Raw genomic sequence first — 144,179 nt, 5'->3', positions numbered from 1 at the left:
TCACTCCAAAGACACGACACATGACATGAGACATGAGAGAGGTAGCACAACACCGTGAGATGCACGGCCACTCACCACATGCACCCATCCAAAAATCATGTATCAAGGTAGTAGGCAAGCACTTGAAGGCTCCATGAGCACTCTAGGGCAACAATCATTGACTCCATTCTACTCTTGGGCACTCCTAGCACTTGTCATCTCTCACGATGCTGCTGGCATTCCCATTGTCATGATGTTTTATGTACTAACCTTGTTGCTAATCCACTAATATATTAGCTCTAGAGATTGCCATGAACCATATAGTGGTCCACACTCCGTCGTGCACGCCTCGCATCATGAGCTCTCTCACCTTTGGAAGTTAGTGTCCCCTCATGGTCAGGCTTGTAAGTATCACTAAGAAATAAAGTTGATCTTCTCTTGTCTTTGTGCCAATTTTCTCTCTCCCTGTCGTATCGAAAGGGAAATGCTATGCGCTGTGCATGAGCCACTAAGGCTACAAACACACAACCTGTGTGCAGGGAAGCTCACAAATGCAAACAATGTGTCACTCACCTCTATTTTTTCTGTCGTTGCAGGAATCTTGCACCACCATGAAGAGGGAGCTTGCCGTCGTCACTGCTCAACCGCCTTGCCTCTACCATAAGGTCATTTGCTCACCCTCGCTCATACACACACTCTCTCATACACTCACCTACAACAAGAGTCTATGATGTATAGAAAGAGAGCCAGCAAACCATACATTGAAGAATAAGATAAAAGTTAGGGTTACAAGCCCTTATGTGAGTCGTTCCAACTTGGCCAACAATTAGTATGCTCTCTCTCTCTCTCTCTCTCTCTCTCTCTCTCTCTCTCTCTCTCTCTCTCTCTCTCTCTCTCTCTCTCTCTCTTCTACAGAATCAACAAAAAAATGGCACAGTAACTACATTCTCATAAGAACATGGATGATTAAAAATCATATGCAGTCAACAAGCACATAGAGTGATTGGTAATCGAATGTTAAACAATTTGTTGAGCAATAAACATTAAAATACAATAGAATCAAACACATAAGTACTTGTAAAGGTCAACAAATCAAAAGGTATAGGGTCGCTAATTTAACTGTCAACAGGGACTACATGCCAACTATTAACTCCATGGGCAAGCTTCACGATTCTCTATGGTCAATTAAGCTGTTTAATCGTGATAGACGAGTGTTTCATGTCCCAGGGCTGACTAGAGGCTCACTTAGAAGACAGTCTAGTTAATACGATAAAGGAGATCGCACATGAAATCATTGCCTGAATGGTTCCCTTTGTTTGACCCCCCAAAGTGTTTATGATAGATGCCTCGTTTCCACGTAAAGACTTAATTGATCTTTTGGGATCTCTTTGGTTTACATTGACTCAAAATAATTTGACCATATCTATACATAGTACATACATATAGACTTTGCTTAGTTTGCAAATATCATAAGAGTTGTGTCATTGTGCATGAAGTGTCATTAAGAGTTTATTATTATGGACGAGATTTTGTTGGTTTCAAGCTCTTTGTTTGGTGGCTCTTGCTCTTTTACTCTCTTTTTTTTTTTGGATTTAGCATAGGGCTATATATATACATTCCCTAAGATTAGGAGGTTAAGAGGTCGGGGAGGAAGATTAAGGGAGAAGCAAGCAAGTGATGGATGTCACCAACATCCCCCATTCCTTGGGTAGATCATACCTTTGGAAAGATGTTGTCACCCTTTGAAACCATTTGTTCCAAGTTGTAATGGGTGAAGATTTATACCAATAGACTTCCACCACCCTATGCACTTCATCAAGTTGCAAGGGTGGTAAGGTACTCTCCCATGATCTTACTTATAACGTTGCTTTAGGTGGTGAACTTACAATGGGAGGTGTTACTTCTTTCTTGTTTTTTTGGATATTTACAGTGGTAGGTGGAGGTTGTGTAGAAGCTTGTATTTCTATGGATGAACTACATGACGCTTCATTTGAATTTCCTATTCTTGAGCTAAGAGATACAAATTGTTCTTGCTTTGGTACCCAAACTAGCTCTGGAACAGGTGTGTCGTATTCCGTAATCTTTCCCTTTTTGTAGTCTTCAATGGGCTCCATAGTTACAAGATTCGAGTCACATGGGCCTATAGGTGACAAGGTAGGACACAATTTAAGTTTAGGCACCCAGATTTGATCATTCGCGTCATAGTAGCCTTGGGCTTCTAATGGTCGCTTAGGAATCCAACATAATGTTTCCTTAAATTTCTTGGGGTGAGTGGGGTGTCTCTTACAAGGCTTCTGTTTTGAACCAGATTGAGCATTGAAAATGGTTGTTAACAAAGCTTTAGGGACCCATTTGTATGTTGCCCTTGACAAATCATGCTGAGTCGTGGGTGCCTCATTCTTTGTTTTAGCCACAAAATTTGAAGCTTTAGAGGGTTGTGCTATAGGGACAGATGTTTCAACCTTTTGGATATGCAATGTTCTATTCTATGTTCCCTCAAGAGGCGATAACTCATGGACTGTCGCTTGAGTGTAGGATTGAGAGTTTGTTTTTGTGTCATGATACTCCCAGTTTCCCAATCGATAGTACACTTAGTTGTAGACATCCACTTACATCCCAGGTTTATGTTGCCCTCCATAGCACCCGCATGCATGATCAAAATGCTTTGAGCCACGGCCTCGTTGTCATGACTGATAGGAGTGTGCAAGATTCCAAGGGTAATAGTTTTCTTCTTGTTAATACCCTTGACTTGGATGCTACTCACAAATAAAGACGGCAACTGACACCACACTCCATAGGATAATAGATTATATTTAGCTCTTGTGTCCAATAAAGCGTTATATAGCATTTTTCCATAGGTGCTATTTAACTCAATGGGGTATCGTAGAGGTGGGTCTGAATCTACCGAATTGTTCTCAGAATCAACTTGAAATGCATGTGTAACTCCACTTTGGCCTCTCATTGGCACGTAATACGTTGTTGTCTCTCTTGAGCCTCTACTTGAGCTTGTATCTTTTTCAATTCTGCTTGTGCCTTGGCTGCCTTCTTGTGATGAATGGCATGTAGCTCCTCTTGGCCTAAAGGATCATAGTATCTTTTAAATTTACTTCCATCAAAGAATCCAATGGTTTTCACTCAATTAAGAGTTTTCACACGAATGGTACCTTGTGGGGTGATTTTGAATACTCTATATGGTCCTTTTTCCGCATATTTTAACTTTTTCTTCTCGTTAGGCACTCCATACATAAGAACTTTATCCCCAACCTTGATATCCTTGTTCTTTAAATGAAGATCAAACCATTTTTTTCGCCTATCCTTCTCGACAAGTGCATTTTGCACATCCAATTGCCTCTCTTCATCTAACCACTCAAGGATATATAAACGCTCAAGTACACGGTTACCATCCCAACCTTCTAGTGAAGCTACTCGAAGACTAGGAATGACAAACTTCCATGGCATAACTGCTTTTTGGCCATATACCATCTTGAATGGTGTACAAATAATAGCCACTTTGTACGCAGTACGATAAGCCCATAGAGCTGATGTTAGCTTCAAATCCCAATCTGTGCAATGAGCCTCTACCATCTTGGTCAAGATAGAAATTAAACTCTTGTTGGTACTCTCAACTTGGCCATAATAAACTGTCGACTTATGGTGGGATATCATGAAGCTTGTTGTAAGTTCCCTTTATCACTTGATCTTTAAAATGAGTGCCGTTATCACTCACAATTTCAAAGGGACAACCAAATCATGTAATAATATTCTCAAAGAGAAACTTAGCGGTTGGCCTTTCATCAACCTTGCGTGTTGCCTTAGCTTCTGTCCACTTTGTCACATAGTCAGTCTCAACAATAATACATCAGGATTAGGTGTTACGGACTGCCGGACTAATTGGGCCTACAAAGTCTAAACCCCATTTTTCAAATGGCTGGATCACTTTAATAGGATGTAAAGGCATTTGATCCTTCCATTGTGTGGTCTTGTAATGTTGGCATTCATCACATCATTTTGCAAAAAGTGAGGCATCTTTGAATAAGGTGGGCCACCAATAGCCTGATTGCAACACCTTCCTGGCAGTTAGTTCTCCTAAAAAATGTCCTTCGGCTATGTTCATGTGTGCTTCTTGCAGTATGTACAAATACTCATCCTCATGAGCACATCGTCTAAGAATATCATCCTTCCCTCCCTAGCTTGTAGAGAGTACCTACAATTAGAGAATAAGGTTCACATTCCTTTAGTAGCTTTTGAGCTATATCCTTACAAAGCTCTTTGGGTGGAAAACCATTAACTAAAAAGTTTATAATCTTTCCACTCCATTCAGGCATGGTCTCGACTAGGAATAGGGAAGTATCAGGTAATTCATCATCGAATCCAGTGGGGGGGCTTCACCATTGGGTATGCGAGACAAATGATCAGCCGTGACATACCTTTTACCGAGTCTCACCATGACGATAAAAATCAAACTCAAGAAGAATTAATAACCATCATGTAATTCTTCCTGTGGAGCATGGTTTGTTTACTAGATACAACAACGCTTGATGATCCACTTAAAAAACAAACTTCTTGGCAGAAAGGTAATAACAAAATTTTTTTACTGCATAAATCATACCTAAACCTTTCCGCTCTGTAGTGGTATAGTTTCTCCCAGCATCATTCAGTTGGCGGCTTGCAAAGCTAATGGGATAGTCCAAATTATGTTCTCCTAGTTGAGCTAAAACACACCCAATAGCAAAGTTCGATGCATCGATATACACATGAAAAACTACATTCCAATCGGGAACTCGTAGGATTGGGGCACTTGTCAAGGCTCTCTTTAATACCTCATAAGTATGGTCACACTTCGCGGTCCAGTGAAACTCAATAAGAAGCTTGTACAATGGACAGGCTATCTCCGCAAAGTTTAAAATAAGCCATTGATAATAACCAACATGGTCCATGAACGTTTGAACTCCTTTATAGTTTGTAGGTAGTAGCAAATTGGAAAAGGTTTTGATTTTCCTCTCATGTGTGGGCTGATCACATTCTTCGATACTATATGTCCGAGATATGTCCTAAAATGACTCCATGTCTAACCCAAAATTGACACTTGAAAGGGTTTAATGAGATGTGATACAATCTGCACCTTTCAAACACTTCTCATAAACATGATGGATGTTCTTTCCACAAAGAATTAACACAAAGGTCATCTAGAAAATCTTTGCAAAACTTCCTTAAATATTCCCTAAAAGCAGTGTTTATTAATCTTTGGAATGTAGCAAGGACATTGGTTAGGCCAAAAGCCATAGCACGAAATGCGAACACTCTAAATTCAGTTATAAAAGTGGTTTTAGCTTAGTCCTCTAGCACAATCATGATTTGATTGTAACCAGAGTACCCATTTAAAAAGTTATAAGCTTCCTTTTTTGCGACTCTCTCAAGTACATGTTTCGAATATGGCAGTGGATAGTGATCTCTTCTAGTGGATTAACCTTCTTGAGATCCACGCACACTCTGAGTTTCCCATTCTTTTTAGACACAATAACTATTGGAGACACCCATTTTGAGTGCTCAATAGGGTATATGAATCCACATTTGATAAGCTTTTCAAGTTCTTCTGGATAATTTTTGCATACTTAGGATTCATTGGGTAGGGTCTTTGTTGGACTGGTTTAGCAGTGTTAATCATTGAAATTGTATGTTGCACTATGGAAGGTGAAACACCCTTCATGTCATGATATGTCCAAGCAAATATATACTTGAATTCCTTGAGGAGCTCCTTAAGTACATATTCCTCAGTCTCTGTCGGGTCTTGGGTAATGAAAATAGGTTTGGACTCCTCACCTGGGTTTGCTAACTCTATTTCTTTTATTATCACCGGACCATCATAGACTCCATTACTTCCCATTGATAGGTGTTTTTTGGGCCTTTGTATACACAACCTTACACTCCTCCATGGTGTAGGACTTAAAATGATCAGGTGTAGGGTGTAAGTCCGTGGGATCTTGTTGTGTTGTGGACTATTATTTTGCTTCCACTTCCCTTAGTTGTTGAGCTAACTCTCAGTTTTGGCGTCTCCTTACAGTACGGCTCAACTTTGGCTTCTTTGCAGCCTCTAACTGTGCAATGTCAATGGCTTGTGGACTGACACTTTGAAGGTATTCACCGCAATTATCTACCAACTTTCAATGAGCATCACATGCCCCCATATAACTCAGTTATTCTACTATAAATTTCTATTCATTTATCCTAGCACGTACATTGGATCGATATCATCGCCTCTCATTTAGATTACTCCTATTGTCTGATTTTTGATTATGGCCGGTCTCTAGTGCCAAGTTGCTAGAAGAATCGCTACTTGTGTCTTCTCCTCTCCGGGATAGATTGTCATCTAGGGTACCACTGGGCCCTGAATGGTTTTTCGCCACATTTGCACCAACATTTAACTTAGATTCTTTGTCCTCTTAGTCAATTTCAAATGATGATTCCGACTCCGAATCGTGTGGGCTATAGTCTTCTGAGACGCTACTGGTTCTAATGTCCGTCAAGCCTTCATGTGGTAGGTCATCAGAAACTATATGCATTGCTCCTATCATATTTAAAGGTACGAGTTGTGGCACTTCGTCCCCCTTAGGTGTTACCCAAGTCATCCCTCTATTTCCCCAAGTGTCTATGGTTGCCGCTAGGTGGACCCAATCTACATTGTCATACTTAGCCATTCCAAGTAGAACATCCATATAAGGAGAATCTTCTCCAACATCAGTGTCCTTTTTACACATGTAACAATACTGCAATGGGGCCGAGTGAATTGTGATGTCAGATCGATGGTCAATTATAAATTTGTATCCTAAAGGATGTGGTCGACCAATCACAAGGTCAACTTGAATCACAGAGTCTTGGAACTGTAGACATGGTTTTTAGACCAGCCATTCACCATTCTTGCTTCCCCCATGAAAGGACGTCCTAATATCATCTCAGATGACATAGTGTGCTTGGAAAAATCCATAACAATGAGGGTGTGCCTTACCTTGTGTCTCCCTTGTGTCCAAGAACCTTGATCTTGAGCTCTTCTAGCATCCCAATGGGTTTAACAATGGTCCCATTGGCCATCTTTACCACTACGTTTGTAGTCCCAAAGTGAGGTCTCCCCAAAGATTCCCAACAATTTTTAGTTACAATGCTAACCCCAGTGCCCCATCAAGGATTCCCTTCATAGTTAATCCTTTGGTAGTGATTGGTAAGGTCACATTGGATTCATTGCCTTCAAAGTACTCTCTCAACTTATTAACATGTATTTCAACAACAGAGTTCTCATCCAGGTTGGGTTGTGGATCTAAGGGTTCCTCCTCTACTAACACTTCCTTAGACCTAGCTATCGGTGCAAATTGTGGTAACCCGACTTTTAGTTTTCCATTGAGGAAAGCTCGAAGAGCTAGGAATAACTCGGGGTCTCCATATAGTTTAGACATGATGGTGGTTCTAACTTTTGAAGCCATGAAACCCATGAATTTGGCAATATTTATTGGAGATTTTTGGGATTCAGTTCCTTGACATGGAGAAGATGGAATCTCCATTTCTTCAATAGGGTCAGGTAATCCCTCTGTAAACATCCTCTCCAACAAGAAGGGAGTATGCCCACAACGACTTATAGTCACTTTCTTCTTGGATGACACTAGGTATGGCTAGTGGTCTATGGTCTTTGTGAGGTTGATTTTGTGTAGGAAACATTGTGTCTGTAATTTGTATCTTCCTTGGTATTGGTTCCTTTGGGTCTCATCTACCAAACTCCTTGATTGCTTGACTTGCTCAATCTCCTCTATAGGGTTTGGATACGTTCCGATCTTCTTCCTATGTTCCATGGGTTGTGTCCATTGTGGCTCATCATGATCTTCCTCTTTTTTTTCTTTTTAGATGGTTGTTTTAGTCTCCATGGTCTCACTTGAATTAGAATCATTTCCAGCGTTGGTGCACCTAATGTATGTCAACCTATGGAAGTTCCTGTAGCAGCAGTGTGGAAAGCAGTAGCATGATGGGGAATGCTTGAGTAAGTGTTAGATGGAGAGTGCAACAAACGCGATCCAGATGTGCCTGCGAAATGTGGCATTTGCTTCATATTTGGAAAAATAGGGAGAAGTATATGCCGGATTAGTGGTCAAGATCAATAATGCAACGGTTTCTCCTGTGCATAAGTGATGGGGCTATTTAATTGGCTAGCACATTGAACAAAAGTCAAAGGCCAAAGCAATGGTCGTCATTTTTTCAATGGCAATATGAGTGGCCAAGAACCATTGTGGGGATTGATGTCTACTAGGGATGGTGCCTTGGTCATTGCCATGAAGTTTAGGCAAAGGAATGCGGTGCTCGACATGGTCATGGTCCAAGTCAAAGTCTTTGATAATAAAAAAAACGTTTTGCAAGGTGGTTGGCATGCATGGAAAAAACACCATCTGGAGGGATCAGCCCATTGGCATGCATGGAACGCCATCAGATAGCGCTGCACATAAGGGTTGTGGGGGATGGTAGCACTGGCAGGAGGGCGCATTGTCGAGAGAACATAAGGGTTGTGGGAGCCGTGGGTAGGAGGGCACAAGGAGATGAAGGTGCTGGTTTGGGGGGAGCTGAGAGCTAAGAGTGGGAACATAGAGGAGAGGTGGTCGAGAGCTGCTGGTAGAGCAGGGGTGTGGGCTAGGCTCAAGAAGGCCTGAAGGCCTATAGAGGACGGGTGGTGGACAGTGGATGGCGAGAGTTCGGATGGCCAAAAGCAGCACAAGAGGAGGTGTTGCAGGGCACAAGGAGAGGTCGGGGAGCTGCATGTTGGAGAAAAGAGAGGGCGTGGCAAAGCTAGTGGTGGGTTGCGGCCTTCGCGACTAAGAGCCAGAGAAGGAACACCATTTGAAGGATTGGCTGTGTGCAGGGCTAAAAAGCGTGGAGGGATGTCGTATCAAGGTGAGCAGGCTTGGGGATTTATTGGTGTGAAGGGGCGAGATGAGGGAAGGAGTAGAGAAAAGGGGTCAAGAGCTACAATCGGGATGAGACAAACACTGAGTTGATGTGCTTATGCAGAGCCGCCAAAGCAAAAAAAAAGGGTTTGCTAGTAGCACTAGTTTGGATTGCCATTAGCAAGAGGACAAAGCGAAGATTTTCTTTAATAGGATTCATCTTTGTAACTTTTCTAACTGAAAGGAGCATGATCTGCACTATCATATTGTTCTAGTTACGTTCTTGATAAATATATCAATTTCTCCATCGCTCTCATGCTAATGTGAGGGTTGTGTATCTAAGAGATTTGGGTAAGGAGCTGTATGTTGATGGATTTTTGAGGAGCATGCATGTGGATATGCAGTGCCAGGATTGCAGATGAAATCCATCATGGTATGCCTTGCGACTGAGTGTGTATAGTCTGGGGTGGTCGAGAACGGGCACGGAACAGTTGCGGTTTGCAGATTGGATATCTAGGAGTGTGATTACTAAGGGGGATAGGGGTGCTATGGAATCACTGGGCTATAGAGAGGCTATCATATTATGTGTTGGGTGTTTTCACATTTCCCCCTTTCCAGCGTCATTAGTATACACGGGGTCGTCACCAGTCCCTATGTTAGTCTTTGAATTGGGGTTTGACTTCGTTATCTTTTGTGATCTCTTCCTTCCTGTTTTCTTCTTCTTCTTGGATTGGGTGTTTGCTGCCACATCTCTTTCTTCAAGAATATAATTTTGGTTTTTGGAGCATAGATTGTGTGAGTACATTTACTGGGTACCACCAGGGTACTTCGTGATGACACCTCAGTAATCTCAATTAAGTTCAATGGTGTCATCCTTGGTGCATTCAGATTATTAGGACATTGGGAAATCAAACAAATGATTGATGCCGCATTGATTACACATGAGTATCGACATTGTAGATGTGCTCCCTTTATTTGTATGCACTAGTGTGGCATTCTTTTGTAGTCCAATAGGACACTCAGCTACACTCGTAGCATTGAAGAGGTGGTCTCTTGGCAGTGAGATTGATATTTTGGCATCTTGTTGCAAGAGGAGCTACTTGATAAACAGGTTTGACTTGTCCCCAATAGTCCTCCATGTAGTATTGTGGACACTCTTCAAGTGCATCCATCCCATAGGCAATATTAGGATCTATATCTTCCTCACAACCTTCCAAACAAGCACTAGATGGCTCGCAACCCATATGATTCACATGGGTGACTCTTGGATGCGGGGGCTATGGTCCTAGCACTAGAGGTGGTAACGATGTAGCTTGAGCAACATTTTGGGCTCTAAGAACCATGTGTTGCAATAGTTGTTCAACAGGTGGGACAGACATCAATGCAAGAACTCGAGGTGAATCCGTCCAGGCCAAGGGTGGTCTATTCGCCATCACACGTTTGAACATTATACAATCCTTAGCTTGGTGATCGTACCTACCACATGCATTGAAATTCCCGTTGAATTTTACTCTAAATGTAGGGCATTCACTAGTGCTATGTGGACCAAAGCAAACTGAGCACCATTGTTGTTCCCGTCTTAGATACATATGATTGTTTTTTGAGGCACGATTATCTCTAAGAATTTCTTGAATGGCCTTGGTGAGATCTGCTAAAGGCATCTCAAATATCTTTGCTTTTTTTACAATAGGCTTTATGGTCATTGGCCCATGCCCCAATGCTTGCGAGCTAGTAGATTTAGGCTCAACAGACACTCTTTCTCCTTGAATCATTAAATTGTCCTCCAATTGGATTGCATTGATGGTGACTTCTTCCCAAGTGGTGATACCTCTAATGACTAGGCCATAATAGATATCCTCATGTCGGAGTCCCCTAATGAATCTATCCAGAATTGGTTATTACTGAAGCGCTTTATTTGATTACGACGAGAATTCAAATGCTTCAAGAGACTAATAAAGTCTCTCAATGAATCTCCTTCCTCTCGTTGGGCTTTTTGGAGTTGAGATGCTACACCCCAAAGCACTCCCTCTCGTATGTACTCTTTCAAGAGCAGTCTCCTAAGAGTAGGATAGTTCGTGCACTCTTCATTTTGTAGGGTTCTATACCAGCCCCCTGCCTTCCCACTTAGATTAGCTTTACATTTATGCAGCTCATTGTGCTCTTCCAGGGAATCACATATGTGCTCAAATACCTCAATATGCTTTCTAACATCCCCATCCCAACTGTACTTTTATGTGAGCTTGTTACTTGTACTGCCTTACTTCTAGGCTCTCTATCAGGCATGTTACGCATAAATTCAACAATAGATCGATCGATGGCTTGAGAAAATATTGCCAAGTCACCCAAGTGAACAGGTATAGTGGGGACATGCACTCTTGGGACTGCATCTGGAATGGGGGTTGGCATTGGGTTAGGCATACAGGTGATCCTCGAGTCCCAAGCTGAGTACGATGTTGTTCCATGTGGTAGCCCAAAGTTCATGTGTGGCCCTAGGCATAGTAGACATAGGATATGACATGTTAATAGTAGCTAGTATGGCTCCACTAGAATGAGTACTTGGATAGGGTGGTTGTGGGGTGTAGGCTGTCGAAACAAGGAAGCTACATGGGTATGAGGGCCCATTGGTACATATGATTGATGTACACTTGTAGGTATTGTTGTGGGCATTGTCCTACTATGTAGTGGTGCTTTACTCACAAATGAGGTCCAAGGTGTACTTTTCGGTGGGACCAGCATAGTAGCAATAGATTCTTCGAGGGAAAGATGAGTCAAATTTGGGAATGTGAAACTATTGCTTGTGGGTTCAACGGGTATCAAAACTCTAGGAAAAAAAACATATAAAGCATCAATGGGACTCATTGAGGGAGTGTCCATTTGTGATAGGGTTGGTTGTTTGGCCTTTCCTATATCCAAGAATCTCATAGGACCCGTCAAAGAAATGTTAATTCCCTAGTCTTGCCTCCCTAATTGGACGACACCATGGATGACATCACAGATCATCCATTGTTGCTCCTCTAAACTTGTGGCCCCAAACATGGATTTTACCACCTCTAACCACCCCACAAGGTATAGGTTGGTCAATGTCTTAATTTGTAGGTCATACTCCCAATTTTTTGTGAAAAAAATCCCCTCTAAGCTTGGTGTGTTGGAGCTTCCCCTTGAAGTGGAAGCATTATGGCTCCCCATCGCCTGACCCTACATGATTGCTATCTTGTGAGCACTCGGCTGCTCAACTAGCATGGTTGTTGTCATAGGGGTCTTCGCTTTCATGGCTCGGCTTTGTTCTAGCATTTGTAGGTTCTCAATTCTCCTCTCCCTCGTTTCTTGCATATATCGTTTGATCTCTTGCACTTCAGCAAGACTCCTACCATCGGGTAGTAGAACCTTAGGGGGTGATGGCTCAATAGGGTCTTTAATAAACAGAGTAGGTAGGATGTCAACATGAGCACCCTTGGGGAGTATAGGGTCTACATGAGAAGTGAAAGGCAAATCTACCTCCCCATTGCCCTCGTTCACTTCACTAGTTGTGGGCTCCAAACGGGTGGCTTGACTAAAAGTCTCTTTTAAGCGGCTATACACGCTAGACCCATGCCGTGGGGCAAAGACATGCATGTATTGACTTGAAGTTTTCATGGTTTTGTGTAGGATATCCCTCCATGATGTTGTAGTCAGAGGAAGAGTCACTAGATGCGATATGAGGGTCTTGAGTTGCACTACCTTGGGTTCCAGCCAAAGGCATGGAACCTAATGTGAGTGGATAATGGGTTCCCATGCAATTCGAGGCACTCTCTAATGGATCGGATTCTATCACTCGTCCAGAGCATAAATACATGTGAGACGTGTATCCCAAAAGTGTTGAGTGACGATTACTCTAAAAGGTCTCGCCACCAGACATTTTGGTCGTTTTACTTGGTTTTGTTTGTTTTGTAAATTTTTTGTTTAAAAAAAACCCTTTTTATGTGCGTGACACAGGATAGGTCCTGTGATAGCTTGAAATGAGCATATCGTTCACAAGAATTTGGCGTGCTTTATAGCACACGATTTGTCTACCAAAAACTCTCGTGGCCCCTAAAATAGTCAAATTCTAGTTGGGTGTGTAGGCAAAAAGGGGGAAATTCTAAGGATGCAAGTGTGAAGGGGAGGGTGGAGGACTTGTCCCACATGCCCTCACTCCCTCTTGTGGAGGTAGACTATATATATAGTATTGAGTCTATACTATATCATTAGATTGAGGACTGAGGCTTGGGCTTGGGCTTGGGCTTGGGCTTGGGGAATGATCTCGATCATTCTTTTAATACGCGGTTTTTATTTATTTATTTATTTTTAGGATTTTTTGATATTTTTAAAATATTTTTTTCTTTTCTGAAAAAAGCAGATTTTGTGCAATAAATACAAAAAATTACTGTAAAATGCAAAAAAAATGCAGATTTTGAACCAAAAATTCAACAAAATACAAAAAACGCAGAGATTTTAATGCAAGACATGCAAACAAGATCTGAAAATTAATGTACAATGTAGAGCATTGCAAAAAACGCTTGAATTTACTTTTTAAAGAAAAAGAATGCAGAAACATAGAATCTACCCTAACCCTAAACCTTTCCTTAGCCAAACAATAGATCTGCAGAAAGCTTCGAAAAGTTGAAAACTACAGGAAGGACAAAAACCAGTTGTCCCAAGCTAAACGCATAGCGTCTCCCCGGCACAAAAATGTCGTATCGCAGGAGACTTGTTGTGCGTTGTGCGTGAGTCACTAAGGCTACAAACACATAACCCATATGCGGGGAAGCTCACGAATGCAAATAGTGTGTCACTCACCTCTGTTTTTCTGTTGTTGCAAGAATCTTGCGCCGCCGTGAAGAGGAAGTCCACCGTCACCGTTGCTCAACCGCCTTGCCACTGTCGTAAGGTCGCTCGCTCACCCTTGCTCGTACACACACACTCTCATACACTCACCCACAAAGGAGTCTAAGCTGTAGAGAAAGAGAGCTAGCAAACCATACATTCAAGAATAAGATAAAAGTTAAGGTTACAAGCCCTTATGTGAGTCCTCCCAACCACACTTGGGCGCCCACACTTGACCGAAACTTAGTATCTCTCTCTCTCTCTCTCTCTCTCTCTCTCTCTCTCTCTCTCTCTCTCTCTCTCTCTCTCTCTCTCTCTCTCTCTCTCTCTACTAAATGTGGCATGTGCCTATCATCGGTGATCACCCATGAATACATGTGTGGAGCCAACAAGCCCGGCCCATAGCTCAATAGTAACCAAGTCTGTCTTGCACACCTGCCTCTCATTTGGTTCCCCAATTGAGCAGGCCTTTGCAAAGACCTTCAATTAACAAAAAGTAGTGATGCATGTCATCAATGATGAATGACTGGCTCAAGGAGTTTTCAAAGGAAAGGACTAAAGAAGAGGAGATTACAAAAGCAGTGATGGCCTTCATCATCGAGATCCAAGAGATAAGCTCCCGTCTCGCATTGCTCATGATAATCGAAGATCAAGAACACCAAGGGGGAGGGCTACAAAGTGTCATCATTGCTGTCAACCAAAGCATTCTGTGAATGAATTCCGACAAAGGAGGTGAAGAAGGGACAATGAGTTTTACTTTTGAGAGCCGCATCAATACTCTCATATTAGTCAGATTTTGTGTAGCATCATGATTTTTCTCTCCAACGGTCAAAGAAGAGTCATCTACTACATCAACCATAAAGCATAAAATATTTGGTGGAAGCAAGTGGACCTACGCTATCTCTAGGCCTAGAGAGTTCAAGTGAATGCTGCACGTCATCGTCGTATACAAAAAAAAAAGTTAATTATGGTAGACTCTTCTTGCCCAATCTCTTTTGAGCCAACTATGGAGGATTATGTGAATTTTAGCAAGTGGTATAGGCATCTGGAGGGAGTACCGTCCTATCAACACCAAAATGTGTGAAGCTCTAGGAGGTGAAACCTTGCCTTGTACTCGGTATGGATAATAAAAATGGTCCTAAAGTATTTCTTTTTTGTTCTATGCATGGAACGGTGCACTCACAAAGTGATCTCAAAGACCTAAATGCATTTATCAACAACAAGTTTAATCAAGCTTTTGATTTGGTTGAGTGGATCCGTTCATTTGATGAGTCTATTTACAACATATCCATGGAAATGCATACGTAGATAGGAAAGTATTCTACCCCCACATTCAGTGGCAAGAAGATAAAAGACACCACCATCGACTTTCTTGATAATTTTGAAATTGCTTGTGTGATCTCTAACAAGGATGGTGATGCCTCACGGCTACAAATCTTTCCTTTATCAATGAAAGTAGAGACCAAGTCTTGGTACAATGCTTTGCCACAAGCTACCAAGGATGCATGGGACTTACTACTACGTATTGCCTTTGTAAAGAGGTTTGGTGAAGGCACTACTCCAAAGAATCTATGGCAGCTACTAACAGAGTTGAAGCAGGGAGGTCTACTAGAGTATGCCACTTATGAATCCAAGTTTGTGGATCTATGGTGATGGGTTACCTCACTGGAGGAAGGTGAAGGAGTGCCTGATTTTTTCAAGAAGGATTGTTTTATTGTTGGCCTATAGAAGGTGAAGGGGAGATTCCTTGCAACATATGAGTTGGTAGTGGAGTTAGCCCATCTTAAAGAAAAGAAGTTGTGCATGCAAGCAAAAGACGATGAGTCAGAGAAATCAAGTTTGGTTCAAATAACCCCAGGGACTGCAATAGCCGCTTAGAGGACCCAACCACAAGAGGCATCAGAAGAGCAACAAGACCTTTTGAGCGACATCACTACTCAACTGGAGAATCTATCTGTGCATTTGGTACAGCAAGGGCATGCACACAATCACAATCAAGAGCAAGGAAGAGGACAACAAAGGCAAAACCAAGAGTACTACTCTTACAATTGTGGAGAGGATGACCATGGTATGTATTATTGTCTACACCCAAGGAGGAAATATTTCAATAGGGGAGTGAGACAAAACCAACTCTCACCACCAAGAGCAAGACCACCACCACCCAAGCGACCACAATAAGTACCACCCATATAAATCTTACAACAACCTATTCAACCACAACCACCACCACAGACCCTCATTCTACCTTTAACCTCACCATGAACCGGCAACAACCACGTAGTGAGTTCCATCGGTCTTGCAGGTAAGGGCAAGGTGAAAGAGGAGGAACACATCAAAGGAGTGACAAAAGGTAAGATCAAGGTAGAAGAGGTAGATGGCATGGAAGTAAAGCATGCTAGGCATGGTGAAACTTCTCAAAGGAAGAAAAGATGAAGACCAACGGGGAGTCAATCAAGAAGAAGTCTAAGCCACGATAGAAAATTGGCATTTCACATTTTACATTTGGAGAGTTTACAAAATCCTATGATCTTGTGAATGATGTTCTATGTAGAGCTCAAAGATCCCTAAGGGGGAGGGCTACCCAATTATCTTAGGGAGACCATTAATGGCTCATGGACATGAGGGAAAAACAAGATTGGTACAAAAGAATTCTCAATAGGAAAGGTAGAAAGGGCAAGGAGATTCTATACAACACAAAGGCTGGTAAGAGACAAGACATTAACCTGAAGGCTACTGTAGATGCATCTCTAGAAATTTTTCTACAACATTAGAGGAGGAATCTATGACAAGGAATGATAGTGATAACTCCCTTGAAATCATGGGTCTCATTCTCACTAATCACAACAAGGTGGATCCACCAGATATACAATTGCAAGGAGGAGGCATGAAGTCTTTAGCACTACAACGATCAAAGGAAGTTATTGGAGACCAACTTGGAATGGTTGTTACCAAGGAATGGGATTGTGAAGTCCATCCTAAGGAGATTATTAAGCAAATGGATACATTGGCAACTTATTGGCAATATAGTTTTGGCAAATTAAATGTAGAGATTGCATTTGATCATACTATGTTGGATGCATTTACGAAAAGCATTAAAGAACCCTTAGCACGAGGGTTGGTCATAAGGGTCATAGAGAATGGATCTTAGCATGAGAAAGGCAATGAGTAAGCTTCACTAACATGAGATGTTTCAATACCAAACTTTGAAGTTGAAAAGAAGGAGACAAAACATACCACAACAAGTAACAAAACAAGATAAAATCTATTTAATTATCTGAATCAGGCTAAGAAATTTTTATTTTACATACCAGAGCTGAGCTGAGCGAGGGATGTTCTTTTCTCCCAATAGTAGCATGTGAGAACCATACTATTGTGCATATAGCTAGTGTAATGAAGGACCCACCCGATGCAACCAATCACAACTTAGAAGCACATATGCCCTATCAATGTTCATAACTAGGAAATCTAAGGTCATAATGTGTTGATGACATCTTTAACTTGAATTTCTTTTCTCCCAATAGGAGCATGTGTAAACCATACTAGTGTGCATAGTGTAATGGAGGACCCACCCCATGCAACCAATCACGAGTTAGAAGCACATATGCCCTATGTTTGTTCATAACTTGGAAATCTAAGGTCATAATGTGTCCTTGTACAACAAGAGGGACATCTTTAACTTGAATGTCCTACATTGTACTTGTCATGCCCATTGATCAATGTAACGATGTGAGTTGGGATTTTATGGCAGATTTAAGATCTTAAATAGCTTAAACTTTAAAAAATTGTTAAATGCATCATCATCCACCAAAATATGGACCTTGTGCTCTTTAATGGTGCATCCATCTGCACAAGGTTATGTTGTCAAAAGGCCACAATTGCCATGTAGCTCGGTATTCACAGAGTATTCATGAACCTTGTATGTATAGGAAACTTTCACATTGACATATTTAGAAGAAGAGTCTAGAGAGATAACTAAATTTTGCACAACGTTCTTATTTCCACACCTTGTGCTTTCCATTGGGACATTCCTTTTTGGCATGCTTCCCCAGTAGATAGTTGAAAGACAGATTCTCTTTCTTAGCTCTCTCAAAAGTTTGCTGAAGGTGTGTCCACAAGTTCCCTTGTATTTCTTGGAATGCTCACTTGCATTGGAAGATTGAGACTTCTCTTGTTATGTATATGAGCATAATGATGAGGCTGCTATTTATTTATGAAAAGTATGCACAAGGGAAGTAGAATGATGAGGTCCTAAATTAGGGTACAATACCTAGATGACCAAAGGGGGAAAATCCAGTGGGAAAAAAGTACCTTTGGGATACGTGCATTATTGGAGTACTTATTAGCATGGGAAATATTAATAAAGTACTCAAGGGATTATTTTCTTCTGATAGATATGAAATTAAAAAGGTAGAAAAGAGGGTAGCATAATGGAACATTGGTTTGCCTGTTGTAGTCCACTCAAGGTGCATATGTGGAGCAAAAAGAGTGTCTAATGCATATTGTCCAATGGTGGGACTTCCTATATATGCATACACAGAAGTGCATAGAAAACAATATGTTGTGCAAGAAAGATTTTGAGGGGTTCTTCAGAAAGATGGTGTAGCTATAAAAGCATATGATATGGCTTTGCAAGCTGGCACCCCTTTAAGAATGGTTTTCGTTGTTGAGGATATGTGCCGCCATCTTATTGTGCATTGTGCGTGAGTGTTGGACTCTACGACACTCCACCAATTGTAGGTTAATAGCCTTCAACTCTTATGCTCATCTTATCCAGCATGAGCGACATGAATTAGTTATGTTGAATTCTTCCAGCTTGAGTGTAAGCCTAATAACAACGACTCTTAGCACATAGTTTATTACAACTTGAAGCTTTGGGACTAATGCTTTGCTCATTTTATGGCTCAGCAGTCTGACTCTGACTATGCTAAAGAGTGTTTTTTGCACCCTGGTGACTTGACTCTCTACATTCTTGTGCTTACTACAAACATTTCTTCAAGTAAAAGTAAGCATGAATCCTCGAAAAGAGGATTAGTGAAGGACTAAGTTGGGATTGAAGGTTTCTTTTGCCATACCTATTTTATCTTCTTTGAATTTGCATTCGCGTTGGTTGGGTTGTCCTTCTTTGACTATGAAGACTCCATTATCTGTTGATTCTCCAATAAGGCCTGTTGATAGAAGTGTTTGATGTTGTTGTAGGCCTTTGTTCATTGTTGGCATTTGGCTTTTGACTAGGAGCATTGGAAGACTTAGGAATCCAAATCTCTTGATGACCTTTGTATCTCCTTTGTTGACTTTGCTTATCTCTAGGTCTTATTGAGCTCTTGAGATCTTCGTGTAGGTCTGGTGTAGTTACAGTTGGCTTGGGGTTGACTGGTAGCTAAATCTTTGTATAATCTGTGTAGAATCCTTGTCTAAGAGGAAGATTCTTTGAGATCAATCTCTGTTCTCTATCCTCTTGAGAGTTGTGGTAAACTTTAGCATCTTCCAATGTTGTTCTATTGTATACCTACTTCTTAGGTAACCTAGGATATTGTTGAGGTTGATACCTTGTGGGCCTTCTTTCTTGGGAGGGATTTAATGTTACTTCATATGCCCTTACCTACAGTTTTGGTACCCGTATATGTCTATTACCTCTATAGTACACTTCTTCTTTTAAGCTCCATTGTGATGCTATCCATCCCATGTGTTTGTGTTTTTCTATGTTGATTTCCTATCTTTAATACAACCCGGATCATTGACTTTGACTAAATTGCTCTGAACAAACACTTGCTTTACTGTCTTTTGATTTCTTGAGTACTTGGACTGATATATCTTTGCTTTTTTGGTTGTCTCCTTAGAGGTTTCAATTGGGTCAGCAATTGACTTGAAGTTTTAAAAGCCTGACTTGCTAGAAGTATCTGATCCATGAGGGTTCTTTGATGTAGAGGCATATGCTGTCACACCTTTGTGCTAGTCGGTGGAAGGTCCACTTTGGTTTTACCTTTGTCTGCAAGATTTGTCGTTGATTCTTGTGACTTTTGCAACTCTGAATCTAGCATTAATGGTATCTATATTTGTTGCTTTTGCTAGCGCTTGGGTAAGAGAGTATCAACATTGTATCTTCTTTCTAAGCCTGGTGTTGTTCTAACCACTGATGTCCAAGGATGACATCTACAAGCATTTCTTTTGAAGGCTTTATTTGAAACTTCACCTGCTCTTCATGATGGTGGATGCTAAGGGTAGCGACCATTTCTTGACCTGTATGCATACCTAGCATTGTTTTGCTATCATGTTTGCATGGAGTGATCTGGAGGATCCTTTGGATGTTCTATACAATCATATTGCAGTCTATTGCTTTTTCCAATAGAGCATTGCATCTAACACTCGCTTCTTTTGTACTGTTGAGAGCTACAGCTATTCTCATTGGAGGTGCTCTTGAATATTTTTGTCCTACTTTTGTCATGGTCTCATCTTGATTTAAATGTGTCTCTATGGAGGGTGGCTTGAGACTCTATTTTCCAATCTGACTTTCATCAGTTGATTTAGCTGGCAATGTCTGGATCTTTGAATTCCTATTGCTTCCTGTGTGTCTGCAATTTTGAACTTCTTTACTTCTTGTCTTGGTGGCAGTCTCTACTCAATCTCTATCGTGGTTGATCTCTGCTCTGATTGATTTGCACTTGCTATTTGCTTTAAGCTCCTCTGAAGTTCTGGTCGATGGAGATGAATCATCTTCAATAAGATCTGCTTTGATATTAGTCTCCATTTTCACTGTGCTTGAGGACTTTGTGGTGTCGTCTGTGAGTGACCAGTTTTGTTCTTCATTCTTTGTTTCCTATGGAGACTGCATCTTTTTTGCATTCTGTATCTCTAAAAACTTTTGAGATAGTGGCTTTCACAATATGAGAAATGAGTGCCCATCTTTGTGAAATGAGGATGTATATGTTTTATCGTTGTTGTAATCATCATGAAAATGGGCTTGAATAATTGCATATTCTAAATTTTTAGGATCCCATGTCTTGACTTACTTCTTAAGCTCTGGTTCGAGAGCCCTAATAAACCCACTAGAATTCACCCCGTAAACCACTTTTTAAATGACATCCAATAATGAGATATATTGGTTTAATGCGTGATACGATCACATCAAACATGAATCCTCATCATACTAATCATGATCCTTCTCATTGGTTGGAAGGAACTCTTTTTAGAATACTTTCTCAAAAAATGCCCACGTTTTAGAACAATACTACGTTTTGTATGTCATCGACCACTTGTTGCATGAAGAGTACAACATAATCTTTGGGTATCTCCCAAATTATTGAGGAAAGTATCCACAATGTCTTTGTGTTGGTCCTTGTCCTCACCACAAAAGCTAGGCGGTTTCTTGATTTTAAGCAATTTGGCCACTTCTTTTGGGTGTACAGACGGAATTAGATCAACTCAGCAAAGTTTCCCATGCCTTGAATAGGCTCTTGTATTAGAATTAGAGCTTGGATAGGTCTATGACCCTTGGTTATAGCTAATGATGCTACTGTAACTTAGCGAGCCATAGAACTGACCATGAGATCGATATTACTCTATTAGCATTATTAATGCAACTATCTAATGTTCTAATAATGCAATCGTGTGTGCTTTTACAGCTTTGGATTCTCCACATTTGACTAAAATCATAATATGCTAGATTTGGTGTATCCTTGTTGACATCCACCATGTAGACTTAGCTATAGGATTCCCATGGTCAACAAAAGTGAGCTATGCTTGAAGTCGAAGTGATGTGTCTAGAACATCTGATGGCATGTTGCAGTGCAAATTGTGGAAAAAATTTGAATAATGTCCATTTGTAGTCCAAGAAATTAAGTTTAGCACTCAAAAATTCTCATAGAGGTCCTTAATTTGCAGTAAAACAAGACACATAAAATTCCAAAAACTAGTGTGGGCATGATTGTCACATGCACGTGCATGCAATTGAAGTTCTCCAAACTTTGTAGTCAAAATCTTCAAATTTTATTCTTGAAATCTTATTATGTAAGTAATCATGTTCATTAGAGAATTGATTAATTATTGGGCTCGTTTGCAAATGTTAGGAGTCTTTAATGTCCAAAATTCTTATGTCGTCTTGGTCGTAGTTTCCCTCAACAAACCAAACCACAAGGTGGGGCCTTTTGCACCTTTCGTTGAAAACCTTGGGGTGGGAGAAGCCCCTTATGTTGGCTTTAGGAGAGTGCCCACTTAAAATTCAAGAATGCAAATAGATGAAAATAGAAAAATTCTTCCACATGTGTCCAAATCCAATTTTTGCTCCTAAAAGTAGATGTAGAGTGATGATTGCAAGATCCTATGCACATACGAGTCTTACATGCTCTAATTTTCTATATACCTTTATCCATGACTTACCACAACTTCATGATTGCAAGTCCCTATGCACATACGAGTGATGATTGCAAGTCCCTATGCACATACGAGTCTTACATGCTCTAATTTTCTATATACCTTTATCCATGACTTACCACAACTTCATGATGACTTTGCATAGAACCTATAATCACCAACTCGTCGTATCTCTTTGCACATGCTCTTAAGACCATCAAAATCATTGCACAGACAACACCTCGTGTCCTTATGCATTGAAGTGTCCTAAGGGGCCTTGAAAGTCTTAAGGAGAGACATCATAGTTCTTTAAATGCTATTTTTCAAAGTTGCATTCTCCTTATTGGATAAAAAAGTGTATTCATAGGAGTTTGATCCCATGATACGAGGTATTGATAAGAGGTTCTTTCATTTAAAAACTTTATAAAAATTCATTTCACTACCTTGTTTTGTTATTATTTTATGTTTATTATATTTATATTTTCTTATACAAAAGCACTAAAATATTTCTTGTATTTTAAATTTAAATTTTATTATTTTTATTTTACCTTTTTTTCATTTTATTTTATTTCAAAATGTTGATATGCAATGTACACCTTCTCACATTATTTAAGTGGGCCTTTTTGTAATATACAAACTTTTTGTGATTATATGTGTAATAGATCATACAATTTTAAATTTTAAAAAATTACATGTGATTATGGGCACACATTTAAACTTACAGTCCCTCATCTTCCCTTTACTTAGTAGGCTTTCGTGTCTCCTCACCTTGTTTTTTGAGAATTGACATGTCCTTTGAGTGGATTCCTTTTCCAAATGTATTTTCTCATGTGGAGATAGTAATATCCTTTCTTACCCTTAGTACTTTACAATGACTAGTATCACTATAACGCATTCACTATTTTCCATGTGGTAGAATGCAACTATAACAGATGCGGGTTTTATAAGGTCCCGTAATTAGGGGTTAAACAAGGCAGTCCATACGCACGAGTGATGTCTCCTTAGTATTCACAGTGAGTCCCTCGAGGTTAAAATAGATAGGAATAGACAAAAAACTTTATTATTATTAGGTAAGCCAAATCACAAAGTAATCATGCAAAATTTCACCTATATTACTAATTAAACACACCTAGAGTTAGGATAAGGAAAAAAAATGGAGGTTCTTGCAAGAAAGCTTGGCGTTGCATCTTGGTCTCCAACAATTAATCTACACCTAATAAGCTTTACATGAACTACGTACATATATACACATGGTTGGTTCATTTAAGTCTAGATTTATGATTTTTTCTTTTCTTCTTTTATGAAAGCTTAACCTAAAAATAGCTTTCAATATGTACAAATGTAGCAACAATGGGGAGCTATCCCAACAAGACTACATAAAGAAAAGCAAGGCGAATGCACAAAAGCTAAAGAAAGGAACTCATAGAGGCCCCAAAACCGAAAGTTGAGTCTTCTTTAGAATCTCATATATTAAGCACACCCCGTCACTATATGTTAAGTATAGTACCAAAAATGTAAGTGAATAGTGCTAAAACTAGCTTCCTAGCAAGCCAATTTAAGCAACTTACCTTGCATGTATAGGTACTTGCTAAAGTAGCTAAACATCCCACAAAGTGAAATCCACACACACTTCCAAAATGTGTCGCCATGTCCATATATGGCAATAGCTCGAAAAGGTTGTATGAAGCGCGTGCATGACCCATTGCCAACAAACCCAAAATGATTGTTGGTGAGACCTTGAACCCACGACCCAAGGCATTCTAAACTTAGGTCCTACGTGCCAACCAAGGGTCCAAGCTCCTTTGTATGCCAATCCTTCCTTAAAATAGGATTTTGTGCAAAAACTTACAAAGAACTAGACACACATGAAACCTCAAATTGGGCGCTTGTCATTGGCAAATGAGGTGCAAAGGAGCTTGGATAGGTTCAATGAAAAGGTGCTGAAAAAAACCCTATCCACACACACACACGCCTTTTAAAGGATTAGCTTATTCAATCGACACAAAAGCGTACAAAAAGAAATGCTAATTAGCCTTGCTTTAATCCATTGAATCAAATAATTGGCTTGAGCATTGTGATTCTTCAAGGAGATCCAATTGAATGGAGGAAAGAAAGCTTGTTGCATGGAAATCAAAGCACACAATCGAAAGACCTAATCTTCTCTAATTAGGGGCTAATTAATCATGGCCATTAGTGGCTCAAGGGAATGGATACCCATGAACATAATTGCACATAATTTAATATGCCAATGAGTAGAGAAGTGTCCTAATTAATGTGTAGCTTATTGGATTAACGAGAGCAAACTACTAACTAACTACTAAGAGGATTATTACTCCACTTCAAGCTGTGGTGTCACTTATTGCCTATGGGGAGGAGGGCATAGTGGCATTCATCACCTGAACATAATGGAGATTAGAGATTAAATACACCCGTAATCAACAAATGCGCCAAGAGAGAGTAAACACAGTAAATTTTGATTACTGAGGTAGAATGAAACACTACATGCTAGCACCTTTAAGTAGGGCAAGGGATGGTAGTAGAAAGTGTAGTATATATACATAAGGGTGTGGGAACACCCCCAAATCATCCCTAGAAAGGTGGATTTGACCGAAGGTAGGGAGATCATATTCCATGCACATGGGCTTATTTGAACTCATATATTCATCACTTTTTCTCTAGTACACCTAGGACTAGGCAAATAATTAGCACATGACTCCAAGTCAATAGGGATACAAGTAAATGAGAAGTAGTACACACCTCACACCAAGAGAGTACAAGGACCATTGAAGATGCAGAAGAAGATGTGCAAGCCATTCCATTCATGCAGCAAGTGAGGAGCCACATGCTAACCCCATTCACCACAATTGTAACATTGGAACATACCCCCTCTTCTAGACATGCCACATGTAAACCCCTCATTGTTGCCATAGCCGCGAACATATCTATAACCTTGACCTTGTCCACCTTTCATCATTCATGAGGTCCACAAGCTCTTATCTCTCTTACAAAGAGCATCCTCGTCATGAGAATCTTGTTGATCCTATTTTGGCTCTTTCATGAGGAACCTTGGTTGCTCTACAACTTTCATTTTGACCTTTGGCTCAACACTAGCTCCAAGTTGACTAAGGTGCTCTACTTCCCATGCAATTTCAACTCCTTGTGCAAAGGTCTTTTGCTACTTAAGCACCACCTTCAAACGTAAACTACTCCTCAAACTTGAAAGACACTTGTCCTTTTCTAACATGGAGAGAGAAATTTGTTCTCAAAGATGTGTGCCACTTTGGCCCCAATTAATTGATTTCCTTCACAAAGTTGTGTCTAGTGTATCCTTCACCTTGTACCAAGCCTTTAATAGAATTCCATAAATTATGTGAGTCTTCAACCTGTTGAAGTGTGCAAGAAAAGCATACTTTGCCAAGTCATATTAGGTTTTTGGCTCTAGCAATCCTTTGACTTTCTTATCGGTATCAATTTTATCTAGTACTTATACCTCTCACCATGAATAGCAGCTAACCTGTCATAAGGAGACATAGAAGCTTGCAATCGTCTACTTTATACTCCTACAGCGATAGGTTTTATAGCAATAACGTTCTTGGAATATTTTCTTGTGTTGTCCTCTATCTACGTTCCCCGAGTCTTGTAATGCCTAGCATAGATTCTTCACTCACCCTTATGTTGTTCTTCTTGCACTCCGACTGGCCCTTGTGAGTAGGTAGTCCCCATAGAACACTTATCTTCGGTGTATCACCAAGCGGGGCAACAACCTTGTATGTGTTGTTGCTCTAACCACACACACACACACACACACACACACACACTTTTCTTTGTAAACACACGTGCACTCATGCTACCCACAAGCACCTGCTCCTTTCCATCAACATGGCTTTCTCTACCCATCAACTCTTGCTCAACCTACACTCTTGGTACTTCTCTCAAGTCTGGTTGAAGATCATGATGCACGACAATGGCTCGCTCTCTAATCTATGAACATGTCCTCCTATTGAGTTGGTGGCCTTTGATCACCACTGCTCTAACACCACACATGCAAGCACTTTTAGCTCAAGTGACACAAGCTTGGGGTTTCTAAATCAAGCTAGCACTACTAATGAAGCATTGAAGAAATATTGCAAGTGCAAGGGATAAGATTTAGAGGCTAATCAATGGCACACTCACATCAAACACACTCTTTCTCCCCCTAAGTGTGCGATTGATTGACTACCCCTTTCACAAACAATTTCACTACCGAAAGAAAGAGATTCAAAAAGATTCCCGCTCATCACAAAATTCCTTTCAAATGGTGCATCCTAATAAAGTACAGAGAAAGCCGCGTAGGCAACCGAACACTATCATTCAAAAAACAACTTGAAGAAGGTCCAATCTTGTTTCTATATATACCTAACTAACAATAGGTTATAGATGTAGTTTTAATGCAACCCTCTCTTACCTTTCTCTTAGCATTAGCTAAATTTTATGTTGCACACAAAACTTCTGTTTCCTTGCTGGCATTTTAATTGTCTCACTCAACTATCTCCTACTTGATCTTTCTTTCTCTCTAAACGTACTTCTTGAGAATAAATTGCACACTTAAATGACAAGCTATTAGTAAGCTGTAGTAAGAGGGCGATAGGGTGTAGAGGCACCCCTTGGCCCTAAGATAGTTCATTAGGCTGGCTCTTTTGAGTATGAATTTTGGTTGAGGTTAAGGGTTTTGATGACAATAATTCTTGCATGGGCTTGCAAGATTGTGGATCTATTCTTTGAGAGCTTTATCTATATGGTGACCAAGCATGATGCTGTGAGCTACTCATTTAACGTGTATATTGGGTGATTAAAAAGTGTGCTACCTCTCTCTCCCCCTGCTCTTTTCCTTGTAGTGAAAGACTCACTTATTGTTGGTATTAAGTTGTGACAGTCTAAGGTTGTAGAGTCTCTTTTTCTTGTAGTAAAAGACTCACTTATTGTTGGTATTAAGTTCTGACAGTCTTAAGGTTGTAGAGTCTCTCTCTCTCACTCTCTCTCCCCACATCCTAGTTTGTGCAAGAAAATAAGGTGTCGTCTTTACCATCTCCAATTTGTTCAGGATTGTGTGTTCTGTTTGCATTAGGTCCAACCCAATTGAGCAACAACGAGCCTTAGGAGGTATTTAGAGGGCACTTCTCATCTTTCTCGCACTTGGTCATTTGATTAAGCAAAGTGTCCTTAGAGCTCTCTTCTATGATATTGCCCCAAATCTTTTGTTAGTTTTTTGGGTCACTTGACTACCACTTACTACCTTTGGTCTTACCTTCACAATATGACTGGGACTTCCTTGATTGCACTATGCACAGGACTGGCTCAGATGCATGGATAAGAGGAGTGTCAGCTTGGTGTGCGGATAGTCACGCCTGTTGGCAGGGGAAAGAGGGGACCGTTTCATGCTTACACAGTCAGTACATCAAGGCTGCCCCCTAGCCCCCTTCCTATTCCTTTTCTATGCTGAGGCGATAGAGTAGATGTTTGACTCCACACGAGGTTGGATTGCATGGACCACAGCTACCTATTCGAGGAGATGAGCTTTTGGACGGTAAGTTTGTTGATGACTCGGCATGTTTCTAAAAGCCGAGAGGTCAATTTTCACGAAGTGTTCTGTTGTGTGTCGAGAGCATTGATTAACCGGCAGAAGATTGTGGCTTTTTGGGTTGGTAGTGCTTCCACGCCCCAATCCCCAATCGGTCACTTGGGAGGCTTCAATTGGATCTCTCCAGGGGCACCAATTCATTACTTGGGTTGTCACATTGGTTTGAATACATCACAAGAGCAACATATTACTTCTCTTCATCAGGAGGAAACTGCTCCATTGGAGTTCGGCACGGCTCTCTCTTGCAGCCACAGCTTTAGTGGCCAACCGGGTGCTTCTGGCTACTATTGTGGTACATCACGTCTTGCTTGATTTTCTCGAAATCTTGCATCAGCCACTTGAAGCGGTTGATCGGGAACTTTTTTGGGCGAGACGCACTATCTGCTCAGGCCAAAGTTTCATGGCAGGTCATTACTTTACCTTGCTCTTGGGGAGGGTTGGGGATATTCGACCCGGCAGAGTAGAGCCCTCTTTGCTCATTGTCAGAAGTCTCCTTCCAGGAGAAGAGCCCTGGAACGAGCTGCTGTCTCACCGGATTCATGCCCGAGTCCCACAAATAGGCGGCCCATGGAGCCCTTCCACTCACTGGATTTTCAGAGAGTTGCGCAGAGTGGGCCTGGGAGGACCATTTTGCTATGAACCTGCTTCGGTCTTGAGAGCAACTGCAAAGTGTGGCCTTGAGCAACACCAACACGCATCATTGAAGAGCGCTTTAGGTAGCCACTTACATGGAACCCCTTGGTCGGCACACAGCAAGGACACATTGTTGGTAGCCGACCTCATGTCCCTTGGGGTCCCATTGCACAAAGTCAAGCCCTTACTTCTGGCGATTGGCTGCAGTTTACAGCACTTGATGAGGAGAGTCAAAGCCTTCGGCTGCCAGACATGAGGGGGGTGCAGATCATTTATCAGGATATTGTAGAGGCTATCCCAGCATAGTGGCCGGCGATTCCCTGCTGGATGGGGGCTCTCAATCGAATGGAGGTCCTCATTGCAGTTAGGGCTTACTCAGACACGGGTTTCTGCATGTTCTTTGAGGTTCAAAGAGAGGGTCATCTCTACAGAGTTACTACCAAGGCACCAGAGGTGGCCAAGTGTTGCTTGCATCAGTGGGAGGACTTGTGTGATAGATCCTAACCCGTCAACTCTTGAGTTAAGACACTAGCGGCTTGCGAGTGCCGTTCTCTGGTGCGAGTGCAGCAGCACCCAGAGGAGTGGTTTTGGCGGGATCCTTTTGCTTCAGCTGATCACCCGGGGATCCCCTTCTTTCAGTAAACAGCACGACTAAGACGTCACATACAGTGCAGAGAGAGAGAGGCTCGTCATGCTGCAACCGATCATTGGCAAGTGGAGGGTCTCACGACCGAGTTCTTGGCATATTTTTGTGGACGCCTTTGGGACATCAGACAGCTAAGGAGAGCCACTATGTTCCGATGGCTAGTTGCACATCGAGCTACTCCAGTTGAGAATTGGTTGGTGCACAGTGGCCACTCTGAGGTGAGTACCGTCTGTGACCATCCACTTGAGACACACGTCTGTGTCTGTGGGACTGCCCCATGGCAAAGCAGGTTTGGCTTTGAATTCTGCCCGCAATTTCGACAGCTGACTTGGAGCTTAGTCCACCATCACGGGCCCAACACTTTATTTTGAGATGACTTCAGTCAGCAGGATGATTGTGATACAGGGAGGCCGGCTTACTCTCTAGCCCCCCACGGAGCTTATACTTGAGGAGTGGAGCAAGGATAGAGAGTGTTTATGGGAGCTCATCTACAGCCTGACATTTTGGTTCATCTCGAGGGCCCAGTGCTTCCGCATCTTCGAGGCTCGACCCGTCCCACTAGCGGAGACTATACGTGACATCTGGGTAGAGTTGATCCATACCTTTTCATTGGGAGAGTCTCCCCACATTTTGATGTAGCCCTCTCTACATCTTCAGATGTCATTATTCGATTTCAATAACAAAATCAACCCCCCACACACACACACACAGCCCCCAAAAAAAGTTACTTTATTTTTTGTTATGTATACGTCTACCCTATGTTGTGTTGCTTTCTCACAAAAAGTGACTCTAGAGGCCCCACACACGTGCAGCAATTATGTCTCTGAAATTTTTTGTACAATCCTCTACCCATGCATACTCATTAGAGATCCATTTCAGTACCTTTAAAACCCCTGATGTCAATATAGCGCTGCCACTCACTGTGACAACTCTAGGCTCTTATGCAAACTTTATATGTCTATAAAGGATCGATGTGACACTTTGCCAACACACCTTGTATAGTAATGGATTCTGCTACAATCCACCTATCAAAGATCAATACTTGTGCTCTCAAGTGTGGTAGATTGGCTATCCCATTTTCCTCTTGCGTAAGAGATCTCGAGTTCAAGATTTGTGAAATCTCCTGAAATGGTTCCTCTATCAATGTCTCTATCCATCACAGATAATCCTGGACTCACATGGAATGCATCATGAATCTTTCAAGTATCCGGAAACTCCAGTCAAAAGGACACATCGTTGATCTTTTCAGAAATCATCACGGGCCCACAGTTACTAAAAGAGAGTCTGACTAACGCCCTTTCATGTATAGCCAATGCTGCACATCTTGTGTATCCTCTCTTATACTGCCTGCTCCATACAAAAGTAGAAACATCAGAAGACCTTATCTTGTGTATCTTGTGTGTCCTCTCTTGTACTGCCTGTTCCATACAAAAGGAGTAAACATCATAAGACCTGTCTTTAAGCACTCAGATACTTTGCCTAAATCATAAAGCAACAATAGAATTTCTCAAGCCTTTTATCCTCTCTATGACACTTCACACCATAAAGATCTCCTACAGTTAGCCTGATGTGAGTGATGGAGTACTAGCAATCTATCTGCCAAATTATTAGGCTCCTTTTCTCCTATTTATATCAATTTGACAATGTGAGGCCTACCATGACAATCAGAGAGTTAACTTCAACTATAGGATCTTAGACCGTAGGAATGTTGACCTTATGAATCCATCTTCTTGAGAGCTCACCAACCTCTTCACCTACCAATATATGAAAACTGCTTACCTATCAGAGCCTGTGGGGCCCTTCGCCAGCTGATGTCTGGCGCAGACCATCCATAATTCTTGATCTACCGTCTATTGGTGAATGACAGCTGAATCTCAGTTCTCAAGATAGGACAGACCACCTGTTAAATACATGATAGACCACATGAGCCTTCTCTATCAAACCCATCAAAGCCTGACCAGGGTGTTTCTTCAAACCTTTGCATCTTTTAACATGTGATTTCCCACCTCTTATTGTCTGAAATGTAAGTAAAAGATCGCACACAACTTGTCATGCCATCCATTCCCTTGGATTCTCTATTAGTTGTTCATATAGGTGAACGAGGAAATTTGATATGTAATAGCCAAATGAGCTGGATGGAGAGGGTTTTGTGTGTGAACATGTGTTCAGGCAAAGAAGATGTCAATGGGTAATCTCATGACGTATGTAATCGCAATCATGAATAAATGATGGCTAAGGTTATCACCACTGTAGACCACATTGACCTATGAGGACTGAAGCATACAACTGATTTGGATGTCTCATCATATCAGAAGGATACATCAACATATACATATGTATGAGATGGGGATGGGGAATCTTTAAAAGAATGAGGCAAAAACATGATGGACAAGTAAACAAGATGTAAAATACATCAAAGCTCGTAAGAGAGAGAAGATTCATAAGGTAATGGAGTAAGCTTACTCACACGGGATATTCAAATAGAGGGAAAAGGGAAAAGAAACCCAAAGAAAGAAGAAAAGATTGTTGTTTCTGTGGTAGGTAATGAATCGATATTGTGTATAAAAAATGATGAGACAGAAAATTTACATGAATACAAAATTTCATCATTACACTCATGACCCTTGAAGGGCGGTCATCGCATATGGTTGCCAAATCCTTGCAGCAGAAATGTTTAATTTAAGAGCAAAGCAAAGACCTCGTAGCAGGAGATTTGTTCTGATCACCTGTTGTACATAAAGCTTCATTAGGAGTAAAATTTGAAACTTTGGAAGGAAAGCAGTGTTTAATTGCCTTCTTGAAACATACAAAACTTCAAATTCCCAGAAAATGCTCACCATCCACACTTCTTGGTTGAACTTCTTCAAAGGAATTTCCTTGAGGATTGAATTCTGTGACATTGGTGACACTGTTGCCTCCTCAACATAGCATACATCAAAAAGAATGCGGGCTGCAGTTGCCACTCTGTCTAGGGGAACATTCACTGCATCAGCAGGTTCAAAGACCATACCTATGTCTAATAATGCAAGGGCAATAGAGAGACTGTTTCCATCACATAATGCTAGGACCATCTGTGCTAGCTTTCGCCTCAAACCTCTGTCGATCTCCTTACTCTGAAGTTAGTTTGTAGAGCATGTCAACAAGGAGAGTGGAAAATATAGCCATCTACCACCACACAAACGCGCGCACACATGCAAGCACACACGCATGTGAGAGTAGGTACCTGTCCATAGTCAAGGAGCCCCAGCCGTCCATCAGGTAGCAGGAAAAGGTTGCCAGCATGCGGATCAGCATGAAACACTCCATCCAGAAAGATCATCTGAAATGGACATGACCATGTCAAGTTGCAACTAGCAAAGCTTACAATGAATACCATAAAAAACAGACAAATGAAGCCTGTCCACTGCTCGCTGCCCGCTAGCCTGCCATCGCCATCGCTTACCCTCTCGCATGCTGCCCTGTCCTCTCCCCTGCCCCCCCCCCTTGCTGTGTGCGGGCCTGCTGGCTGCTACCCCCTCGCAGCCCTCCTGCCCGCCCACCTCCCTCATTTCATGCAGTGTCTCCCCCCCCCCCCCCAAGTGATGGCTTCCTAACTTTGCTTGCCGGAGCTCTCGCAGGGGGTTGTCTTCACAGCAGCAGACACAGAATGGCGGCCTCTGCTCCATCACAGAGGGACTCCTCAGAAGCCCCCTCGCCCCACCCCGCGGAGCTGACACTTCGACTTGCTCTTTCGCCAGAAGAGCAAGCGAGCTTGATGGCCGAGGTGGAACGCTTGCAGGCCTCCTCGGTTATCTGCAAGATTATTGGCACTCGCCCAGCCGTGGCGAGGTTCGAGACTTACTCCAGGCCTGACTCCTCTCTGATGTGGGTAAGATCACCGATGTCCAGATCCTTGGGAGAGGGTACTATCAGATAGAGTTCGAGTCTCTAGAGATGATGGCCAAGGTGATTTTGATGAGCCCGCTCGGTATCCGAGCAGCTCAAGCCTACTTCAAACGATGGCATCATGGTTTCGACCCGGCTACAGATGTGCTTGCGGAGGAGGTCGACTTGCCTATCTTGGTTTGCTTCCCAGGTCTGACGAGAAAGTACCTTCCTCTTCTCCCCAGGATGGGTTCCATGTTCGGGACAGTTCTGGAGTCTCCACGCACTGCAGCTTCAATTGTGACCAAGGCCGTAGGTTTACCTACTGTGCGGGTTCTTGTTCAAGACACACACTCCCTCCCGAAGGTGATACTGCTACCTCGTGTGAGTGGGGATTGGAGTATTCGGGTCTCCCGAATCCGTGCTTCATTTGCAGACAGATGGGCCATTTGGCAAAGGTCTGTCCTCGCAGCAAATCTCGACCCACAACACATGCCCAGCAGCCAGAGACTCAGGACACACAGGCTGGTACCTTGACAGAGGCCAACGATCAGACAGCTGACAGTTGGCAGCAAGTGCCTAGCCGTTGCCGACAGGGACGGGCTCGCCACACTGCTCCCCCTGGTAGCCGACCATCATACAGCTCATGAGCATTGGGTTCTGACAAGGAACCGTTTTGACCCCCTTCAGCAAGACCCCCCAGAGGAGACTCCGTCCACTTCAAGCTACGCCGCCTCCACTGCCTCCCCCTCCTCCTCCCCCTCCTCCACCTTCACCCCCACCTCCCGCTCCTCTCTCCCCGGTGGGGCTGAGAGCCTCATCTCCCGACCCCTCCCTCACTCCTCCTCAGACACAGGTAGACAAAGGATGGGGAAGATAAGAGTAGGCTCCAATCCTTGACCGCCTCCTTTTTTATGACTTCACGAAGGACAACCCAGTTTTAGTGTATGGTGCGAACGTTTTTCCATGAGGTATTTTGTCTTTGTGTCAATGCAAGGTCACATTGAAATTTCAGCCCACCTTTAGGATCATAATAATAAGACTTTATTCTTGCATGAACGACAATAGATAGCAATCCTTTGCCTGTTGTTGGTGACTACATTCCCCACTAGCTAGTTTGTTCATTGTGTTTACTATAACTTTTTATTTGGAACTCGAAATGATTCGTCCCAAAAGGGAAAAGTGAACTATTTAACCAGATCTATCCTATTTTGACTTCTTTTTCACAAGCCTCTAAAAAAGATTTCATGTGTAAAAGCCTCCTTGGTAGAAGCCTCCAAGGTTACAAGTTATGTAGTGTCTCCAAAAGCCTTTTCTTTGGAGCCTTCTTACTCTTTAAAAATGACATACCCTAAGTGTAAGCCCAAGCTTACAATGTCCCCTTACTTACACACACACAACCAAGAGAGCACACAATGGAGATGGAGGTTGAAAGCTACTACTGCTGATTCACTACTGAAAATGATGGTAAGGTCTAGAAAACATAAGTGAAAAATAGAACATAATAAGAACTATGTGCAACGGTCAATGTGAAACCGCTAGTGATTGAGCTCGCAAGATAAGTTACCATCACTCTCGATAGGTAGACCATGTCGGTGAAGTCCAACTAGAGTACCACTAGTGATGATCCTCTTGTTCGCTACCTCATGCTAGTGATAAATGTAGGCCATAAGTCATCCACGCATACCGTGTGTTGAGCTTGATATCTCAACACTACCCTCAAGCTCCACACCACCTCTCATACTAGAAGAATAGCTCGAAATCCCCTCGACTTCTCTGCTCCCAACGCCTTCATGAAGATGTCCGCAACTTGCTCATCTGTCCCCGTGTACCTAAGGTCGATGTTACAGAACCAAGACCCTATCTCTGATGAAGTGGTAGTGCAGCTCAATGTGCTTTGTGCTTGTGTGGAACACTAGGTTCCGCCCTAGCTACATGCTGCTAAAGTTGTCGTAGTAGATGACAACCGGCCTCTCAACCTGAATGCCCAACTCTTCAAGTAGCATCTCCATCCATACTACCTCACATACTACCACTGTAGCACCCCTGCACTCGGCCTCTATACTCAACAAAGAAATTGTAGGTTGTTTCTTGCTTCTCCATGTGATGATAGCACTCGGATTGAGAACATGAACGTGTCGGTAGATCGCCAACCTATAGACTATCCTCCCAATCTGCATCTTTGCCAGCCTCATAAACGAGTGCATAATTCAATGTAGCACTCACATAGCACATGTGCACCTCACCGAATTCAAATGTGGCTTTCTTGGTAAATGCATCAACTGGCTCTCAAGTCCAGCCGTATAACTCAAATCTGGCTGTGAGATTGTCACGTAGAATAGGCTACCCACAATCTTCTTGTACATGGTGGCATTTTTCAAGCGTGACAAAACAGGAAGTGCACTTTCGAAATTAATTCACAATGCACACAACTAGAAATTAAATGAAAAATTCTTGATTTTGAGAGTGAGAGAGAAAGAGAGAGAGAGAGAGAGAGAGAGAGAGAGAGAGAGAGAGAGAGAGAGAACACAATCTCACACTCGACTAGGGATCAGAAGATGCATTGGTTCTCCCCTTAAAGAATACTTTATAATGGGAAAGCGTTCTTTTACAAGCACATAGACCGGAAACGAGAAAGGTAGTTCTACCACTCTCTCGTCCGTCTCAATTCTTGATTCTTTTTGAGAAAGAGAACTATTGCTCTCTCTATCTAAGAGGGAAGCAATAGCTTATCCTCTGCTGAAATTTTCCAATTTACATGGATCAAAATTCCTACCAGTTTGAGAAATTCACAAATTCTAATGTAATGCATACTATTCATACACCCTTGGACACCAAATCTCCTCAAAATGGCACAAGACTCCAAGATGCAAAATATTTCGAAGTGGAGACGTACCGGAGGTCTCCTTGGCTGAAATTGAACTTGTGGACGGCGTCGAAGGCTGAAATTTGATTGGAGAGCAGCCTAGCAGCTTGAATTGACTTATTTCAGCCAGTAGTCGCTATGACTACTTCACTTCTATCGCAAATAATCTTGTTATGAGATTCTCGAGTTCCTCGCGAGAGAGAGAGAGAGAGAGAGAGAGAGAGAGAGAGAGAGAGAGAGACCACATGGTGGACACCCAAGGCACATATTTAAAGGCCCTAGGCCCTAAAAGCATCAGATACAAAAGCTCGCGTCAAAAAGGTTATTTCCGAAAAATCCGGGCTGCCACTTCAACTTCCATAATTCACGGCTAGATTTCCGGAATGTCCGTACAATCATCACTTTTTAGACCTTAAGCTGGTCCTCTTTAGTTGCTTTGCTTTACAGGTTATTGACACGTCATCACTATCTGACACCCCCCGTTAAAGGAAGAGTAATTACTGGCAATTACACCTGTAAAACTCAATCCGATTCTTTAACGAACATTGTCTTCATGCATACATGCCAATGACCATCATTACAAGACAACACATTCTCTAACATGCATTATACCATACTATTCCACAATCAGATTTCTATAAATAAAGAGAGTCATAGTGTCCCAACTCCATGATGTGAAAGTCTGCCTTGTCATAACCCCTCAATGGCAACAGGCAAGGCACCGATAAGCGGGACAATTGTATTGATATCTCCCATAGCAAGCTCTACCTCAATGCCTCTAGCAAAGTAGTCATACTTTGTCACAAATAAGTGACGTGGTACATAAGGGATAAAGGAGGTTAGGGTTTTTAAAAACCTAACCCTGACCAACCTGAAGTTATCGGCCGAAGGGCCTAAAAACCTAAAAACTATTGACGTGGCGGCAGATTCTGAAAAACGCGGACCGATGATGACATGGCAGGCAACAATGCAACTCGCGGAATTTCGCTAATATGGCAGCCTGTACAGGCAGTAAGAGTTTTACGCTAAATTTGGCCTTGCTTTTAGGAGCAGTTGCTTTTGGGATCAGAGATTTTAGAGCTTACAACTGATGCTTTTGGGGGCTCTCCCTTTAGGCATCCCATGTAGTTTATAAGGAGCCCTTGGGCTACTCTTTGGAGAGCATCTGGATGCAGAGTCACGGAGAGTTGGACCCTCTGGGAGTTGTACCTTTGTGATCAGCAGCCAAGAAAGAAAGGGACGCCAGTCTTTGGGACAAGAGCATTTGGAAGCGGAACTCCGCCTCTCTCTCTCTCTCTCTCTCTCTCTCTCTCTCTCTCTCTCTCTCTCTCTCTCTCTCTCTCTCTCTCTCTCCAAGTTCAATTATTTTGCACTTTTTGTTCGTGTGCTACTATCGATTTCTCACATGGAGTGCCCAAGCTTGTAATAGTGGCATTAGAGCTCATTTGATTCTTCTTCTACAGAGGATCCAATCCTTTTTTGGAGGACACCTGGGTTCTAATAGTGAATACGACGGAGACGACACCCCTCTGACCACACATCTGCGGGGAGATGATGAAAACTCAAATCCCAGCTAGGGAACGCAAGAAGCCAATGGAGATTCCAACAGGAGCAAGCTCCTTCCTAGGATTCGCGAGAGCATGGCAAGTTTCTAGCATTGGATCTCGACAAGATAGAGTACTGACGTCAACTTCAGGTTGACACAAGCGTGAAAAGAATGATCAAGTGCTCCAAGGACCCGAAATATCTGAAGCACCTAAAGAATCATCCACTTGACGAGGTGCACTCTAGGGCGAGAAGCCGTCTACTCACCTTTCAAGTGGGCCATGAAGACAAAAGCAAAGGCAGATGCAAAAAAACAGAAATTGTACTCGCAAGAAGAGTTTGACAAAGCTCTTAAACAAAAGATCAGTCGGTTCATGAAAACCACAAAGCATTCTCGAACGAATAGCAAATCAAAGGATTACCCCCATTATCTTGGCCAGAAATCAACTTTCAATGTGGCTAGTGGATCCAAGAAACGTGTTCGTTTCGAGGATGACCCCAATTCTTCTTTGTCTTCAGAAAGTTCCAACAGTTCCTCTTCCTCTAGTTCCATTGAGGATTAGAAAAAGCGGAAGAAGCGGAGAAAGACAAAGAGAAGCAAGAAAAGTAGATCCAAGAAAAAGTCTAGAGAGCACAAAAAGCAATCTAGCAGTTCAAAGGAAGAAACGTCGTCTTCTTCCAAGAGTTCTGATGGTAAGAAGAAGAAAAAGAAGACTAAGGAGTTGAAGGATGGGGGACAAGTTGTAAAGTTCAAGGATGCCCATCGACCTCTTGCATACATAACAACAGTTAGACATGGCTTTTCTCGACGATGTAACGGGAGGACACCACGAGCCAACAAAAAACAACAGATTGAAGAGATTTTTAAGCACTTCAAATCAACTGGAACTCAAAGAGACGCCCGAAACACGAGACACGGAGTGCCCCCCAAGAGAGCACGGGCCCCAAACCTTGGTGCCCCTATCGATATTTCTTTATATTGCTTCAACATGTTACAATGCCCGCCGCACACCTCTGCTCCTCAACACGGTCGGATGCCATAGAATGAGCCATGGGCACATATTTAAAGGCCCCTTGGCCATGAAAGCAGTTTACAAGAAAATCTTGAAGCCTAAAAGCATCTAGTCCAAAAGCTAGCAACAGAATTTCCGGAGGTCCCTACAACCTGTCACACCATCATCAGCTAGGGAAAATTATGGAAGGTCCATACATCAGTGCCATGTCATCATCCTGATACACTGGGCCATTTGTGTGTGTGTGTGTGTGTGTGTGTGTGTGTGTGTGTGTGTGTGTGTGTGTGTGTGTGTGTGTGTGTGTGTGTGTGTGTGTGTGTGTGTGTGTGTGTGTGTGTGTGTGTGTGTGTGTGTGTGTGTGTGTGTGTGTGTGTGTGTGTGTGAGAGAGAGACTCTGCTTTATTTAATTTGGGCCCCATCAGACAAGGTCACCTAAGTTTGCTGAAGGTTAGGATTTTAATCTTCACTCTTCTTTTAATGTTTGGGCCACTCGGCGAGGAACTGTAAGTTGGTAAAGACTTCTTCTTCTGCTGCTTCTGCTAGGGTTAAGGCCCCTCGGCTGGGATATGCAAGTTGGCTAGGATTAGGCTCGGGGAGCCCTAACCCTCTGGGTCTTCAATGGCTTGACACGTCAACAGTTTGTGACATCCTCCGTTCTTGAAAGAGGAGTAATCATTCGCAACTACATTATATCTACGAAACAACTCAAGTTAGCTCAAAAATATCCCAAGATCTCGTTCCATATCGGAGCTCTTGATATTCCGGCATAGCAAATTAGTCATCACACCCAGACCGCGCTGATCTGTAACGTGTGTCTCAATGCAGTAAAATTACATACCCATGCAATCTCACCCAATTAGGAATATTGAGTGGTTGGCACATCACAATGCAGCTCAGATGCTCACATATGCATGTTACAAGACACAGAAACATATAGTCGCCGAAGAACCCTCCCCCCGCTAATAACCATCCAAGTCCGAGCCATGACCTGTTCAACGACTCCCTCATCACTCCTCCCACATATAACCTAAAGAGGTTTGGGCCATGAGATATAGAGGCCTTTTACAACCAAACGCTCATGCGTCGCTTGGAGGTGCTAAGAGTAACCACTGCTCAGACTTCCATACTCTTCCCGCAAATAACCACAAGGGTCCGGGCCATGAGTATGTGCAAGCATTATCAAGCATCCATTCTCTTCAATACCCCTCCTGGGAGTAAACCACCAATCATTGAAACTAGTATCAAAACCAGAGTCAAGCCAACTCCAAGTTGACACATGCACCGAAAGAATGATCAAGTACTCCAAGGACTCGAAATATGTGGAGTATGTGAAGAATCGTTCCCTTGACGAGGTTCCTCTAGATGGTGAGAAATCGTCCATTCACCTCTCAAGTCGGCCATGAAGACAAAAGCAAAGCTTGGTGCACAAACGCAAAAATTGTACTTGCAAGAAGAGTTTGACAAAGCTCTGGAACTGAAGATCAATCAGTTGATGAAAAGTAAAGAGCACTCTCAAGAGAAGAAAATCAAAGGATTGCCCCCATTATCTAAGTCACAAATCGACTTTTGAGGTGGCTAATGGATCCAAGAAGCGTGTTCGTTTCGAGGATGTCCCGAGTTCTTCATCTTCAAAGAGTTCCACCAGTTCCTTTCCCTCTAGTTAGAAAGCACAGATAATAATCTAGTAGTTCAGAGGAGGAGACCTCGTCCTCTTCTGACAGTTAAGATAGGGGGTATATACCCACCCTTTTGGTACTATTTATGGTAAGACGTTGAATCACCTATTCAGAGCCACTTAGTATGACAACTTTGATGAGAAGAAAACAAAGACTAAAGAGTTCAAGGATAGGGGTCAAGAAGGAAAGTTCGACATTTTTTCTGAGTTCAGGGATTCCCATCGAGGTCTTGCTTACATACAATAGTTTGACACCACTTTCTTAGGGGATAACTTTTCAGCAGTCTCCAAAGTACGAAAGGCACCATCTTATCTGGAGGGCAATGCCTAGACTTTTCAGCATTCTCCAAAGTACGAAAGGCGCCATCTTATCTGGAGGGCAATGCCTAGACATGGTGGTCAACCATGCTTCTAAACAAGAAAGCCCCAAAAATGTGGGTAAAGTTCAAGAAACTTACTTCAGCATGGTTGACCGAGTACGAACAGGATGTCATCACGGCTTGAAACCATTTGAGGATGACCAAAAGACAATACTTCGACAACGTATTGTCAACAATTTTGGGATACCTTTTTGCCCATTGCTTCTTTTCAAAAAATCCCTTTTCTAGAGCAGAGCGTTTTTTTTTGCAACTTACCGAAAGAGATCCAGCGGTACAAAATTCAAGAGCATTTAGAAGTTGATTGGACTTGCAAAGGACGGATTTTCCATGCATTCAGGCTCCTTGACTTACCTAATGAACAAGCCAATGTCCAAGTCAACAAGAAAAAGAGTTCCAAGGAGAAGAAGAAGAGCAAGAAGCAAGAAGAAATCGACACGGCCCAAATTGACAGAAGAGCAGCATGCTCAGTACTTCAAAGAGGGCAAGTGGGCAAGTGTTATGAAATGAAATGTTATATTAACGTCTTCAAAAGGCCAAAATGACCTATGAGACCAATCTATTACAAAATAGTGAATCTGATACCATGTCTCGGTACAAAAGAACTAGAACAAAAATACTACTTCTACTAGAATCCATCCTCATCTGCACTCTGGATGTCGAGAGAGTATGGCTTGAATCCTCTGCTGTAGTCTCCGTCGATGCTATGTAGCCCCTCTCCTCAATCGTGGCCGTCTGGATATATATATATATATATATATATATATATATATATAGAGAGAGAGAGAGAGAGAGAGAGAGAGAGAGAGAGAGAGAGAGAGAGAGAGAGAGAGAGAGAAATGAAATGATATATTAACGTCTACAAAAGGCCAAAATGACCTATGAGACCAATTGATTACAATGATGAGTCTAGTACCAAGTCTGGGTACAAACAAAGAAAACTACAAACAAAGAACTGAGATAGGAGTGCTACCTTCTCCTATGGGTGGCTGGTAGGCTGAGCAATGGTATCATGCCACAAAGGTACAAAGTGGGGATAAGTGTCACCATGATATAATAAAGCAATGGCATGGAGCCTATCCTGGTCGACACTCAGGGTGTCGTGCTAGAATCCTGTGGATCCTCTGCCGGTGCTGCGTGGCTCCCCTCCTCAGTCGCAATCGTCTCGATCTCCCCAACTCTATAGCTCGGTCAATGAGAGTACCGCTGGTGTGTGTATGGGTGGGAACCGAGCTCTGTGATGGTGGTGTCCCCTTTCCCTCTATGGTACTCAGACTGAAGAAATCTGAGATGCGTCTTTGGGATTGTCTCTGTCTTTGCCCTCTCAATAGAGCGTCTCTATGTCTCTGTATCTCAAGTAGAAATAATCCGAGACACCTTTGATCCTGATATCTCATGACTCTATCTAACGAGTCAAAACCATCTTTGAATAAACAATGAAAGCGTCCCCGTATCTCATAGTAGACTGTGTAGTGACATATGTAGTGAAACTCTGTCTCTGGCTCTGCATGGCATAACTGACAAATCCTACTCTCTGCTGGTATGCCTCTGAATCTACCTGTCTCAATCCCAAGCTGGTGTGAAGATGTGCGAATCTGGCCTATGGCACATCGTAACCCATGAGATAGATGTGTGTCCATGTAGCTGGGCCGTGTGACAAATCCATCTGTCGTGAGTTGGAGAAGATGCTCTCTATAGAAAGCCCTCTTCGTACCCAACTCCCGTGATGGCTCTATCCATGTCCTCTTGCTATCAAGCTGGATAAGATCCTGCCGAATGAGTCTAGCACTCTCCATCCGTGTAAGAGCCAAAGATGGTGCATCAAAAGAATACTGGAAAGGGGACAGCTTGTCCATGCTGAAACCATGCCTCTGAAACCATGAGCTCATATGTGCATACCAACATGATGTATCTCCCTGCAATGCCAACTGTCTGGATGACTCAAGAGCAAGTCTAGCATACCTGTCCATGGTGGTGTCCCATAAGCTGTGTACAAATGATACTGATCTGGTGAGTGCCTCAACCTCCATAAGTGGGGCAGCCAGCTCCGCTCGTATGATGTCATGTGGAACTGAGGCCTTGGCTCTAATCAGCCTAGAAATCATAAGTATCAAGGGTCTCTCCATATTACTCCATCCAGCACTGTCAACAGACGGTCCCCAAACCTGAACCCCGTAGTGCATAACTGGAGCGATCAAAGTGTCGAAAAGCCAGAGCTTTGTTCGAGGTTCCTGGAACTGAACCTACGAACAAATCCTCTCCAAACCGCCTAGGGCTGCATAGGCACAAGTCAATCTAGTGTCTGCTGCCCCTTTCAGTGTGAACCTCATTCCACTAAAGACCACCCCAAGATATGTGTATGCATCAATGTACTCCATACTGTCCTGTCCATATGTGAATGTAGGTGTTGATCTCCTAACCCACTGTGGCGTGGTATTAAATACCATGACCTTGGTTTTACCAAGGTTGACAGACAATCCACTATCCGCTGCAAAACTATGCAATGCGTCCAAATGTCTCTGCATACCCTCTGGTGAGTCTGATATCAACACGATATCGTCAGCATACAATAACAGAGGGATCCAAGTCCCCGCAAGCTGAGCACCTATATCTCCTCCTCTGTCAATATAATAAGAGACCTCATCAACATACATACCAAATAAAGTAGAGGACAATGGGCATCCCTGTTTCACTCCGATAGTGGAGTGAACTATGTCAGATATCCCCTCTGATGTGCGTACATGACCCATCACTGAACTGTACAATGCCATAATCCCCCATATCAGCTTTGTGGGTACCCCCAATTCCATAAGTCTGCACATCAATCTGGCCCTTGGTACTGTGTCAAAAGCTTTGCGGAAGTCTACAAAGCTACAATAAATCCATCTACCATGTGCTCGACCCTCCTCAATGTTAGCTCTGAGTGTAAAGACATGATCTAGTGTGGAGAAACCCCTCCTGAAACCAGCCTGCCCAAGTGCCCGTACGCCCATAATCTCTGCCCAACTGCTCAGCCTATGTTCAAGGATGGATACATACAACCGTGCCAATGTGTCCTACCATGATAGTACGGTAATTCCCCGGCACTGTGGGGTCTCCTGTCTTGAAGATAGGTACAATAGTAGATAATCTCCAAGACTCAGGAGATCCCTCACACATGACACCGTTGAATAACCGTGCAAGCATCTCTGCCAACAAATCCCCAGCATGTATAATGTGCTCTGCTACCAAACCCTCATGATCCTGTGTTCGTCTGGTCTTCATCCTATCAATGGCCTCCTTTACCATCTCAGTGGTAAAGAAGGTGCTCGCAGCCGGACATGGTTGTGGTGGATCTGGTAGTGGTGTCTGTCCAGGTATAGTGTATAAGGATGCTGCATACAGCCCCCATATCTCAGTAGAAGTAATAACTGGTGGGGGAGACTGCTCATGGAATAGACGCCAAGCCTCTCCTGAATCTCTACTAAGGAAGAGCTGATATAAATCTTGCTCCATCTGGACCAAGAAAGCTCGCTTCTTTCGTCGCACTAGTCGTCGTGTAGCAATATGAGACTGTCTATACGTGATCACTCCCAATGCAAGCTCCCGCTGTATCTCAGCTCTCCTCTATCGACACTCCTCATCATACCAGTTGTTCTGAGGCATGTGCCCAGAACGACGTCTCTGACCAGGCTGAGTGTGTGGGTATGCCTCTGTCGTTGCCCCATGCAATGTCACTGTCATCATAGATGTGATCTCCTCCACTGTGTATACTGGCTCTGATGTGCATAAAAGCATACGTATCTCCTCTGCATAGACTGAGTCAGTCTCTGGTGTAATAGTATAGCATGGATGTCTACCACCCCGTGAGGCCTGAGATGTATTGTACTCAAAGGAGATTGATAATGTCAAAAGTGCATGATCTACTGCTATCCCAACAGGCCTGGGCCCCACTGTGAAATCCTGAATGTGAGAGATAAAGCTCGGATGTGTCAGAACATAGTCTACAGTATTGGACCCATGTCTGTGTGGAAAACAAGTTAAACCTGTAGAAGATGGGAAAGTCAGTAAGCCATTCAGTATGGCTAAACTGTGAGTAGTCGTCATCTCCCTCAGGTATCTCCCATACTCTGTATGCTCTCTGTCGTGTGAGCATCTCTCAAGCCCCATCTCCTCTGGCTCTAGCTCTCTGAGCATCTCCTCTGAGGTGTCATAGAAAACCGTCTGTGAGCTGCCTGTACGGGCATTGAAATCTCCCAAAAGTATGATGTCTCCATCCCTGGAGAACTCCCGGATATCATCATCAAGTACAGAGTAAGGAGACTGTCCTCTGGGTGAAGCATATACTGAAGTGCTCGGAGGAAAATAGCATATGGCGATGTACAAGAAACGTCCAGTCTCTGCCCTCAGCCTCACCCACAAGTATCTGGCCTGATCATCTCTCCGAACTATGTGCAGTAGTGGTTGGAGCACCTCTCTGAAAAGAATTGCTACACCTCCTGATCCTCTAGTCCCATGCGCAGATCTGGTGCATGTCCGGCAAGCTGTCTCCCATCTGTATCTTGATATATGCGGCATCAACTGTTCTGGAGCTTGATGAGTCTCTGAGTAGAAAACAATGTCTCTGTCTCTGAAGCTGTCCTCAAAGGCCCCCACATCAAGTCTATACGAACCATTACAGTTCCAAACCGCCATCCTGAGAGTGGTCCCATAGGTCTCGCACCGTCATGTAGAGCGGTGCTCTGTAATCACTACTCGTCCATTTCTGTAGAAGGCTAACTTTCCCTTCTCCCTTGCTGCTATAATCTCCGGCATGACCTCTCTCATATGTGCAAGTTGTGAGAGCATAAGATCATCTCCTAAAAAGATACCTGTTTTCTTGAGGGTTGGCCTCTTCTTTAAAAAGTCTTTCTTTTCTTCCATGGAGGGAAAGCGCAAAATGAGAGCCCGTTCTTTTAAACTCTCCCCATTACCTTCACTCTTCTTGCCCACTCTCCAAGCTTGTGTGTGCGAGGGCTTCTCCACCCCCATCATTGGCATGAGGCTCTTCACCTCTTGGTCCACCTTATCTGAATCTTTTAGGCTGGTCACTCTCACATGTAGAGCGCGTACCCTTCTTCGTTGTTCCTCTTCTAGTGTCTTGTTGATGATGTCGGGTGTAGTTGGAGTGTCCTTGCCCTTACCCTTCTTGACAACTTCAATCCACTTTTTAGCCTCTTCCATCTTCTTTTGCGTTTTGGATAGAACCTCCACCCATGGGGTCTTCTTTTCCCCTTCCTCCTTTATTTCTTTGCCTTGTGCTTGTATACTATTCAGCTCATCTATCATTGATGGTTGAATTTCTCCATCTTCAAGGCGTCCCCCCACTTTGGTTTTGTCGAGTTCCTTCCGAAGGGTTGAGATGCTACCTTTTAGAGCTTGAATTTCATCCCGGAACTCCTTGCGCTCTAGTTCCCTCGCCTGTTCCTCCCTCTTTTTCCATTCAAGAATTAAGTTCTTCTCTTTCTTCCACTCATCCATGTGAGCTCTACATTCTTTCAACTCCCTTTCAATGACTGTCATCCTCTTGCTTGTGACCATGAAGTGCGCCGCCATCTTTTTCTTGCCTTATTTGTTTCACTTTCTAAGAGAGAGGAGAGACCAAACTACATTCACCGCATTATGCATACATGTGTTTCCACACTAAGCCTACATGGCATACATTGTCAATTTTGCAATTTCTGTGAGTTCTGCAGTTTCCAATTTTCTTGTAAATTCCCTGACTAAATGACGTCCATCTACCTGCTGCTTTAAGTGTTCCCGTCTCACCCTTGCTTGGACTCACCAAAACATGTAGAGAACCTTCTATCTCCCCAGATGTAGGCACCAGAATTCTGGCTACACCCAAAAGCTCATCTCCATCAGATCGTACAGCAAACAACTGCACAAAGATAAACTTGGAGGAATCCTGATCATCAAGATTGAATGTCAAGGTCTCATTCCAAACAGGTGATCTTCCATGACCAAATGCTGTTTTTGAGCGACACTGCCCGTTTCCAAACTTCACTATGGCATAGATGTCTGAGAGAGAGAGAGAGAGAGAGAGAGAGAGAGAGAGAGAGAGAGAGAGAGAGAGTCCACAAGGTAGACACGGAGTGGTGGAGTTGCACTTCCAGATGCACTAGCCCCAAAACATTGGCCCCCCTTTCCGTATTTCTTTTATATTGCTCTCACAAAGGTATAACTACTTGGAAGAGCCTGCTCTGCAATCTACACACACCACAATGCTTTGCTTTACACATTATTGCCACGCCATCACTTTGTGACACACAGTGAGATTGAATGGCTGAGAGACCTGTTGGACAATATCGTGAGCAAGAGCTGAGCGAAGGAACACCGCACAAGGCAACTCTCACTCTTGCTTGTAGCCCACACACACACACACACAAAATTCTTGGGATTTTCATGGAGAGGCAGCCACCTGCGACTGCTGATTTTATAAAGTGTGAGAAGAACAGAACCCTATTTGAAAAGGGTGTTAATGCATGGAAAAGGTATGAGCAAGGGGGAGCCAACCTGGCATGGCATGGAAAAGAGAGAGGGAAGTCACCATTGCAGCCCGTGTAACATGCTTGGAGAAAAATCCATGCTTCAAGAAGAGTAAGATCCGATTTTCTTTGGCCTCAATGGCCTTTGGTCAGGTTGAAACCATTGGTCATTAGTATTTTAAAATTCCCTCCGCCCCGCCCCCCCCCCCCCCAAAAAAAAAAAAAAAGTGCCTTAAAAGTGTGTCTCATCCTTACTGAAAAACTTAGAATTGGTTATTTTTTTCTCAGCCTCTCGAATTCAAGACATACATGTGCAAGGTTACTCTACACACTGAGCACTTGTTCCAATGTCCGACCTGTCTGGCCTTTGTCCGGAAATTCCGCCTTAAGGTTTATTTGAAGCTTGTGTTGTAGCTGTTCATCTCCAGCCTGAGAGAAAACTAGGATTTCATCAAAGAAGACTCCTTTTCCAAAACTTGTTCGGAAGGCTGTCTTACGGGCGTCTTCTCAAGTAACACATATTTGGTGATACCCACTTTAAAAATCTATGTGGCTGAAAATTTAGCTCCCTGCAACTTATTTAAGATATCATCCATCTAAGGGATTGGGAATGCATTCTTAATTGTAATCTTAATCAGAGAACAATAGTCTATGAACATAGCAAAGGTTCTATCTATCCTCATTCTGAACAAATAAAACTGGCAAACAATGACGAAAGTACTAGGCCGAATAAGACACTTTCTAAGAGTTCATTTACTTGTTTCAAAATTTCTCTCGATAAGGGGCTGATTCACAGAAGAACTTCCAAGTACAAGTTCAATCTTATAATCCTCAGGTCTGTCTTAAGGCAGCTCATCTGGTAGAGAGTCAGTGAAGCAATTGTGATAATGTCTTCATGTCCATACATCATGCCCCATCCGGCTCATATAGCCCAATGTGTGACTCAATGCTACACAGAAAAAGCAAACTGCAAAGACCAAACAGAATACAACAGAATAATTGGCTGGACCAAACAAAAAGGTACGTGTTTTGAGGAACAAGAGAAGTTGCTACAACACACACCACGTCACCAAATTGTAGCCATACCATTACAAGCTGAAGACAACACATGCTACAAAAATGTGGCTCATGCAGTAAGGTTAAGGCTTCTAGCGTTAGTCTGTTTTAAATTTATTGTTAATTGTAAAACTGAAGATTTTGTGCTGGCCTCCTGAATTACATTGTCCAGATTCATTAAATTTAAAGGTTATAAACAATGTCTCTTTTTGCACCTAACCCTACGCAGCTAGGGATGACTTACAAGCCATATGTTGCAATAGGAATGTTGTCACAATTACATCATGCATATTGTTAGGGTCCGTAGTATATACTTGGAAGAGAAAGAGACAAGATCCCCCCCACCCCTCTTCATATGACAACAAAAACAAGAGCTCTGAGATCTTTGATCTTAAATAAGGACACTCTGAACATGTATTAGCCACACCATACCCAAGACCCCAATGACACTCTTTCCCTGCAAATACTCAAAATGAAATACCTGTCCATAAGCTTCCAATAAGTGTCGCACTGCCTGTAAAGCCTCACCAAGCCTGCTTGCAGATTTCATCCAGAATCAACCTGCGGTAATCTTGCATAAACTGGAAAGCACTAGTGCCAATACCAAAAGCCCTACAAGACTTGCCTTGGGTGCGAGTCACCTTTACTGGGATGTAAAATCTGAGTGAAGGGAACACCATAGATCCTCTAAAAGACAAGAAATTTCCATCAATAGGTGGAGGTATGCCTTCAAGCTGTAAAAGACACCTAGAGAAAGACGTTTGAACAATTACATAATTCGCACATCACCACAAAATGCAAGTCCTGAAGTACCTGCATTACAATGAGCTTCTTTGTGCAGAACTCTGCATGGGGTGAAGGACACACTATTTGATTGAGCTGATTGGCTTCCATACTTTCCTTTATGGCATCCTATCAAAACCAGAGTACGCAAAATGCGATCGGTTACTATCTTCTCAGTCTGGCTAAATTGCCTGCAAAGGAAGCTATGCTATGTGCTCTGGTCACAAATGATAATAAAAGCTGCAAAGATGATGAAAATTCTCTAGTATTCTTGAGCAGAATGAAAAACAAACCTTGCAAATTCTGCATAACAGTTGCATGAAACTAGATGCTGGAACCCTCAACAACAGTCCATAATGTACCATTCTGTGTACTTGGCAATACTAGAGGTTTCTCGTGTGTGGAGATTTTAATATGGTGTGGAGATTTTAATATTCTGCTATGGCAGTAACACATTTTATATGTATCCTACTAGTCGCAATTTAGAAATCAATTGTTTCAATTTCTTACGTCTAAGACTAGCTAGACACTCTTTGCCCGTGGAAGGCACCAATGATAGTAACTTCAAACCTTCTGTGTGAAAATCGCTCTTGTATTAATAATCTTATGCCATCCGGTAAAAGGAGTTAACTGTGATGGAAAAAGTACCATAAACCTGACTTCACGCTCAAAATTAAACTCCAAAGGGATGGTATTTTGAATTTCTTTGACAATCTGAAACCCAAATAAAGAAACACTGTCATGAAGGGTAGTTTCCTGCAGCATTAAATCCAGCAGTAAGCACAATATCAGCAGAAAAGAAAGCAAACAACTTACAGGATATAGGTCCACAGGTAGTTGGCCTTGTAAAAATTTGGCCAGCTGTATATCAGGAGACAATGACACATCATAAATTTCATCACGTCTCATTATTACCAATTTTGCCTGCATAACTGAATACATGCTATATGCTAATTCATAACTTTCACAAGCTGAGGTTGTTTGGAGGATCTTAACTACCAAATAAAAAAATCTGTAATCAAGCCAAGAAGGATGTGTGCTCGACACATGATTATAGTAATCTCCACAGATGTAAGAGCGATGGTGCATCAAGAGAGTACTGGAAGGGAAGCAAGCTGTCCATGCTGAAGCCATGTATCATTGTATCTGGAACCATGATGACATCTGTGCATACCAGCATGATGTGCCCCCCTGTAAAGCTAAATGTTTGGAGGACTCAAGGGCCAATCTGGCATATCCGTCTCTGGTAGTACCCATAAGCTGTGCATAAAGGAGACTGATCTGGTAAGCGCCTCTATCTCCTTAGGGGGGCCCGCTAACTCCGCTCTAATGATCTCGTGTGGCACGGAGGCCTTGGCTCTAATGAGACGAGAGATCATAGATACCAAGGGCCTCTCCATACCTCTCCACCCATCCTGACCCACAGAGGGTTCCCAAACCTGAACCCCATAGAGCATAGCTGAAGCTATCAAGGTATCAAAGAGCCAGAGGCTGTGCATTGTCACGAGGACGTGGCAACTGCTAACCTTAATTGTTGGTCTCTTTCCAATAATTTTTGTTTTATTTTTGAGACCCTCTTTTTGAAGTTGCAAATGGTCGGACATTGTATGGCCAATGTGAACGGTAGTTTCACCCGCAGACAGGAAGTGGGTCGGCACTGGAATTCGTATAGTAAGAGGATGTCTAGGCTCAGTGCAAGATCATGTAGGTCCCCTCGTTGCACTTAGCAAGTTGGTGGATACTATGAAGTGAACTCAATAAAGGCATAAAGTCAAGGTGGGATCACCAACAGAAAGTATCCGATAGTTGGGCCACATTGCACTTTTGGATGCGGTCCCAATGAGGATAGATGGTCAGATGACCAAAGGGAGCCCAGCAGAAGCATCTCCTAAAAATTAGGAAATTGCTAATTTGGGTTGTGAAATGTGTTCGCGTCATTACCTTCAGGGGAACATTTTACAACTCTGCCGCGAAGTCAACTGGGCAACCAGTCGGGAGATTTTTAGGCGGCAACCCCGAAACGGGAAATTGCTTGTAATCGTGCCAAGTGGTGCATTTTAGTGTACTTTCCTTATGCAATGAAGAGGTAGCGCTGAATATTAAGCTGGGAGTCCTCATTTTTCATATTGTCACGGGTTAAGAGCTATGGAGTGCTTCTTTCCACTCTATGTACAGTGTGGTGCTAGAAGTAACTGCTCTCTCTCTCCCCTACGTGCAGTTATGTGATGCCCCACAAGAGGGCTCTTCATTTGACTAAGTGTACAGTTGTGTGGGTTCATGCGCGATTGCCGAGGCAAGAGCCTCTTGCACAGGTACTGAATTAGCTAGTTGCTAATCCTCCACAAGTACACGTGAATTCGGAGAGGTTTCACGTGAGAAATCTCGTTCGCTTCAAAGGGCAAGTAGCCCTACAGGTGCGGGAGCTCAATGACTTGCTAGAGATGGGACCGGATCGCAAAACGGAGCCCAAAACAGGAAATTACAGCCTGCTGTGTATTTTTGCAGGTTTAGGGTTTCGGCCCTAAACGTTCCCTAATACCCCCAGGTGGTCCGGGGACGCGAGGGGACCGCTGTAGAGGTGATCTAGCGCATTTTTGGGGCAGAAAACAGAGAATTCAGCGTGCTGCAGATTTTCGCCAGGTTTTGCAAAGTGTCCGTATGCGTGGGGAAAGTCATCTATTGCGTGGGGATACTGTCTGTGAAGCGTCCTAGTACAGTTATGCTGCCGAAAACGGGCCAGAACAGGTGGATTTCAGCCCGGATTATGCAGGACAGCTTGTAGGAAATCACACGTTTTATTCCCTCTGTTAAAGTAAAAAGAAATACCGAAAGGCGCGCCAATTTTGGGGGCCTACAGGTTGTCGGCGTTTGCTCGAAGCATTCTAGCTTCCGAGCCGTGTGTGTGCTTAAGTGTTAATTTTCCCGTCACAGGTTTCCTTTGCACGTTCTCTCTGTGTGTGTCTAAAGTAAAGAATTTCGGATGAAAGCCAAAGCCTACCGCCCCATGGGCCGGTTTCAATACCAGCATCATGTGTCCCCCTGTAAAGCTAATTGTTTGGAGGACTCAAGGGCCAGGTTGGCATATCTGTCTTTGGTAGTATCCCATAAGTTGTGCATAAAGGAGACTGATCTGGTAAGCGCCTCTATCTCCATGGGGGGGCCGCTAACTCTGCTCTAATGATCTCGTGCGGCACGGAGGTGTTGGCTCTAATCAGATGAGAGATCATAGATACCAAGGGCCTCTCCATACCTCTCCACCCATCCTGACCCACAGAGGGTCCCCAAACCTGAACCCTATAGAGCATAGCTGAAGCTACCAAGGTATCAAAGAGCCAGAACTTTGTTCGGGGTTCTTGGACTTGAACCTGTGAGCACATCCTCTCCAATCCTCCCAAGGCCGCATATGCTCTGGTCAGTCTAGTCTTTGCTGCTCTCTTCAAAGAAAACTTTGGCCCAATGATGACTACCCCAAGATAAGTGTATGCATCTGTGTACTCCACAGTCTTCTGACCATAAGTGAATGTAGGTGTTGATCTCCTGATCCACTGCGGTGTGGTGTTAAACACCATAACCTTGGTTTTACCAAGGTTTACACACAATCCACTATCCTCTGCAAAGCTATGTAATGCACCCAAGTGTCGCTGCATACTCTCCGGTGATTCAGAGATCAACACAATATCATCAACATATAACACCAATGGAATCCATGTCCCTGCCAGCTGGGCACCTCTATCAATGTAATCAGAAACCTCATCTATATCCATACCAAATAGAGTAGGTGAAACCGGCCTGTTCAATCCAAAAAGGGCGGTAGACTTTACTTCAAACCTTGATTTAGCTTTCACCCATTATTAGTCGTCTATTTTACCTGCGCTATAGTGACCCAAGAGAGGGGAATGGGATACAGATGCTAGAATGCACCTGTATGAGAAGACCGAGACCAGATTGGCCCCTAACTTAGGCGCCCCTTTCGGTATTTCTTTATTGTTCAAAAGAGGGAATAAACGTTGTGGTTCCCTACAAGCTGCCCCGCACAAACTCGGCTGAATTTCCACTGTTCCAGCCCGATTTCGGCAGCATAATTGTACTAGAACCCTTCACGGTCAATATTCCCACGCATTAAATGACTTTCCCAACGCATACGGGCACTTTGCAAAACCTGGCGAGAATCTGCAGCACGCTGAATTCTCTGTTTTCAGCCCTGAAAATGCGCCAGATCACCTATACAGCGGTCCCCTTGCGTCCCCGAACCTCCTGGGGGTATTAGGGTCCGTTTAGGGCCAAAACCCTAAACCTGCAAAAATACACAGCAGGCTGTAATTTACTGTTTCGGGCTCCGTTTCGCATGCCGGTCGCATCCGTAGCAAGTCCTCGAGCTCCCGCACCTGTAGGGCTACTTGCCCTTTGAATTGGACGAGATTTCTGGCGTGAAACCTCTCCGAATTCACCTATACCTGCGGGGGGATTAGCTGCTAGCTAATCCAGTACCTGTGCAAGAGGCTCTTGCCTCGGCAATCGCGCATGAACCCACACAACTGTACATTGGTCAAATGAAAAGCCCACTAGAGGGGCATAACATACTGCCAAAGGGGAGAGAGAGGGCAGTGCGTAGCGTGCAGGGCATCACTCCTGGCACTGCACTGTGCATAAGAGGGAAGGCAAGCACTCCATAGCTCTTAACCTGTGACAAAAGCTGCAAATGAGCCTCTCCCAGCTTAAAATTCAGCGCCACTTCTTGTTGCATGAGGCAAGTGCACCAGAAGGTGCCACTTGGCACATTTATAAGCATTTTCCCGTTTCGGGGTTGCCGTCTAAAAATATCCCAACCGGTTGCCCAGTTGACTTCACGGCAGAGTAAGAAAATGTTCCCCTTGTCATTCCGGAGGTAATGACGCCAACACATTTTCAAGTCCCAAAATAGCAGTTCCCTAAATTTTAGGAGATGCTGCCATTGTATCTTTCTAGGTCATCCGACCCTCTTTGTACACTGCCGCCACATCCAGAACTGAAATGTAGCCTCTGTAGCAAAGGATTCCACTTTGGCTAGTCAATGACCCCACTTGGCTAACCATAGTCCTTGTCCAACCTTAGTGCTCTCTTGCCCTCAGGCCTGGACTCCCTCTGGACAATTCCACACTAGCTATGCAATGCAAGGCAGTTAGATTTCCCGAGGGGTGTTTCCAAAAAGTGAAAGTAAATAGATAATAAGAAAGAAATCAACAAAAAGAATAGATAGTAGTCACACGCTGGTGACAGTAGGAGACAAGGAACAGCCTTGTTTCACTCCAATAGCGAGTGAACTAAGTTAGATATCCCCTCTGAAGTGCATATATGTCCCACCACTGACCTATATAGAGCCATGATCCCCCAAATCAACTCAATGGGCACTCCCATCTCCTGTAGTCTGCGCATCAATATGGCTCTGGGCACCATGTCAAATGCTTTGCGGAAATCCACAAAGCTACAATAAATCCATCTTCCATGTGCCCTACCCTCCTCAATGATGGCTCTCAGTGCCAGAATATGGTCAAGAGTGGAGAAGACTCTCCTAAAACCGGCTTGTCCCGCTGCTTGTATGCCCTCTCTCTTTGCCCATCTGCTCAACTGCTGCTCAAGGATAGACGCATACAACCGTGCCAATGTGTGTCCAATCATAATAGTACGGTAGTTTCCAAGCTCCGTAGGATCACTTGCCTTGAAGATAGGCACAATAGTGGACAGTCTCCAAGTCTCAGGTAGACCCTTACACATGACACAATTGAAGAGATCTGCAAGAACCTCTGCCAACATATCCCTAGAATGTATAAAGTGCTCTGCTACTAGACCATGATCATATGCCCTCCTGGTCCTCGTCCTGTCCTTGTCCTGACAATGGCCATCTTTACCATCTCGATGGTGAAGAAGGTACTCGTAGATGGGCATGGCTCAGAAGGATCTGGAAGGGGTGTCTGTCCAGGGACCGTATATAAAGATGTTGCATACTGACCCCACACATTAGGAGAAGTAATCACTGAAGGAGGGGAGTCCTCATGAAAGAAACGCCATACCTCTCCCGAATCTCTACTCAAGAACAACCGGTATAAATCTCATTCCCTTTGAGCTAGAAATGATCGCTTCTTCCGTAGCACAAAGCGCCTGAAGGCTATTCGAGACTGTCTGTGATTGTTGATGACCCCTAGGAGAAGATCTCTTTGAAGCTGTGCTCTCGTCTCTCTACACTCCTCGTCATACCAATTGTTATGAGGCATGGTCCCAGAACGGCATCTCTGATTAGGCTGAGTGTGTGGGTATGCCTCTACTGTTGCATCATGCAATGTCTCAATCAGTAAAGTGGTGATCTCCTCCACTAGGAGTCCTCACGCTATACATAGGCGACTATAGGTCTCCTTTGTATAAACACAATCAGTCTCTGGTGTAAATGTATAGCGGGTATGCGTCTTCCCTCCTGGCACCTAGGCTATACTCGACTGAAAGGAGACGGAAAGTGTCAAGAGAATATGATCCATTGCTACACCCACTGATCTTGATCCTACTGTGAAATTGTTCCACGTGTATCTAGCATGATCGTCTCTTCATACAATGTGTAGAAGTGGCTCTAGCTCCTCTATGAATAATACTGCTACTCCCCCCAATCCTCTGCTCCCATGCTCAGATCGTGTGTTAGTCCGGCAAGCTGTCTCCCATCTATATCTTGTCACATATCGTATCATCTCTCTAGGGGCCTAATGAGTCTCTAAGAAAAATATAATGTCCCTGTCCTGAAAGCTATCCTCAAAGGCGCCCACATCCAACCTATAAGATCCATTACAATTCCAAGTTGCCATCTTCAATATGGTCCCATAGGTCTCACACCCTCATGTAGAGCGTCGCTCTACAATCACCAACCGACCATCTCTGTAGTCTCTGGCATCACCTCTCTCATGTGAGCTAGTTGTGAGAGGGTGAGATCATCACCGAGAAACATACCTGTCTTCTTGAGGGTTGGCCTCTTCTTCAAGAACTCCTCCTCCTCCTCCAAGGAGGAGAAACATAGTATGAGTGCTCTTTGCTTTGAGGACTCTCCTGAGCCTTCACGTCTCTTGCCCACCCTCCATGCCTTTATGTGTAAAGGCTTCTCCATTCCCATCATGTACATGAGGCTTGTGACCTCTTTTTCAACATTATTGACATCCTTGAGGCCGGTGACCCTCACATGTAAGGCACGTAGCCGCCTTCTTTGCTCTTCTTCAAGGGTCATGTTAATGATGGCACATGTAGAAGATGCCTCTTTACCTTTCCCTTTCTTGGCGACCTCGATCCATTTCTCGGCCGCCTTCACTTTCTTTTGCATCTTGGTGATGACCTCGACCCAAGATGACTTCTTTTCCTCCTCCTCCTTGATGACCAGCACTTGTTCTTTGATTGTGTTCAGCTCCTCCATCATGGAAGGCTGAAATTCCCCTTCTTCAAGTCGCCCACCTTTGACTTCAAAAAGCTCACCTTGTAGATTTCGGATGATGGAATCTTGGATGACCACTTTCTCTTTGAGTGAAGCGATCTCCTACGCATGCCATCCCTTTTTTCAATCGATCTTTGAAGAATAGTGCTCCTCTTCTTCCTCCACTCTTCCACTTCGTTTCTCTATTCTCTCATTTCCTTCTCTATTGCCGACATCCTCTTCCTTGTCCGTATGAAAGAGGCTTTGTGGGCGACCGGCGAGGGATGCGTCTTCTTACACGTGGGGGAAACCGTTGGCACTTCTCCGATGCTGAGAGAGAGAGAGAGATAAATGAAATGAAATGAAATGTTATATTAACGTCTTCAAAAGGCAAAAGTGACCTATGAGACCAGAAAGTTACAATGTGGTGAATCTGATACAAGGTCAGAGTCACAAAAATGACAAAATAAAATACTATGGAATCCTAAACTGCTAGGTGTGAGCTAAGCAGCTAGGTGGGATAGCTAAATCACAAAAGATCCAGCATCGGTCGCTGGCGGATCTCATCAATCTCCTCCATGGTCAATAGCCTTACCGGGCGTCGTACTCGTCGGGCCAAAGTGATCGGAATCCTCTGATGCAGCCTTCGCCGATACTATGTAGTCCTCCACAGTCGCAGCCGTCTGGATCTCCCTAGCTCGATCGCTCGGTCGATCAGTGTGCCTCTCGTGTGAGGCGACGAGCTCTCATGTGGTAGTAGCTCCTCCAGGTGTCCAGTGTCTGCTCTAAAGAAGTCTATAGTCCGTCTCTAAGACTAGCTAGCCTATCCCCTCATCAGGCTCTCCCAGTGTCTGCGCAGCTCGAGCAAAAACAAACCCAAGCATCTCTGATCCTCGTATCGCATGACTCTGAAGAGTGGTCCGAAGCCCTCTCTGAACAAGCAGTGGAAGCGGCCACGTATCTCGTAGTAGACGGGGAAGTAGCAAGTGTAGTGCAACTCTGTCTCAGGCTCCATGTCACACAGGAGGCATGTCCTGGCCTTTGCCGGTACTCCACTGTATCTCCTAGTCTCGATCTGTTAGGGAATAAAGGCCTAAGTGCCTTGTACTTATTAACTTATAAGTTAAAAGACTTATAAGTGAGGGGGCCCAAGTGTGAATGGCCCCCTAGTCACTTACTCATATACTCAAAGGTCAAGCCCAAAATGTCACTATCGTGACTTTTCCCAAATTTCGACGAGTTCTCTCTCTCTCTCACGTATTTTTCTCTGCGTGTGCTTCTTCTGCGCCACTCTCCTCTTCTCCTTCACTCTCATTGCATAGAGTAGCAAGTGGGCTCTCTCTCCTGCTCCCCCACACATGGTATCAGAGCTTTAGGGTTTCCAAGAGAGCCATCTTCGCAACACAGATCAGAATTCTGTTTTTGCTCGCTGTGGGAAGGATATTCAACCGTTTTCGATCAACTCTGTCGCGAAGGGATCCTCTCACCGTGTAGAATCGACCTCCGGTGACAGTTTCCTCAAAATTAGGGTTTCAAAAACTGGCGAACAGCAGCCTATTTCTGCTGAAATTGACCAATTTCGGGGTCAATTTGATGCAATTTCATTAGGGCAAGTCTCACAGGTCAATCTTACAGGTGTTTCCACCAACGAGGTTCTGAAAATTCAGCAAAACAGGTGTTTACAGGTCTGATTTTTGCCCTAAAACAGGGAATTTCAGCAGGCAAATGATGTATACACCTTGTGGAAACCTTTGGTAAGGGTTTGGCAGTGAATGTACGCCGTTTTGGGGTGATTTCGCGTGAAATTTGCTCGCTGTTTTTCTGTAACAGCAAGCTGTTTTTTGCCCGATTGCACACATTTGGGCGTGTTTAGGTCGGCAAAACAGGGTTTCAGTGTTTTCAATCACTCAGAATGGCTTCTAGCAGTGAAAGTGGCAATTTGTTGCACATTCGCAAGCTTGAAGGTGCCCATAACTTTGCTATATGGAAGAAGCAATGTTATAATGTGATGTTGCAGAAGAAACAGGCGAAACCTATTAAGTTACAGGGTGTGAAACCGGTTGATATGGAGGTTGAAGAATGGGAAGAAGTGGACGAGTTGGCTCGCTCCACGATTATGCTTTCGGTGTCTGACAATTTACTCTTCAATGTAGAGAATGAGCAGACAGCATGGGGCATCTGGAAGCGTTTAGACGAGTTGTATGCACAGCAGAGTGCTGCCAGTAAAGTGTATTGGCTTAAGAAGCTTATGGATCTCCGTATGAAGGAGGGCACGCACATGTCAGTGCACCTCAATGAATTCAATTCTACTTTCAGCCAACTGACAGAGCTGAAATTCACGATTGATGAGGAGTTCAAAGCTACTTTTCTGCTATGCACATTGCCCGAGAGTTGGGATGTATTCCGGACAGCTCTTAGTAACTCAAGTGCGTCACTTAAGTATGCAGATGTAGAGAGTTCTCTCTTGATGGAAGAGATGAACAGGAAGAACACCACAGGTGGGTCTTCTAATGCATTGCACTTGAGAGGCAGGTCTCAACAGAGGGAGAAATCTGACAGTAAGGACAGGGCACGCAGCAAATCTCGTAGGAAAGATGTTGTGTGTCATCATTGTGGAAAGAAAGGGCATTATAAACGGGAATGCTATGAGTGGAAGAAAGAGAAGAACAAGGGTGCTGAAACTGATGCAAAGGACAAGGGAAATGCCAAGAAGAGCACTGTGTTGATTGAGGAAATCAATGTTGCTAGTAGTTGTGACAGTGACAGCAGCACTGATGTACTCAATGCCTCTTCTGTGGATGCACATACCCTTGCTATTGGTTCTGATGTGGACATGCATACTTGGATTCTTGATTCAGGTGCCTCCTTTCATGTAACACCTCATAAGGATTGGTTTACACAGTACTCAGGTGAGGTGCAGGGCACTGTTTATTTGGGAGACAACTATGCATGTGACATTGCAGGTATTGACAGTGTCCAGTTTTCCTTTGCTGATGGTATGAATTTTGTTTTGCACAAAGTGCACAATGTGCCACAACTCAAGAAAAGTTTGATTAGTACAGGGCAGCTAGATGATGCAGGCTATCACACCACTTTTGGTGATAGCAAGTGGAAAATTTGTAAAGGGGCCCGGATTGTAGCCAAGGGTTGTAAATCGGACACTTTGTATCCTTTGCATGTATCTAGTGTGCGTAACCATGTTGTCGCCGTAACCGAGCAGCCAAGTGTTTCTTTGTGGCATGGCCGGTTGGGACACATGAGTAAAAGAGGAATGGAAACTCTGTCTCGTTGTGGTTATTTGCCGTGTTTGAGGTATGCTGATTTTTCTCATTGTGAGCACTGTATTTATGGTAAGCACAGTCAAACACCGCACAAAAGGTCCCTTTCTTTGAGGTCTGACAGGTTAGACTTAGTGCATTCCGATGTATGTGAAATGCCACAGTTGTCCTTAGGGGGAAAGAAATATTTTGTCTCGTTTATCGATGATGCTACACGTAAGGTGTGGGTGTATCCAATACGTGCTAAAAGCGATGTTTTGGATACTTTCAAGAAGTTTCTTGCGTTTGTTGAGAATCAAACTGACAAGAAGCTTAGGTCTTTGCGCTCAGACAATGGGGGGGAGTATGTATCAAAAGCATTTATTGACTTTTGTGCTACTAAAGGTATTAAAAGAGAGCTCACGGCTCCTTTTAATCCCTCTCAGAATGGAGTTGCAGAGAGGTTGAACCGGACTATCCAAGAGAAAGTTCGGAGTATGCTGTCACATGCTGCATTACCTCATGGTTTTTGGGCAGAAGCTGTGCAAACAGCTATTCACTTGATTAATCGCTCACCTAGCAAGGCTTTGGGTGGAAAGGTGCCTGAGAAGGTGTGGTCTGGCAAGCCACCCTCATATGCACATTTAAGAGTGTTTGGTTGTGAGGCCTATGTTCACATCCGGAGTGAACTGCGCACCAAACTAGAACCAAAGTCTCATAAATGCATTTTCCTAGGATATGGTGAGGATGGTGAAATGGGGTATAGATTATGGGATCCCGCATTACGGAAAATCATACGCAGCAATGATGTCATCTTCAATGAGAATTGCATGCACAAACAGCCCACAAAGGTCGAGGAAGTGCGCCGGGTTGTTTTTCGTGAAGATGTTACATATGGACAGCCAAGAAGGCCCAATATTCAGCAAGCTTTACATGCTGAAAATGGTGCTGAAAATCAGCCATTAGCGGCTGAAAATCAGCCCCAACAAGTTGCCATTGATGCACCACAGGTAGGGGAACAGGTTGATGCTCCTAGACCGCCCGTTGTTGCGATGCAACCGGCTGAACAGCCTGCTGTTTTTGATGGTTTACAGGCTGAAAATCCACCTGTTATGGATCATTGGGTGCGTAGGTCTACTCGGGTGACAAGGCCCCCCCATAGATATGAACCGTCTTTGGACTATGTCATGCTTACTGATTGTGGTGAGCCGTCTTGCTATAAAGAGGCTATGCAACGGGAAGACAGTAAGAAATGGTTCAAAGCAATGGTTTCGGAAATGCAGTCTTTGGAGAAAAACCATACATGGGACTTGGTTGATTTGCCTAAAGGGCATAAGGCTCTGCCATGTAAATGGGTTTACAAGACCAAGGTCACATCTGATGCTTCTTCTAAGTACAAGGCACGTTTGGTTGCTAAAGGGTACAAGCAAAAGCATGGTGTGGATTTTGATGAGATTTTTTCTCCTGTTGTAAAGCTTGCCACATTACGTCTTGTTTTAGGCCTGGTTGCTTCTAAAGATATGGAGTTAAAGCAAATGGATGTCAAAACAGCGTTTTTGCATGGCGATTTGCTTGAGATGATCTATATGATGCAGCCAGAAGGTTTTGTGTCAAAGGGGCAAGAGAAGAAAGTATGTAGACTCTTGAAGAGCTTGTATGGTTTGAAACAGTCTCCCCGTGCATGGTATCACAAGTTTGATACATTCATGAGGTCTCAAGGATACCAAAGAAGTAATTCTGATCACTGTTTGTATATCAAAACGGCAAGTGATGGATCTCTTCTATTGCTGATTTTGTATGTTGATGACATGCTTATTGCGGGTAACAACGTCACGGAGTTGGATGCACTACAGCAAAGCTTAAAGAATCGCTTTGACATGAAGGATCTTGGTAATGCTAATCATATTTTGGGCATGCGTATCTCTCGAGATAGGATCAACAGGCGTCTGTATCTATCTCAACGAGATTATGTAAATAAGGTGCTACATCGTTTTCATATGGATGGGGGAAAGGCACTTGGTACTCCGCTGCCTCCATATGTAAAACTGACTGCACATGACTGCCCAAACACAGATGATATGCGGGCTGAAATGGCCAAGATTCCTTATGCATCAGCCGTTGGCAGTTTGATGTATGCTATGGTTGCTACACGTCCGGACATTGCATTTGCGGTGGGAGTGGTAAGCAGGTACATGAGCAATCCTGGCAAAAAGCATTGGGAAGCAGTGAAGTGTATCTTGAGATACTTGAAAGGCACTAAAGACTTGTGCATTTGTTTTGGGAAGAGTGAGACATCTGTGCATGGCTTTACAGATGCAGATTTTGCTGGACATCCAGATTGCAGGAAGTCTACCTCTGGATATGTGTTTACATTCACAGGAGGTGCAGTTTCTTGGATTTCTAGACTGCAAAAATGTGTTGCTTTGTCTACCACTGAGGCTGAGTATGTGGCTGCCACTGAGGCATGCAAAGAAGCTTTGTGGCTCATGCGTTTGGTAGAAGAGCTTGGCATTAAGTCACCGGTTCCTGTGCTACACTGTGATAGTCAGAGTGCTATTATGCTTGCAAGGAATCCTGTTTTTCATGCCAAGACAAAGCACATAGAGGTGAAGTATCATTTTATCAGGAGTGTGCTTGATGACAAGAGCATTACACTTGTCAAGGTGCACACAGATGACAACCCTGTAGATCTTTTGACCAAGAGTCTTCCAGCAGAGCGGTTTGCATATTGCCGACAGATGATGGGTGTTGGATGAGTAAGTGCATGATCAGCTGTTGTATCATAGTTAGCTGATTCTTTGATCTCCCAAGGTACATTGCCTTTAGGTGGGAGGTTGTTAGGGAATAAAGGCCTAAGTGCCTTGTACTTATAACTTATAAGTTAAAAAGACTTATAAGTGAGGGGGCCCAAGTGTGAATGGCCCCCTAGTCACTTACTCATATACTCAAATATGAAGCCCAAAATGCATAGCGTGGCTTTTTTCCAAAAATCCAACGTGCTCTCTCTCTCTGTCACGTTTTTCTCTGCGCAAGCTTCTTCTGCGCCACTCTCCCCTTCTCCTTCACTCTCATTGCATGTAACAGCAAGTGGGCTCTCTTTCCTGCTCCCCCACACGATCCGCAACTGGTGTGAAGATGTGTGTATCTGGCCAATAGCACATCGTATCCCATGAGACAAGTGGGTGTCAATGTATGTGGGCCTCGTGAGTCGTCACAAAACCGTCCTCCGTAAGATGGAGAAGATGCTCTCTGTAGAAAGCCATCTTCATGCCCAACTCCTGTGCTAGCTGTATCTATGTCCTCGTGAATGAGCCTGGTGACCTCGGATTGTTTAAGAGTCAAAGAGGGTGCATCCAGTGAGTACTGGAAGGAGGGCAATCTGTCTATGCTGAACCCATGCGCCTGAAACCATGATGTCATCTCCCTATACCAGCATGTTGTATCTCCCTGCATGGTTAACTGTCCATAGGACTCAAGTGCAAGGCGGGCATATCTGTCTCTGGGAAGTTCCCACATGCGTTGTATGAAGGAGACAAATCTGGTGAGCGCCTCCACCACTAGTGGGGGGAGGGGGGCTAGCTCTGCCCGGATAATGGCACGTGGTACTGAAGCCTTGGCTCTAATGAGCCGCGAGATCATGGAGACTAGTGGCTTCTCCATGTCCCCCCATCCATCGGTGCGACCTGTCCTCCCATGATGGTCCAATGAAGGTCCCCAAATCTCAGCTCCATAGAGCAATGCAGAAGCCACCAAAGTGTCAAAGAGCCAGAGCTTCATCCAAGGCTCCTGAAACTGAACATGTGAACACATCCTCTCCAATCTACCCAATGTTGCGTGGGCTCTGGTCAGTCTAGTCTCTGCTGCTCTCCTCAATGAAAATGCTGGTCCACTGAAAAACCACTCCAAGGTAAGTGTAAGCATCTGTATACTCCACTGTCTCCTCGCCGTATGTGAATGCGAGCGCTGACCTCCTGATCCACTGTGGGGTGGTATTCATTACCATGACCTTGGTTTTACCAAGGTTGACAGACAAACCACTTTCATGGGCGAACCTATGCAAAGCATCCTAGTGACGTTGCATCCCCTCCGAAGAGTTGGAGATCAACACAATATCATCAGCATATAACAATAGTGGAATCCATGTCCCTGCCAGTTGTGCACCTCTATCACCATCTCTCTCAATGTAGTCAGAAACCTCATACACATACATACCAAATAGAGTAGGAGAGAGCGGGCAACCCTGCTTCACTCCAATAGTGGAGTGAACCGCTGTAGATAGGCCCTCTGAGGTGCGTACATGCCCCACTACTGACTTGTATAATGCCACGACTCCCCAAATAAGCTCTGAGGGTACTCCCATCTCGTGTAATCTGCGCATCAATCTAGCTCTGGGTACTGTGTCAAATGCTTTGCGGAAGTCCACAAAGCTACAATAGATCCGTCTCCCATGTGATCTGCCCTCCTCAATGATGGCTCTAAGTGTTAAGATATGGTCAAGAGTTGAAAAACCTCTCCTGAACCCTAGCTGTCCGACTGCGCGTATCCTCTCTCTCTGCCCATCTGCTCAACTGCTGCTCAAGAATGGATGCGTACAACCATGCAAATGTGTGTCCAATCATGATAGTGCGATAATTCCCAGGCTCCATAGGGTCTCATGACTTGAAGATAGGTACAATAGTAGATAGGCTCCAAGTATCAAGCAAGCCCTCACACATGGCACGGTTAAACATAACCACTAGCTCTGCTAGTAGATCTCTGGCATGCATGAAGTGCTCAGCCACTAAGCCATCATAATCATATGCTCTCCCAGTCCTCATCATGTCAATGGCCTTCCTCACTATCTCAGCGCTAAAAAAAGTACAAGTGTGGGGGCATGGATCAGGGGGGTCGGGAAGGGGTGGCTGTCTAAGAACTGTGTACAGAGATGACGCGTACTCGCCCCAGGCCTCTGTAGAGGTAATGGCAGGGTGGGGAGAGTGCTCATGAAAGAGCCGCCATGCGTCTTGACTCAAGAATAGATGGTATAGGTCCTGCTCTAAGCGAGCCAAAAATGTCCTCTTCTTCCTCCGCACTAGGCGCGGGAAGTCATTCTGTGACTGTCTGTGAGTGATGTTCACCAAAAGCACCTCCCTCTGAAGTCTAGCTCTAGTCTTGCGGCATTTCTCATCATACCAAATGTAGAACGGCGTCTCTGCTGAGGCTGGGTGTGTGGGTATGCCTCTACTGCTACATTATGTAATGTCTGTGTCAGTATAGTAGTAAGCTCTTCCAGAGGTCGTCCTGGCTCTTCTGTACACAGGCGTCTGTAGATCCCATCTATGTATACACAGTCCGTCTCCCGCGTGAAGGTGTAGCAGTAGGGGCTGCTGCTTGTGGCCTGTGTGCTACACTAAACTGGAAAGAGATGGTCAGCGACACAAGAGCACAATCCACTGCCACACCAACAGGTCTGGGTCCAACCGTGAGATCCTGGATACTAGAGATGAGACTCGGCTGTGCCATGACATAATCCAATGTGCTGGCTCCATGTCAGTGTGGAAAGCATGTGAAACCCCCCGCATCAAGAAATCTTTGTAGGCCATTCAAGATGACCAATCCATGTGCAGTCCCCATGTCTATTGAGTGTCATCCATACTCATTATGTTCCCCATCCTGTGATAGTCTGGATAGGCCCGTCTCTGCAACATCCAACTCTCTCAGCATCTCCTCTGAAGTATCATAAAAAATTGTCTGATGATGGGCAGTCCTAGCATTGAAGTCCCCTAAAATGATGGTGTCACTATCTCTAGAGAACTCCCAGATGTCATCATCCAAAATAGAAAAGGGGGACTGTCCTCTGGGTGGTGCATACATTGACGTACTCGGGGGAAAGTAGCAAATAACAATGTAAAGATATCTGTCTGTCTCTGCTCTCTGTCTCACGCACATGTACCTAGCTTGCTCATCCCTGCGAGCTATATGTATCAATGGCTGCAACTCCTCCTGAGCCCCGCCCTCTGTGCTCTGTTCGTGTCTCCTGTCTACAGGCAGTCTCCCATCTGTATCCACTAATGTAAGGCATAGACTGCCTAGGGGCCTGATGTGTCTCAGAGTAGAAGATGATGTCTCTCCCACTAAAACTTTCCTCAAAAGCACCCACATCAAGACGCATAGATCCATTACAATTCCAGGTAGCAACTTTGAGTGTGGTCCCGTAGGTCTCACACCATCATGTGGAGTGCGGCTCCAATATCACCACTCTTCCATCTCGGTAAAAAGCAATCTTACCTTTTCCCCTTGCCGCTCTAATCTCTGGCATTACCTCCTGCATCTGTGAGAGGGTAAGATCATCCCCGAGAAAGATGCCCGTTTTCTTAAGAGTTTGGTCTCTTCTTCAAAAAGTCCTCCTTCGCTTCCATGGAGGAAAAACGAAGGATGAGTGCCCTTTCTTTTGAGGTTTCCCCCTTGCTCCCATTTTTCTTGTTGCCCACTCTCTAAGATCTTGAGTGCATCGGCTCATGAACCCCCATCAAAGCCATGAGTTCTTTTACCTCTTCGTCCACATTATCTTTGTCTCTAAGGTCGCAAATTCTCACATGTAGAGAGCGCACACGCCTTCTTTGCTCCTCTTCTAGTGTCAGGTTAATTATGGTGGGTGTGGACGTTGTTGTTTCCTTGCTTTTCCCTTTCTTGGCAACCTCAATCCATTTCTCGGCCTCATCTGCCTTCTGTTGAGTCTTTGTAATAACGTCCACCCAAGAGGTCGTCATTTCTTTGTGCTGCACTTCCCCCTCTTTGATGGCTCGCACTTGTTCTTTGATCGTGTTGAGCTCTTCTTTTACTGGAGGTTGCAATTCTCCTTCTTCAAGTGTATTTCGTGATCGTGCCTCAGCTAGCTCCCTCTTGAGTGACGCAATCTCTTCGTCTTGGGCCGTCACACGATCTCCCAGTGTAGTTATCTTGCTTTCTTGGGCCAACACACGGTCGTCGAGCATTTTTATTGTGCCCAATAAGTTGCAGTTGATTTTGTTGATGGTTTCGGTCATTTCTTCTTTGCACTTTTGAACTGCATCCTCTAAGGGGTCGGGCTTATCATTCTGTTTCCTCATGCTTGGTCAGCGCAGCTAGAAAACGAGAGAAAATTTGAAACTGTAGTAGGAGACCAACCTACACGCACCAATTAAACATACATGTTCTCCCATATTAAGCATACATGCATACATTTGCTTTCTGCACCTGCCAATTTTGCAATTTCTGTAAATTTTGCAGTTTTCGGATTTCCTGTAAATTCCCTGTGGAATTTTGAATTTTGTGCTCTCTATTTTCAATTTTCTACAGGGCTTAAAAAAGGGATTGAATCTGTTATTCGAAAAAACCTGCACGGGGGGGGGAGGGGGCGCTAAGTGCTGTGGGTTCCGCATGAACTGCGTGCAGGTTGTGTTACACGATAGGGCAAGGGCAACGTGAGCAAGGACAGCGGAGCAGTGCGCAGTCAGGGTTTAGGGCAGCCTGCAGGTGGGCTTTTTAGCCGCTCGCACAGGTGCGACAGCTCGGCAGCGCCCAAGCACGGCTCAAGTGAGGCAAAAAACAACAAAACACAGATTTGAAACCCTAAAAACAGCAAAAAACAGTGACGAAACCCTAAAAAATAGTTTCAAAACCCTAGAAACAGTGACATAACCCTAAAAACAGCCAAAAAGCAATTTCAAAACCCTACAAACAGTAAAGAAGTGTTGATGAAACCCTAAAAACAGTGAGAGACCCATGAGAGAGAGAGAGAAATGAAATGAAATGAAAAGTTCTATTAACGTCTTCAATAGGCCAAAGTGACCTATGAGACCAGAAAGTTATAATGTGGTGGATCTGGTATAAAGTCTCAGCAACAAAAATAAGAATACTGTGGAATCCTAAGCTGCTAGATGTGAACTAAGCAGCTAGCTAGGTTAGCTAAATCACAAGAGATCCAACATTAGTCGCTGGCGAATCTCATCAATCTCCTCCATGGTCACTAGTCTGACTGAGCGGCATGCATGTCGAGCCAAAGTGATCCGAATCCTCTGATGCAGCCTCCGTCGATATTGTGTAGTTCTTCGCAGTCGTGGGTGTCTAGATCTCCCCAACTCAGTCGCTCGATCGATCAGCATGCCTTTGGTGCGAGGCGAATGTGGACTCTATTGTGGTAGTAGCTCCTCCGGGTGTCCAGTGTCTGCTTTAAAGAAGTGTGTGATCTGTCTCTGAGACTAGCTAACCTCTCCTCTCATCAAGCTTTCTCTGTGTCTGCGCATCTCTGGTCCTCGTACCCCATGACTCTGGAGAGTGGTCCAAAGCCCTCTTTGAACAAGCAGTGGAAGCGGCCTCGTATAGTGCAGCCCTATCTCAGGCTCTGTCTAACACAAGGAGCATGTCTTGGCCTTTGCTGCTACTTCGCTGTATCTCTTAGTCTCGACCCGTAGTTGGTGTGAAGATGTGTGTATCTAGCCAATACCACATCATATCCCATGAGACAACTGGGTATCCATGAATCTAGGTCTCGTCACATAACCATCTCTTGAATCCTCTGCCTAAATGTTGAATCCTCCGCCTAAATGTTGCTTTTGATTCAAGCGAGGTTTCATAGATATCGTCATCTCCGAGGTCGGCTGGTTGGTCCATCTCCCCCACGACCAGCACGGCCTTGTAGAACTTGTTCCCTCACACGCATGCATTGCATGCCTCCTATGGTACTGCTGCGTTGCTGAATACGCATGCAATGTGTGGGGGAGCAGGAGAGAGAGACCACTTGCTACTCTATGCAATGAGAGTGAAGGAGAAGAGGAGAGTGGCGCAGAAGAAGCACACGCAGAGAAAAATACGTGAGAGAGAGAGAGAACACGTCGAAATTTGGGAAAAGTCACGATAGTGACATTTTGGGCTTGACCTTTGAGTATATGAGTAAGTGACTAGGGGGCCATTCACACTTGGGCCCCCTCACTTATAAGTCTTTTAACTTATAAGTTAATAAGTACAAGGCACTTAGGCCTTTATTCCCTAACAACCTCCCACCTAAAGGCAATGTACCTTGGGAGATCAAAGAATCAGCTAACTATGATACATCAGCTGATCATGCACTTACTCATCCAACACCCATCATCTGACGGCAATATGCAAACCGCTCTGCTGGAAGACTCTTGGTCAGAAGATCTGCAGGATTGTCATCTGTGTGCACCTTGACAAGTGTAATGCTCTTGTCATCAAGCACACTCCTGATAAAATGATACTTCACCTCTATGTGCTTTGTCTTGGCATGAAGAACAGGATTCCTTGCAAGCATAATAGCACTCTGACTATCACAGTGTAGCACAGGAACCGGTGACTTAATGCCAAGCTCTTCTACCAAACGCATGAGCCACAAAGCTTCTTTGCATGCCTCAGTGGCAGCCACATACTCAGCCTCAGTGGTAGACAAAGCAACACATTTTTGCAGTCTAGAAATCCAAGAAACTGCACCTCCTGTGAATGTAAACACATATCCAGAGGTAGACTTCCTGCAATCTGGATGTCCAGCAAAATCTGCATCTGTAAAGCCATGCACAGATGTCTCACTCTTCCCAAAACAAATGCACAAGTCTTTAGTGCCTTTCAAGTATCTCAAGATAGCATACATCAAACTGCCAACGGCTGATGCATAAGGAATCTTGGCCATTTCAGCCCGCATATCATCTGTGTTTGGGCAGTCATGTGCAGTCAGTTTTACATATGGAGGCAGCGGAGTACCAAGTGCCTTTCCCCCATCCATATGAAAACGATGTAGCACCTTATTTACATAATCTCGTTGAGATAGATACAGACGCCTGTTGATCCTATCTCGAGAGATACGCATGCCCAAAATATGATTAGCATTACCAAGATCCTTCATGTCAAAGCGATTCTTTAAGCTTTGCTGTAGTGCATCCAACTCCGTGACGTTGTTACCCGCAATAAGCATGTCATCAACATACAAAATCAGCAATAGAAGAGATCCATCACTTGCCGTTTTGATATACAAACAGTGATCAGAATTACTTCTTTGGTATCCTTGAGACCTCATGAATGTATCAAACTTGTGATACCATGCACGGGGAGACTGTTTCAAACCATACAAGCTCTTCAAGAGTCTACATACTTTCTTCTCTTGCCCCTTTGACACAAAACCTTCTGGCTGCATCATATAGATCATCTCAAGCAAATCGCCATGCAAAAACGCTGTTTTGACATCCATTTGCTTTAACTCCATATCTTTAGAAGCAACCAGGCCTAAAACAAGACGTAATGTGGCAAGCTTTACAACAGGAGAAAAAATCTCATCAAAATCCACACCATGCTTTTGCCTGTACCCTTTAGCAACCAAACGTGCCTTGTACTTAGAAGAAGCATCGGATGTGACCTTGGTCTTGTAAACCCATTTACATGGCAGAGCCTTATGCCCTTTAGGCAAATCAACCAAGTCCCATGTATGGTTTTTCTCCAAAGACTGCATTTCCGAAACCATTGCTTTGAACCATTTCTTACTGTCTTCCCGTTGCATAGCCTCTTTATAGCAAGACGGCTCACCACAATCAGTAAGCATGACATAGTCCAAAGACGGTTCATATCTATCGGGGCGCCTTGTCACCCAAGTAGACCTACGCACCCAATGATCCATAACAGGTGGATTTTCAGCCTGTAAACCATCAAAAACAGCAGGCTGTTCAGCCGGTTGTATCGCAACAACGGGCGGTCTAGGAGCATCAACCTGTTCCCTTACCTGTGGTGCATCAATGGCAACTTGTTGGGGCTGATTTTCAGCCGCTAATGGCTGATTTTCAGCACCATTTTCAGCATGTAAAGGCTGCTGAACATTGGGCCTTCTTGGCTGTCCATATGTAATATCTTCACGAAAAACAACCCGGCGCACTTCCTCGACCTTTGTGGGCTGTTTGTGCATGCAATTCTCATTGAAGATGACATCATTGCTGCGTATGATTTTCCGTAATGCGGGATCCCATAATCTATACCCCATTTCACCATCCTCACCATATCCTAGGAAAATGCATTTATGAGACTTTGGTTTTAGTTTGGTGCGCAGTTCACTCCGGATGTGAACATAGGCCTCACAACCAAACACTCTTAAATGTGCATATGAGGGTGGCTTGCCAGACCACACCTCCTCAGGCACCTTTCCACCCAAAGCCTTGCTAGGTGAGCGATTAATCAAGTGAATAGCTGTTTGCACAGCTTCTGCCCAAAAACCATGAGGTAATGCAGCATGTGACAGCATACTCCGAACTTTCTCTTGGATAGTCCGGTTCAACCTCTCTGCAACTCCATTCTGAGAGGGATTAAAAGGAGCCGTGAGCTCTTTTTTAATACCTTTAGTAGCACAAAAGTCAATAAATGCTTTTGATACATACTCCCCCCCATTGTCTGAGCGCAAAGACCTAAGCTTCTTGTCAGTTTGATTCTCAACAAACGCAAGAAACTTCTTGAAAGTATCCAAAACATCGCTTTTAGCACGTATTGGATACACCCACACCTTACGTGTAGCATCATCGATAAACGAGACAAAATATTTCTTTCCCCCTAAGGACAACTGTGGCATTTCACATACATCGGAATGCACTAAGTCTAACCTGTCAGACTTCAAAGAAAGAGACCTTTTGTGCGGTGTTTGACTGTGCTTACCATAAATACAGTGCTCACAATGAGAAAAATCAGCATACCTCAAACACGACAAATAACCACAACGAGACAGAGTTTCCATTCCTCTTTTACTCATGTGTCCCAACCGGCCATGCCACAAAGAAACACTTGGCTGCTCGGTTACGGCGACAACATGGTTACGCACAGTAGATACATGCAAAGGATACAAAGTGTCCGATTTACAACCCTTGGCTACAATCCGGGCCCCTTTACAAATTTTCCACTTGCTATCACCAAAAGTGGTGTGATATCCTGCATCATCTAGCTGCCCTGTACTAATCAAACTCTTCTTGAGTTGTGGCACATGGCGCACTTTGTGCAAAACAAAAGTCATACCATCAGCAAAGGAAAACTGGACACTGCCAATACCTGCAATGTCACATGCATAGTTATCTCCCAAATAAACAGTGCCCTGCACCTCACCTGAGTACTGTGTAAACCAATCCCTATGAGGTGTTACATGAAAGGAGGCACCTGAATCAAGAATCCAAGTATGCATGTCCACATCAGAACCCATAGCAAGGGTATGTGCATCCACAGAAGAGGCATTGAGTACATCAGTGCTGCTGTCACTGTCACAACTACTAGAACCATTGATTTCCTCAATCAACACAGTGCTCTTCTTGGCATTTCCCTTGTCCTTTGCATCAGTTTCAGCACCCTTGTTCTTCTCTTTCTTCCACTCATAGCATTCCCGTTTATAATGCCCTTTCTTTCCACAATGATGACACACAACATCTTTCCTACGAGATTTGCTGCGTGCCCTGTCCTTACTGTCAGATTTCTCCCTCTGTTGAGACCTGCCTCTCAAGTGCAATGCATTAGAAGACCCACCTGTGGTGTTCTTCCTGTTCATCTCTTCCATCAAGAGAGAACTCTCTACATCTGCATACTTAAGTGACGCACTTAAGTTACTAAGAGCTGTCCGGAATACATCCCAACTCTCGGGCAATGTGCATAGCAGAAAAGTAGCTTTGAACTCCTCATCAATCGTGAATTTCAGCTCTGTCAGTTGGCTGAAAGTAGAATTGAATTCATTGAGGTGCACTGACATGTGCGTGCCCTCCTTCATACGGAGATCCATAAGCTTCTTAAGCCAATACACTTTACTGGCAGCACTCTGCTGTGCATACAACTCGTCTAAACGCTTCCAGATGCCCCATGCTGTCTGCTCATTCTCTACATTGAAGAGTAAATTGTCAGACACCGAAAGCATAATCGTGGAGCGAGCCAACTCGTCCACTTCTTCCCATTCTTCAACCTCCATATCAACCGGTTTCACACCCTGTAACTTAATAGGTTTCGCCTGTTTCTTCTGCAACATCACATTATAACATTGCTTCTTCCATATAGCAAAGTTATGGGCACCTTCAAGCTTGCGAATGTGCAACAAATTGCCACTTTCACTGCTAGAAGCCATTCTGAGTGATTGAAAACACTGAAACCCTGTTTTGCCGACCTAAACACGCCCAAATGTGCGCAATCGGGCAAAAAACAGCTTGCTGTTACAGAAAAACAGCGAGCAAATTTCACGCGAAATCACCCCAAAACGGCGTACATTCACTGCCAAACCCTTACCAAAGGTTTCCACAAGGTGTATACATCATTTGCTTGCTGAAATTCCCTGTTTTAGGGCAAAAATCAGACCTGTAAACACCTGTTTTGCTGAATTTTCAGAACCTCGTTGGTGGAAACACCTGTAAGATTGACCTGTGAGACTTGCCCTAATGAAATTGCATCAAATTGACCCCGAAATTGGTCAATTTCAGCAGAAATAGGCTGCTGTTCGCCAGTTTTTGAAACCCTAATTTTGAGGAAACTGTCACCGGAGGTCGATTCTACACGGTGAGAGGATCCCTTCGCGACAGAGTTGATCGAAAACGGTTGAATATCCTTCCCACAGCGAGCAAAAACAGAATTCTGATCTGTGTTGCGAAGATGGCTCTCTTGGAAACCCTAAAGCTCTGATACCATGTGTGGGGGAGCAGGAGAGAGAGCCCACTTGCTACTCTATGCAATGAGAGTGAAGGAGAAGAGGAGAGTGGCGCAGAAGAAGCACACGCAGAGAAAAATACGTGAGAGAGAGAGAGAACTCGTCGAAATTTGGGAAAAGTCACGATAGTGACATTTTGGGCTTGACCTTTGAGTATATGAGTAAGTGACTAGGGGGCCATTCACACTTGGGCCCCCTCACTTATAAGTCTTTTAACTTATAAGTTAATAAGTACAAGGCACTTAGGCCTTTATTCCCTAACACAATGCACACCTTCAAGTGACTTTTCCCGCGGTAACTCCTTGTAGGGAGGCACCTCCGGGGCTGATTTAGATGGCCAAACAAGCTGAATACTGCTTGTTGTCCAGCCCTCTGGAAAACGCAGGAATGGGCTGAAATACTACAGACGAGAGAGTACCTGTTGTCTCCTCAACATATTCTCGTTCTTTTGACGTGCAGAGAATGAAACATAGTCACAGGGGACGCCCATTTTTGGGCTTCTCGTCCCCACTTGCCGTCCCGCCCTCTTTTTTACACTAAAATCCATTTGAGCCCCATCCCCACTCCTTGAGACGCCTCCCTTGTGACTATGGAATGAAATCCGCGGGCCTTGCACTCCTACTTGCCCTTGTCTGTGCTGGAATCTCCTTGCACTGCTATTTTCGGCAAAGCTTTGCTGGAACCTGGAGAACCTACACGCTGCTCACTTTGCCGCTACAGTGTGGCCTTCACGCCTCCTTGCTCCTGCACCCCCTTGCTGTGTACTCGCCCAGAGGCTTCTCTTTTATACGTTATGAACACGCAACCTGCACAAGTTACAGCAAACCCACGCTCTGCTCTGCAAAATTGCCACGCTGCTCTGCAACAGGATGAACGCACTGCTCTGCTCTAAACTTGCCCATGCTACTCTGCTCAACGCCCACGCAAAGAAAGAGAGAGAGAGAGAGAGAGAGAGAGAGAGAGAGAGAGAGAGAGAGAGAGAGAGAGAGGAGTCAACACAAAGCGGTGGAGTTCTGTTGGGTTAAAGGCCTAAATAACCCCTTTTTGTACATTTTTATACTTTGTCCAGGTTCACATTGAACCTAAACTGAACACTTTTTTTTTAAAGTCACTTATAATAAAAGTGGGAAAGCCCAAAACTCACTTATTGAGTTTGAGTTTTCCCCAAAAACGTAAGAGCTCTCTCTCTCTATTTTCGATTGCTAGCGCTTCTTCTCTGTTGCACTCTGCCTCCTGCTTCTTGCCCCAATCCTGCACTACATCGGGACGCGCACCTATCGGTACCCTCTGCTTCGCGCTTTCAACTGGTATTAGAGCCCTAGGGTTTCAAACAGCCCTACGCAGTCTGCTGGAAAGCCAGCTAAAATTGCTCTCCCGCGATCAATTTCGCTTCCATCGCGAAGCCCCCTGTTTCCGGGGTCAAAAAGGTCACCAAAACTGCCAAAACAACCCAAAACTGGCTGTTTTTAGGTCAAAACAGGTGATTTACAGTTTATTACAGACCAAAACAGCAATACACAGGTGTACCAAAGTTGTGGGATCACATGTATTGATGTTTGTCGCAACAAATCGAGTGAAAAGCTGAGTACAAGTGCTTGAAATTGCACATTTCAGCTGAAATTTCAGATTTGGACTGTTTGATGTAAAGAAATTGTGGCTCTTTGTATGCAAAGTCTTGTGGTTGCTACTATTTGCTGAAATTTTCAGCCTATTGCATCTCTCTTGTTAACACACTTGTGGTTGAATTAAGATGGCTTCTTCCTCTTCCGCATCTGACACTAAAAGTTTGATGGAAATCAAACCGTTTGATGGTCAAGGCTTCGACCTCTTGCAAGAACGCACGCAAGGTATCCTTTTCTTAAAGGATTGTGAAGATGCATTGGAACAGAATTAGCCACCAAGTGTCTGACGAAGAGTGGGCCAGGTTAAATAAGAAGGCTATGTCCTACATCAAAATGGCTATCAATGATGACATTTTGACGGGCATGAAGCATTTGGACTCTGCTTATGCAATATGGCAAAAGCTAAAGTCCAATTATGAAAACACCTCGCCTGTGAACCGGGTGCATTTGATGTGAAAGTTGGTGAATATGCAGCTTGATGACTCGAAGTTAGCTTCTCAGCATTTGAGTGCTTTTACAGGTGCGTTCAGTCAGTTGCAGGACAATGGGCTTCAGCAATTCGATGATAAGCTCAAAGTTATTTTCTTGCGTATAACATTGCCAGATACTTGGGAAACATTGGTTGTCTCCTTCATAGTTACATGGGACGGCGGGTCGGGGTCAAGAACGGGGACGGGGACGGGGGTCGAACTGCAAAAAAAAAAAGAGGTTTTTTGGCATTTTTTGACCTACACACATGCCACACATATAGAGCATCACTTTGACCACAAATTTACACTAAATAGACCAAAGAGCACGAGTCATATAGGCGCAAATGTCCTAATAAAACATCGATGGATACAAAATGAAAAGTACATGCCACAAAGGCTCAAAAAGGACTTAGAACAAGCTCAAGGATAACAAAAAGTACAAAGGGCTAGGTAGACTCTAGAGGAGTAGCTCAGTAGACTCTAGACTCGAGAGTGATCAATGATCATCAAACTCAAGAAGTGCTCGCTTGCTGAATCTCCATATCGTCGTAGTACTCGAGGTCGTCAATGACATAGGAGGCCTCGCAAGGCTCGCATTCAGGCTCGAAGTCCTCCTCTAGCTCCTCCAAAAGTGTCGGCCATAGATATATTCTCTTGTGCAATCTCCCACTCAGTGAAGGGATCTGCCTTGTGTGTGACGCTCTTGGCAAGCATGAGCAAGTTAGCGCTCACAAACACCAAATCATTGGCCCTCTCGACCCCAAGGCGATTCCTCTTCTTAGAGGCAATGTGGCTGTACACACTCCATAGTTGCTCCAAGCAATTAGTGGTACATGCTTGGCTAAGGACACGAACAGCCAAGCGTTGCAAATGTGGGCCATCTCCTCCATAGTCCTCCCACCACAAAACCGAGCCAATCTTGTTGCGATCAACCTGTGCATCTACACATCCATAGGAGCCCTTCTTTTGCCTGTAGTTGAGCAGCTCGTCTCTAATCTTGCGCCTAGAGACACTGCTAGGCTCAAGGCGCTCCAATGCAAGCCGCCATCCTTTGCTCACCTCCTTGTCGGTCTCTTGACGCCTTCCCTGAAACTCAGGGTCAAGCACATAAGCTGCCGCATAAAGTGGAGAGTAGTATCCATACCACCTCAACTCACACAAGTCATGAATCTCCGCATACTGAACAGGGTCAGGCACAAGCTTCTCAAGTGCCTCTAACATCCGATCCATGGCTTCGTAGACTTTGCCGATGCATGGCTGCAAGCCATCCACAACTCGAAGTAGGTGTAGAATAGGCTTGACCATGGCGTCAAGAGTCTTCACCTCCTCCCACCAAGCAGCGTCGTCGGCCCATTCTCGGCATTTCTTTCCTGTTGCTGATGTAGACTCCGGCATGGCCTGGAACTCATCACTGAGATAGAGGCCCCTTAGGCTCCGCCACATGCAGACAAGCGGCCTAGCATAAGCCGATTGAATGCAAATCTTGGCTCTGAATATTTGAGCAAGGACAAGTGGCTCCTCTTTAAGAACTCATGGCGCACTTTTTGATGGTTGAGCACAAAAGAACAATTTGAGAGGCGTCACCAATGGTGGTTGAAGTCCATGACAAGCTCCGTATGTCCTTGAGGAGGTTATTGAGGAATTGCGCCATGCAAAATGAGACATGGATGCTGGGATACATGCCCTCAATGATAGCCCCCGCTGCCCTATTTGACGCCTCTCCATCTGCAACCATATAGGGGACGAAGGGTACGGGGCCTAGGGCCGCCTAACGGCCGAAACCGGACCGGGGACGGAGAGGAACGGTCGAAAATTCATCCGACCGGCGGGGTTGCAAGCTCCCGGACCGGGGACGGACGGCGACGGCCAAGAACGGACGGGGACAGTGGGCAAAAATTTGAAATTTGAAAAAATGGACCGTTTTTAACGGTCGCTTGCAGCCAACAGTCACTTCTTGAGTAACATGGATGGTCGCTTGCAACCAACGTTCACTTCTTGATTAACATGGATGGGAGCTTGCAAAATGTGACATGGATGCTAGGATACATGCCCTCAATGATAGCCCCGGCTGCCCTATTTGACGCCTCTCCATCTGCAACCATACAAAGGACAGTCCCACCCTCACGTATGACGGTGTGAGAGGGTCTATTCTCAATGAAGAGATAAGACGCAAGTCTAGTGGGGAAAGTGGCCGTTCTGCCTACATTGCAAGAGGTAGAAATCAAAAGCATGATGCGAGCAACAAGACTCAAAATAGAAGTAAGAGCAAGACAAAGGATAAGGACGTCACTTGTTATCAATGTGGTAGAAAGGGTCACAAGAAACCCGATTGCAGGTTTTTCAAGAAAGAGCAGGAAAGGAAGAAGGAAACGCAAGATAAGATGAGAAGAAAGGGGAAAAATCAACAGGCGATTCCTCCAGGAATGCTGAGAATGCAAATGTATCCTCTAGTATGGTCATTGAGGAGTTGTCAAATGTTGAGGAAATTTGGGTTGTAGCTTCATGCCCCTCAGATTTGGTGATAGCTAATGCAGAAGACATGCTTATCTCGAAGAAAGATGCCATTGATGCATTGCTTAGTGCTAATGATGGCCTATCCCAATCTTGGATAGTGGATTCTGGTGCTTCATTCCATGTGACTCCATCTTTGGAGTGTTTTGCTACATATGCTGCAGGCAATTATGGCAAGGTGTACCTTGATGATAATTTTGCTTGCAATATTAAGGGAATGGGTACTATGCATTTGGCTCTTAACAATGGTCAAGAGCTTGTGTTGAATGATGTCAGGTTTGTACCGAGCATTAAGAAAAGTTTGCTATCTGTTGGCCAGTTAGATGCACATGGTTATACTACCATCTTTGCTGGGGGTTCAACGAAGTTGCTTAAGGGCTCAATGCTTGTTGCAAAAGGGTCTAAAAGAGGTACTTTGTACTATCTACGATACAAAGCTTTGCCCGGCAAGTTTCTTGCTGTTGCTGAAGTTGCTTCACACACGGAATTGTGGGGTAAGAGACTTGGCCATATGAGCCAAAAGGGTATTGATGTGCTTTCCTCTCTGCAGAGGGTTGATGTAAAAGGCAAAAACTTGGGTTTTTGTAACGACTGTCTTTATGGAAAGCAAACGAAATCTTTTTATTACTCTGGTGTCTCTCACAAAGCTAATCCTCTTGATCTTATTCACTCCGATGTATGCACTATGCCTGTTAAGTCTTTTGGTGGTGCATTGTATTTTGTTACATTTTCAATGAAGATGGTACTAGGAAAGGATGAGTGCATTTGTTAAAAAGTAAGAGTGAGACTTCTAATGCTTTTAAGAAGTTTCATGCTTTTGTCACTACGCAAAAGAGTACTAAGCTTAAATGTCTCAGATCTGATAATGGAGGAGAGTATATGTCTGCTGAATTTCAACGTTTTTGTGATGAAAATGGGATTAAAAGGGAGTTGAAGGCCTTATAATCCGCCTTTTAATGGTGTGGCTGAGAGGTATAATAGTACTTTATGCGAGAGAGTGCGTTGCATTGTTGTCCACTGCTAATCTTCCCAAGAGTTTTGGAGGGAGGCATTAAAAACTGCAGTTCATATTTGCAATAGCTCTCCTAATAGTACACTGAAAAATGACATTCTAGAGGAGGTTTGGTATGGCTAACCTACCTCTTATGATCATTTGAGAGTATTTGGCTACGAAGCTTTCGTTCATGTACGCAATGACTTGAGAACAAAGCTTGATATGAAGTCCATTAAGGGAGTCTTCCTAGGTTATGGGGAAGAAGGTGAAATGGGCTATAGAGTGTGGTTACAACAGTTTAGAAAGGTAATACACAGCCGAGATGTAGTGTTCAATGAGGCAAAATTGCTTAAGGATGCTACAAAATTTGATGATGACAAGAAAACAGTCAAATTTCAGCCTTCCGTGCCACCCATTGATGTTGAAAAACAGCCTCATGATGCATTACCGCAAGCTGGAATTGATAATTAGCCGGTTAACCTTGAGCCAGAAGAGGTAGGACATGATATTGATGCTCCTAATGAGGATCGACAGCCACCTGAGTTGGCTGAAAATGATTTTCAGTAGCATGATAGAGCTGAAAATGAGTTGCTTTCATCATGTAGAACCGCTACTTGAGACTGTAGATCATTGGGTACGCAGGTCAACTCGTTTGAAAAGGCAACCGCAGAGATTTAACCCCTCTTTGAATCATGTGAACCTCTTACATATAAAGAGGCCAAATCATGTGAGTCAAGCAATAAGTGGGAGCTTGCAATGCAAGAGGAAATGAAATCCTTGTATGCAAATGATACTTAGGATCTTGTGCAATTGCCTAAAGGGAGAAAGGCTCTTCCTAACAAATGGGTGTACAAGATTAAGATTGTTGACGAAAAACCCAAGTACAAGGCAAGATTGGTTGCAAAAGGATATGCACAGAAAGAAGGAATTGATTTTCAGGAAATCTTTTCCCCTGTTGTAAAGCTTACGACTTTGTGTCCTTTTTGCTCTCGTTGCGGTGCTTGATTTGGAATTGAATCAAATGGATATAAAGACAACGTTTTTACATGGTGACATTGACGAGGACATATACATGAAACAACCTTAAGGTTTTGTAGTTCCTACACGTGAGGAACTTGTATGCAAACTGAAAAGGGCTCTGTATGGTTTGAGACAATCATCACGACAGTGGTATAACAAGTTTTGACACTTTTATGCTGTCTCAAGGCTTTAAACGCAACCATGCAGATCATTGTTTGTATACGAAAAGGGATAAAGATGGTAGTCCCATCATACTTGTTCTCTATGTTGATGACATGCTGCTTGCCAGGAAACATAAGATTAGTCTTGATGCTTTGAAACGTAAGCTAAATTCAGCATTTGCTATGAAGGATTTGAGTGATGCAGAGCATATTTTGGACATGCATATTAAAAGAGATAGAAAGCTAAAATTGTTGTTTTTATTTCAAGAAAGGTACATTGCAAAAGTACTTGACAGATTTAATATGGCTGATGCTAAGTCTCTTGGGGTACCTTTACCTCTGTACACTAAGCTTAGCAAAGCACATAGCCCAAAGGATGAGGTGCCATTGAAAGCAATGAAGGGAATCCCTTATGCATCAGCTTGTGGTTCTCTTATGTATGCTATGGTTGCCACTCGTCCAGACATTGCTTATGCAGTGGGAGTTGTTAGTCGATACATGTCGAATCCTGGCAAAGCGCATTGGGAAGCTGTCAAATGCATTCTGAGATATTTGAAAGGTACACAATCAAAGTGTATTTGTTATGGCAAAAGTGACTTAAAGTTGCAGGGATATTGTGATGCAGACATGGCAGGTGACATGGATATCAAGAAATCTACCAGTGGATATGTATTTACCATTGTTGGTGGTGCAGTCTCTTGGTGTTCTAGGTTACAGAAAATTGTGGCATTGAGTACTACAGAGGCTGAATATATTTCAGCCACAGAGGCTTCAAAGGAGGCCATTTGGTTGAGCAGACTTACAAAAGAACTTGGCATGCCTGCTCATACACCCATGTTGGGTTGTGATAGCCAGAGTGCTGTCTATTTAGCCAAAAATGCCATGTTTCATGCACGTACCAAACACATAGATGTGCGGTACCACTTCATACGACAGGTATTGGAGGATGGTCTAGTCACCTTGACTAAGATCCATACACAGGATAACCTTGCAGATGTTCTCACCAAGAGTCTTGCTAAGGCTCAACATGAGCATTGCATACAACTGGTGGGAGTTGGCTAACTTAAAGGTGTCATTTATGTCTTTAAGTGGGAGGTTGTTGGGTTAAAGGCCTAAATAACCCCTTTTTGAATATTTTTATACTTTGTCCAGGTTCAATGTAGGTTCACATTGAACCTGGAGACATTTTTTTTAAAGTCACTTTTAATAAAAGTGGGAAAACCCAAAACTCACTTATTGAGTTTTCCCCAAAAACGTACTCTCTCTCTCTCTCTCTCTCTCTCTCTCTCTCTCTCTCTCTCTCTCTCTCTCTCTCTCTCTCTCTGCTTTCGATTGCTAGCGCTTCTTCTCTGATGCACTGTGCGTCCTGTTTCTTGCCCCAATCCTGCACTATATCGCGACACGCACTTACCGGTACCCTCTGCTTAGCGCTTTCAAGTTCTACATCCAGAAGCATTGGCCCCAAAGATTGGCATCCCTTTCGGTATTTCTTTCTTCTTGATAATCACAAAGTACAACTGCCACGGGGTTCTCTCTGCACGGCTCCCAAGTTTATCTCCAAGGAGGAGGAGGCTCATATTTAAAGGTACAAGGGGTGCCCTACAATGGGCGCCCCCTTGCTTTACAACTTGTTCAAAAGCTAAGACCTCCATAGCTCACGCAAAAGGCTACTAGTGAACATTCATGTAGCTATGCCACATGGTAGCGCAAATCACGGGCCGATTTATGGAGCAAAATTTGGAACCCTAATTTTTGGCCGAGTTGCGTTAATTTTGGTACGTTTCTTGTCCATTGACTTTGATTGTCCAAGTCCACTTCACTAGGGCCAAAAAATGTCATGCCATCACAATTTGTGACATGACCTAGTAAGAAAAACACTAAGATGACAGCACTGAATAAAAGTGGGTAATGGGATATGTACAACTCTGATGTACATGTCCCTACACTCACAGAGGATCGTGGTTACGGGCAGACAAAACGAGTGCCTTAGATGTGGGACAGGCAGGCTTGAGGCGAGCTTTCTCTATCATTGATCATGTATTGACCACAGGTGTTTGATTGATCAGACTAGGAAGAGGAAGAGAAAGCTATACTCCTGCTTTGTGGATTTCTACAAAGCCTTTGAAACAGTACCACAAGACATGCTTTTCCAGCGCTTACACTCACTTGGTATACCATCATATATTATATGGGCATTTATGCATTATATGAGTAGACATTAGGGAGAGTCCAATGCCCAAGAGGTAGGTTAGAGACCATTACTAGCACTATTGGTTGTAAGCAAGGATGCCCCACTCAGTCCAACACTGTTTGGATTATACATAGATGAGGTAGCCGACTTCATTACATGTCGTGGAGGTGATGGAGTTGATTCGGCAAGTACCAAGTTAGGGATTTCCCTAGAGGGTGATAGCATAGTCAAACTGCTCTGAAAAGGGGGCGGCCCTCGCAACCAAAACCGACCCAACAGAATTCTGCACAGCAGCAGGATCCTGTGCCACAGCATGATAGACATCAGAGGGGTCAGAGTCAGCAACAGCACAATGTTGATTTAGCAGGCTTGGACACTCTTGCAAGCAATTGGAAGCATGGGATCTGGATTCTCCTCGTATTCACTACCATGGATATGAGGAGAATTATCTATTTGATAGTTGGTTTAATGCCCATTTGGAAACACTATTTGAGGATATTGTTTGTTACTTGTCTGAACTTGTTTAGACCTCTTTCAACCTTGCTTGGGTACTGTTTAAACTTGTTTGACATTTATTAAACTTGTTTGAATCTGACTGGAATCTATCTAAACTGGTTTGAATAGTTTGAACATGAAGGAAAGTCGAAATCTTTAAGACCCAGAGCAACCGTTCAACGGAGTCCGGGACCAGTTGTAACATTTATATTGTAAGGTTGGACAAGAGTCGAGTACCCGTAAGAGTCGAGTACCCGTACCCCAACCGGCCATAATGGTTGGACAGAAACACTATGTTATTTGTCTAAACTTGTCTGATCTTGTTTGGACCTCTTTCCATCTTGTTTAGGTACTGTCTGAACTTGTTGGATATTGATTAAACTCATTTGAATCATGTGTGAATATGAAATGTATTTTAACAGCTTTGCTTCCCCTGAACAAGAAAAAATACAAGAGTAACAACCTCTGTGAATAGCTCCAGCCCTCTCAATAATCAATGGAAAGGTAACCATGCAGCAATGTATAAATCACAATAGACAAGAAGATTGAGGTTGTAAAAAAATCCAAACAGCTCAAGAGCACAAAGTTGTACGAGTTAGCTCAGCTAAATTTCAGTTTAGCTTTCTCAGTTTTACTTGTTTTTTGAAATTCAAAATTGACTCAATTGTCTTATACGTCAAGTTATCAAAGGTTAAACAAAAGAAACTTCGTAGGCATTTGAGATGTACCCAAACAATGTTTCGTAGATCAGACTGCATCATTGTTTCCATTCCTCTATGCTGCACTTTCACAACAATCTGGGTACCATCCCGTAAAGTTCCTCCATGTACCTAAGTATCATGCAATGGTTGTGTTCAGCTGTGGTTTCAAGAAATGCTATGATACTTATATATTGGTTACCTGTGCAATGGAGGCAGCTGCAAGGGGCACCTTGTCAAGATCTAAAAATACAGCTTCAAGCGGTGGAGCAACTTTACACTTGTTCATAGATGTACCCCATGAGCATTCCCTAAGCTGTTGCTGGATGGTGTGCTTAACTTCATGAAATGGTCGGGGGGGAGCACTATCAAGAAGCTTTGACAGATGTCTTGTCCATGCCCCTGGCACAAATTCCTGAAAAAATACCTCAGACAAGTATATTAATGAAAGCATTCTTGAATCCTGACAGCCAAGAAAATTTCAAACAGTAAAGATACATGCCAGGCTACTGGCAATTACATTCAGTCCATACTACATAGTTCTTTCTCCCATGTCAATAAATAACAAAGCCTAAGATGCACCTCTTGCCAGTACACTCATACCAAATCACTCATGCTACAACCTTATCAGCCCAATCCAAATGGTAAAAGCAAAGCCGAAGTCTTTATATTCCTAGGTTGTTTTGAAGCAATTAAGAACCTACATGTTGCCTTGGACAGACGACCTTACATCACCCTAGACGCCAACTTATGATTGAGAACACATTCAACTCATGTCAAAGTATGAGAGCGACTGCTATGTCCAGGCATGCCATAAGCTGTCTTTGTTTCAAGAGTGGATACACAAAACTGTAAAAGCTTTAATAGTAGAACTTCATAAATTCACAACTTTCAAAATAGTGGACAAGCAGGTTGCCTGGGAGATTGCCTACCCACTAATCTACAATTATTCCATGCCTAAAGATTTCAATGAATGAAAAATAAGCTCTCCTTCAACCCATAACTCTTTGCACAATGATTTAAAAATCACAAAAATGTTTAGCATCTTCTCTAAATTCTATCCACGCCTTGTGATAATAATATTGTTATTCAGACAAGCTACCAATGTCCTCTGTAGACCCCATACTGAGCGATACGTTCTGGAGAATATGTAGCTGAGGCATTCTTAGTGTAATGACGCAGTACACAATAATGATAAAATCAACGGGACACAAAGTACAGGTAGCTTGCTTGACTATCACCAAAAAAAAAGTACAAAGATATACCTTTTAACCGGCATGGAGAGAGTGGGGAGAAGTGTCCTCATATGTGAGGTGTACAAAAAATCTTACAAGAGTTTTGTGGCTGACCATCGATAGAGCCTCTAACAGTAGTCGGCTTGACTTTTGCAAGTGGGGATGTCTTTTGGCTTACCAAATAATCATACAAGGTAACATACATCACATGGAGACGTCTTACGTTTTTAACCATACATGAGAAATGAAATGTTATATTAACGTCTTCAAAAGGCCAAAATGAGCTATGAGACCAATTTGTTACAAAATAGTGAATCTAATACCATGTCTGAGAGAGGGGGATGTTCCCATAATGGTAAAGAGAATGATAGAGAAAGGGTATAAGCTAAGCTTACCCCCCTCTCCTTAACCTAAGATTATACAAAGTGGCTAGCCCACACACACACACAAAAGGAAAGCTCTATTAACGTCTTCTAAAGGTCGAAGTCTGCCTATGAGATTGTACAGGTGTATGTCCTTTGGGTATCCCAAAAAAAAAGGACAAAAGTGCCGAAAACAAACATGCTACAAAATAAAGTAGTTGAAGTGGAGTGTAAGCGGGTAACCCGTAGCTTTGGTATAGGTGTCTACTCCTGGATGTAGTATAGGCTCTCACAAGAGAAGATTTTTCTGATGATGGAACTCCATCAGCCGTCTTACCGGCCACGGCTGGAATCTTTGATCGATCCGTGCCAACTTGCAACATAAAAGTATTAACCAGCTCCATAAGTGCAATTACATTTGTATTAATCAAGGCCAAATTAATTTTGACTTGTTCAATTTGTCGTATACAAGCATTGAAATTGCGCATGTCAACCAAGCCATTACCATTTTGTAGATCATCGGTCTCTTCGGCTCACATCCAACATAAGAGCATTGAAATTGTGCATGTCAACAAAGCCATTATCATTTTATAGATCATCGGTCTCTTTGGCTCTCACATCCGGCAACCCGCATCCTACCCCGAAATCAAACCATATAAATCTGGAAGAGGGTGATCCGAAGACATGTTTGAGGACAAAAGATAATGTTACAACCCCTTGCATAAAGAAAATCACACCCTCACAAATAAAAACCCTTGATGCCTTGATAAGTAGATGTTTGTATGCTGCTCTAGGAAAAAACTCATAAGAGAGCAAAATTAAAGCTTTATCAAGCTACTATAGTCATTAGATATAGGGGACGGGTGACTTGAGAATGTATTGAAATGAATGGCTGGGCATCCCCTTGACCAAAGTCATAGTCACACGAAACGGAGTAACAGGGGAAAGGCTGTTTCCTCACCGTTTCGGACCTTAATATATAAGGGGTCAATTTGTGGGAAAAACATATTTTCCCAGATCGCTGTTTTTTGCGAGCAGCTTCATGGGTACGCGAGCAGAGGCACTACGAGTACACAAAGGTATGCAATTTTTGCAACTTTAGGCTGATTGCATGTGCGCCCAAGCGTGTGCACTACTTTATAATGATTCTAAGGATTTCTGAGAGCCTGCGTGGGACTGTTTGGGCTCATTCTATGCATTGTGCGCATAGAATGAGCCCACCTTGCAAGACTCAAAGGCTTGCATTGTGTGCACACCTTGCAAGGCTCAAAGGCTTCCATGCACACCATGGCAAACCCATATTGCAGCAAAATCTCCGTGTTTTGCAGCTACGACTGCCACATGAGCAGATCACCGTAATTTTCGGCTAGACTCTTCTACGTAGCCAGGTTAACAAGTCTCTTTAGGGTTTTAGGCCCCTCGGTCGGTAAGTCTATAACAGGAGGGCACCACGTGCCAACGGAAACAAACAAACTAAACAACTTTAAGCACTTGGTTGGGTAGTTCTTCCATTTCGTTTCCAATGTTTGACCGCTTTTAACCCTGCTTGAAAAGCTTCCAAGGCTGCATAGTTTGGTTCGTATATTTTGTCTACCAACACGGATACTTCCGATCTTTGTTTCGACTCTTTGCATTCCGATGACGTCGACTGAGTCACTTCCTTAACTCTTTTTTGAACTCTCTCTTTGATTTCCCTTTGTTGCTTCGGTCTTCTAAGATCGTATCGTTTGCGTCACTCTTTCTTGGAGTCTTTTGAATGTTTGCTCGGTGTCTCTTACCCGCTTCCACTGTTCTGTCTATTTTCTTGGCTTGTGCCCTAGTAACTACCCAAATCGGAATAGTGGATTCTCTCTCTGATAGCCTGAATTGAAAGAGATGCACCACACACAAGACACGGAGTGACGGAGTTCCACCCCAAGAAAGCACTGGCCTCAAACCCTGGCGCCCCTTATAGTATTTCTTTATATTGCTTGAACTCGGTACAACATCGACGTCACGTTTCTGCACCTTCACATGGAAGCATGCCAGATAGTGAGCCCTTGCCACATATTTATACGCCCTAGGCCTAAAAGTAGTTACATGAAAAGCATCCAACGCTAAAAGCATCTGGTCTTCAAAAGCTGGCAGCGTAAATTAAGGTGTTCCGTACACTACCACGTCAGCAACCTGCAGCGCAATTCACGGGCGTCCGTACAATTGCCACATCATCAACTACCACGTCAGCAACCTGCAACACATTCACGGGCGTCCGTACAACTACCACGTCATCAATCTAGCAGTGCAAATTATAGAGCTTCCATGCAGCAACTGCCACGTCATTAATTCTCCACGCAATGTTTTTTTGTGTGTCCTACTTTATTTTAATCCCTAGTCACTTGGGACCCATCGGACGGGGTCCCATAAGTTGATGGGAACTCTTCTTTAAGGATTAGCCCACGCGGCAAGACTTAGTAAGTTGGTAAAACTTCTTCTGCTGCTTCTTCTTAGGGTTGAGGCCCCTCAGCCAGGATCTGCACGTTGGCTAGGGTTGGGTCTAGGAAACCCCAACCCGCCGGGTCTTCAATGGCTTGACACGTCATCAATTTGTGACACCCTTCCTTCTTGAAAGAAGAGTAGTCATCCGCGATTATAGTATATCTGCAAACAACTCAAGCTAGCTCAAAAAATTGCGAGGAACATTCTGAAAAACAATCAGTTTTCTCATTCCAGACAGGAGCTCTTGATATTCCGGCGTGGCAAAATTGGCCATTACACCCAAACCGCACTCATCTTGAACGGGTGTCTTGATGCACTAAAATTACATACCCACGCAATCTCACCAAATCAGGAATATTCAGCGGTTGGCACATCACAATGCAACACAAATGCTCATATATGCATGTTACAAGACACAACGAATAACCCCCCTAAGCACTCCCCTGAGACAGATGATCTGCGGTATTAAGCTACTCAACAACTACCTCGTCACTCCCTCCGCAGATAACCTAAAAAGGTCTGGGTCATGATCTCAGAGGACTAATACAACCAAACGCTCCACAAACCGCAGTCTATGTCGCTTGGAAGTTTCAAACATACAACTAAACTCTCCCCATACATCCCGTCTGGGCCATTTAGAGGTTTTCCGACGTACATTGGAACGCTCCCCAGACATCCCATTTGCGTCGCTCCAAGATTTCCAAGCATACAATGAAACACTCTTCAAACATCTCGTACACGTCGTTCTGAGGTTCAAACATTATCAAACAGCATTCACTACTACACTGGGGAGTAAATCACCAATCATTGAAACCGGTATCAAATCCCGAGTCAAACAATTCAAATCAGCACCAAGACAGGTTTAAAACAGATTCAATCCATTACAAACAAATTTCAAACAGTACTTTCTGAGACAAAGTTCAAAAGTATCTATATACAAAACAACTAGAAAATTCATTCGGATATTTGTTCGGACAGCCGCACTTTGAGGACGACTGGCTTGTAATGTACGGTTCCGGATCTAGAGCGTCGCGTCATTCTTGTCGTGCCAGGACATGCCCAAGAGAACGTCGCAATTGCCTAACTTCATGATGTAGAAATCGGCTTTTCCATGGTATCTTTTGGATAGTTATTGGAAGAGCCCCAATTAGCGGGACCACTTTATGAGTTTGTCCGGTAGCTAGCTCGGCTTCAATTTCGTGTCCCTGTGAATCATAATCAAAATCCATCTGCTTCAGGAATTCAAGATGGATGAAATTTTCGGTAGCTCCGGGATCGAAGAAAATCAGGGCTTTCAAGCCGTTGACTTTGCCATATGCTCTCCACAATTCATTTAAACTTTTAAGATTAATTCCATAAATATCGGTTATAAGTCCAATGGCAGGTCTAGCTCTCTTAGCCAGAGGTGGCCCTAGAGATATATCCGTTGTCGGAGCGAAAGGTAGATCGGAGGATGTCGAGGCTCGTTGAGGACATATATGGAATGTTTGCCCTGTTTGAAAACATTCGAAGCATCGGCCTTCTTGTAACAAGGTTTCTCGTTGACGTTGTGTCAAATGAGGCCTTTGAATTTGACTTTCATGAGATTCCTAACAATTTGTTCGTTGTTGTTGGGAGCTCTGATTGTTTGCCGAAGTTCCTCCTGTACTCGATCTTTCCTTCATAAGTTTATAGCCAACCACGGCATGGTCCATAAGCTCTTGCATGGTTGATACTTGCTTAGACAAACAATATTCCTGCGGCAGTGATGGAAGTCCAATGATGTATCGCTCGCACTAGTCCTCCAAAGGAATCAACTTAAAGAAAGACACCGGATGGACTTCAAAGAGAGAAGTCATATAACTGCGTGCAAAAATTGTCTTGAAAGCTTGTCGTGTCCTTGGAGCATGTGGTTGTGTCGCGATGGAATTCCACCAATGCATAGCATTATCGTTAAGAAATCCCATTGCTTGAGAAATCTTGGATTCTTCTGTATAGTTCCCCAAAGTATAGATATTGTTGAATTGTTGTAGGAACTACAATGCTTCCTTCCGATCTTTCATCCCAGAAAAGGAGAAAAATTTTATTGTCAAGCTGCCATCTTCGAAATCCTTCAACTGGTTAGGCACGTACCATGGGTACAGATAATAAGGATACCCATCAAGCTCCAACCATTGTATCTTGGTGGCAATGGTAGTGGGGGAGGAGAGGCCAACACTGGTGGCAGAGGCGGTTGCACTGGATCAGGTTCACACAGTTGCACATGTTCCTGAAGACTCCCCCGATCGGAATAGACGGTTGATAAGGTTGTTGGTTAGAGGCTCTCGTACTTTCTGGTGTTGGAGGAGGAGGTACCATCTGGGGCATCAAAGGGGGTAACATGTAATTCAGAAATGGTTGGAAACCCAGCAGCATCGGGAGGTTATGCAGCAGCGAGAGTCGTGAATGTCGCGAAGCTCGTCGAGGAGAAACTAATCATGCTCTGTCTGTCACGATTGTGACGTATTCCTTGTCTTTGTATTACCCTCTTCACTTGATTCTTTTGCGGATACGAAGATGTACCAGATCAAAGACCCCTGTTCTCGAAAGGATGCGTCTCTTCGTCCAAGAGTCGCACCTGTTCGGCGAATAGCCATGCCTCTTCAACGAACGGCTGCACCTTTACGCCGAAGGATCACGACTCTGCAACAGAAGGACACGACTATTTGCATAGAGTCATGTCTCTTGACCTATGGTCATGTCCTTTCATCGTGTCTCTTCAATTTCTATATAAGAACACTTTTGTAACACATTTGAATGAATCAAACACAAAGTCTTCTAAGTCTTATCTCTAAGGCAAGTTTCAGTTTCTTAAGTCTTAATCATGAATTTAAGTACTTAATTAAGGATTAGTAACTAGAATCCTTACACTGGTATTAGAGAAAAAAAATTTCAGAGACCCGAAGGTTGCAAGCCTCTCACCCTTCCCGGAGTTGCATGGAAGCCGAAGAAAGGTGGTACAAACATGCAAATGAGCATGAGGTAACTTGATATTTTTTTCTAATTCTATAAATAAAGACAGAAGAGCTCTGTGTGTGTGTGTGTGTGTGCGGCGTACCCGAAAAGCTCGCACCCCTTCGTCGGGTTACACCTCTTCATGCTTATGTGCTCGCACCCTTTCCTGTGAAAGGACATGGCCCTGGCAGACAGGTACCTCCTTGCATTCGTCAACCCCGTCATGCGGTAAGAATCATGTGGTAACCTCACGGCCGGAGACCTACTCTGAGACAAATATAGCCGTGTCCTTATTCTGGAGCCCTTTCCCCTTCGCAACGAGGGAATTTCCAAGGCTCCACATTGGCATGCCTTTTCAGCCGGCACTCGTACCCTTTCACAGTTGTCGTGCCCCCTCCTCCAATGCCTCTTCAGCGTGAAGAGTTGCACCTCTTCGACGTGAAAAGTTGGCAGATAGATTTTCAGCCAGCAGCAACGCACACACCAGGCAGCGCACAAGAGGGCGCGTTGCTGAAAACTCACGCTAGACAGCACCAAAATTTCTAACGCTGATTTTTTTGTGCAGTGTTGATGTGGAAAAATTAATAAAAAAACAAGGCCTCTCGGCAAGCATCGTAAAAATTCAGCCAGCCCTTGCATAAAAACAGGGCAGCGTAAGCAAAAATTCAGCGCATAACACATTTGCAGCAGCCCTTTGTTGGCCCAAATTTGATCGCCCCCCTCTGCTGGACATTTCCCGCGTACTGCCCGCTTGTGTGGACACCCCCCCTTTCCAGCAGCCGACAATGGAATTGCGTTTTCAGCCAATGCTAATTTGCAGCATTTGGTGCTCCCGCTCTTGTCATCACTGGACCATGCAACTCCTATGAATGTGCCATGGCCGATTCTCCAGAATCCAGATGGGTTCGAAGGCTTCGCGTTCATCACGTAACTGAGTTACGTGGACGATATTCCCTCTGAGCTGTCAGTATGTCCGAAGAAGGCGATAACCATATTATGCCCGAAGATCCGATAGCAATTATAAAAGAGCAGATCCAACAAGCTATCTAGCTACATCGATGGCATCACGTTTGGACGTGCTTCACGGTTATACTTCTTCGCGCCCCCCGAGGCCTACACAGTCAATTTCGTCATCAACGGCTTCATTGGCCAACTAGGAAGAACCGCTTAAACCAGAGGCTTTCCAACACAAATTTTCTCACCCAAAGTATGGTTTCTCAGAGAGAACTAGACACAAAGTACCTTCGTGCGAGCAACAAAAGTCTAAGTATGAATATTCTTGGAATGTTACAGTTCTAAGCAACCTACTTCTTATTGGAATCATCAACAACATAAGTAGCAACATAAAGATCTCATCTTAAAAAGAAATCAGCCATATCAAGATGGGCTTACTTAGTGGCACATATATCCGACCCTAGTCGAGTACTCGGTCGTGAATGCCGCGACGCTGGACAAGTTTCCCCTCACGAGCCATGCCCTACATTTAAGTCTTTCTTATCTAATGGTGGTATAGTTGAAGATTTATTGATCCTTTCCTTGTGCAATAGGATTCTTCAGAGATCTAAGAGGCACCAACTCCCCCAACCTCTCCCTTCTCAACTGGAAGCCTTAATACCCGCTGAGAAAGATGAAGATTCAGAAGCTTCTGGTTCTTGTGTGACAACCAATAAGCACATGACCCCTTCTTTGGCCGTGATCCAGGCACAAAAATCTGCCTCGTCACCACCCTTGCAGAATAAAGTCTTCGTTTCTGAACAGATACCAAATGCAATGGTGAATAATAAGTTTTCAAATTTGAAGACTCCAGTCCTTACCTTCACTGGTGCAAAGAATAAAACAGATACAGACTCTTGCAGCACGAGTTTAGTCGCTCAACTTGTTCGAGTGATAAACCTTTACAGGTGGATATACCTTCAAACACTACTCTGTCTCAGTCTACGACATCCCTTTAGGAGGATTTTATTGTTCCAGACAAACCAATGGAATACCTTGCAAATTTCCACCCAATGGTCATCACTCAACAGAAAACTCAAGTCAGTTTACCAATAGTTTTCCTTCAAGCATATAAATATTCAATCTTTTCTTGAACAAAGCTCGAAGTTACAAATGACTTTGACAAAAACACTAATCAAGTTGCAAATGTGATTCTGATACTTTTAATAAAGATGAGACAAGTTGCAGATATGATCAGTTTTTAGTTAGGCAAAATAATTATGGTCGATAATACTGCCATGACGTGGGACTTAACAGAAAGAGCTTTGGATGCAGAAGCACTACAACAATATATTTTCTCCTCCCGGAGTTTCTACAACTACCCTAGGTTCTATTTTAAATGGGAGGGAATGTCACGATTGTGACGTATTCTTTGTCTTTGTATTACCTTCTTCTCTTGATTCTTTTGCAGATACGAAGACGTACTAGATCAGAGACCCCTGTTCTTGAAAGGATGCGTCTCTTCGCCCAACAGTTGCACCTGTTCGGCGAATAGCCATGCCTCTTCAACGAATGGCTGCACCATTACGCCGAAGGGTCATGACTCTACAACAAAAGGACACGATTATTGGCCTAGAGTCATGTCTCCTGACCTACGGTCATGTCCTTTCATCGTGTCTCTTCAGCTTCTATATAAGAACACTCTTGTAACACATTTGAATGAATCAACCACAAAGTCTTCTATGTCTTATTTCTGAGTCAAGTTTAAGTTTCTTAAGTCTTAATCATGAATTTAAGTACTTAATTAAGGGTTAGTAACTAGAATCCTTACACTGTCTCTTCTTGATAGGAATGCTTTGAGAAAAGCAAGACTAGAGCCCTGATACCACTTTAATGGGAGGGCACCAAGTGCCAATGGAAAAGATCAGACTGAAGAACTTTAAACACTTCAAATAACGACTGAACTAAAAGAGATGCAAGACACATAGAACGCAAAGTGGCGGAGTTCCACCCCAAGAAAGCAACGGTCCCAAACCTTGGCGCCCCTTTCGGTATTTCTTTATATTGCTCGGACTCGGTACAACAGTGGCGTCACGTTTTTGCACCTTCACACAGCAGCATGCCAGATAGTGAGCCCTTGCCACATATTTAAAAGACCCTAGGCCTAAAAGCAATTACATGAAAAGCATCCAACTGTAAAAGCGTCTGGTTCTAAAAGCATCTGGTCTTCAAAAGCCGGTAGCGTAAAATCAAGGTGTTCTATCCACTGCCACGTCAGTAGGCCTACAGTGCAATTCGCTGGCGTCCGTACAGCTGCCACATCATCAATCCAGAAACACAAATTACGAAGCCTTTGTACAGCAATTGCAACGTCATCAATTCTCCACACAATATTTGTATGTCCTTCCTACTTAATTTAAATCCCTAGTCACTTGGGCCCCATCAAACGGGGTCCCCAAAGTTGGTGGGAACTCTTCTTTAAGGATTAGGCTACTCGGCAAGACGTAGTAAGTTGGTAAAACTTCTTTTACTACTACTTCTTAGGGTTTAAGTCCCCCCAACCAAGATTTGCAAGTCGGCTAGGGTTGGGTATGGCAAATCGCAACCCACAAGGTCTTCATGGCCTTGACACGTCAACAATTTGTGACAAAGTCCAAAGTTGGAACCTCTTAGGGATGGTGTGCCACGTCACTCACTTGTAACATACCCCCCCCCCCTCCCCCCTTCCCCCCTTGAACGAATAGTAATTGCCCTCGATTACGCTTGCAAATAGACAAAGAACAAAAACTAGCTCAGTCGACACTAACTCTATGCTTCCATGCAGCAGACTGCACACATCCAGAACTTGCACAAAGACCTCTTTTCCTGAACATTCATTTTCTGTGGAGATTCTAGATACAAACCATGATCATTGTAACTTATTTAGCAATCACATCCAAACCATACTAATCTTTCACGGATGTCTTGATCTACTAAATCTCATTACAATCAGATTCACATCTTTTCTCAAATTTCATGCAGACATGCCAATGACCGTCCCAAGCAAGACAGTACATTCATAGAGCATACATTCCACAAATCAACACTTAGTTCACACTTAACACTAAGGTGCAAAAAGTCGGTCTAGTCATCTCATCAAGATAAAAGTCTAGGATCAAATTCTTGAGTCATTTAGACATCACATCCAGATCTCACCAATCTCTAGCAGTTGTCTAGATGCAAAAAACTCATCAAATCAATTATCAAACAAAATACTGCAAACTTCTCATCTTCTCAACGCACACTCTTACAATACACACATAAAAGAGCATATGTAAACAAGTTCAATCTAGGAGATTTTTAATTGAATGTCATGAAGTCATTCCGCAGAGTATTGTCACCCTGTCAATACCCCTAAAATCTCATGGAGAAATTAGTGACTTTATTCAATCTAGGTCATCTGTGACAAAGTAGTGAAGTGGCTCCCCTCTTGTGCATGACGCACCGCACTAAATGCAACCCGCTGATTCAAAGTGCACTTAAGGAATAGTCACTGCTAAAATCCAAAAGCCTCAAGGTACAGCTCTAAAAATATAGGGAAACTGCGAAGTTCTCCTCCTCTATCCAATTTGCAATGAGTGTTGGAAAGTTCGTGCCCTTGACCAAATTGTTGGTGGACCTAGCTTACCCTTCTATTCTTTTTCTTGTGCCCTAGGACATGATGGTTGTTGTTCTAGCTCCTTGTCCATTAGCACATCATTCTGAATTTTCGGAACTCTCTGACGTACCATCAGCTGATTTCTTTTGTTCTTTCTTGTCACGTGGACATGGCTCAGTGTGCCGCGTGGACATGCTTCATCGACTTCAAGAGCCAATTTTCCCCTTCTTCCTAGATAGGAGTGTCTAGAATCCTAGGAGGATCAGTACCGGCAATTTTGTGAGCCTGTTCGCAAGACTTGCATGTCCAGACAAGTCCCTTAGATTAGGTTTTCCAATTTTGAAACCCTCTTGCATAAATGGTTTGTAGACACGTTTTGACAGATGTTATTACACTAGGGTGGGCATCTGGCATGACGTACATTTAGTTTTAGGTTAGAGGAACCCAACGAGCCACTCCCCATGCCAATTGGATTCCAAAGTGGACAGATATGCGACAGTTTCACCCGAACTTGCACCTCCTAGCCTGACTTATTCATAAATCATTTTATTGATTCATTTGTTGGGTGTGGTGGACAGTTTGCCCTACCTCGCCCCAAATAATTTTTTAAGCCCAAATAATTTTTTAAGCCCAATACCTGGCCTATAAAGGGAACAGCTTGCCTAGCGTTTTCTCTCAGTTTTTTGCAAGCGCTAGTCCAAGAAGCACAGCCACACTTAGTGCTCCCTATTCGGGGCGATGAGCTACTGGATGTTGAGTTTGCAGACGACTCAGCTTTGTACTTGAACGGCCGGGAGGCCAACCTGCACACGCGTGAGCAGGCTCTAGAGACGTTTTGTTGTGCATCAGACGCATTGATCAACTGGAGAAAGACAATGGCTTTTTGCGTTGGTAGTGCGCTCCTACGCCTGATTCGCTGCCAGGTGAGGGTTTTAGATGGATTCCCCCAGGGACTGTAGTTCGCTACTTGGGCTCTCAGGTTGGCCTAGACTCGTCTCCTGAGCAGCAGATTGCTCCCCTCCTCCTGCCCATCAGGAGGAAGTTGCTACATTGGAGTTCGACACGACTCTCTTTGGCACGCAGAATTGTAGTGGCCAACCAGGTGTTGTTGGCTACTATGTGGTACATTACATCTTGTTGGATCTTCTCGAGCTCCTTCATCGGCCAGGTAAAGAGGCTGATCAGGAACTTTCTTTGGTCAGGGCGCGACACTCAAATAGCCCGGGCCAAAGTAGCATGGAAGGTCATCACTCTACCTTGTTCTCAAGGGGGTGTCGGGGATCATAAACCCAGCACAGCACAGCAGAGCTCTTCTTGGGAAGTTTGTTGTCAGAGGACTGCTTCCAGGGGAGGAGCCTTAAAAGGAGTTTTTGCTTCAACGACTTCGAGCTCGAGTGCCTCAGGCTGGAGGCCCTTGGAGACCTTCCATCAGATGGATCTTTACATAGATGCGCAGAGTTGGTATGAGGAAGAGACTGGAGGATCGTTTTGCTGTGAGCCTGCTTCGATCTTGGGAGAAGAGCAGAGAGGCTTGGAGCAGCACCAACCCACCTACACGGAAGAGAGCTTGAGACAACCCCTTTTTTGGAACCCCATGGTCAGCACTCAGAAAGGCCACTTGGTTGGTAGTAGGCCTCATGTTTCTTGGGGTCCCATGGCAGAGGGTTCAGCACGCACTCTAGGTGATTGGCTTCAGTTCTCAGATTGGCCAGAGGAGTTACAGAACATCCAGCTGCAGGGCATGAGAGGGGTACAGAGCATATGTCAGGACATTACAGAGGCAGTACCCGCTGAGTGGCTCACACCTCTAGAGACAGCAGCTCCCAGATGGACAGGGTCTTCACGCGACTGGAGGTCCTCATCGTAGTTCAAACTTGCTCAGAGACTGTATCCTTTATGTTCTTCGAGATACAGAGCGAGGGTCAACTACATAGAGTCTCAGTAGAGGCTCCACAGGTTGCAGTGTTGTTTTCAAAGGATCCGAGTGGTGGACATCTGCGAGAGGGCTTGTGTCATCGATCCTAACCCAACAACTCTTGAGACAGGCCATTGGAGGCTTTGGGCTTAGGAGAGTTGTTCAGTGGCACAAGTGCAGTGGGATCTTGGAGAGTGGTTTTTGAGGGACCCTTTCTCCTCAGTCGACCATGTAGGGGTCCCTTTCTTTCAATACTGGTCGACTGGGACGTCACATACTGGCAGGACGGAGAGAGGCTCGTCCTGCTGCAGCACCTCATTGGCAAGAAGAGGGTCTCACAGCTGAGTTCTTGTCAACCTTTTGGGCGAGGTTGTGGGACGCTAGACAGGCGCGGCGAGTCACTTTGTTCCAATGGCTAGTTGCACATAGAGCTACAGTACTAGGGAGTTGGCTAGTACATAGTGGCCTTTCGGCAGAATGCGCAGCTTGTGACAATCCTTTGGAGAGTAAACGTTACTGTTTGTGGGACTACCCTATGGCACAACAGGTTTGGCTTCGTGTCTTCAGCTGATGCCAGCTCTTTCCACAGCACAATAGTACACTTGGGGGGCAACTGCTTGGTCCACTCTCACAGGCCCTACACTTCAGTTTGAGCTATCATCCACCAGCAGGATGATAGTGATACAGGGCGGTCAGCCTACACTCCAGCCTGCTATAGAGCTTATCCCACAGAGTGGTATAGTGAGAGAGAGGTGTTGAGAGCTCGTCTATTGCCTGACACTTTGGTTCATTTGGCGGGCCCGCTGCTTCCGCATCTTCGAGGCTCGCCTTGTGCCACCAACGGAGACTTCGAGATTTTTGGTTGGAGTTGATTCATACTCTCAAGGGATAGTTCGAGAGACTTCAGGGCAGCTCCGACCGCATGCGGGAGCGTAGAGAGGAGTTCCTTCGACTCTGGCGCCCTCGGCCTTTCTTCACCATGGTCCGTGGTGAGCTCAAATGGCACTACCGTCCACCTATGTGTCTTTTCCCTCCTCCCATCTCTTGATTTAGCCCTCATTGTACATATGTTGTTTCTCCATTGGGAGAGTCTCCCCTTATGGTTGATGTAGCCCTCTGTAGAAGAGGTGGTTGTAGCCCTATGGGAAGTTTTATTAACTAATAGACGGATCTTTTTCTCGGAAAAAAAAGAAGCAGAGCCACGAACGTTTTCCTCATAACAGCCCTAGCTTTTTTGGGATGTTGCAAGCCAGCCAGCGTTTTTGCATGCCATAGCTAGCGAGCATGCCATAGCTAGCAATCCCCATCTTCAGCGCTAGTGCATGGACAACTCAGCAGATTGGCCAGCATTTTCAGTTCTCGACCCATTTTCCCGCGACGGAACCCCATCTGGTGTCGCTCTCCTCTTCTCTCTTTTTTTCTCTCCCTCTACACATCTCTATATTGCATTCTCTCATTCCCTCTCTCCAGGGAAAAGTAAAAAGAACCATCGTTGAAGTCAAAAGGAATCACTAACGCGAGGAAAGAAAGAAAAGGATTTGCGAAAGTGTAAAATCTATATCTTCACCATTTCAATTCCGTTGTACCTGACATTGGTATCAAAGTTTTGAAGATTTTGCACTAATCCACTAATTCCAAAAAAAAAACTCCAGTTTTTGGTTGTGTTGGCATCCCTTTGGTGTATACTCCTTCCTCTCTTGGAACAGCAAGCCTACTATTGCGCATAGGGCCGTGCACCTTAGAGCGTCGAAAAACTAGCAACCAATTGTATACCGGGTGTTGCATGCAGAGTGTGCCGACGAAGGGGTAGATAGTGTCACAAACTTGGACACTCCAAGTCAAGAATCAATCACTTCAGCACCAAATAACCACTTCAAAACAATTCACAGATCACAATAGATTTGCACTGGCCCGGTGGAGTTCCATGCCTAGAGATATTGGCCCCAAAGACTGGCGCCCCTTTTGATATTTCTTTATGTATAATCAATGTTCAAAGTACAAGAGAGCGGTTAGGGTTTCACTCTCAGACTCTGCGTCCAGATGATCTGCAGAGTGAGCCCAAACCGCTTATTTATTGTTTACAAAGGGATGCCAAAAGCAGAGCCCCAAAAGCTGCAGATCAAAAGCAAAGTATTCTCTCTCTATCTCACACAAGCTCTCTTGAGCCTTCAATAAAGCAATCCAATTCTCTCTATCTTTTCAACTCAATTTGCGTAGAAAAATAAAAGCAAAAGCTGCAAAAATCTGCCTCAAATTCAGCCAATTGCACCGCAAAATCTGAATGCTTTTCCGTACGGTGCCACGTCAGCATGCCAATGCGTTAGACGGAAATCAGCCCTGCTGCTAGGATTAGGGTTAGGGTTAGGGTTTATGACAGGTTTTAGGGTTAGGGTTAGGGTTAGGGTTTCTGGCAGATTTTAGGGTTTGCAAGTTTTAGGGCTAGGGTTTGCAGAATCAGGGTTTTCAGCAGCTCGGCTCCCGGGCAGACACGTCATCACTTTGTGACATACCCCCCTCTTGAAAGCATTGTAATCGCCCTCGATTACGCCTGCAAAACAGACAAAGGCCATAAACCGTCTTAGCAGACACTGACTGTTAGTACCTACGTACTAGGAACACACATCTAGCACATGTACCAATCGACAATCACATCACACGACATCACAGGACATCACATGACATGCACCATTCATTCGGATCTTAGACCATGATTTATCGGCAATGTAGCTAGTAATCGCATATAGATCCAATCGGGACCTCATCGATGTTCGATTCACTAACCCCTATTGCAACCATGTCTATTCGAGATCAATCAGACCAAAATGCTGCAGTCATTTCGTCTATCAATTCTTGCACTTAATAGAAGTCAAGAACAAATCAGTATCATAATCAAGAATTCCATTTCATAAAGTCATACAGCAAAATATTGTCAGCTTTCAGTATCCCTGAAGCTCAAAGAGACATCAATGACTCTAGTATCTAAATCAAGGCATCTGTTGACAAAGGAGCGGAGTGACTCCCCTCTTGTGCATCCCACTGCACCAAATCTCCGGCCAAGCTGAATTCTGGGTTCCATTTGGAGTAGACTATGCTAAACCAAAAGCATCGAGGTAAAGTTTCACAATCTGAGGAGTATCTTCTAGGTCCTCCTCCTCCATCCACTTCGCATCCAATGCAGGATAGTTCTTGAACTTAACCAAGAACCGCCTTCGGACTTTACCTTTATTCTTTGTATCCTTATGTGCCAAAATCTGTTCAGGAACAAGGATCTCTTCGTTCTATTCCACTTCGGGTTGCTCATCAGGCTCCCCATCATCAGGCACATCACCTTTAAAAGGTTTCAAGAGACCCACATGAAATGCATTGTGAATCCTCCAAGTACCATGCAGTTTCAGTGGGAAGGAGACATCATTTATCTTTTCAGTGATCTGGAAAGGTCCGTAGTATCGCATACTAAGCTTTGGAAAAAGCCTCCCCTTCCTTTTTTCTTTCTCAAGCGTGCCTTCTCAAAACATAAGAGCACCCAATCATCCTCCTTCAATTTCAAGTCGCGACGATGGCGATCCGCTGCCTTTTTTTGTCGTTCTTTGAGACTTCTGCAAAGTCTCGCGAACCTTGGCAAAAGCCGTATCTAAGTCTCGCATATATTCATCCACTTCAAAAATCTTATCTTTCGTGCTTAGGAAGGGTGGAACCTTCGCAGCACCTTCAACAATCTCAAATGGCGCCTTCCTCGTCGAAGAGTGTATCGTGTTATTGTACGCAAATTCCACCAAAGGTAGGTACTTTTCCCATTGAGTCTTCTGATCCGAGATATAAGACTTCAATAAATCTAGAACCACTGAATTTGCAATCTCAGATTGACCATCAGTCTGCGGGTGGAACGATGATGAGAACTGCAACCGCGTGCCAATGTTTTCCCAAATTGCCTTCCAAAACAAACTCGTAATCCGGGTCTCTGTCGGAGACAATCGTCTCAGGCATGCCATGTAATCTCAAAATCTGGGCCACAAACAGTCTCGCTAAGTGATCCGGCTTGACTGTTTTCTTCACTGGAATGAAATGAGCCTGCTTGCTAAATCTATCAATAACAGTCCAGATACCATCGTGACCACTCTGTTCTCGGGAGATCAAAAATGAAATCCATTGCAATACTTTCCCAGGGGCGGGTGGGTATGGGTAAAGGCTGTAACAATCCCTGTGCTTTATGCCTGTCAAACTTGACCTTCTGGCATACTAAGCAACTGCGCACAAACTCTTCCACATCCTTTTTGAGTCTCGGCCAAAAGAAGTATGTCTCTACCCTTTCATGGTGGTAGCAATTCCACGGTGACCCGTAAAAGGTGGACAGTGGCATTCAGTCATAACCTTTTCCCTCAACGGCTGTGTAACGCACAACATGGTTTTTCTCATTAAGTAGCCATCCCGAATGGAATATCCCGCTACTGTCTCCCCATCCCGTATCCGTGTGAAAACGTCTGCAAAATCTGTATCTATGGCATATTGATCAACCATATCCTCGAAGCTCCTATGACGTATCACGGAAATAGCCAGAACCAACGGTTTTCGAGACAAAGCATTTGCCACCCCATTCTTCTGTCCCTGAACATGGACAATCTAGAAGTGAAACTATGATAAGATGTTCGCCCACCGCATCTGCTTTTGCGAAAGCTGCTTCTGTGACAAGAAGTAGCGCAAACTCTGATGGTCTGTAAAGACAGTAAAATCCGCACAGAGTACGTAATGCCGCCACTAAGTAAGAGCATGAATAACCGCCAAAAGCTCTTTCTCATAAATATGTGTTGTCATCTCCGCCCTTGAGAACAATCGGCTCTCGTAAGCAATGACATGGCCTTCTTGCATTAAGACCGTACCCAGACTACGACCACAAGCATCACAATATACTTCAAATGACTTCTGCAAGACCGGCAAAGTCAAAACTGGTCTTGTAGTCAATTTCTCTTTCAATGTCTGAAAGGCAGGCACCTCTATGGATCCCCACGAGAAAGGGACTCCTTTCTGTGTCAAGATATGCAAAGGGGAAGCAACCTCTGCAAACTTTCGAATGAACCGCATGTAGTACGAACACAATCCCAAGAAGCTTCTAACTTCATGGACATTCTTCAAATCGGGCCAATCATGTATAGTCTCTAACTTGGCCGGATCCATTTGCACTCCTACTGCTGAGACAATGTGTCCCGAAAAGTGTATCTCTGGTAGGAAAAATTCACTTTTCTTTGCATTTTTCTCATTCTTGGAGAAAACAATGATATCATCAAAGAAAGTGCCAACAAATAGCCATTACTCTCGAAATATCCTGTCCATCATCCGGATGGGAGGAGGGAAAAGCCACACAAGTGGATGGTAGTGTCATTTGAGCCCACCCTGGACCATGATGTAGAAAGGACCAGGGCGCAGGAGCATTGGTTAAGCCAAAAGGCATCACCAAAAACTCAAATAGCCCAAAAGTCGTCCAAAAAGCTATCTTGTAGACGCCTCTCGGCGCGATTCTGATCTGATGATATCCACTCTTCAGATCAATCCTGCTGAAGCACGAGGATCCTTGTAATCTGTCGAGTATATCATTGATCCTAGGAATCGGAAATCTGTTCTTGATGGTGATTTTGTTGAGAGCTCAATAATCGATGCACATTCTCCAAGATCCGTCTTTCTTCAAAACCAACAACACTGGAGAGCAACACGGTGAAGTACTAGGCTGGACAAGACCCTTTTCTAAGAGGTCTTTCACTTGGTTCATAATCTCTTCATTTTGTGCCCGGCTCGCATGGTAAGGTGGCCGGTTCGGTGGTGTGCTTCGAAGTATCAGATCAATGGTATGATCTTCAAGACGAGCAGGTGATAACTCGCCTGGTAGGCCCTTTGAGAAGCGTGAGTGGAGAAAATCTTGGCATTCTTTATCAAGTTTAGACATATTTGTCCTATCCTTATCGCTCAATTCTTTCATAAAGATCGAGTAAACAAACAGACTCAATTTCATTGATTTAGAAATGCCCGAAGCCGATACAATAGGGACAGACTCGCCCTTCAGTTTAATATCAAGTACAATGGTGTTGCCCTTCTCTGTAGTCAATGTCGCTTTCCTTGCCCGATAATCGACCACGGTGTTGTTCTTGTGGTACCAGGGAATCCCTAAGAGAACATCACAACCCTCCAAAGGCATTATGAAAAAGTCCTTATGCCCCAAATACCCCTCACAATGCAACAGAAGTTTGCTAATGACAAGTGTAATGGCTACATCCCTGCCGGGTGCCACTAGAACTGCCTCCGCAAGTGGTCCCATCCGATTGGGAGTGATCTCGAGCCGCGCCGCCAATTCCGGTGAAATGAAGTTGGCCTTGGCTCCTCCATCAAAGAAGATCAAGGCCTCTTGATCTTTCACTTTGCCCCAAGCTCGACAAAGTTCTGTACTCTCGTCCATGGTGTTGGGATCGGTACCCACACATTCTAGAACCAGTCCTGTTTTCATCTTGCCTTTTCTGGCACGTTCCTCAGCTGCTCTCGAACTCTCAGGCCTGACGTCGTCCTTGTCATTCTGTTCTTTCTGTGCCTTTTTAGGGCCCTTCGCGGAGATATGTCCATGTTCCTTGCATCCAAAGCACTTCCCCTCCTTGATGAAGCGAGCTCGCTCCCGAGGAGTAAGCTTGGGTCGTGCATCCTTTTTCTCTGGGTTGCTCTTTTTCTTTCTACTTTCATTCCCAGAAGTCTGTTCGGCTCGTTGTGTCATGGCCTCATTTGTGGGGTAGGTCAGACTGCCAGAGTGAATGGCAAAGCCCCGCTTCGCATGACTCATCAACTCCTGAATAGAAGCTGACTTCTATTCCAGACAGTGATCTTGGATCTCTGTAGGTAGACGCAAGGTGAACCGCTCAATCTGTTCTCCGAACGAGATCTTCTTGAATGAAGAGACTGGTAGAAAAGAGCTCCAGAATCTCTCACAGTACGCATTCATATATCTCTCTTGGTCATTTGAAGATGGTTCCAAGCAGCTCGTATATCGCGTTCATATTCTTGAGTCAACCAAGAAGAAATAAAAAGCTTCTTAAATTTTAGCCATTTAACTGGCGAAGTCTTGTTTAAAAGAAGCGTTGACCACCAAGTTCGAGCATTCCCCTTAAAGTAAGAGGCAGCTCTCCGAATCTTAAGAGTGCTCTAAGTAGCGTCCTCCTACGAAAGCGATGTCAAACTGCTATATAAAAGACAAAGCCTTCGAAGCGTCTGTGTAGCCTGAAAAATTATCAAATTTGATCGACTGTCCACCTTCCTTAAACTCTCCGACTTTCTTGCTTTTGTCTTCCAGAAAGTCATAATGGTTGGCTTAAAAAAAATTCTTCTTGTTCGGTAAACTTTTCCGCCATCAGAGTCTAAATTGTCTGTAGACGAGTCCTCTGTAGAACTGTCAGTCACTGGGCGAGATTTAGACTTCTTTGCCTTTTTCTTGCCCTTTCCGAAGCGTTGTTTCTTGCTTCGCTTTTTGCCTTTTCTGTCTTCTTCGCTTGAATCTGAAGAGCTAGAAGAACTGTCAGAAGAAGAAGAAGAAGAAGAAGAACTGGGTACTCCTTCAAATCAAACACGGTTCTTCTGTTTCTTTGCTTTATCAAATGTCGACTGACGACCCAAATACCCCGGGAAGTCAGTGCCTTTCTTCTCTTTTTGCCGTGCTTTTTGGCTTTCTTTTGCACGTCAAAAAGCTGAGCAATCCAAGCATCAACCACCTCTTCTAGTTCCTTCTCTAAATATTGCTTGTGATCAGAAGGTTTCTTGAGAGCGGGTTTCGGGGGTGGTGTTGTGGTTTTCTGCCACTGCGCATGCACTTCCTGAAAAGAAGTCTCGCTCATATATTTTGCCAATTTCGGGTCCTTCGCAAAACTGAGCATCATCTTTGTTGCATCGCCGATCAATTGACGACGCTTCATCTCTCTTTGCTCCTCCTGAGTAGGCCGAGGCGGGCCATACTCTCTGTCGGAATCTTCGTTGTGATCCCTGCCTACATCTCCAGATGCAGAGGGAGTCAACTGATACTTGCGTGAAGCCATAAGTGCCATGGGAAAAAAATTTGGGGATCAGATTTCCCGCAGAAGAGAAATCGGCCGTGCTTTGATACCACTGAAACAAACTTGGACACTCCGAGTCAAGAATCAATCACAACAGCACCAAATAACCACTTCAAAAGAATTCACAGATCACAATAGATTTGCACTGGCCCGGCGGAGTTTCGTGCCTAGAGATATTGGCCCCAAGATTGGCACCCCTTTCGGTATTTCTTTATGTATTAATCAATGTTCAAAGTACAAGAGTGCGGTTAGGGTTTCACTCTCAGACTCTGCGTCCAGATGATCTACAGAGAGAGCCCAAACCGCTTATTTATTGTTTACAAGGGATGCCAAAAGCAGAGCCCCAAAGGTTGCAGATCAAAAGCAAAGTATTCTCTCTCTATCTCACACAAGCTCTCTTGAGCTTTCAATAAAGCAATCCAATTCTCTCTTTCTTTTCAACTCAATTTGCGTGGAAAAATAAAAGCAAAAGCTGCAAAAATCTGCCGCAAATTCAGCCAATTATGCCACAAAATCCGGATGCTTTTCTATACGGTGCCACGTCAGGATGCCAGCACGTTTGACGGAAATCAGCCCTGCTGCTAGGGTTAGGGTTAGGGTTAGGGTTAGGGTTAGGGTTTTTGGCAGATTTTAGGGTTTGCAGGTTTTAGGGTTAGGGTTTGCAGAATTAGGGTTTTCAGCGGCTCGGCTCCCGAGCAGACACGTCATCACTTTGTGACAGATAGTCTCCCAAAGATTAGTCTACAACCTTCCTTGAACCACGAGGAGAAAACCTTGCATGGTCAAGACTCGTAGTGGTATGGAGACCTCCACCAATCAAAAAGGCGAGCAAGTTCCACCTACAGATCCTCCCACAAGCCCTCCCCCTACCCCTCCATCCTTGCCACCCAATCCCATGGATTCTATGATGCCAGTGATGATGGAGATGATGATGCAGCAAGAAGAAGCACGTCCTGTCGAGCGTGCTGAAGCGGCGGAGCGAGAGGAACGTCAATTTGCGGCCGAAGCCTAGGCTTGTAGACGGGAGCGCGAGGCAGATGCCAAGGCACGTAGACAAGAATGGGCCACTATGCGTGATCTCATCACCACTTTGGCAATGCGATCCAATACCCCTTCTTTGGAGCTTGATTATGAAAAGCTTGCCAAGACCATCGCAGAGGCGACCAATGCGACATGGACGACCCATGCACCAATTCCCGAGAAGATCATGTTTCATTAAGTATGACAGTAAGATGGATGCTATTGTCATTTATTCTTGGTTGCATCAATTTACATCCTATTTTGCGGTTGGTAAAACGTTGATAATAACAAAGTTCTCTTGGCTTCTATGCATCTTACGGGTGATACCATCACTTGGAGGAGGAGGAAGACCACAAGGCTGCCCATTCGAAGTCTCTCCTAGTTCCCCCTCTCGAGATAAGTTGGGAGGAGTTGGAGGAGGATATAAAGACTCGCTTCTTACCTCCAGTACTTGAAGCGATTGAAAGAGGATTTTTGGGCTTTGTCTCAACAAGGTAAACCTGTGATGTTGTATGCTAACCGTGTGTCCAGTTAGGTGGACAATTGCCGAGATCCGATGAGGAGAAGTTAGAGGCCTCTCTCTTTCGATTGGACCACTTGATCAAGTTTGATGTGGAAGCTGCTGATCCGAAGACATTGCAAGAAGCTATATGCTTGGCTCAACTCCAAGAGATGAAGCACAACAAGGGTAAGCTCAAGAAGGCCTCAAGTAATGGTAGCTCTTCCTCTCATGACTTGCCTAAGGACACGAATTATAATGGGAATGGTAACCATAAAAATGAAAAGAACTCTTCCAATTCTTCTTCTCAATCTAATTCTCCATCTCAATCTCAAGCAAAGAGCGATAAAGTTAAGGATAAGGGTAAAGGAATTACTGATAAACCTCACCTCACACCTGATGAAAAGATTTCTCAAGGAGTTTTAGGTGGGCAAGTTAGTAGAGAAGAACAAGCATTGTATGCAAAGGAACGTAGGTGCTTCCATTGTTCAGTCGTAGGTCACATGAAAAAGGAATGTCCTTAGAAAGAACTTAAACAGGAAAACTCTACTGCATCAACTTCTGACTCTACTCCTCGTGTGAATGCTATGAGTGTGGTAAAGCAAGAAGCTAAGGAGGGGACTTTCGAAGAGGATGAACTCATAAAATGTTACAGACATGTGAATGGTTAAAGGGGGGTTGTGTTATTTGATTCTGGAAGCTCTCATGATGTCATAAGTGAATCTCTTATGAAACATGCACGTCTTTAGGCTTCCCCCATCCCCACCCTCCCGGTGCAGGGGTTTTCTAAAGGCATGGACGCTTCGATCTCTGAAGAAGTTAATGATGTCAAATTCGTCATTCAACAAACTCTTTTATATGTCGTTTTGTATTCTCTAAACTTGCACGATGTGATATCATTTTGGGCATTAAGTGGTTTTGCATGTTTAAGCTGGTTATCGCTTGGGAGAAGTTTACGCTTCTTATCAACGATAATGTGTGGCAGCCAGTCCTCATTCAAAGCAAGAGCGGCATTCCCTCTCTCCCTCTCATTTCTCATTTCTAGGCTAAAAGCGAGCTATGTCACGGAGCCCAAGCGACGGTCATTTATGTCAACCCCACATCACGGAACTTGGGTACCCCTGACAGGTATGGTGAGTTGTTTGAAAAGTATGAGCATTTGTTTCTCCATGATGTTCTCCCCCCTACACTTCCTCCCAAGCGACCTGAGGATCATGTCATCGACCTAGTGGACGGAGCACAACCAGTAAGTAAGTTTCCATATCGTATGAACAAGGCTAATAAAGAGAAGCTAGAGCGCCAACTAGGTGACTTGTTGGATAGGGGTTTTATGCGTCCCAATGTAAGTCCTTTTGCTGCTCCAATTTTTTTAGTTCGTAAGAAAGATGGCTCAGCGCGGTTATGTGTGGCCTACAGGGCCCTCAACAAGATGACGGTCAAGAACAAATTTCCTATGCCTCGCATCGAGTACATTTTGGAGCGTCTCAATGGGGCAATAGTGTTTTCAAAAAACGATTTGAAGAGTCAGGTAAGCATCGCAAAGTGACATCTACAAGATCGCCTTTAGAACCGAATGCGGGCACTACGAGTTCATTGTTACGCCGTTTGGTCTAGCGGTGGGTGCAAGAGATACGTTTAATCGTATGATGATGCGGATCTTCATTGACTTGGTTCGTAAGTGCGTGTTTATTTTTCTGGATGACATTCTCATTTTCTCCTCTTCTTGGGAGCAACATGCTATTGATGTAAAGAAAGTTTGGCTCGATTGGATGCTAACCGTCTTTACACTCCAGTAAAGAAGTTGGAATTTTTTCTGACTACTGTGTGCTATTTGGGCTACATCATCTCTCCCGAGGGCATTCGACTTGATCCCGCAAAGGCAAGTGCGGTAAGAGAGTTGTCTATGCTTTAGACAGCATATGATGTTCACTCATTTTTGGGTTTGTGTCAAGCATACAGTAGCACTTTGCACATATTGCCGAACCACCATTGTCTCATTTGTTAAAGGGTGTCAAGACACTCCGTCACCACAGCCCAACGTAGTTCCGTGCCCAGAGGTTGGCCCCAAAAACCTAGCGTCCCTTTCGGTATTTCTTTATTATATTAAATCTTGAGCAAAGTACAACTCCCGTAGGGGTCCTCTGCTCTTAGACTTTGCATGCAGATGCTCTCAAGAGTGAGGCCCATGGGCTCTTTTTATTCTTACAAGGGATGCCAAAAGCAGAGTCCCAAAAGCAGTTAAACTCAAAAGCAAACTGTCCCAAAAGCAACTAGTCCTCCAAAACTGCCAAAAAGAATCAGTGCAAATTGCGGAAATCCGTACAGCCTTGCCATGTCAGCAGCCAATACAATCCACCACGTCAGCCCGCCAGCGTAAATTCCGAAAAACACGTACAACTATCCACGTCAGCTTGTTCATACATCCACGTCATCATTTTTTGTCCGCCACACCATCATCTGTATTGTCTGCAGGTGATCATGCCACATCATCAATTTGTGACAATTCCTCGTCTCGTGTGTCGTGCATCTCTTTCAGTTCAGTTGTTATTGATGTGCTAAAAGTCTGTTCAGTCTGTTCTTTCCGTTGGCACGTGGTGCCCGTCGCCTTGTAACACCTAAACCCTTAAGAAGAAGCAACAGAAGCAACAAAAGATGTTTTACCAACTTATAAAGTCTTGTCGAGTGGCCTACTTTTAAAAGAGGAGTTCCCACCACCCAATGGGGCCCAAGGGACCTAAAGGGATTAAAATAAAGCACGACAAGACGCACACACACTCAATATCTTGCGCAAAAGATGATGACGGGCAGTTAGTACGGACTACAGATTTCCGCAATTCATGTTGGCAGCTTTTGGACACTCGCTTTTGGACCAAATGCTTTTGAAGTTTGATGCTTTTCATGTAACTGCTTTTCATAGGCCAAGGGCCTTTAAATATGTGCAAAGGGCTCATACTCTCGCACGCTTCCAAGTAAAGGTGCAAAGCGCAAGTACCGGCATTGTACTGAGTTGAAGCAATATAAAGAAATACCAAAAGGGGCGCCAAGGTTTGGGGCCAGTGTTCTCTAGGGATGGAGCTCCGCCACTCCCGGTCCCTATGTCGTGCATCTCTTTCATTTCAGTGTTATTTGAATTTTGAATTAAAGTTGTTCGGTATGTTTTTTTATGTTGGCATGTGGTGCCTGTCCTCGTGACAGTGGTATCCAAGCTTCGGGCATGTGCTTTTTTGAAAGCATACCGGTCCTACCAAAGAGGAGACTGAGCAAGATGGCGCTTCCAAGTTTTACAGGGATTTTATTAAAGTATCTCTGCTTCCCGACCCCGGACTTATTAGGCACTCCCACCCTTACTACATCGCGCATCGGGCGCGCCCCCGTCTTCATCGCTCTGTCTTATAGGACATAAGCCATGGGGAATTAATCAAGAGAATCAAAGATCTCTTGAGCCACTGTTTTTTTTTTGGCAAGCTTTCAAGAAAATTTTTGCCCGAAGTTACATGCTTTCATACATTTTTCTTTGGAGTGCAACTTCTGGCAGAGTGGGGTATCTTGAAATGCTTGCCACACAAACCTTAGCAGATTATTACTTGAAATTTCTCGACATATCTCAGCAGGTGTCTCTTCTCAAACGGATAACCTTGGAGACTCACTATGATTGCTATATCTTGAAGCTATCATCACCGCCACAGGAACGATGTCTGTCAAGGCTTGTTTCGACTATTCAAGAGCTTATGGACCATGTTGCAGTTGGCCACAACCTTATGAAAGAAATCTAACCCTAATTTTGGTGCAAGTTTCAAGACGGAATCCTTGTCGACTTTCGAGCTCGACTAATGTCAAGAATGCTTTTTGATTTAGTAGTTTTTTGAATTTTGTTTAAGAACTTGTTTGGTGATCCTGTTTGGAATTTGTTTGAGATGGATGGAATTTGTTTGAAATGGAAGGTATTTTGAACCTGTCTTGGTGCCGATTTGAATTGTTTGACTATAATTTCAAAACTGGTTTCAATAATTAGTGATTTACTCCCCGGAGGAGTACTAAAGAAAATTGATGTTTTAGAATGCTTGCACATACTCATGGCCCGGACCATTGTGGTTATTTGCGGGGGGAGTATTGAATATCTAAAATGTGTTGCTTTTACTCATGACTTGGACCCTTGTGGTTATTTACGGGGGGAGTATTGTTATTTTAACTCATGGCCCAGACCTCCATGGTTATTTATGGAGGGAGTATCAGGAAGTATGAGCAATAGTTACTCTCAGCACCTCCAAATGATGCAGGCTGCGGTCTAGGGGACGTTAGGTTCAAAAAGGCCTCTATATCTCATAGCCCGGACCTTTTTAGGTTATTTGCGGGAGGAAAGATGAGGAAGTTTTTGAACAACTCATGGCCCTAACCAAGATGGTTATTTGCGCCGGGGGGGGTTCATCAGCAGCTTTATGTTTCTATGTCTTGTAACATGCATATGTGAGCATTTGTGTTGCATTGTGATGTGCCAACCACTAAATACTCCTTAGGATGAGATTTTCCTAGGTGAAACCGGTCTGTAGGACGGTAGACTTTGGCTTTCACCCGAAACTTCACTTTAGACTTTAACTTTAGGACACAAAGGAACGTCACGAATAAACATGTGACTCGAATTACACTTCAAAACAAACCACGGCCTAGTAGCTAGGGTGCTACCAAGCAGACAGCTACACCCTGTAGGCCCCAAAGATTGGCGCCCCTTTCTGTAGTTCTTTATTCTTATTAAACTTGAGAAAAACTTGTAAACTTCTACAAGCTGACCCACTTTTATCAGGTTGAGATTCCCCTACTCTAACCCGACTTCAGCAGCATAACCACAGTAGAAGTCTCCATGGACAAAATCCCAAGTACACGGTGGCTTTCCACCCACTTTGGAGCACTTTACAAAACCTGGCAAGAAATTACAGCACGCTGAATCCTCTGTTTTGCGCTCCAATTCGCGTGCCAATCACTTATGTGGATAGCCCTCGAGCTCTCGCACCTATAGGGTCACTTGCCCCTTGAATTAGACAAGATTCCTCGCAGGAAATCTCTCTAAATTGTCTTGTACAAGCACCCAATGCTTTCCCGAGGCTCCCCTCGCAAATAAACAATCCAAACGCTTCCACCTAACCCTCACCAAGCTGTCCAAACCTGTCCATGGCTGTAATTGCAGGTTTTTGACCCAATTTCACCAACATAATGGCGAAAACATCCCTGTAGGTGAAAAGTACACGTAAAGGACACTTTCCCTTGCAGTATGGAAGCTTTCCAGTGAGCTGCAGGTCAATTTCAGCATGCTGTAATTTCCTGTTTTGACACTGTCAGGTGCCCAAAGCCCTATTTAAGCATCGCACGGCTTTCCCGAGGCCTCCCTGATGATGTCCTACAGTTTAGGTGCGAAACCCTAAACCTGCAGAAAAACAGAGCAAGCTATAATTTTCTGTTTTGGATCGTTTTGGGCGGAGCAAACACGTCTACGTGTGTGTCAAACTCTCCCGCACGCAATGGGACAGTTCCCCTGCAAATCGAGCGAGTTTTCGGGCGAGAAAAATCTCCGTTTTCGCATTCCTTCGCGATGGAACTGTGCGTACCTGAAGGGGATTAGCAATTAGCCAATCCGGTTCCTGTACACAAGGCCTTGCCTTGGCAAACGCGCATAAAACCCCCATAACTGTACATGGTCATCTGACAAGCCCAACTAGAGGGGCATTACCATATGTGCAAAGGAGAGCGAGAGATGCGCAAGAGCAAATCATCGCGCTACATAGAGCAAGGGAGAAGGCAAGCTTTCCATTAAAGCTGTGATCCCCTGCACCCACTACTCATACACACACTGTAGCACTCTTATGAGCTGCAATCAGTCCCCCTCTCTTGAAATGGGCGCCCCCTCTTGCTGATGCTTTTGGCAAATGCATATGGAGCCGCCATGTGTCCTTTATGCCTCTTTTGAGTTAATTTTCTAGTACCCACCAACTTATAAGTGTCGCGAGGGGCCTAAATGACTTTGAACTGAGCCTAGAAACGCTTTTACTGCTCGGATTCCAATACCGACTGGCCCGACCATCTCGTGGCGACCTACCCTTGCCGATTGCAGGTGAAACTCTCGGTCGTCGACCGTTTCACACTGGCCACACAATGTCCGTCCATTTGGAACTTCAAAAAGAGGGTCCCAAAAATTAAATAAAAATCATCGGAAAGAAACCAACAACTAAGGTTAGCACTTGCCATGTCCTCGTGACACCAAGATATCAAGATCTCCAAGATCTCCAATCTGGAATGAGACTCCTTATTGGATGAGATTTTTCTCGGAAGCCAACGACCGAGGATATCAAGAGCTCTAATCTGGAATGACAAAACTGATTGTTCCTCGGATTGTTCCTTGGAATGTCTCTCAGAATGACCCTCAGAAATTTTTGAGCTAAGTTGAGCTATTTTACAGGTATGTTGTAATTGCAGATGATTATTTTCTTTCAAGAAGGGGGGATGTCACAAACTGCTAACGTGTGAAGCCACTGAAGAACGCAGCCAACCTATAGATCCCCGACCGAGGGACCTAAACCCTAAGAAGCAGCAACATCAGAAGAAGAAGCAACAGCAAATGGAGTTTTCACCTTGCCAACTGGCCTATTTTTAAAGAGGAGTTCCCACAAACTTATGGGACCGCGCTAGCATGATGACGTGGCAGTTGTACAGACGCCGCGTTTTGCGCTGACAGTGCCACGTGGAAGACTGTACGGATTTTCGTGTTTTGCTCCGATGATGTGGTAGCTTTACGTATTTCCACAATTTGTGCTCGCAACTTTTGGACACCCGCTTTTCGACCAGATGCTTTCAGAGTTTGATGTTTTTCAGGTTACTGCTTTTCACAGGCCAAGGGCCTTTAAATATGTGCATTGATGAAATCCTTGAATCCTATTAACACAGTTTTGCGCATCACCGACATGGAGGGGAGCACATTAGACCTACTCTACGAGTACATGGATAAAATTGGGGAAGCTCTCAACAAGAATGCCTACTTGTCATTGGAAAAGTAAGTTCTATATTCTTTGCAAGTTGTTGCTCATATTATGAATGGCTGAATTCTATTTGCCCCTTTGTTTATGTCATTTGTGCCATGCCAGTCAATGCTAACACGATTAATGAATTGTGGGAGGTGTGGGAATCACGATGGAATGGGTTTCATAAACCAATCCATTTTGTTGCACATTTGTCACACCCTTTAAAGCGTAGCAAAGAGCAATTTGTGGAAGAAGAGCTAGACAAGGGATTTCAAAAGTATGTGCAGAAGTACACTCGTGGTGATGTAACAATGCAGAGGAGGATAGAGGATGATTTGCTTTCGTATTGAACGCAACCACTTTGGTCGAGCCACTGCAAAGCTCAAAGAGACACAGCTCATGGTGGGAGAAGTATGCGAATTGGGCACCTACTTTGGTAAATACACTTTCCTAGTCTCCTAGAATTCATTGTAGGTTTTTCCATTGAAGTCTCTACAGAACCAAGTGTTAAAACTTAATACTTGGTTTTGTGTACCTACTTTGGTATTACACTTTCCTAATCTCCTAGAATTCATTGGAGGTTTTTCCATTGCAGTCTCTACAAAACCAAGTGTTAAAAGTTAACTTTCCCTCTTTATTGTCATGTGTTGTTTGCAGAAACACCTTGCACTTCAAGTCCTCTCACAAGATTATGTTGCCGGTGTATGTGACAGAAATTGGAGTGCGTGGGCTCTCTTCCATACAAACTTATTGTCATGTGTTGTTTGCAGAAACGCCTTGCACTTCAAGTCCTCTCACAAGGTTATGTTGCTGGTGTATGTGAAAGGAATTGGAGTACTTGGGCTCTCTTCCATACAAACAAGAGAAATAAGCTCACGACCTTGCAACTTGAGTGATTGGTGTTTTGTCATTGCAACCTACAGTTACTAGAGATTGCAACTTACAGTTGCTAGAGAGGCTTTCTGATTCCCCTAAGCCCACACCAATCGATGTCCATAAAATTGACATTGAGAAGGTGTGTGACATTCAAGATAACCCACAGTAGGAGCGTGATTTATATGCATTGCTCTATGAGGAGGCTATGACTCCAATTCATGATACGAGGAGACAACAATGACGGAGAGGAGTAGCTAGAGTCAATGGCCGAAGTGCACTTTTAGCTTCAATAAGTGCGCAAGAGTCCTCTTAAAGGAGGAGAGCGAAGACAATGAGGCTAAAGATGAGGCTGAGGATGACGGAGATGACGATGAGCATGACTCAAATTCTTGAGACACGACAATGATACTTACATCAGATGGGTAATGTTGGGTTTAGGCCTTTGCCCAATGGACTGATTACTAATATGATTATGGACCCTATCTTTTTGTTTATGCGGTGATTTATGTTTGCAGTTGCCGGTGAGCTTTGATTTGAATCATATTTTGCTATGTTTTCCGACATTGATGGTTGGATTTGGATTATGGACAGTATGACTCTTACAGCTTATGCAGAGTCATACATTTTGACTTGCGACATGTATAATGTATCTTGTAAGTTGTACCTTGGTTTGACACTATGTAGTATGAAGATCCAGTTCTGGTTTGAAAACAGTCTACTATCTATGAAGCATTAACTTTGAAACTTTTCAATCATGCCTTGTTGTGTTTCAATTATAAATACACCTATAGTCCCTCCTAGGCTACTTGTTTTATGAAATACATTGTTTATAAATAAGGCCGTTTCTTGACACCTCATATGAAACTCCAAAACACCAATTATTCTGTTTCTGCCATTTCCGTTTCAGGTGGTGTTAGGTGCAACGGAATGATTGTTTGCGCTTTGCTCAAGATGAGTGCTCCGAGATGTGCTCAAGGTTCCTTTTAGTTCTTATGTAAGGGAGAGCCTTCTGTTCTCAATGAGAGAATGCTATGATCACAAACAAAGTGAATGGACACTGTGCGTGCAAGTGTATGAGACTGAGAGATAGAGAGAGAAGAGGGATACGACACCAGAGACGTTGTAAAACCCTCCTCCGAAGACCCCACTCGTCGACGAGAGTGGTCTACTTATGATTGCACAAACTGGTACAATGACAATGCAATGGATTGATGCAACCTGGGACTATGTCGATGACGACGACAAGGATGACGACGACGACGACTTTAGGGATGAAATCTGCGGTCTTCTACTGCTGTCCAAAAACGCTAGGGGCTGAAATCTGGGACTGTTTTCGGTGGCTGAAAATGGCTGCGTTTTTGTGGGCTGAAAATGACGATATCTGCAAGTCTTTATGGCTAAATCTGATGCTAATCATGCATGCTGAAAACGCTGCCTATCTGCGACCAAATGGACTGAAAATAGAAAATGCTGATCTGGTACTGTAGCATTAGTGAAAAACGTTGGGTTCTGGGGATTGCTGGCGATCATGGGAAGGCTGAAAACGCTAGGGCTGTGGAGGTGCTGAGGATATGCAAAAACGCCAGGGCTGAGAGGGAAAACCAAAACGCTAGGGCTAGGTGTTGGTGGAGAAGCTACAAATGCTAGGTTTGGGGGGGGGGGGGGGGGGGGGGGCTGCGGGTTCTGCTGAGAAGATGCCTGTTGAGCGGGGAGCTCCTGCTGCCTCTTCTGCCATTTAGTGCTAACTTGGGTTTGCTTATATACAAACTTAGCAAAATTGCCCTACCTACTTTTGTTGGAAAGTCACTTAAAAATAATAAGTGAAAAATGTCAAAAATAGGGAAAATAGGCTCAATGCACTGGAAAAATCCCCTAACTGATTTTAATGGATTCTGATGGGAATATTGATGATCATGCTGTGTGCAACCAGAGGATATGCATCTACACTAAGTGACTGGACATGCACGGTCTACGAATAGACTCACAAAAGTGCCACATCACTTCTAAATCTAGACTGACTGGATTGACTGAACCCTGATCATGCTGTAGCTTGTCCACGGACACATAAGGTTGGATGTGTCACGTGACATCCCCTCCTTTTCAAAGTGAGGTAATGGTACCGAACTGTATGGCGTCGAGGGAGATCGCCACTAGCATCCGGAATCCTGGAAGGGACTCTTCGCCGGCCCAGTCAGATGTGTGGGTCGTGCGGTACTTGAACTTCATAAAGGTCTGCAACGCTTGCTTCTTTGGGCCACGCCGAAAGCGACACAAAGTCTTCTATGGCTCGTTCGATGCTTCAACTTCGTCGAGAGTCATGCTTCTTTCTTCTTCAAGAATCTCCATGGCTGAAAATTCATGAAACCATCTCAAACACAAAACCATGAACAAACCCATTCCATGTAAAGTGAGTGGAAAAAATATTGTCTTCCTTAAAGACTGTGCATGCAATGTAGATGAACCAATAGACGAAGTGCTTACCCGTTCACCACATACACGCAAACAATGAGATCGAATCTTTCTCTTATGATCTAGAGCAATCAACGGTGGCAATTCACAACGGAAATGCCCATGCTTGGTGCTCCTACTTTCATATGCTCTTGCTACAACTATGTAGTGCCAAGGAAGAGACACGGAATGTGACTTCCTTGAATGCATACTTTTCAGTTTTTCAAGAACAATCCGCATACATTCGTGCTCATTCATGAGTGGAACGTGCTCAACATACAATATGTCATGCCTAGGAAAAGGGATCACATAAAGACATTGACGAAAATACAGGAAACGATCACGAATGAAACACTCGTACAATGCGTGCGTACTAATCATGCGAACACATAATACTTCTTGTGAGGGTTCTTGAGACCGAGGCTCGAGAGCCAAGATCCGTGCTTCCTGAAGGGGTTCTTCCTAAGTGGGTACTTTCTGAGGGGGTTCTTTTGACCTAGGCTCGAGAGCCAAGATCGATCCTTCGTGATTGATCGAATCTGCAACGAGCTTAGCTTCGCTAGAAAAACCATCAACTAACTCATCCTTCTTGTGAACAATCACATCTTCTTCATGCAAAACATCATGCTTGTGAGAAATCACATCTTGATTATGCAAATCATCATGCTTGTCATTGTCAACCAAATCATTATGCAAATCATTGGCATCCAAATCATCATGCTTATCATTGTCAATCAAATCATCATCATGCAAATCATTGTCATTCAAATCCTGTGTGTCATGCTTTGGAGAAGAAGAGACTGAGAGAGTCTCCTTTCCCCAAATCTCTTGCATCTGTGCCTGAACTTGAGAAAAGAGTCGCCAAAACTCTTTGTTTTGTCGATCGCTCTGTTCTTGTATTGCTTTGTTCTTGCGGTCATATTCTGCTTGTCTTTCGTTGTTCTCGCGATCAAATTTTGCTTGTCTTTCTTTGGCTTCCAAGAGTGCTTGCTCGCTCTCACGCGCTATGGCTGCCATTCTTTCGTCATATTTGCGGTTGATGGCTGCTATTCTTTCTTCGCTTTCTAACTTCCTGTCCATCATCCGCTTGTCGAAAGCCTCCATAGGAGTGAGTGCAATCCTTGTCGTAGATGGGGAAGGGTCGGAAAAACCTCCTGGTGGGGAAAATTCTTCTTCGCCTCTCTCATGCTCATCACCTCCAAGCGAAGTATCTATTCCGCTTCGAGTGATGACCATTCTGAAGTCGTGGGTTCTTGTGGTCTTGGGTTCTTAAGTTCATGAGGAACTTGGGTTCTTGGGGTTCTTGAGTTCTTAAGTTCACGAGGAACTTGGGTTCTTGCGGGTCTTGAGTTCTTGAGGTTCTTGAGGTTTTCTTTCACTTGCAAACCGTGTTTGAGAAGGATCTTCTCTTCACCCGAGTTCTACTCCTTTCCGCGGGCGCACCCCTTGGCGACCTTGCGCTCACACCAAGGTTGCTTTTTCCCACCTCACGTCGATTGGCCGGCCGCTAAGTGCCCGGTCTGCTCTCAATGAGTGAAAAGAGACACAAGGGGAGGCTAGACAAGCCCTTCTTTCTTGGGATTCCTATCACTCTTCAAAAAACACGATTAGGAATCAACACGCCCAAGCGAACTTGGGTTCGTGCGATCGCAACAAGCAAAAAAAATTCTTGTGGTTCTTTCCTTGAGTAATACAGAACACTGCCAAAGCTCTGATACCAATGTTAGGTGCAGCGGAATGATTGTTGGTGCTTTGCTCAAGATGAGTGCTGCGAACTGTGCTCAAGGTTCCTTTTAGTTCTCATGGAAGGGAGAGCCTTCCGTTCTTAATGAGAGAATGCTATGATCACAAACAAAGTGAATGGACACTGTGCGTGCAGCTGTATGAGACTGAGAGATAGAGAGAGAAGAGAGATACGACACCAGAGACGTTGTAAAACCCTCCTCCGAAGGCCCCACTCTCGTCGGCGAGAGTGGTCTACTTATGATTGCACAAACTGGTACAATGACGATGCAATGGACTGATGCAACCTGGGACTATGTCGGTGACGACGACGGGGATGACGACGACGACTTTAGGGATGAAATCTGCGGTCTTTCTATTGCTGTCCAAAAACGCTAGGGGCCGAAATCTGGGACTGTTTTCGGTGGCTGAAAATGACTGTTTTGGCTGTGTTTTTGTGGGCTGAAAATGATGATATCTGCAAGTCTTTATGGCTGAATTTGATGCTAATCATGCATGCTGAAAACGCTGCCTATCTGCGACCAAATGGACTGAAAATAGAAAACCCTGATCTGGTACTGTAGCGTTAGTGAAAAACGTTGGGTTCTAGGGACTGCTGGCAATCATGGGAAGGCTGAAAACGCCAGGGCTGGGGAGGTGCTGAGGATATGCAAAAACGCCAGGGCTGAGAGGGAAAACCAAAACGCTAGGGCTAGGTGTTGGTGGCGAAGCTACAAACGCTAGGTTGGGGGGGTACTGCGGGTTATGCTGAGAAGATGCCTGTTGAGCGGGGAGCTCCTGCTGCCTCTTCTGCCATTTAGTGCTAACTTGGGTTTGCTTATATACAAACCTAGCAAAATTGCCCTACCTACTTTTGTTGTTCGCTCCCTCTTCTCTCCTCTCTCACAACGTTTCCCACTATGCACTCCAACCTGAAAGCAGTTCACCACATAATGCTAAAATCGGCCTATTGCAAAAACAACTTCTTCTCTTAACTTGGCCCTTCATTGGTTAGCTGGTTAGAAACGTGAAAAGAAGAAAGAGTAACCATAAACCATGGCCTTCAACAATACATATGAACGAGGCCCTCACCCCCAGGTCCGTCTCTCACATATAAAACAACAATTGATTTTCTTATTTGATATGAGGTTCTTTTCAGATCAGAAAATATTTTATATAAAAAAGAAGACAAAGAATTTACCGCTTTGGATGCAAGAATCTGAGCAGATTTGACATAAAATCCACTCATATCCAAAATAAGTTCGTACACCTTCTTGCCACCCCATTCATGCGTTTGAGCCCACACCCTCTCTCTCTCAGCATGATTTTTGTTTCTTACCTGCCATTTTGTAGTTATGTACCTACCAATCAGCACCATAGACAACAATTGATATACACCTCAACATAACATGACGTTTTCATCAAACATGCAAGGTAACTTCTTGCATGGCCTACCTTTGACAATGTACTCTCCAATAAAAAACTTCATCCTTACCTGGTGTAGATTGGTAAAAGACGCCGCCAAAACCGAAGCGTTCTGTATGCGTCTGGCCAACACCAACTTAAAATATGCTGAGAAAGAGTCGTCCACAGCACAGGACCAGACAGCCAATATAAAGGTTCCAAAATAATGCTTGCTGCTTTAGAAATCTTCAAAAACAAGAAAAATCTCTCTCTCTCTCTCTCTCTCTCTCTCTCTCTCTCTCTCTCTCTCTCTCTCTCTCTCTCTCTCTCTCTCTCTCTCTCTCTGTGTGTGTGTGTGTGTGTGTGTGTGTGTGTGTGTGTGTGTGTGTGTGTTGGGAATGGGATCGCGCAGCATAACCACAAAACGTTTCAAGGCCGAAAGGTTTCACCCTGAAAAGCGGCGTTTTACCATGAAACGTTTCAGTCCAAAATTAGAGCACGGAGAAACGTGAGACATTTCAAGGCCCGAAATGTTTCACCTGTCCCGACCTGTCAAAACGCGTTTCATGGTGACGTTGGATCGAGCTACCTAGGGTAGGAGAAAGAGAAACATCGTGCACACAAGTGAGTGTGTTGGCTAGATTATCACTCAAGCGAATTAGGTTTCAAGATCAATTAACTTGGACTCATAAACACAATCCTGAGTATTTGCTAAGCCATCACAAGCTCACATAAACAAGGGAGATGTAATGCAAAATGGAATTGGTTTGCTTATTCATGAAATGAGCTTTAAGTAGCTCTACACCCTTGCACCACTGCATGTGGGATATTCCTCTTTCTCTCATCGAGTCATGCTCTAGTACTCTAGGACAAAGCTCACACTTTACTCTCTCTCTCTCTCTCTCTCTCTCTCTCTCTCTCTCTCTCTCTCGGGGGGCAAACACAAGGCTGTATTACTGAGTATATGATTCCCAAGAGTGCCAATGTGGCCTACTCTTTGGAATATACAAGCCATGAGAGTACAAGTATGGACATCTCTCTCTCTCTCTCTCTCTCTCTCTCTCTCTCTCTCTCTCTCTCTCTCTCTCTCAAGAAAAGGGCTATATTGTGTACGAAAGGGACCTCTAAGGATAGTCAATGGTTGTAATGTGCAGTGGAAGTGATTGATAGTGAATGCTCAGGATGAGTGCTCAGTGCGTACTCAAGGTTCCTTTTACTGAATGAGAGAGTTCCTTTTACTTCATCAAAGATGTGCAAAGACTAGAGAGAGAAGAGAGTGATACTCTGAGTGAAGGTTTGCTGAATAAAAGAGACACAAAGGAGACTAACATTAGATGGGGTCCCAAACCCCCCTCCAAGAATTCCCCTCTCTATTGCTAGACAGGTATTTGCTTCAGATTGCACAAATGCTGATAAAATGGTCCTAGATGCTGAGATGCCAATGGGATCTTGCTGTAGATGCTTGGATTTGCAAGGCTAAGGGCTAGATACTGAAAACACTCGGGCTGATCTACGTTGGAACTGCGATCTAACGATGAGGCTAGGGCTGAAATCAGAAAACGCTGGGCTGATTCTACTGCTAATGGCTGAAAAACATTGAAGATCCTTGTGTTGCGGGTACTTGTACTGTGGGTACTGGATGTCTAGAGAGGTGACTCCTAGGGCCTCCTATATAGGTGCAAAAGTCTGGGTCGAGCAATGTCAAATTGAACCCCACGACTTTATGAGATGATGCTACATTGTCACTTATTAATAAGTTGATGAACTACTAATAACAAGTGCTTCGTATGCAGTTATTACCTAGGCTTGGTACTAATGGTGCTATATGGGAACACTCCCCAGTGCCTACACCTAGCAGACATTGGTTATGCTCATGTGCAATCAGAGGATATGCAGTGTTGGAATTAGGGTTGCAGAGAAACGCGCACAGCTTGGAGAAGACGAAGGAAGCTCAAGGCACACAATAGAGAGAGTGTTACTTAGTATGCAATGGAAAGATAGATAGGCCTAGAGTGATGGGCGTATATACAATGCACGGGGGGAAAAAACCTCCTAAAGAGGAAAAAAATGCTCCGGCGGTCCTAGTGTGTTCACACACATCACTACCACATGTATATGGTAACAAATCCCCACTGGAGTGATGCGGTGAACGAGAGCTGGCACGTGAGTAAAGGGAAGTGCCATGCCCTGAGGACATGATCAGCCCACAAAGGGGAGCAAGCCCAAAGCTTTGCGAAAAGCTTCGAGCTTCTCACGAGACAATGCCTTTGTGAAAAGGTCTGCAAGGTTGTCCTGTGTTGGCACATAAGCCAAGCTCACCTCTCCTGCTAAGAGCCTCTCCTTGACATAGTGGTAATGCACCTCAATGTGCTTTGTGCGAGCATGAAAAACTGGGTTCCTCGCAACTGCCAATGCGCTCTGACTGTCAGTGTAGATAGTGTTGGTAGTGTCCTGTCCAACACCCAAATCAGCCATAAGGCGTCTGAGCCATACACACTCAACCGTAGCTGTGAAGACTGCCCTGTGCTCAGCCTCACAACTCGAAGTGGCCACAATAGGTTGCTTCTTGCTCAACCATGATATACATGAACTGCCAAGCATGAAACAAAAACCACTTGTGGACACTCGCGTGTCAAAACAACCAGCCCAATCTGAGTCCGAAAAAGCATGTAAGTCTAGCGGCAATGATCCCCCCTTGGGATAAAACAAGCCAAGACGTAAAGTGCCACTAAGGTAGCAGAAAATCCTCTTGACAGCCTGCCAGGGCTATGCATAAATCTGCTGACCTGTGAGACTGCAAACTGAATATCCGGCCTCGTGCTGCATACATAAATGAGGCAACCAACAACAGTTTGGTAAAGTGTGACATCAGCAGGATCGCCAGCATCATGTAGACTCAATTTCAAACCTGTTTCCATGTGAGTGGCAATAGGTTTGCAATCCTCAAGTCCAAACTCACATAGCAATGTCTCTATGTAACTTTTCTGACACAAGGCAATACCACCATCACACTGCTTAAACTGTATACCCAAGTAATGATGCAACAGCCCCAAATCTTTCATCTTGAAAGTAGCATTCAAATCAGCCTTAAATTGAGCAATATGTCTCTCATTTGGTCCAGCGATCAGCAAATCATCCACAAAAAGAACCACAATGAGAAGTACACCCTCACGCTTTACATACAATGTGCTTTCTGTTGGACTGTTACGAAAGCCACATTTAACCAAATGAGTGTCAGCTTTCCCATACCAAGCACGAGGAGATTGCTTCAAACCCTACAAAGCCTTCTTACGTCTGCACACTTTGTCCTCTTGTCCTTTTATGACAAAACCACGAGGTTGCGTTACATAAACTTCCTCAAATATGTCACCATTCAAGAAAGAAGTAACAATGTCTGATTGATATACATCCCAACCAAAAAGAGCTGCCAATGCACATAGAAAACGCACAGTAGTCATACAAGTGGGAGCAAAGGTCTCTTCATAATCTATGCCTTTTTGCTGTACATAACACTTTGCAACAAGTCGAGCCTTATGGCCATCGATCTCACCATCCGGCTTGCGTTTCAACTTGTAAACCCACTTCGTACCAATGGCCTTTTTGCCAGGAGGCAAATCACAAAAAGTCCATGTGTCATTTTCTATAAGTGCATCATATTCTGATTGCATGGCAGCCATCCAATTTTCTGAATTCTATGCTTCATCAAAAGACAGAGGCTCCTCAACATCATGTAAGCTAGACACGGCCAAAGCATAACAATCTGATGCATCAGATGCATGGCGAGAGCCTGAACGAGTACGACTAGACAAAGGTGCATCCAATTTACTGTCACGTAAAGTGTGCACCAGCCATTTTGGCATACCTCTAGCCTGCTCATTTTCAGCCCTTTCCTCATCAACTATATCATGTACATCTGCATCAGTAATAGGCTGATCTGTAACATTTTTAGAAACCCCCATAGGCTGTACATTTGCCTCATTGGAACTTACATTCGTATTTCCACCACTGAAAAGAGGCAACAATGTGTCATAAATGTCCTGTGAGCTTACATTACTGTCTCTAGTACATGACAGCAAGGGCTAAACAGAATCTTCCACAAACACTACGTCCAGTGAAACTTGAATACGCTTTGTTTGCGGATGATATAACCTGTAACCTTTGCTTTCAGCACTATAACCAACAAAAATACATTTGACAGCCTTATCATCCAATTTTCTGCGCTGTGTTTGTGGCACCAAAGCATATGCCAAACAGCCAAAAACATGCATGTGCTCAGTAGAAGGCTTTCTATCATGCCATGCTTCATAAGGAGTAATAGACTGCAAAGCTTTCGTAGGACACCTATTAAGTATATAAGTGGCAAACATAATGGCCTCAAGCCAAAGAGAATGCGGCAAAGCTTGACTTTTGACCATACATCGTGCCATTTCCGTCAGAGACTTGTTTTTCCTCTCAACAACACCATTTTGCTAAGGTGTCCATTTTGCTAAGGTGTATAAGGCACTGTACATTGGTGTTTTATCCCCATCTAGCCAGAAATGCATTAAATTCATGAGACATATACTCCCCCCCTCGATCGGAACGGAGGGTGCCCATAGTACATTTCGAGACATTTTCAGCCATAGCCATAAATTGTTTGAAGCACATAAAAACTTCGAACTTCGCTTTAAGCGGAAATACCCATGTATGCCTGGAGTAATCATCAATGAAAGTCACGAAGTAAAGGTAATTGCCCAAGGACGGAGTTTGCATGGGCCCACAAACATCACTATGCACAAGTTGCAACCTGCATGTGACTCGAACTGAACCATCCTTTGGAAACTTAGAACGTTGCATCTTACCCAAAATACAGACTTCACAAACATGTTTGACAGGTGCTTCAAGAGGCGGCAAAGAAGCAACCATGTCAGATTTCTGCAAACGCAGCAAACTGGCAAAATTCAGATAACCAAAACGTGCATGCCAAAGTTTTGCATCTGAAATAGCCCTTGAATCTGCAACAGCATTTGCAAAATTTTGTCCACACTTGTCATACAAAGTGAGCTTATATAGCCCACCGCACAAAAGGCCAGATGCAACAATTTCATCACCAAAACTGAGATCATGAACTGTACATTTGTCATCCACAAATTTGACTACAAGTCCAAGTCTAGCAAGTGCCGATACAGACAAGAGATTCTTCTTGATCCCAGGTACATAAAGAGCATCAACAAGTGTGAAGGAACTGCCATTTGCAGCAATAAGCACAATCTTTCCAACTCCCTGAACCGGATAAGAGGCATTGTTGGCACAAGTGACTGAATTTCCATGAGGGAGAGACTCGAGAGAGGTGAACAATTTACGATGTGAGGTAATGTGCTTGGTAGCACCACTATCGAAATACCACACATGTGAATCTGCAGCAACTGACAAGCATGCATCATGGACAGCATGATTGTAAGTGCACTCTGCGCTAAAAGCCCTTTCTACATCAACATCAGCAACACAATCTCCTTTCACATAAGACTGAACAATGGCTGCATTTGTAGTGGAACCAGCATTTGTAGTGGAACCACCCTCTTTCTTCTTAGCCTCTTTGGCATTCAACTTAGGACACGACTTGATCAAGTGATCATTAGCTTTACAATAATGGCAACGCATCTTCTTTTTGCCCTTCTCACCAGAATTTCCAGACGAATTGCTGCCAGCAGAAGTATTAGGAACAAAAGTTTTGCCACTCGCAGCAGAACCATAAGAAGTGGCTGCATTATTGTTACCACCCTTTCTTTGAGAAGCAATAAAAGCCTGTTCAACTGCACGCTATCTAGTCCTGTTTTTCCTGGAAAGTGACTCTTGCAACAGCAATGTGCATAATGCATCAAACTTGACAACTTCTGGATTTCCTTGGGTCATAAGTCTCCAAGTACTAGCAAAAGTTTGGTAAGAATCTAGTAAGGCATCGAGAACAGTCTGCACAAGGGAACTGTCTGTAATGACTTCTCCTGCAGAAATAAGTTGCTCATTGATATCCTTGACACTAGCAAGGAAAGTGTCCATATCATCTTCCTCATGCATAATCTTCGACTCCAGCTCTTTACACAGCAAAGCAATTTTAGCCTCATTGCGGCTTGCATAAAGACCTGCTAAAATATCCCAAGCCTGCTTTTCAGATTTTGCTGAACGGATGTGAGAAACAATGGTGCGCTTCACAGACAATGCAATCAATGCATGAGCCTGCGCGTCCTTTACATCCCAACAAGCTTGTTCTGTCGTAGGCAAAACAACTCTAATAGCTGCAATCCTTGCAACAAGATCTGCAACATCCTCAACATCGCCTACATCCTCAGAACCAGGATGTACATCAATGCCCTGCACAATATTCCAGACGCCCTTTGACACAAGAACGTGTTGCATCATATAAGCCCACATAGGGTAATTGTCCCCATCCAACATGTCCTCAGCAACAAACATCTTGAACACATCTGTGTTGTTGTTGTCAGCCATGGTAAATGTTGCACCTGATGTGAAAACTGCCCGAAAATAGGAGAAACGGAGCGAGAACAACACGTGCTATATAGCACAAACCGTAGAAGACTATAAGGCACCTATTACGCAGAAAACGGCACTAACAAAAATTCTGCACAAAATGACGAAATTGCCTGTGCAGACCTGCCTGTAGTGGAAACGGAGGCTGAAATGAGCCCGAATCAAAAATCTGAGCAGACTGAGCTCTTCAAGTTCTCCCAAAATATTTGTCGACCTACGAACGCTCGCCAAAGCTCACTGAAATCGGAGAAAGTGAGCAGGCGTGTACTGGAGCTGCTGGCGACTAAGCCCGGGAGGACGCAACCTGCTCTGATACCAATTGTTGGAATTAGGGTTGCAGAGAAACGCACACAGCTTGGAGAAGACGAAGGAAGCTCAAGGCACACAATAGAGAGTGTGTTACTTAGTATGCAATGGAAAGATAGATAGCCCTAGAGTGATGGACGTATATACAATGCACGGGGGAAAAAACCTCCTAGAGATGGAAAAAATGCCCCGGCGGTCCTGGTGTGTTCACACACATCACTACCACATGTATATGGTAACATGCAACTACTCTAAAGTGCTTAGGCATGCACGTTCTCTGTACGGGCTCACAAGGGTGTCAGAACACTTCATAGGCTTACCTAAACCTTAGAAATAGAAGTTACAGCTTGTCCACATGCACATAGGGTTAGATGTGCACATGACCGCACAAATCCCAATCTGCTCCCCAAAGTGTGGCAAATAGAACGCTGCTCCAAACCTCCTCAAGTGCTCAATTGGCACAAAGCCGCTCCAAAACTAGGCTGCTACACTCCTCCGCTCCAAACTGTCGCCAAGCTAGGCCATTGGCCTAGCGTTTTGAAATGCTGGCATACTGTGTGCTCTTGCCTTGGCGCAGCATTTCAAAACGTTGGGCCAGGAGAGAGAGAAGGTGGCGCCACACAGGGCAGCCTCTGCAGAGGGCGTCTCAAAGCGCGCAAGGGGGGAAGGCGATGTCGGACGCAGCGTTCTAAAACGTTGTCCACAGGGGGGGAGTTTGACGCCGTCAGGAGCTTGCCCAGCATCGTTCTGAAGCGCGAACGCTAGGGCTGCGAGGGACAGTGTGGAGGAGATCGGCGCCAGCTTTGGACAGCGTTTTAAAACGCCACTAGGGGAGATGCCAACAACAAGGGAGTCTCTTCTTCTTCTCTGGGCAGCTCCTCCATGTCAGTGTGTGCAACGGAAGGTGAGAGAGAGAAAGACCATGGCACGAGAGAGAGAGAGAGAGAGAGAGAGAGAGAGAGACATGACAGGAGACAAATGGTGGAAAGGCTGGCAGCCCAATAACTCCAGATGGCTACATGGTGTGAGACAATACAATGAGAAAGATGGTGTCCCCCCTCCTATATATAGGAGAATAGGGGCTGGTCGGGCAATAATCCTCAATATAGCCCAATGACCTAAAAATATGACCCTCCAATATAAATGGGGGAATATGTGACCAAAACAGGTCTAAAGTGGGAAATGTGTTGAACAACCCTAAGTGTGCCTGAGATCCCTGTCCAACAGGTGTATGGGTGGCCAACCCACAACCAAGGGCCAGTGCACGTGATGTGTGTGAAGCCTATAGACAATGTGCGAAGCATGAGATGAAGAAAATCTAACACCCCCCTCAACAACAGATGCGGAGAAGCTGTCGAGGAAAATGCAACACGCCTGGATCCCAGGAGAAAAGAATGAGGAGCGCCAGCCAAACAACACGACGATCCGTACAGTACCAATGTGATGATGACCAAGGGTGAGGAAACTCCAATCAAGTCGCACAAAAAAGCTGATGGAGTGGCAAGCTACGGAATAGGTCGCTGAAGAGGATTTATATGAGGAAGTAACCTAAGATGAGCGTCCAATAGCCCATCGGTGATGATCACCACTAAGATGGAGGAACCCAGTGTAGCAGACATGGGGACCCCCCTGAAGAAGAACACTCTGACCACGAGGAGAGAAAACTGCCGAAGTGGCAAACCGGTAGCATATCCAAGTCAAAGAAGCTCGAGCAGAGGGAGGAAGAGCAGGAAGAAGAGGCTCAATAGGAAAGGCATCGTCCACCATAGTAGACAAGATGACAGGATAAGCAATCCGTCCATATAGAGACCGCAATGTCTGCAATCTTTCGGGAGAAGAGTCATCTCGAGGTATATATAAGCTGCAATATGATCTGTCGTTCCATGGCAGAGACACAATATCAGACAAGAGTCAGAGGAGATCCTGGGGAAAGTCAACCTCTGGGAGCACGTCCACCACCGGGGTCTGGACAAAATATCCAAGAGAGAGTCTGCAAGTGCAAGTCGTGAAGACACGCAACATAGGAGCCCTCCCCTCCTGAAAGTAATGGAATGTGGTGAGGTAAAGAACGGTTGAGAGGATGCATCGGGAAGGATGTTCGGTGTTGTAGAAGTCATAGCCTCGGAGTAGACCAGCAAAGCATGGAACATCCATGAGGTCTTCACCGTGTGAGTAGTGCATAGGTACATCCAAACTGCAAGTGGAGGAGCCACAAAACCAAGCAGAAGCAAGGAACAAGCTCTACCAAGTAGAGGCAAGGCAAAAGAGCCACCATGGAGCACTTGCCGGAAGAGACCCTGCAAGCATCCAGATGCCAAAGGATACTCACATCCAAGAGTACATGTCCAAAAGAAGTGTTTGATGTGCCAAGAGGCACGGGTCTATCATACAGAGAACCAATGAAGGAGGTGGATAATCCCAAATAGAGAGACACCAATCGAGAGGGAGGGAGGGTTACTGAGGGAGAAGTAGCGGTGGAAAAAACAAGCCACGTCCACATAAGTACCTATACTAATCCAATCCCTTGCATCTTCCTGAGGGCAAGAGAACCTCGAGGAGGGAAGATCTGCAATGTCGAGGGAGATCGGTCCATTGTGCCAGAACGTATATCTGAGTCCACGTCTCAATGTCGAAGAAGGAGCAAAGCTGAAATGCAATCTGAAAACACGCCGTGTAAGCGCCACACCGGTGCGGGTAGGGGGTAAAGACCTGTGAATCAGGAAGGGAATCCGAGAAGTCACTGACAAGGCCAAGGTAAGGTGCTGTCCATGCCAACAAAACGCAGCAACAGGGGGCTGAAAACGCTGCTGTAAACGTATTCAGCAATCCACTCAGTGTCAAAAGGCACCGGATGCTGGAGGTTGGGGCAAGAGGACGGGAGGGGCACCAAGAAACCGGCTGAAAATCAGCAAAACAATCCCAAATCTGAAGTAGAAGGTCCAACAGTTGGTACAGGCAGCAATGGAAGAAGCTTCTCGTGGCCGAGAAGATGTAGATCCGGCAGGGAAGAGGCCAATCGCTGATGGGTACAAAAACTGAAAACACAAGGTGTGTACATTTCCTTTCTGCAAAAGGCTGGGCAGCAAGCAAAAAACGCAAGCCTGTAGGTGCCCAAAAAATGCAAGGCAAAGAAGATCAATCCCTCTGCTGCAAAATGCAATGCCAGCAAAAACGCTAGGTTGCTGAAAACCGCAAGCAGAATAGAAGGTGGAGGAGAAGGCGCTAGGAGGTGGAGAAGGATGGCGATGGAGAGGAGAGCAAAAGAGGCCTCAATTCACAAAACGCTAGGGCTGAGAGCAAAAAACGTTGCTGCCAGGAAAAAACGCTGGTGGAGGAAAGGCACTTCTTCGCGGTGAAACTCCCTGCAATGGCCTCCTTGCTGATGGCGATCGCAGATCTAGCACCTTGTGCTCTGATACCATGTCATAGTGTGCCGCGGAAGGTGAGAGAGAGAAAGAGACAATGGCGAGAGAGAGAGAGAGAGAGAGAGAGAGAGAGAGAGAGAGAGAGAGAGAGAGGAGAGACATGACAGGAGACGGATGGTGGAAAGGCTGGCAGCCCAATAACTCCAGATGGCTACATGGTGTGAGACAATACGATGAGAAAGAGGGTGCCCCCCCTCCTATATATAGGAGAATAGGGGTTGGGCGGGCAATAATCCTGAATATAGCGCAATGACCTAAAAATATGACCCTCCAATATAAATGGGGGAATATGTGACCAAAACAGGTCTAAAGTGGGAAAAGTGCGTTGAACAATCCTAAGTGTGCCTGAGATCCCTGTCCAGTATGTGTATGGGTGGCCAACCCACAACCAAGGGCCAATGCACGTGATGTGTGTGAAGCCTATAGACAGTGGCAAAGCATCTGGAGATGAAGAAAATCTAACACTCCACGCCAAGGCTGGCCTTCAAGGAGCACACAACTCTGATACCATGTCAAAGTCGACGATGCGGAAGCGTAGAGACCAAGGGGAGAGAGAGAGAGAGAGAGAGAGAGAGAGAGAGAGAGAGAGAGAGAGAGTGTCTCCTGAACCAATCAACCTTGGCAATGAATAATTGAATGTGTATACAATGGAAGCAACGGGTTGCTTATATAGCAAGCCTAGTAAATTGCCCTATCCAAGACTTTGACAAATAAGTAAAATAAATACCTAAAAGCCAAACTAAATAATGGGATCACATTGGACAGTTTACTTAAGATGCCTAAACTTTAACAGGCCAAGGGCCTTTAAATATGTGCTATGGGCTCACTCTGAGGCATTCTACCCACGGGAGGTGCAAAGTCGAACCACAAGCGTTGTACCTTGTTGAAGCATTATAAAGAAATATCGAAAGGGTCGCCACGGTTCAGGGCTAGTGCACTCTGGGGGTGGAACTGCACCACTCCGTGTCGCGTGTCAAGTCTCTCTTTCAGTTCAATTTTTTTGAAGTGCATAGAAGTCCGTTTAGTCTGTTATTTTCAGTTGGCACATGGTGCCGCCCCGTTACACCCGCCATCCCATCTAGCCCAATCAATGTGAGTCCTCTCGCTAAGCTGATGCCCTTCTAAATCTGTCACATGCATTCCATATGAGTGGCTGTCTCGCTACCTCCTCTACACATGAAGGCAGGTGTCGAATCAGAATTCTTCCAAATATACACTAAGCAACACATAAATGGTGACAAATGAGACGTATCCAAAGGTGCATCTGTGAAGATGAATCTGATGGTTGAGCACCAAACACTGGCAATATCCATAGATCCAAAACCAGGAGAGGTATGTAACATGGTGCGGAAACAGTTTACAATGCTCATCCCATGGAAACAATCCACGCATACAATGAGCTTGGCAAGCAATGCCTTGCTCTACATCTCTAGATCAATAATCCGAAGCCTCCCTCCTCTCTAGGCAAAAAATTGTGTCCCAATGGACTTGTGGCCGTGTGTTAGTAGATCCATCTAGGCCACCCCACAAAAAGTTGCACACATGGCACTTCAATCGTGCCATGATGACAGAGTGGAGTCATGTGGGATGTGGTGAACCAGGCTATCGCAAGAAGAATCCGATTCACCACAAGAGCTTTGCCGGACAAAGACAAATGCACGGAAGACCAATGGCAAAGTTTCTTTGTAAAACAGACGCAAACTGTTGCTCGGCTGACACATCAATGCCAAAATGGAAACCCAAATATCTGCTAGTCTGTCCTCTAGGTAGCCGAGTGTGATTATCCTACACACCCAACCGATAATCCTCATCCATTCCTACAACAAAACCAAAAGAATCGTGCCAATTGATGAGAGCACCACTGGCCACGCAAAAGGTAGTGAGAGCATCCTGTAGACTGTCCAAGGTGGATGTGTCATAGAGTACATAGAGCATAGTGTCATGTGCATACTCCTGATCCAATAAATCTAGCAAGCCATTCAAAGGCATAGCAAGAACTCTCAACTATGGAGTCCTGCGGCTCATGAGAGACGGGGCCTCAGCAAAAAGACAAAAAGAAGAAGGCTGCCAAGGGACATCCCCGTCGGACGGAACAAGACAAAGCAAAACGATGTCCAATGTGGCCTCTAATCGTGATAGCGTTGGAAGCAATATTGTATAATCTAGATACACATCTGATGCACTGCAAGGGGAAACCCATCCTCTGTATAATACCCTCCCAAAAAACCCAATCTACTCTACCATAAGCCTTCTCAAAATCGAGAAGCATGAAAGCTGTCGGGTGTTCTGTCTGACAAGCCTACTCAATTGTCTCATAGAAAGTGAACATGTTATCCAAAATACATCAATCCTGCACAAAACCTGTCTGTGAAGCATGGATGAGATCATAAATAAAGGGTTTCAAGCGCATACTAATCATGCAGCAAAGATGGGTCATTGAGGATGCCTAGATCATCATGTCCTCGAGGGGCAGTACAAATCAAAATATGTGTACAAGGACTCCAAGCTCAGGGTGGTTTGTAAGAATCATAAGAGTATGAACCAGGGTGGTGGAGAATAATGCCAAGTAATCCAACCCCGTGACACTATAAGGAACGTGGTGCGTGACCATCCTCTCAAGAAAGTGTGGCGGTGCTCCTTCGCTGCCCTAAAGGAGCCCCTTTAAGTATCCCACTGACTACAAAGAGTGAACTAACTCGGCCCAAATACCACTGAGTGTATTCACAAAACTAGAGCGTTGACCACCAATAACATGCAAGCATCTAGCCTACCAAATCATCCACAAGGTGACTGCAACTACAGTGGCAAAAATCAGCTCGCGGGTGAGACTCAAAAGCATATCAATGTGCCCCGTCGCCTAGCCAAGATCCATCGACAGGAAAATGGGATGCTCTCCTTCCCCCTCAAAAGTATGGTGAGAACACGGTAACTATGACAGCCAGGTAACCAGTTACCAAACCCCAACAGACAACCTGGGTCCTGTGCAAACACCACCCGGAAAATCAGGGCACAAACTACACACCAGACCATATGCACATGTGGCCAAGCCTAAAGGCAGGCGGATAGTCTCATCTACATGTAAGGTGCGGTGCAAACAAGTCCGATTGTAGCCAACATTGCCAGCCTATGTCCCCACTTGCAAACCAGCATGAACCATCAACCACGTGAAGTAGAGTATACAGCAGCTGATCTGCAAATCCCAGAGGGAGGACCAAAATCTGAACATGAAGGCATGAGATAGGCCAGCATCCAGCCAAGACTTTATTCGTGCAGGCCGACACTCCAAACTCTGCTTCCGCAATAGAATATGCCGAACAATGCTGGCAGAATACCCAAAACAAGGTGACTGTCTTACGCTGATCCGCAACTGAGGGCCAGCACCATTCCCCAAGGTCCCATAATAAGAGCCCTCCCCCATAGACCCTTGAAAGGGCGCTTGCAGCCAGTTTAGAGGACGCTTTGTTAATCTGAGGGGTGGTTGAAGCAACCCCCAGCGAAAATGCTGGCGTCACGAGCCGGTTACAGGCTGATTCAGCACCTTTCCAGAGGGAGTATGGAGCACAGGTGCCACAACTCAAGGGCCCTCCAAAGCCGCTTTTAGAGGGCTTATGGAGGAGCCCTCTAACCGTGAGAGAGGCCTGCTCTCCCAAATCCATAACCGCCATGAGTGGACATCATCGGATGAGAAAACACGGTCCACTATTTGGCATTTGCAGGATAAGACTACCATGCAAATAGGATCCTAACCAGCCCAGAGGCAGGAGTTCTCAAACACACTGCAGCATCACATCAGTACCCTCTATCATTACATCATAATGCACTGCAAACATTACGCAACCAAGGCGAGCACCCAGGAGAGTACGACTAGCATCAAACATACCCCACCATCCATCATGAGCAGGTAAGTCAGCATCCCTGCATTACCTCCCAAGAAGGGGGAAGTGCATCGCCAATTTTCGCCATCCGAGTACATATCAAAATCATCAACGATGAACAGTGCATCCAAACAATGATGTCATGACCACTCAGCAAGGAATATTGCAGGCTCTCTCTCTGTCCCAGCCAGCCAAATCAATCTGAGTCAGCACCCCCAACCATCGATTGAAAAATATAGGAAGCATATGTATATGCATACGAGTATCAAAGTATGTTATAAGTATGTTTTGAAGAGAGAATCCGAAACATTAGTGGCCCTAACCTCTAGCCTAAAAAGAGCCCCCTTTATTGGAGTTCTTGAACTGCATAAATGAATGCAAAGAAGCATGAACTCCCATAACACTCTGTAGCCTATTTTCCTCATAAATAGATTGATAGAGATGCTCCCTAATCAATTATCCCGCGGGCATCCAGACAGCTAGCCGAGGCAAGCGATAGAGGATCATGGTATGCACACGACACAATGGTTTGAAAGGCATGTCGACCACAATGGTTGAATGTCGACCACAATGCCTCCATTCATGTATGACAGGGACTCCCCATACATCCGCCTCTCACCCACCACTGAAAGGAACAGAATTCTAAGATGGGATCTTTGGCAGCTATACACACAAGAGACGTGATCTCCCCCAGCCAGCCTCTTCAGCTGAGGATGCTATACTGTAGAGTGTTTTATAAGCATCTCGGAGGATGGATTCAACAGACCTAGATAAATGCATTACATGGTGAGGGCCAAGTCGTTGCACCCCTCTAGTTATTGTTAACAAGGTCAAAGCATTAGTGTCACCTCAGAAGCTCACACAACAACGTAGCTACTAGAAGCCGCACACTTGATAAGCATCAGTTGCCAGGCAGTTCAAGGAGCAAGGGATTCTGTGACCTTTCCCGTATGACAGCAATCTGTCATACATCAGGCCCTTTTGTGCTAAGAAAATCAAAGTATTGAAGCATGACTTAATGCAGCTTCATCTGAGGTTCTGCATCCCCTCCCATTTCCTACAGACTGCAGAAAACAAAAACCTAATTCTTGGAGTGCATATATGATGACCTATATCTTCATAGGGAAACAACAGCATAGCTCTTGCTATCATCACGATTGGAGATTCCGACAGAAAGAGACGCTAAGACTCCACAAGACAAGTATTTACAGGCCATATTTTATGGACGTAGAGTTGATGGATCGAGGTGAGCACACGCATGTGCAAGATAAGCTGACTTGAAAGCCCCGAACTGAAAGATCCAACTCAGCTTCCATACTCAAAACAAAAAATAGGAAAGATAATCCAAAATCACACAATCACTGTCAAAACGTTACAAGGACATCATACCTTCACATCACTACAGTGCTTTCCGATGAAAAAGGAAGATAGAGAGGCAGTTTGTATAAAAGGCCAGCTTCTGCCACAGAAGACTTTGGAGGCAAGGACTGTGGCCAACTTGACCGCTGCTACCGCCAATCCTCCAAGAAAGGCAGATATATGGACCCGCCTTCGTACAAGGGGCTGTGCAATTCTTGACCTGTTCTTGTTGTCATGGGTAGAAGAAAGCTGAGGAAGCTGCAGAGCTGCTGCTGAGAGAAGAGGTCTCCTGTACTTTCTCCTCCAAGAGCCTTCCTGCTCTTCTCGTCCTCTGCTTCCCATTCTTCACTTACATTCACGCTCCCTCCATCACGAATTCGACAGTAGGCCTAGGGTCAATAATAAGTCAATCCACTTTTGGCATCCGAAGAACTAAAATCTATAGCCGCTGGGACACGCAGGCATGCATCAATATTTGTGGCGTGTCATATAGAAAGGAGGATGGGCGCCCCTTAGACTTCCTAGAGGCGCTTTTGAGGGCCCCCAAAAAACATTTGACAGTGCCCCATACCCTCTAGATTACATCCTATGAAAAATCAGGACTTGTTTCTAAGATTACTATGGCATTTTCGATAGGGGGGTGCTTCAACCATCCCCCAAATTGATGCTGCGCCTTTTAACAGGACAAGTACGGCCGGCCGCCTTGGGAGGCCTCTCTCTCTCCCCCTCTTTCCCTCTTTATCGCGTGCAAAGGGGCTTTTTTTTGTTTTGGACTTTAGCCTTCAGGTTGCAGATTGCGACAAGGGCTCCCCCTTCCACCATATTAGATTAGTAGATGTAGTGATAAGGAGTAGTCAATGACCAAGCAAAGTTCATGGAGTTCTTGCCAACTCACCAAGCTTGTGAAAATGACATGCTCTTGTCTAGGTCTATGGAGCGTGCATTCTCCATCTAAGGACCCTCAACCTCCACAATCGACGGCTTATGGGGGAGCCCTCTTAGAGGCAAGTTCGTAGCTACTAAAGTATTAGCAACATTTACATTTGATATGATAATTTACGTGGTCACACCAAAAAAATTAGAGTGAAAATGCTTATCCAAACATTGGTGAAAATGGTGATTGTGTATTTGTAATGTAGGAAAGAGGTCTTTCCTAAATTCAGTGGAAGTTGATCATGCAACTACAAAGAAGGAAAAGTAAAGTGATCAACTTGAATTCTCATTCGTTAGTCTCAAGAGGAACATCTTTTTTTTTTTTTAAAGCAAAACTTACAATTGTGAGTGAATTATATTGATCAACCAAAAAAATTACAAGGTCTTGTCATGCTCGTGTTGAGCCATGACATCATACAGGGACCAAAATCACAACGGCTATCAAGGTTCTTCTGATATCTTTTAGTTACCGATGGCTACTATTTTCCCCTGTCCTAGGCATGCCAACTGCTGACAGCAAGGCACAAGTAATCCTAGACCAATCCTCAGAGTGTTGCTTGCGTCCGAGTGTCCATATTAGCACTTTGCTTTCTTGTATAATCTCTGCGAAGCTTGCCACCTCGAAACCTCCTTCAAACAGACGGCGGTTCCTTGTCTGCCATACATTATGTAAGAAGAAGTATCGGACGATTTGAGTGCTGATGAGGAGGGCAGGACTACCTGAATTCTTCCCTCCAAGGAATAGATCAATCTTGAAGAAACCAATTTTCCATGTTCTTTGGACCCACTTGCATATTTCCCCTGCTAGGCCTTTGATAGTTGGGCAATCCATAAAGAGGTGGGCTAGATCTTCACTAGCGAGCCTGCACCCCAAGCATCGATCTTGAAGGAGTACGAGCGGAAGTGCGACGCGAGAGAGAGTGTGAGAAGAAGAGCACGACGATATGGTGAACTCGCTCTACAAGAATGTGTAGAGCATAGTGAGTTCTTATTAGGTTTTTACAAAAGAATATGTGTACATACCTGGCGGCCCGCCCACTTACTTGGGCGACCACATTGGGCTTTATACCCCAACAACCTCCCACTTAAAGTCCAATGTGGTACTTTAAGTGTGAGAGAAGCTACTATACAAGCTAATATACAAGAGATGTAGAGAAGTGATGTACTATCCTACACCTATCTGCTTGCGAAAATGCGCAAAGCTCTCTGAGGGAAGTCCTTTTGTAAGTAGATCAGCAGGATTTTCTGTGGTGTGAACTTTGACAAGCTGAAGTTGCTTATCCTCGAGCATTTCCCTGATGAAATGATACTTCACATCCACATGCTTTGTCTTTGAGTGATAAACTGGATTGCGAGCCAATTGTATAGCACTTTGACTATCACAATATAACACAGGCATCTCTTTTTTGATTCCCAAATCTGTTACTAGTCGATTAAGCCAAATTGATTCTTTGCATGCCTCTGATGCTGCAACATATTCAGCCTCTGTAGTAGACTGAGTAACACAATCTTGTAATCTAGAACGCCATGATACTGCTCCACCAGCCAATGTAAAGACATACCCTGACGTAGACCTTCGGTTGTCTAAGTCACCTGCATAATCTGAGTCTGTAAAACCCTTTACACTTAGCTCCTGACTCCCATAGCATATACACATACTCTTTGTAGCTTTCAGGTATCTCAATATTCCTTTCACTGCCTCCCAATGTTTCTTGCCTGGGTTTGACATGTATCGACTTACTACTCCCACTGCAAATGCAATGTCTGGGAGAGTAGCAATCATTGCATACATCAAACTACCCACTGCATACGCATATGGAATCTTATCCATTTCAGCCTGTTCTTCCTCAGACACGGGACAATCTTGTTTGCTAAGTTTCACATATGGTGGCAATGGAGCACTCAGTGCCTTTCCCTTTTCCATATTGAAACGTTGCAAAACCTTGTCAATATACTCTGTTTGAGATAACCAAATCAACTTCTTTGATCTGTCTCTCTCAATGCGCATACCAAGTATATGACTTGCCTCACCCATGTCTTTCATGTCAAACGATTTTGCCATCTTTGACTTCAAAGCTGAAATTTCTTCCAAGTACTTGCCAGCAATCAACATGTCATCCACATACAAAATAAGGATCGGCCAACTACCATCCTTAGCCTTCTTTGTATATAGACAGTGATCGAACTCACTACGTTTGTAGCCTTGAGAAAGCATAAACTTGTGGAATTTATGGTACCATGCCCTCGGTGATTGTTTTAAGCCATAAAGACTCTTTAACAACTGGCATACCCAATCTTCCTTGCCTTTCTCAACAAACCCTTCTGGCTGCTGCATGTAAATTTCCACATCTAAATCACCATGCAAGAACGCTGTCTTGACATCCATTTGGTGCAACACCAAATCTAATATGGCAACCAATGCAAGAAAGCATCTCAATGTAGTCATCTTGACCACCGGAGAGAAGACTTCATCAAAGTCAATGCCTTGTTCTTGCTTAAAGCCCTTGGCAACAAGCCTTGCTTTGTACTTTGGCTGACTATCATGAGCGGTGATCTTATACCTGTAAACCCATTTACAAGGTAGAGCCTTTTTGCCCCGTGGTAATTTAACTAGCTTCCATGTCTGGTTTTTATGCAGAGCTGTCATCTCGACTGCATGGCCAATTGCCAATTCCTGGAGTCCTTCATTTGCACTGCTTCCTTGTAACATGAAGGCTCATTGCAATCAGTCAACATGACATAGTTCATAGATGGAACAAACCTATCAGAAGGTCGCGTGACACGTCCAGATCTACGCACAATAGGTGGCTTAGGCTCAGCCACAACCTGTGGTTCCACTCTATCCTGTCCTTGCTCCTCTTGAGCCCTGACATTTTGTCTTGCACGTGCAGGTCCATCTTCTTGGAAGACAACTCTTCTAATCTCTTCAACCCTCTTTGGTTTAGAATGATATTTGGATTCATTAAAGTGAACATCATTGTTGCGGACAACCTTTCTGGATTCGGGATCCCAAAGTCTGTACCCCATCTCACCAGAATTACCATAGCCTAGAAAGATGCACTTTCTACTCTTTGGCTCAAGTTTGTTCCTAAATTCCTTTGGAACGTGAGTATATGCCTCACAGCCAAAGACTCTGAGATGCTTGTATGAGGGCACCTTGCCTGACCATACCATCTCTGGCACTGAATCCTTCTGCAAAACCTTGCTAGGAGATCTATTTACAAGATGAACAGCTGTTGATACAGCTTCAACCCAAAACCCATTTGGCAGTTGTGCATTAGACAACATACTTCTGACCTTCTCTTGTATGGTCCTATTCATCCTCTCAGCAACACCATTTTGAGGAGGATTGTAAGGAGCAGTAAGTTCACGTTTTATACCTTTTGACTCACAAAAGTCCTGAAAGGCCTTTGAAACATACTCTCCACCATTGTCAGTGCGTAAGCATTTAAGCTTCTTGCCACTCTGATTCTCCACAAGTGTCACAAACGTTTTGAAAACACTAAACGCTTCATCCTTGTGCTTGAGAAAGTAAACCCATACTTTCCTCGAGTAATCATCTATAAATGTCATAAAGTAAGAAGCTCCCCCTAGAGATAGGTTAGGCATAGGTCCACACAAATCACTATGAACAAGTGCCAACTGTGTATCTCTTCTACTGCTTCTATGCTTATGCGGCTGCTGTGTTTGCTTACCATACAGACAATGTTCACAGAATTCAAAATCATTAAATGAAAAGCCAGGCAAATAACCAGAACGAGACAAGATTTCCATTCCCTTCTTAGACATATGTCCTAACCGGCTATGCCACAAAGAAACGTTCGGCTGCTCGGTTACATTGATTACATTTTTAGAGACATTTGATACATAAATCATGTAAAGTCCTCCAGACTTTACTCCATGTGCTACTGTCATAGAACCCTTGGATATCTTCCACATGTTCTGTCCAAAAGTGGTGACGTAGCCAGCATCATCAAGTAAACCTGTGCTGATCAAGCTCTTTGTAATTGTGGGAACATGTCTCACATTCTTCAGCGTGAAAGAAGAGCCATTCTGAAACTTCAATTGAACATCTCCAACACCTAAGATCTCACATGTCTGCCCATTGCCTAGCCGAACATGATCTTTAGTGGTCACATAAGAAGTAAACCACTCCTTGTTTGGAGACACATGAAGTGATGCCCCTGAGTCTATAATCCAGTCACTCAGTGCATTTCCATCAGATGTTGTAAAAAGAGCTTAGTCCATTGTATTCTTCAAGAAGTAGATGTCTCCTGACACTAGACTGTCATCCTCTGCAACAGTGTTTGTCACATTTATTTCTTGAATCTTCACTGAGGACTTGTTCTTCTCACCATGGTCTTCAGCGTTCTCTTTGCCTTTTTCTGCTTTCCATTCTCTGCAGTCTCTTTTCATGTGACCCTTCTTGCCACAATGGTAGCATTCTATGTCACTCTTGCCTTTAGCACTGCGGGACTTGCTACGAGACTGATTTCTCTTTCCACCTTTGTACTTTTCTTTGGTCCTTCCCCTGACAACTAAGGCTGTTCCTTTGCTTTTGTCCATTGTCTTTCTATTGGTTTCTTCAGTAAGCAGACTTCCTTCTACACCTGCTATGTTCAAACCATCTAGAGGTGCAGAATTACTCAAAGCTGTGCGAAAAGTGTCCCAACTTTCCGGCAATGTGATCAACAGGAACATAGCTCTAACAGGTTCATCAAACTTGACACCTTGAGCTGACAACTGACTATAGATTGTGTTGAATTCATTCAGATGATTGGACATAGGTGTCCCTTCTTTCATCTTCAAGTCAACAAGCTTCTTAAGCCAGTATACCTGTGAAGCTGCACTCTACTTCTCATAAAGATCACTCAGCTTTAACCATGCTGGATAAGCCGACATCTCGTCTGCTACATTGAAGTAAACGCTTTCTGCCAAAGTCAGCATAATGGTAGAAAGTGCCAATTCATCCATTTCGCTCCATTCATCTTCGTCCATATCTTCTGGTTTTATCCCATCTACCTGATGAACTAGTGGATGTCGCCTACAGTCTGTGTGTAGATGCGCCCGTGTCGTATGTGACACGCCTCCAAGAGCTGTGAGCCGTCCTTCGATGTGTAGACAACCACAAATCAACACTCTGGGAGTGTCGATATCCTCAGCACCTGCAGTCGTAGGCCGAAAAACCCCAAATTTGCAGAGTCGGATCTGCACCCGCCGAGACCACGTAGTCAAAAATGGCCTGCGCAGACCTTTGTCGAAGCCGAACGGTCGCCGAGATGACCTCAGAATGAAATTCTGACAACACCGAGCCCTTTGGGATTGCCCACACGATTTGGGGCCGTGTCTTCGCCTGTCGAATCTCACTCCAATCTGAGCAGGTGACTCTGGCTACCTGCAAGTGCTGCCCCGAGCCTCGATCTGAGCTCTGATACCAGTTGAAGGAGTACGAGCGAAAGTGCGACGCGAGAGAGAGTGCGAGAAGAAGAGCACGACGATATGGTGAACTCGCTCTACTGTAATGTGTAGAGCATAGTGAGTTCTTATTAGGTTTTTACAAAAGAATATGTGTACATACCTGGCGGCCCGCCCACTTACTTGGGCGACCACATTGGGCTTTATACCCCAACAGATCTGACCCAATCCCTCTCTCCTGAATTTTCACCCCCGTTGGTAGAGCACCCTAGATTACCTTCCATAAAAATACCTTCATGTGCTACAGAACCTTAGGCTTCCAGATGTTCTCTATTACTTGCTCCCACCTTTCCTCCGGCCATTGTTTTTTCCATATCTTGTTAAGGGGGCTAGACCAATTCTTCCAGGCATTCCAGCCCAACTCCGAGCCACAAATCGGCATCACTATATTGTCAAGCTTTTTCATCACTTTGTGGACAAGCAAGACCTCCAAGCTATTAAGTTGGTACTGGGCAACCAGAAGATCAATGGTTTTCCAACTCTTATTGTCACTGTCACAGAAGTGCCCAAGTCGATTCAGACCCTTGTTATTCAGTTTCCAGGCTGTCTCTATCCAATAGGTAATTTGTGGCGGATCTACAACTTTGGATAGCCAGGGGGACCAATGCAAAATGGAGTTCTTGAAGTATCTGGTTTGTTCCCCCCACTTTAAGACTCCTGGTGCCTTATTGCATTTTCTTACCAACTCTCCTGAGCTGCCCCCTAGTCTAAGGGTAGACCATGGTGGGGCTAATAGTTTGTCATGGAACTCCACCCCTCTCCATTTACCTCCTTTCGAGCCAAGTTTAGCCGCTTCCATCTGTTAGGAAATAAGACGTAGCTAAATAGATAATTGAGTAGGTTACTTAATGGAGAGAGACAGATTTATATACACGAGATTATAGAGTAGAGAGAGAGAGAGAGAGAGAGAGAGAGAGAGAGAGAGAGAGTACACACGATATACGTGGTTCACCCAATGTGGGCTACGTCCACGGGAAAGCAGCCACTCAATGGCTTTAGTACTTCAAAACAAGAAGTAGTTTACAAAGGGATTATACCCTTAATGGAGCTCCCGCCTTGCTTCACTCTCACCACCTCACACTCACCTTGTTGCATCAACTTGACACTATTAAATGTGTGTAGAAATGGCCTCCTTTTATAGGCCAAAAGGGCTGCCCTCTCTTATGAGAGACAGCCATGTGTAGCCGCCCTTGTGCGAATAAGTCCAAATCGGACCCTCCAATCCGCCCATGTGTGGCCGCCCTTGAGAAGACAAGTCCGCTTTTGAATTCGGCCACCGGCCATTGAATTCGGCCACCGGCCACTGGCCATTGACTTCCGACCACCGGCCATCGGCCATTGACTACCGGCCACCGGCCAACCGACCGGTTGTTTTTCGACCACTTTCCGGCCGCCGGCCGGCCACAATATTCCGGCGAAAAAGAATATTCACGGACGATGGCTTCTCCTCATAATGGGGGCCTTACAAATGTGCGTTTTTACCACAGAAAATTACAAGGGTAAATTAGGCTCCATACTTAACAATCTCCGACTTGGAGACTGATCTCCAAACCAAACCTGTGACTGCTTTCCATTCTGGCTTCTTATCCTTGAATGTCGATTGAAGATGAGCAAAAGCTCAACTTCTCCTTGTTGACCACCTTTGTAAACATGTCTGCAGGATTTTCACTTGTATGCACCTTTCCTAGCTTTAGTTGTCCCTCTTCCAAAAGAGTGCGTATGAAGTGATATCTCACCTCAATGTGCTTTGTCCTTGAATGAAAGACTGAGTTCTTCACAAGATGGATAGCGCTTTGGCTATCACTGTACAAGACACAATTGTCTTGTTTGAATCCAAGCTCTTCTAAGAATCTGTGAAGCCACAGAATTTCTTTGCTTGCCTCCGTCATTGCTACATACTCTGCTTCCGTGGTAGAAAGTGAAACCACTTTCGGCAGCTTTGAAGCCCAGCTTACTGCTGTGCCTCCAACCGTGAACACATAGCCAGTAGTGCTCTTTCGAGTATCTTTGTCACCTGCCATATCTGCATCAGCATACCCTTCTAGAAAAATATCAGTTCCTCCAAAATACAAAGCATTTGTTGTTGTCCCTTTTAGATACCTAAGTATCCACTTCACAGCTTGCCAATGCTCTTTACCTGGGTTGTCCATGAACCTACTCACAACTCCCACTGCATGTGCAATGTCTGGCCTTGTCCAGACCATAGCATACATTAGAGAACCTACCGCTGCAGCATATGGAACTTTAGACATATAGGCTATCTCCTCTTGTGTCTTTGGACACATATCCTTCGTTAGTTTAAAATGACCAGCCAAAGGTGTAGAAACTGGTTTTGCATTTTGCATTGCAAACCTTTCTAGTACCTTTTTAATGTAATCTTCTTGAGATAGCTTTATTGTCTTCTTCGTCCTGTCCCTTGATATTTTCATACCAAGTATCCTCTTTGCAGCACCTAAATCTTTCATTGAAAAAGATTTGGACAGCTCCTCTTTTAGGTCTTTGATGTCCTGCATGTTAGCACTTGCAATCAACATGTCA

At 44.2% G+C, this 144,179-nt stretch overlaps 1 protein-coding gene and 1 long non-coding RNA gene across 2 annotated transcripts; both read right to left on the bottom strand.

Moving 5' to 3' along the window:
- Positions 1 to 29,824: 29,824 nt before the first annotated feature.
- Positions 29,825 to 31,595, bottom strand: LOC147446347 (uncharacterized). Its single transcript, XR_015189863.1, has 3 exons — positions 31,568 to 31,595; positions 30,758 to 30,878; positions 29,825 to 30,325 (listed from the first exon to the last, which is right to left on the bottom strand). It is a non-coding gene; the product is annotated as an uncharacterized LOC147446347 (long non-coding RNA).
- LOC147446346 (uncharacterized) lies at positions 31,490 to 135,666 on the bottom strand. The gene is made up of 13 exons (XM_086525603.1): positions 135,264 to 135,666; positions 119,835 to 119,989; positions 119,541 to 119,700; positions 83,371 to 83,583; positions 83,199 to 83,300; positions 49,480 to 49,524; positions 49,312 to 49,377; positions 48,694 to 48,792; positions 48,506 to 48,567; positions 48,362 to 48,413; positions 32,202 to 32,297; positions 31,816 to 32,091; positions 31,490 to 31,704 (listed from the first exon to the last, which is right to left on the bottom strand). The coding sequence occupies exons 1-13, from the start codon at positions 135,573 to 135,575 to the stop codon at positions 31,594 to 31,596; spliced, it is 1,749 nt and encodes a 582-aa protein (XP_086381729.1). The 5' UTR covers positions 135,576 to 135,666; the 3' UTR covers positions 31,490 to 31,593.
- Between the last annotated feature and the right edge of the window lie 8,513 nt (positions 135,667 to 144,179).

Source organism: Adiantum capillus-veneris, chromosome 12 (assembly GCF_014529385.1).
Source record: "Adiantum capillus-veneris isolate H3 chromosome 12, ASM1452938v2, whole genome shotgun sequence".
NCBI lineage: Eukaryota > Viridiplantae > Streptophyta > Polypodiopsida > Polypodiales > Pteridaceae > Adiantum > Adiantum capillus-veneris.
This window is presented reverse-complemented; position numbering and strand designations above follow the sequence as displayed.

Excerpts from the sequence above, each read along its gene's own strand:
- LOC147446346 (XM_086525603.1), bottom strand. The coding sequence starts at position 135,575 with ATGGGAAGCAGAGGACGAGAAGAGCAGGAAGGCTCTTGGAGGAGAAAG. Across the intron at positions 49,525-83,198 it reads ATCTACGAAACATTGTTTGG|CTGGCCAAATTTTTACAAGG; the intron begins GTACATCTCAAA and ends CCTGATATACAG. Across the intron at positions 32,298-48,361 it reads TATTGGAAGCTTATGGACAG|ATGATCTTTCTGGATGGAGT; the intron begins GTATTTCATTTT and ends TGTCCATTTCAG.